Source organism: Bos javanicus, chromosome 12, assembly GCF_032452875.1.
Source record: "Bos javanicus breed banteng chromosome 12, ARS-OSU_banteng_1.0, whole genome shotgun sequence".
NCBI classification, from domain to species: domain Eukaryota; kingdom Metazoa; phylum Chordata; class Mammalia; order Artiodactyla; family Bovidae; genus Bos; species Bos javanicus.
Genome location: NC_083879.1, coordinates 59329410 through 59473588, shown reverse-complemented (window position 1 = coordinate 59473588; position 144179 = coordinate 59329410).

The window sequence follows — 144179 nt, the reverse complement described above, 5'->3', positions numbered from 1 at the left end:
AAAAGTGGATGGTGGGGTAGTTGTTTGGGACTTCAAAGAAAAGGAAGACAGCTCACAAGGAGATGGACAAGCACATATTTGGTGGGGGGGAAATAAAGTTTGCTGGGCCATACAGAGACAATGGGACACAGAATGGACTCTGATCTCTAGGTCTTCTTACTCCCACCACATCTAGCTCATATTCTTTGCAGATATCTTTTGTGAGAGCTCTATTTGAGGAGTAGGCTCTCTGTATAAATTACTTTAGGTAGTTAGAGAAAGTGAAAGTCTCTCAGTTGTGTTCAACTCTTTGTGCCCCATACAGTTCATAGAATTCTACAGGCCAGAGCACTGGAGTGGGTAGCCTTTCCCTTCTCCAGGGGATCTTCCCAACCCAGGGAATGAACCCAGTTCTCCTGCATTACAGGCAAATTCTTTACCAGCTAAGCTAGAAGGGAAGCCCAGGAACATTGGTGTGGGTGAAAGTGAAAGTCTCTCAGTTGTGTCTGACTCTTTGTGACCGAATACAGTTCTTGGAATTCTCCAGGCCAGAACACTGGAGTGGGTAGCCTTTCCCTTCTCCAGGGGATCTTCCCAACCCAGGGAATGAACCCAGTTCTCCTGCATTGCAGGCAAATTCTTTACCAGCTGAGCCAGAAGGGAAGCCCAAGAACATTGGTGTGGTGAAAGTGAAAGTCTCTCAGTTGTGTCAGACTCTTTGTGACCGAATACAGTTCTTGGAATTCTCCAGGCCAGAACACTGGAGTAGGTAGCCTTTCCCTTCTCCAGGGGATCTTCCCACTCAGGGATTGAACTCAGGTCTCCTGCACTGCAGGCGGATTCTTTACCAGCCGAGCCGCAAGGAAAGCCCAAGAATACTGGAGCAGGTAGCCTCTCCCTTCTCCATTGGATCTTCCCAACCCAGGAATTGAACAGGGGGCTACTGCATCGAAGGTGGATTCTTTACCAACTGAGCTATCAGGAAAGCTCCTTAGGTAGTTAGAAAGAAGATCAAATTTCTTTCTGGGCTTTTGGCCCTTGATTCTTTTTAGCTTGAAATAATCAACATTCTAAAAGAGACATTTTGGGGTGACAATTTTGCTTCCCTTCCATTTATACAACAAAAATCTCAAAACATATTTGAACAAAAATAGAAAAGAATTAAATCAATGTTAAGACAAAGTCATAGATTGAAAGATTTAATATTGTTACAGTGACACACTACTCAAATTAATCTATGGATTCAATGCAGTCCCTATCATAATCCCACAGACATTCCTAAATGGAAGTTGAAGTTCACGTTGAAAACCAAAGGATCCAGTATAGCCAAAACAATATTCAAAAGAAGAATAAAATTGGGAGACTTACATTTCCTGACTTCAAAGCTTACTACAAAGCAATAGTAATCAAAGAGTGTGGTGCTAACATACAAATTGGCATATAGATCAACAGAATAGAATTGATTGTTCAGAAATAATCTCTTCATGATCAATTAATTTTGACAAGGTTTCTAAGACAACTGAAAGAAGAAAAATAGTTACTTCAATAAAATGATATGGAAAAAATTAGATATCCATACAAGAAATGAGATTGATCCCCTACCTCCTACCTTATACAAAAACAAACAAATAAGTACATAAATAATTCAGAAGAGATCACAGGCCTAAACATAAGAAGTCAAACTATAAAACTCTTAGAAGAAAACATAGAAATATATTGCATTCAGTAATGGCTTCTTATATAAGGCAATGAAATCACAGGTACAATAAAAATAGGCCATAAAGCACTTAATCAAAGAAGATGTTAAAAATAATCCCACCAGCAGTGAAAATGGAAAACTATACAATCACTTTGGAAGATTGTTTATTACAAAACTATTTGTGGTATAAGTGTATGATCCAGCATTGTGCTCCTTGGTATTTGCCTAAAGGAGTTGAAAACTTATGACCATCCTCACAAAAAATAAATCATGGATATTAATAGCAACTTTACTGCCAAAACTTAGATGAAACTAAGGTCTTCTTTAGTAGGTGAATGAGTAAATAAGCTATGATGTATCTTATCAGTTCAGTTCAGCCGCTCAGTCGTGTCCGACTCTTTGTATCTAATGGGGTATTACTCAGTGATAAAAACGAAGGAGCTGTCAAGCCATGAAATAATACGGAGGAAACTTAAATACATAATATTGAATGAAAGAAGTCAATCTGAAAAGGCAACATACTGTATGACTCCCATTGTATGATATTCTGAAGAAGGTAAAACTATAGAGACAGTAAAAAGATCAGTGGTTTCCAGGGGTTAATTAAATTGAAGGATGACTAAGTGGAGTAAGGAGAATTTTTTTAGGGAAACAAAATGATACTACAATGGTGGGTTCATGTCAGTATATGTTTGCCCAAGCCAACAGACTGTACAGCACCAAGAGTGAACCCTAGTGTAAACTATGAACTCTGGATGATTATGATATGTCAATGCAGGGTCATCAAGTATAACATATGTATCATTCCAGTGGGAGCTGTTAATAATGGGAGTGGAGGCTATGTATGTTCAGGAACAGGGAGTATAAGGGAAATCTCTGCACCTTCCTCTCAGTTTTTCGGGAACCTAAAATTGCTCTATAAGAAAACCTTTTACTCTGTGTCTCATTTAGTACTTTAGATAAAATCTAAGTGAATTAAATTCTCCAGCATAAAAGAAAAATCTTAAAAAAGAATAAGTATTTTAGTCATATCCATTTTTAGAAAGAGGTTGGCTCAAGTAGGCTCTCTGTAACAAGGAGGAAGCTGAGGTTTGGGGAATTAGTAGGAAAATGAAAAGTCATGGGAATGACTTGGGAAAATATGTCTGCAAACAATAGAAAACTTCCATGTACGAAAATCTATTATTTTCATATGTCCAATGAAAACAGGCAGATTCTAAGGCATATTGCTAATTCTAAAGACTTTCTGTATCATTGATAGGCTATAATAATAAAATATACAATAGTTACATTCATATTTTTGAAGAGTATCATGTTCTTAGAGAAGAAGTAGTCACATACACATACAATATTACCAACGTGAATAAATTCAAGGTTGAGGGGGAGATCAGTTTTAAATAACAGAATTACATGAAGCAGTTTTATTTAAAAAAATAAATGCAGTTTAATTTCATCCTGAACTATTTGGTAAATAAGATGTAATCAAGTAGAGATCCTGCTGGAATTAATAGACAAAGGAATATTTGTAGTTAAAATGTATTTGTTCATATATAATAAAGACCTCAAAAATACTGCTTTCTTTCAAATTAGATCTCATATAATTGTCATTTATAGCATTAATGTGCTAGGGAAGCATTTATATACTGAAACATAAGCTTCATTACATTACCATGAATTATACATTTGTGGCTCTAATTATATATTAGTTTTACCATATAAAGTAGAAGATTGAGGCAGACACATTAAGGGTATTTTAAATCAGGCCTCCTAGGGAAATGTTAATGCTACAGGTTCAGGAATATTTTTAGGATGATACATTTTACTACAAAAATGTGAAAAGAAAAGTTAATAAATTGTAATAGAGCTAATTATTATTCTTGTTAGCATATAGTATGTCTTAATTTAATTTTACTGATTTCATTAGCTGGTCCATTAAATGCAAATTTTCACTTATAGCAACCAAAATGAATTAGTGACTTATTCATTTTTGTTATACTGAAAGCTCCCATAAAATCTCTGCCAAAAAAGTCTTGCCTACTCAGTGCCTTAGGCACTGACATGTCTCCACAAGCTTTGAATATGCCTTTAGTTTCCATTGGGAAAATGTCTGTCTTATTTCAACATTCTCTATCAAATGTACTGAGTCCTTATTTTAACAACATATTTAAACCTGATGAGAATTTGACTAATATATTAATATTTCAGTGTGAAATATGTAAATTTTCCTATATGACTCTACTGTAATTGAAGCTCATATGTTTCTTCCAAAATCCTGAAAAAGTACAAAACTGTTTTCCCTTTAGAGTTTAAATACAACAGAGTTAAATTAGAGACAGTACAAACCAAGTGAAAAAACTCACATTTGGCTATCCTTTGACAGCACGAGTTTTTCTTTTTTTGTCCTTTGTCTGGCTACGTGCTTTTCTCTTTAAAATCCTCCAAGCTATGGATCATTTATCTCCTCTTTGGGGAGACTATTCTACCATCTAATACAGTTCACTAGCTATGTCAAAGTCCAACTTTCCTGACTGAGAATCAGAGTAGAGTGGAATTTCCTTATAACAGAGGGGCCATTTGACTCGTTTTATTATTTTTATTACTGAGCACCATAGTGAAGTAGCCAGTTGACTGTGTGTTCAAAGACATAGACCTGCCCTAAGGACTCACATTTCAGCAAATGATCCTTTTCCTCTGCCTAACTTGTCCAGCAGAGGACAGAGAATGCAATCATCTTGATCAATGAACCTGAGTAAAAGCAGAAGAGGCAGGACACTAATCAAATAAGTGAATCTGCTGAGGCTAATCCTTGAACGCAAAACTTTGTTTCTGGAGCACCCACAGAAGATAAACAGAAAAAAGAAGGCTAGACAATATGCTGTACTTGGCATGACTCAAATAGCCGTCCTGTAGTCACATTTCCCTTAAGTCACCTTGAGAATGCAGTGTAATGTCAGAGACCTGGACATGCATATTTTGCTTCAGACTCACTGCCACATGTAATTTTGTTATTGTCTGCAATTTTGGGTTGTAAAATATCACACTTATAATTACAAACACCCTCACAGAATAATAGATAGAAAAACAACTTGAAAATACTCGGTATTTATAAGGTTCCTCTCATAATATTCTTCATAGATTGTCACAATTAAAATTAGTCTGGGCAAAAAATCAGGATCAAGATATTCTATTAATATGTATTCTAAAGCAATCATAATAACTACTTCATTAGATTGTTGTGAAATGTATTGGGAACATGGTCCTTAAAAGTGCCAGTCATAGAGTACAGTTAACATATGGTATATCAAAATTTTCTTTTTATTTTTAAAACAATTTCTAAGATACCAATCTTAACTGAAAAGAGTTATGGACTTCTGTACAGTGTTTTTGGAACCAAAAAAATGGAAAATGCAATTTATTTTGTAAAAATTAAATGAGAAACTTGCATTGATGAGCTAATTTTCATAAATACCATAAGTAGGCAAATAATTTAATGGAAAGAAGGGAATATTATGCTAGATGGTAAAAATGGTCACTTTAGATATTAAATTTAAAATATTAAATATAAAATCATTTCTTTGAAATTCCTTTTCATCATCAATCTAAACCTCCTTTCACATTCTTCTTTTCATTCGTACCACTTGTTAGGTTTAAATTAGAAAGTTTCTTTTAATAAATGTTTAGTAAAGCCATCAGCATATTAAAAACTTAAAATAGCATGTGTATATTTAAATTTAACACATGTTTTTCCCCCAAGGGTCCAGGGAAGGGAACTGATGAAGGAACACCAATGGAAACATACAGTGGGGACAATGGGGACTGTTTTAAGGGGCAAGATCATGACAGTGGGATGGAGTGTTTGAGAAACTCAGCAACAGTGAGATCTTCCATAGCATGTGATTGAGGTGCCATGTAATTTTAAGAAACACACACACACACATTCTAAATGACTTTCAGCATATTAAGAATAAGTGTGATACAGAAGAGAGTCAATATTGACCAGAGACCCTAACAGTAAAGATCAAGAGGAGTTCTCAAAAATTCAGTGATGGGATATTTGTCTCCAGTGTCTCTCCCCTTCTTGTCCTAATGCACTGACGGAGTCATGCCTCTGTGGACAAAACTGTTCCATTAAATAAATTAAAAATAAATAAAATCCTCTTGGTGAAAGAGGAGAGTGAAATTTGTCTTAAAACTCAACATTCAAAAAACTAAGATCATAGCATCCGGTCCCATCCCTTCATGGCATATACAGGGGGAAATGATGGAAACCATGCCAGGCTTTATTTTCTTGGGCTCCAGAATCACTGCAGATGATGACTGCAGCCATGAAATTAAAAGAGGTTTGCTTCCTGGAAGAAAAGCTCTGACCAACCTAGATAGCATATTAAAAAGCAGAGACATTACTTTGCCAACAAAGGTCCATCTGGTCAAAACTATGGTTTTTCCAGTAGTCATGTATGGATGTGGGCTTCCCTCAAAGCTCAATAAGAATCTGCCTTCAATGCAGGAGACCTGGATTCAGTTACTGGGTTGGAAGATCCCTTGGAGAAGGAAATGGTGACCCACTCCAATAATCTTGCCTGAAAAATCCCATGGACAGAGGAACATGGCAGGCTACAGTCCATGGGGTCACAAAGCATTGGACACAACCACCACTGCCGCCACGTATGGATGTGAAAGTTGGACCATAGAGAAAGCTTAGCACCAAAGAATAGATGCTTTTGAACTGAGGTGTTGGAGAAGACTCTTGAGAGTCCTTTGGATGGCAAGGAGATCAAACCAGTCAATCCTAAAGGAAATCAATCAGTCCTGAATATTCATTGGAAGGACTGATGCTGAAGCTGAAACTCCAATACTTTGGCCACCTGATGAGAAGAACTGACTCATTGGAAAAGACCCGGATGCTGGAAAAGAGTGAAATCAGAAGGAGTAGGGATGACAGAGGATAAAATGGTTGGATGACATCACCTACTCGATGGACATGAGTTTGAGCAAGCTCCCGGGGTTGGTGATGGACAGGGAAGCCTGGCATGCTGCAGTCCATGGGTTTGCAGAGTTGGACATGACTGAGTGACTGAACTGAACTGAACTAAACATTTGAGTAAGCATAGAATGTCACATGCCATTCCAATAAACAACAAATGTTGTCTGCCATCAAGACATCAGCTATTGCCATACCCCAGAATGTGTGCCTAGAGGACAATTATGGATAAAGGAAAACAGAATACTGGCCCTAGAAGCTAAGATGCATATCTATGGAATAATCCAGACTCAATAATCCCAGACTGTTGAATCTTCCCATACGTAGAAAAGTAGTAATATCATTAACTGGAGATGTCTGTTTTTGTGATTAGCAATAATCACTTGATGTTCAACTACTATGTTTTTTCTGGCAAAATATTCCTTTATATCCTTTATATTTCTTTATCTCCTCCCTTACCTCTTTGGGACAGTTCCTCAGAGCTTTCAGAGAGACTATCTCCCAGGCTATAGTTTTCAGTAAAATCCACAAATAAAATATAACTCCAACTTTTAGGTTGTGTGTTTCTCTACAGTTGACATCTTGAAGAAGAAAGGAAAGATGCATCTGAGTCAAACACTCCAGCCATCAGCTTCAAGTATTTGTCATATATAAGGTCACTGGGTATGTAAGTACACAATCATCTCAGGTGAAATTGAAGACGGTGGTCAAAAAATTATTAACAAACATAAATTACATTTTGATGTATTTAAGAAATCTCTGTGTGTGTGTGTGTGTGTGTGTGTGTGTGTGTGTGCGTGCTAAGTCACTTTAGTTGTATTGTGTCTGACTCTTTGCTACCCTATGGACTGTAGCCCTCCAGGCTCCTCTGTCCATGAGATTCTCCAAGCAAGAAGACTGGAGTGTGTTGCCATGCTCTCCTCCAGGGGATCTTCTCCACCCAGGGCTCAAACATGTTTTCTATATCTGCTCCATTGGCAGGCAAGTTCTTTATCATTAGTACCACCTGGGAAGCCTACCTTAATGCAAAATATACATATGTATAAAACATATTTTTAAATAAAGAAATTCAGTCCTAACTTCAGTCTTGTGATGTTGGGATGGGAGTTTGAGATGATCTAGGCTATCCAAATGTACTAAAAATTAATAATTATTCTTGATGTATTTTAATATACTAACATATCCACATTAAAAGCACTCTGTCAGATGAAAATATTTCACAATAGACAGGGTTTAATTTAAATAAATACAATTCATTGACACTTTTGGAGTTTGGTTAAGGGAAGAGGTAAGCAGGAGAGGCTGTAGTCCATGTGATCAGATTGGCTAGTTTTCTGTGTGTCTGCCCTCTGATGCCCTCTCGCAACACCTACCATCTTACTTGGGTTTCTCTTATCTTGGATGTGGGGTATCCCTTCATGGCTGCTCCACCAAAGCCCAGCTGCTGCTCCTTACCTTGGACGAGGGGTATCTCCACACAGCCACCCCTCCTGACTATGGACATGGGGTTGCTCCTCTTGGCCGCGTCCCCTGACCTCAGGCATGTGGTAGCTCCTCTGGAATGTGAAGAAAGCTGAGTGCCGAAGAATTGATGCTTTTGAACTGTGGTGTTGGAGAAGACTCTTGAGAGTCCCTTGGATTGCAAGGAGATCCAACCAGTCCATCTTAAAGGAGATCAGTCCTGGGTGTTCACTGAAAGGACTGATGCTGAAACTGAAACTCCAATACTTTGGCCACCTCATGCGAGGAGTTGACTCATTGGAAAAGACCCTGATGCTGGGAGGGATTGGGGCCAGAAGGAGAAGGGGATGATAGAGGCTGAGATGGGTGGATGGCATCACCAACTCGATGGACATGAGTTTGAGTGAACTCTGGGAGTTGGTGATGGACAGGGAGGCCTAGCGTGCTGTGATTCATGGGGTTGCAAAGAGTCAGACATGACTGAGCAACTGAATTTAACTGAAGCAGGAGAGACCCTCTTGAACTACTTCAGGCAGCTTCATTTCTATAGTTGATACACAGAATTTCCTTCCATTTCATAAACAGTATTTACATCCCATTCCTTTCATATTGTCATTTGTCATTTTTACTGTCAATATGATGGTATTTCAGAAGCTAATGGAGAAATTTCTAAAAGAAATGAATTTCTTCTTTGCTCATCTAATACTTCTGCATGATTAAACTCCATTTAAAAAATAGTGTTGGAAGGCAGCTATTTCAACTCCATTCTCTTACAATCTTTATCCCAGCAACTATCTCTTAAGATTTGTTGGCTTAATTAATTACAACTTGGACATCATTAACCTCTCTGGAGGCACAAGAAAGCTTGATTTTCTTTGGAACCCTAACCATGGGAAACCATTATTAGAGTTTGAGTGTGTGTGTGTGTGTGTGTGTGTGTGTGTGTGTGCTTCTGTGCACACACACATATATATATAGCTAAATATATGCTACATAACTATATATATATATGATTTATAAAACTATAAAATACATTTTATGCTGAGGGCTGAGTTTCTCTTTTTCATTCTACTCTGTATTTTGCAGAACATTTGAAATGTGCTAGCAGTTTGTACAAAAGACAGGAGAAGCTAAGCTATTTCATGAATTCCCAGCACATGACTCTGTGAAGTCTTTTGTCAGTAAGCCAACCTTCAATTAATCACAAAGTCTGAGAGTACTCTAATACCTAACATATTATTTCCAGGCTTGACAACTGTAAAGACAACCCTGGAAGGCAATTCCCTTCCTCTATTTCAATGCTTCTGAAGCCTTGACATAAAAAGAGGTGATGGATGCAAAGACCTTTCAAGTTAATGTGCTTGCTGCTCGAGTTTCTGTCATGACAAACTATTTTTATATGTCTATCAATCTACTTAGATAGTAGATGCTTAATTATTTAGGAATTAAAAGAATGAAAATATCTTCCTTTCCTTAAGGGAGAATTTTTTTTTTTACTCAGTGTGTAAGTTATGTACGTTGCATTTCTCTTATTTCTGCTATTAAAAAAAAAAAAAAAACAACACTATAAATCTCTGGATATGCTCCCAATTAAATAAAGTAACAATTTTGAATTAAGAATGTCAATGTATGGCAAAACCAATACAATATTGTAAAGTAAAAAAATAAATAAAACTGAGATAAAAATAAATATAAATAAAAAACAACAACAACAAAAAAACAAAAATCAACGGCAAATAGAAATTTACAATATCTAAAAATATACATCAGGTAACTTTGGCTTTGAATGAAAAGAAAAGTTTATGCTTTAATCCTTCCATTAAAACAATTAAAATGCAAAAAAAAAAAAAAAGAATGAAAACATCTTCCTTTCCTCAGTGGGGGGGTGGGGGCTGGGAAACAGAATGCCAGTTGTGTTTCTTGCATTTTTCTTATTTCCATATATATATATATATATATATATATATATATATATATATGATCTATAAATCTCTGGATATACTCCTGATTAAATAAAGTCACAATTTTGAATCATGCCTTTATGTAAAAGAAAATTTCCAATTAACTTTCCTCTTCAAGTTCTAGAAAAGTGATAGGCTATTGAAGTGGAGACAATGTATTCAAGATTGATCTGATCTAAAACTATAAAAAAAAAAAGTACAAGAATAGGAAAAAATAATAAGTGTTCATCTTTTTATTTATTTTCTAATTTCTGAGGAAGAAAGTTAACAGTTGTATTCATTTTTAATGGTGAACTACTACAACTATATTTCATTGAAGACAAAACATTTAGTATTAAAAAATTACATTTACAAATCTCAGCAATAAACACTATTTATCTAACACTAATTTACATACATTTCATTTAGGGAATACTTTTTTTGACCTTCACTCTTCATAAGGCTACTAAAAAATAAATGTAAACAATTGGAATGCATCGTACAGTAGTATTAATTACAATTTAACCGTTGTGGAAATTGAATTTGACATCATCTCAAAAGTTTTCCAGAGGTAACTAATAAAGCCAGGGGGTTGTTTTATTTATTAAATATAGAAACTGTATTTGATAACATTTACTAAAGAGCCTCTTGATGAAAGTGAAAGAGGAGAGTGAAAAAGTTGGCTTTAAAGCTCAACATTCAGAAAACGAAGATCATGGCATCCGGCCCCATCACTTCATAGTAAATAGATGGGGAAACAGTGGAAACAGTGTCAGACTTTATTTTTCTGGGCTCCAAAATCACTGCAGATGGTAATTGCAGCCATGGAATTAAAAGATGCTTACTCCTTGGAAGGAAAGTTATGACCAACCTAGACAGCATATTCAAAAGCAGAGACATTACTTTGCCAACAAAGGTCCGTCTAGTCAAGGCTATGGTTTTTCCAGTGGTCATGTATGGATGTGAGAATTGGACTATAAAGAAAGCTGAGCACCGAAGAATGATGCTTTTGTACTGTGGTGTTGGAGAAGACTCTTGAGAGTCCCTTGGACTGCAAGGAGATCCAACCAGTCCATCCTAAAGGAGATCAGTCCTGAGTGTTCATTGGAAGGACTGATGTTGCAGCTGAAACTCCAATACTTTGGCCACTTGATGCAAAGAGCTGACTCATTTGAAAAGACCCTGATACTGGTAAAGGTTGGACAGGAGGAGAAGGGGACAACAGAGGATAAGATGGTTGGATGGCATCACTGACTCAATGGACATGGGTTTGGGTGGACTCTGGGAGTTGGTGATGGACAGGGAGGCCTGGCGTGCTGGAGTTCATGGGGTCACAAAGAGTCGGACATGACTAAGTGACTGAACTGAACTGAACTGAACAAGTACTATTGGTCTTCCCTGGTGGCTCAATTGTAAAGAATCTGCCTGCCATTTCAGGAGGTGCAGGTTCAATCATTGGGTCAGGAAGATCCCCTGGAGGAAGGCATGACAACCCATTCTAGTATTCCTGCCTGGAGAATCCCATAGACAGAGGAACCTGGTGCTGATAGTAAAGACACTACTGAATTGACTGAGCACACATACATTCATTTTTAAAAGTATGCTAAGTGAAAAGAAACCTATCCTTAAGACTTAAATATCATTCATGTGTTAGAGAATATAGATGTCTTTTTCTCTATTGTTACACTGTTAACTAAAATCCTTGGATATTGTATGTAAAACATGATTCTGGAAAGTACAGGGAGAAAAGTAGAGTATTAGGGGACCTCAAAACCCAGGGAGTTATATGAGTCCCTCCCTCTCCTTTCCTGAGAGAAAAAGTATTTTCTTTGGTGCAACAAATTGTGTGTATTGTCTTTCTCTGTCTTGTTTTACTTCATTCTAGACATGGAGCTGAAGAAATAAATGACCCAGAAATGCCAATGTGCAGACACAATAAAAGCCCCAACAAAGCCTGCTATCTCCAGACAAAAGACCAGGATAAAGAGCAATCTAGCAAAACAGAAAACCTTTAGGAAGTAACTATTCTTTACAGCCAACAGCCATCGTAAAAATAACAAAAATCAAGTCAATATTGTGTCTCATTGTCCAGCTATACCAGCAAAGTTTGAATGGAGACGTAGATTTCTAGGCTGTGACAATATATCCCAACATCCTACCAGGGCGATGGCCAAGGAAGCAAATGGCATCTCAGGTTTTCATCCTTGACACTGTGGTGTCAGAGGAGACCACATAGGAAGATTGGATCACCCTTCACTGGCAGCAACAGACATGCCTTTCCTCCACCCTGTGGTGCTGTCAGAAGTGGTGAATCAGGACCATTACCATACCCAGTGGTAGAAAGGCCACCCCATATGCAGTGTCACTGGAAAATGCATGGAAAGCTAGAATGCCCACCCCTTCTCAGCATTAAACAGGAGCAACCCCCATCTAGGGTGTAAATGGGAGTTCCCATCTTGGCTTCCCCAAGTGGGGGACCTGGATTTTTACCTCCACCTGTTAATGAGACAGAGTGCCATGCCTTCCTTTGCCAGAGAAAGTAAGTTAAAGCAAAAAGTTTAAATAAGATCCAGAGACTCACATAACACCAAAAAATATTCCTATGTCAATCAATAACCCCTTGTCATACCAAAACACAAAAATATTATAACACAAAAATATTCAGGTTGCAATCAATAACTCTTTGTCATACCAGGAATAAGGAAATTCTCAAACTAAATGAAAAAATGTATATATATATAATCAACAGATGTCCTTACTGAGATTTACTGAGCTAGCAGAAATGTTGGAATTATGTGATACCTATTTCAAAGCATCCATGACAAAAGTGCTTCAATAAGCAATTATGAATGCACTTGAAGCAAATGTAAAAATAAAAATATCAGACTAAGAAATAGAAGATGCAGAGATGAAACAAATGGAAAATAATACAATAGCCAAAATTAAAACAACAGAAACCTCTGCGAATGGGCTCAGTAGCAGAACAAAAGAGAGAAAATTATCAGGGAATTTTAAATGAAACAATATAAATACCACAATCTGAATGAAAGAGAAAAAAATAGACAGAAAAAAATAATGAATAGAAACTCAGGGACCTGAGACACTATACAAAATGATCTAACATTTGTATCATAAAGCTCCTTGTCTTTACATTTAATTTAATTTTGGATATATTAGGTTGGTACAGAAGTAATTGTGGTTCTGGACCATGATGTTTAAGTCATTATAACTAGGTTCAAACATATCTTTATTAATCAAAACAGGAACCATTACTATCAACGCATTTTTGCCAATGAGAAATGTTTGTTCATTCCTGTAGCATAAAATCATTGCTTTGAGATTTGACAAACTCTTGGAAAAGATTTTTCTGCCTCCTGGTTGTGGAAGTGCTTCCCTTGTAAAAAGTTGCCGAGATGCTTGAAGAAGTGGTAATCAGTTGGCAAGAGGTCAGGTGAATATGACAGATGAGGCAAAACTTCGTAGCCCAGTTCGTTCAACTTTTTAAAGTGTTGGTTGTGCAACATGTGGTTGGGAGTTTTCTTGCAGAAGAAGTATGCCCATTTTGTTAACCAATGCCAGCTGCAGGTATTGTAGTTTTCAGGGCATCTCATCAATTTGCTGAGCATTACTTCTCAAATATAATGGTTTTGCCAGGATTCAGAAAGCTGTTATAGAGCAGACCAGCAGCAGACCACCAAACAGTGACCATGACCTTGCTTTGGGGTGCAGATTTGGCTTTGGGAAGTGTTTTGAAGCTTCTTCTCCATCCAACTACTGAGCTGGTCATCACCAGTTTTGTAAAATCCACTTTTCGTCACATGTCACAATCCGATCGAGAAATGGTTTGTTGTTGTTGCATAGAATAAGAGAAGACGACACTCCAAAACGATGATTTTTTTTTTTTTTTTTGGTTTGTGGTCAGCTAATGAGGCACCAACTTACCGAGCTTTTTCACCTCTCCAATTTACTTCAGATGCCAAATGATGATAGAATGATCGACACTGAGTTCTTCTGCAACTTCTCATGTAGTTGTAAGAGGATCAGCTTTAATGATCCTTTCAGTTGGTCATTATCAACTTCCAATCACCAACTCAATGGACGTGAGTTTGAGCAAACTCCAAGAGATAGTGAAAGACAGGGAAGCCTGGTGTGCTGTGGTCCATGGTGTTGCGAAGAGTCGGACATGACTTAGCAACTGAACAACAACTTTCGATAGCCAGCCACTGAACTCCTCAACTTCAAAACACATCTTTGCAAAACTTCTTGAACCACCTCTGCTCTTTATGTTCATTAGCAATTTGAAAGCCAAATGAGTTGTTGATGTTGCAAGTTGTCTCTGCTGCTTTATGACCCATTTTGAACTTGAATAAGAAAAACATTTGAATTTTCCTTTCATCTAACAAATATCATTTCCCTAGTCAAAAATAAATACAGAATAAACAGCAAGTAATGTAATTAGCAAAAAAAAAAAAAAACATAAAGCAAGAAATGCACATTAAAATAATGCACAATATAACCACATTGCAATTAACAATGCAAAATGGCAATTACTTTCTCACAAATCTAATATTTGTACTCTAGCACCAAGAGCAATTCAATTATATTAGCAAAAGTATTAAAACTCCTGTAAACTGTTTTGAAAAACCTATCCCCAAAGCTAAAAGCTTGACATAGGAACAATGTTATTTTGGATTTACACTTTGCCCAAATATGTATCTTGCTTCCTGATCCAAGAATTAACCTGAGACCAGCAAATCTATTCTGGTAGGAATCACTTATTCAGTTCAGTGCAACAGTCTTTATTAAGTACTTGCAAGGGCTCAAGCCCTCTGTATTTTCACAGGCTGTTCTCCCTTCCTGGGATGTATTTTTTCATCTTGCCCACTTGGCAAATTCCCACTCTTCATCAAGTTCAGTCCAAATCCAATCTTCACTGACTCTCTCAAAAAGGTATGAGAGTTCCTTCATTTTTACTTATAATTTACTTGTCAACATTATCTGTATGTTACTCAAGACATCATGCATTGATTTATCCCTCTAACTAAACTGTGTTCTTTCAGAAGCTAGGACTCTTTCTTCTCATCTTTGCTACTCCAATTGCACTGAAATTCATTCTGTCATAAAGTGTTTTCAGTAATTACCTTTTACACAAACAAATGAATTAATATATTCAGCCACACATCAGATTTTTTAAAAAATATCTACTGCGTACCAGGCATAGTAATAGAGTCAGGTACTCATGGTGAGTGGATAGTATTACTCATTGTTCTGAAGAATTCAAATAGTAAGGAAGACATACCTTTAGAGTAAAGCAATTATGATGAAAGGCAATAAACTGTATATAGTCTCCTTGCTTTGTAAAATTTTAAGGATAAACACAGTTTTGTGTCTTTATATGCTGGGAAGCCAAATGTGTCCCACAGTATCTTACTGTGTATAATATTTTACATGTTTAGAAAAGGAAAGATCAAAGCACTTCTACAATACTAGTCTTATAACTGCCCCTATCACCTTTCAACCAATAACATCAAATTTTAACTACTTGACTAAATTACCTTGCTAACACATACCATAGGGCCTAGCATACAACAAGTTCTCAATAAATAATAAATTGAACTTTTAAGCTTCTATTTTATTTATTTATTTTAATTTTGTTTTTTATTTTATTTTTTAACTTTACAATATTGTATTGGTTTTGTCATATATCAACATGAATCCACCACAGGTATACACGTGTTTCCCATCCTGAACCCTCCTCCCTCCTCCCTCCCTGTACCATCCCTCTGGGTCATCCCAGTGCACCAGCTCCAAGCATCCAGTATCGTGCATCGAACCTGGACTGGCGACTCATTTCATATATGATATTATACATGTTTAAAATTACTTAAGGATGAGAGTGAGTACTGTCCCTTAAGGTGTTAAATAGAGGTTTTGGTATTTTAAATACATTGAGTGCAAATGAAGTTAGAAATCTCAGAGTTTAGCACCTGGTATATTCTCCAAATTTTCCTTTCACCCAGAAATTTTATACCTTGTTATATAATCTCCATAATCTGCCTCACATACTTTATTTTAGCATGAGAATGTTTAAAAATACATGCATAAAAATAAAATATTTGCTATATCCTGAAAAATAAATAAATTGAAAAAAATAGTTGAAAAAATGGCGTAAATTAGTACTATACAAACTTTTACATTCTGATAATTCTTTTTGAATATATATATAGTTTAAATTATGTTTCCTACTGCTGAGGCTGAAACTCCAATACTTTGGCCACCTCATGCTAAAAGTTGACTCATTGGAAAAGACCCTGATGCTGGGAGGGATTGGGGGCAGGAGGAGAAGGGGACGACAGAGGATGAGATGGCTGGATGGCATCACCGACTCTATGGACATGAGTTTGGGTGAACTCCGGGAGTTGGTGATGGACAGGGAGGCCTGGCATGCTGTGATTCATGGGGTCACAAAGAGTCGGACACGACTGAGTGACTGAACTGAAATGACCTATACTAATATATCGAGTGGCTTTAAAATATGCAAAATATAAAAAGGAGTGAAAAATAGGTGAAGTTAATTACAATATAAATTGTGCATTAGGTAATAAAATAACAGCATTTGTATAATATTTTATAAATATTTAATATCAATTTAAATGTCTAGTTCTTATTTTAGCATCAGTTCAGTTCAGTTCAGTCTCTCGTGTCCAACTCTTTGCGACCCCATGAATCACAGCACACCAGGCCTCCCTGTCCATCACCAACTCCCGGAGTTCACCCAAACTCACGTCCATTGAGTTGGTGATGCCATCCAGCCATCTCATCCTCTGTCGTCCCCTTCTCCTCCTGCCTGCAGTGCCTCCCAGCATCAGGGTCTTTTCCAATGAGTCAACTCTTTGCATGAGGTGGCCAAAGTACTGGAGTTTCAGCTTTAGCATCATTCCTTACAAAGAAATCCCAGGGCCGATCTCCTTTAGAATGGACTGGTTGGATCTCCTTGCAGTCCAAGGGACTCTCAAGAGTCTTCTCCAACACCACAGTTCAAAAGCATCAATTCTTCATTACTCAGCCTTCTTCACAGTCCAACTCTCACATCCATACATGACCACAGGAAAAACCATAGCCTTGACTAGACGGACCTTTGTTGGCAAAGTAATGTCTCTGTTTCAATATGCTATCTAGGTTGGTCATAACTTTCCTTCCAAGGAATAAGTGTCTTTTAGTTTCATGGCTGCAGTCACCATCTGCAGTGATTTTGGAGCCCCCAAAAATAAAGTCTGACACTGTTTCCAGTGTTTCCCCATCTCTTTCCCATGAAGTGATGGGACCAGATGCCATGATCTTCGTTTTCTGAATGTTGAGCTTTAAGCCAACTTTTTCACTCTCCACTTTCACTTTCATCAAGAGGCTTTTTAGTTCCTCTTAACTTTCTGCCATAAGGGTGGTGTCATATATACATGTATATTATTTTTTATATCCTGTTTGACTATTATTTACTATAAGGTATTGAATATAGTTCCCTGTGGATATCTGTTCTTTTTAAAACTAATTGAAAGATGCCATTTAAAAAGTATTTTATGGTTTAAACCAATGGAAACCTTCATTTCAAAAATTTGAAACAAGAAAAAAGTTTCTAAATTTTTCATGCAGGTAATTAATGTGAGAGCTTGTACAGGTAATCTGTAACAAAATCATAGAAATATGTCAACTTTTCCAAAGCTTTGATTCAGCAATGCTCTTTACATAGTACAATCCACTGAGAATAAATAGATGTTAGTGGCACTGTTTCAATCCCTGTATATTGCAAAACTTCCCCTAATCCCTCAGGATACTGCACTTATTGGACTTGGCACTTAGCAAGGGAGAATAAATATGTATGTTATTTTTGATAAAGTTGCATATAAATAGAAGTTGAATAGTTTTTTTTTTTTTTTAACCTACCAGTATCAGTATTCTTATACAGTTCTTGGCTACAAGCAATTCACTTTGACAACCACTGGAGTAAAATTCTGTAAATTTCTTGAAATGAAAATTTTCAGAGACATCCTTTTTAGAAAGGAACAGAGTAGAGTGTATTCTATTCCATAATCATTAACAAACTTCTGTGATAGAATACCATGGGAGATAACTGTCTTTGAACTTCACCTTCTCTGAAAGGTGAAATTTTAACTACTGGTTCTCAGACTCAGAATCTGGCACCAGAGCCTAATTCTTTTCTAATATCACATTCTTTTCTCTCTGTTCTGTTTTACAGTTTTCTATATTCCAACATATGTTAATTCAATAAATACTTACGTTTCTCACTTACAGAGAGACTATTTTGAATAGTTCAATATCAGACTAGCTTTATATTACAACTTGTTTCAATTGGTTGTACTTAGAGTGCAAATTTAATACCAAATACATTCGGCTGTGTGTTTACTTTTTGAAAGGAGTGAGATAAGTTTTACATCCCTAGAATTTTAGATTTACATTCAGATGATTTTTCTTCTAAAGTGATTACTTTCTGTGGAGAGTTTTTATGGAAAGTTAAATTATCTTTCTAGATACTTATTAGAGAAATATGCATCCACATTTTTTCTAAACTAAAATCTAGGATAACTAATTACACATATTTTTACATAACTTCTATTTATCTCTATCCACAAATAATATTTACCATTTAAAGATGAATCTAACTTTATAACATCGTTCACTTTCTTATAATGAATAACTAATACAAATTTTTAGTGTATTCATTTTAAGTATTACTTTAGTTAATAAAGTTGTATTTCCTGCTTTTCAGTTTAAGAACAGAATTATAACCAAATCAACCAAATAGACGTAAAATTATACATATATATATATGTGTGTGTATATATATATGTATATAGTTCAGTTGCTCAGTCATGTCTGAGTCTTTGCGACCTCATGGACTGCAGCACACCAGGTTTCACTGTCCATCACCAACTCCCAGAGCTTGCTCAAACTCATGTCCATCAAGTCGGTGATGCCATCAAGCCATTTCATTCTGTTGTCCCCTTTTCCTCCTGCCTTCAGTCTTTCCCAGCATCAAGGTCTTTTCTAATAAGTCAACTCTTGGCATCAGGTGGCCAAAGTATTGGAGTTTCAGCTTCAGCATCAGTCCTTCCAATGAATATTCAGGACTTATTTCCTTTAAGATGGATTGGTTACATCCCCTTGCAGTGCAAGGGACTCTCAAGAGTCTCCTCCAATACCACAGTTCAAAAGCATAAATTCTTCAGTTCTCAGCTCTCTTTATAGTCCAACTCTCACATCTATACATCACTACTGGAAAAATCACAGCTTTGACTAGATGGGCCTTTGTTGGCAGTAATGTCTCTGCTTTTCAATATGCTATCTAAGTTGGTCATAACTTTTCGTCCAAGGAGCAAGCATCTTTTCATGGATGAAATCACCATCTTCAGTGATTTTGGAGCCCCCCAAAATGAAGTCTGCTACTGTTTCCACTGTTTCCCCATCTGTTTGCCATGAAGTGATGGGACCAGATGCCATGATCTTGTTTTCTGAATGTTGAGTTTTAAGCCAACTTTTTCACTCTCCTCTTTCACGTTCATCAAGAGGATCTTTAGTTCTTCACTTTCTGCCATAAGGGTGGTATCATCTGCATATCTGGGGTTATTGATATTTCTCCCAGCAATCTTGATTCCAGCTTGTGCTTCTTCCAGCCCAATGTTTCTCATGATGTCCTCTACATATAAGTTAAATAAGCAGGGTGACAATATACAGCCTTAACGTACTCCTTTCCCTATTTGGACCCAGTCTGTTGTTCCATGTCCAGGTCTGTTGCTTCTTGACCTGCGTACAGATTTCTGAAGAGGCAGGTCAGGTGGTCTGGTATTCGCATCTTCTGAAGAATTTTCCAGAGTTTGTTGTGATCCACACAGTCAAAGGCTTTGGCATAGTCAATAAAGCAGAAGTAGATGTTTTTCTGGAACTCTCTTGCTTTTTTGGTGATCCAACAGATGTTGGCAATTTGATCTCTGGTTCCTCTGCCTTTTCTAAAATCAGCTGGAAGTTCATGGTTCATGTATTGTTGAAGCCTGGCTTGGAGAATTTTGAGCATTACTTTGTTAGCCTGTGAGATGAGTGCAATTATGCAGTAATCTGAGCATTCTTGGGCATTGCCTTTCTTTTGGATTGGAATGAAAACAACTTTTCCAGTCCTGTGGCCACTGCTGAGTTTTCCAAATTTGCTGGCATATTGAGAGTAGCACTTTCACAGCATCATCTTTTAGGATTTGAAATAGGTCAACTGGAATTTCATCACCTCCACAAGCTTTGTTCATAGTGATGCTTCGTAAGGCCCACTTGACTTTACGTTGCAGATGTCTGGCTCTATATCCCTGGAGAAGGGATAGACTACCCATTCCACTATTCTTGGACTTCCATGGTGGCTCAGAGAGTAAAGAATCCACCTGCAATGTGGGTGACCTGGGTTCGATCCCTGGGTTGGGAAGATCCCCTGAAGGAGGACATGTCAACCCATTCCAGTATTCTTGACTGAAGGTCTACAATCTATGGGTTCACAGAGTTAGACATGACTGAACCATTAAGCACAGCACAGCATATATATACATACATACATACATATACACATATATATATATATTTATATACACATACATACTTATATAGATATATATGCACATACATATAAAGAAGAATATGTGTTTTGAGTACATGAGAGCTCTATTCCTTGACGACACCATGTTTTATTCGGTTTCCCACAATGCTTACCACAGTAAGCATTACCACTAATACTGCACTAAATTTATATTTAATCTTCTAAAAATAATTTTGTATTTTATTCAGCAATTTTACTTCATATATGCTATGTGTGGTCATCACAAATAAATATATTGGTTCATGCCTTTTCATGTAATATTATCAATGCAGTTTTAAAACATTAACACAGTTATAATAATGATCTTAATGTATCTTTCCCTTAAATGTTATATATCTATTTCTAAAAGCTCAGTTTTTGAAAACAAGTTTTCATATCTTCAAACAGATTTGATATAATCATTTTGATTTTAGAAATGTAATTTTTCAAAGATTTTGTAAATGACCCTTTGGGGGCTTATTCATTATTTATAAATCTTGAGTTGAACTCGGTTTGTGTAATCAGTAAGATTGACCCTTTTGCAATTAGAGCAAATAGTTCATTTAGAGTTTAGTTTGCAATAAATCATACTTGCAAGTTATTTATATACGTGCAAGGTTAGTGCTACAAATCACCCTTGTTTTTGCTCTATGTCAAAAACACTTTCTCAGAGAAGGAAGGAGAGACAATTATGAATTTGATTCTGTGATAGTACCTAGTATATTAATTATTTATAAGTTTATTTTTTATATATAATTCAGGTTTCTGCCTCACATCCTTAAGCATATGTGTGCAGCCATACAAGCATGAATCACAAGAAAAGCTGCCTATTGTTTTCATTTATCACCACATTTATTTTTTATCATCTTACACTTCCGTTCTTTTCTCCTTGAACATCGCTCAGTTTGGAAGCTGACTAGTTTGGTTTGGATGCAAGTGAGACTTTATCACAATGAGTGACTCTGCTCTGCAAAGGAATTGATTGTTAGGTCACCTCAGTTTGTTTCCATCCATGTAAGATGAACCATTTAAACAAAAAGAGCCTACTATGTGCTTTGTTTAATGAAAAGGTATTAAGGATGAAAAGAACATTAAAAACTCAGCTCTCAAAAACTTTATATATGGTCTTTCACCAACATTTCTGCATCCTTGACTTATGTACTGTCATATATTAAACTTGTTATCTCATTTCACAAATAAAACTCTTTAAATGAACAAATGTTTTGAAATAACTATCCTATCCACATTCTCATTAATAGCTACCATTGTATATCAGACACTAACAGATTCTAAATACATGCTTTACATATATTGTTATTTAACCCAAAGAAAAGCTATGAAATAAATCCTCTGATACCCACTTTTTATAAATGATGACATTGTGGCTTTGATGGATGAGGAAACTTTTGTAAAGTCCCACCAATAGCATCATCCTCTGCAATCACATTGACAATATGTTCTGACCCATGTGCCAAATTCTTAGTCACTGTGGCAAGGTATTTAATCATAGTTTCTTATTCTATTTAAGTAAGTTTGTTTAAATTGAATTTTTTCCAAAGTTGTTAGCACTAAGCATGGGATTTTTTCCATCATCTACAGCATTTATGCATAGCCTAATTTTCCAACTACATAATCTGATTAAGTTCTTGAGAGCAATCTTGTATAGCAGATATCACTATCCACCATTTTCAGATGAAGATAAATTGCCTCAGAAACTCTAGGGGTTTTGCCCAATATTAAACAGATGATCAGTGTCCCAGCTAAAATGTCAGCTTCCATTTTTTTCTTCCATTAATAACTTCAGATTCTTCTATGGCTTTAGTGAATTTTTTGATAAATTTTGGTGAAACATGCTAAATGTGCCCTTCCATTGGTCATGTAACTTGGCCTATTCTAACAATGTATTTAAATGAACTTGCAACAAGAAGAAGAAGTAAAATGGAAATAGTTGTGGTACACGTATTTATCCATCCGCAGAGAGAAGGAGTAGAATAAGAGAGTGACAGGGCAGCGCTCCTCAGGATACCTGATGCCACAGCCTAGAGCAAACTAGATATTTAAATTGACCTGCCTCCGTAGAGGGGGCTTCCCTGGTGGCTTAGACAGTAAAGCATCTGCCTGCAATGTGGGAGACCTGGGTTCAATCCCTGGGTTGGGAAGATCCCCTGGAGAAGGAAATGGCAACCCACTCCAGTACTCTTGCCTGGAAAATTCCTTAGATGGAGGAGCCTAGTAGGCTACAGTCCATGGAATCTCAGAGTCGGACACGACTGAACAACTTCACTAGTTCACTGGTTCACCTCCATAAAGAAAGGAACCCCGCAAGCTTCTCTCCAAGAGTTGTAAGCTAGAACCCAAAGACACTTTGCTAAAAATAAAATCCCTGCTGAATAAAATATTCTTTTCTAAACTACACAGGTTGTATGATGTCAGAGCAGAAAGAGGAGTTTTCCTAGATCACAATTTAGGAAAATAGGATTTCTGCTTGAAATGGAAAAGAGAAATATCAAATTCAATTCTACAAGTATGGCAATCATTTATCATGGTAAGTAAGACAAAAATATGATCTTCTTCCCTCTCAACCAGTTTTTCTAAGCTTCACCTGCTACTGAAACTTGCTCAGGTACTCCGACATGTTCTATACCATCAATATTGCCTTTGCACAGCGATATAATTTTGTGAATTTTTTTTCCTCCAAGTGGCTGTGCATTCCATGCTCCATGTATTCTTTTTACTAGCATATTGTATTACTTCAGGAACATCTAACTTTAGGTGCTCATGTCTGTGAATACTTTCTTGACTGTACCAGACAATAGGATCTTTTGTTTCTACAGTATTTGCTTATACCTGCATATCCAGTATGCACTATTCTCAATTGAAGCGTAGGCAGAAAAAATTTTGCATTTTTCACAACTGGTTCATTGAATGGTCTAATAGGTAAATTGACATAAACAGATTACAGGGGAAAAATAATTTCATGCAGAGAGGATTCGTATAAAAATATGAGACTCAAGAAAGTGACCAAAGCAGGAGGTCTTTATATCTTTTAGACAAAAAAGCAATACATTTGTGCAAAATTAACAAGACAAAGGGGTTTGGGCTTAGGGGAGTAAGTTAGTGAGGAAGTAGCAAGATTTGTTTATATCACCTTCTCAGCCCTAAATTCCCTGTCTCTGGTAATAAGGATGCATGTGACAGGGTAACATGTTCTGAAATCCTGGAGAAATCTATGCTGGTTCCTTGTCTGTTGTTGTTGTTTAGTCACTGAGTCATGTTGTTGAACTCCAAAAAAAAACTTTTAAAATATTTTTTAATTTTTAATTTAAAAATTTAATTTCAATTTAAAATTAAAATTAAATTAAAATTTAAAAGTTTTAAATTTAAAATTAAAATTTAATTTTAATTTTAAAATATTTTAATATAAATTAAAATTTAAAAGTTTTAAATTTAAAATTAAAATTTAATTTTAATTTTAAAATATTTTTAATATAAATTTATTTATTTTAATTGGAGGCTAGTTACTTTACAATATTGTATTGGTTTTGCCATACATTGACATGAATCAGCCACAGGTGTACATGTGTTCCCCATCCTGAACCCCCTCCCACCTCCCTCCCCATCCCATCTTCTGGGTCATTCCAGTGCACCAGCCCCGAGCACCCTGTCTCATGCATTGAACATGGACTGGAGATTAGTTTCACATATGATAATATACATGTTTCAATGCCATTCACCCAAATCATCCCACCCTCGCCCTCTGCCACAAAAGACTGTTCTATACATCTGTGTCTCTTTTGCTGTCTCGTATATAGAGTTATCGTTACCATCTTTCTTAATTCCATATATATGCATTAGAATACTGTATTGGTGTTTTTCTTTCTGCCTTACTTCACTCTGTATAATAGGCTCCAGTTTCATCCACCTTATTAGAACTGATTCAAATGTATTCTTTTTAATGGCTGAGTGGGAAGGGCAGTGTCTCATTTAGCTTCTTGGCATAACATACAATCCCTGGTATTGAAAATAGTATTAGTTGATCAGTCGTGGCCAACTCCTTGCGACCCCATGGACTATAGCCTACTAGGCTCCTCTGTCCTTGGAATATTCCTGGCAAGAATACTGGAATGAGTAGCCATTCCCTTCTTCAGGGTATTTTCCCAACCTAGGAATTGAACCCGGGTCCCCTGCATTGCAGGCAGATTCTTTACCATCAGAGGCAAACGGATGAATTTAAAACATTTCCAAAATAACAAGTTATGAAGTTTCCTGCTAGATAGGTGAAGAATTCATTCTGTTTTCGAGAGATCTTTGGATGAAGGGTAAATCCTAATAGCATCTTTATTCTTTCTACTAGTATTCATATATGGAAAAGAATTTCAGGTAGACACATGTAGAGGATATGCTTTTGAGTCACATCACAAGGGTAGATTCTGGGCTCAGGGAAGCACTCCATCTGAAGCAACAAAGTGTTGAGCTATTTATCTAGAAAGATATGCGATTTAGCTAGTCTGAGAGCAGAAGAGCACACTCCTTCCACTACAACCACTGGTTACAATTTAAGATAACTGACTGTGCCCCTCCTAGACTATTCTGGTGAAGTGTGTATCCTAAGGGAATAGAGAGTCAAATGACCAAATATAAACAAATAATTACAGAATAAAACTCCCGAGCATCTGTCTTGTTACCTTGAATCAACTGAGTAGGACTTGAGTTTCAGTCAACTAACCGGGTTAGTAATGAGGCCACAGTGAAACAGTATCTGTGGAAGAGCTATCACCTGCTAGTGAGGTGGGCATCAATTTGAGTAATATATTTTAAAAATGTTTGTTTCTATAATTTTGATTCAAAGAAATAGTTTAACAGCTAGAGGATATAGTATATAAAAATATATATAAGGTAGAGTACAATATAATATACAAGGTAGAAAATATATAAGGTAAAATACCTCTTAAGTAACATTATTATCATTCTGAGAGTTTATAGATACTTTGAATATCAAAAAATGTTAGGTATTTTTAGAGATTTTACTTTTAATATCTTAACCCTAATTTGAGCTCATTGGAGATGATAGCTGCAACAATCTGATTTAAGTATGCTAAATGTTTTGATTTGAAATTTTAATGAAGTAAGTAATTATTATAAAATATGTTGATTTCTCATTGTCCATGAAAATTACAATGCAACACACAGCAAGCTTTTAACTGAGTGAAAATAGTCTTTATAGTGTCAGTTTATGGCATCCCATAAGTAATTGTCTAGGCAACCAATTATATTTTTATTGAGGACGCATATGGTAAAACAACTGAAATAGTCACGTAAAATTTTTATATTGTGTGTTTTTTCTCATGGTTTGTGGTGTATTTAAATACTAGTACTGCCAAGTTCAAATTTATTGCTATAGCAAGTTCCAAATAGGAACATTTTAACATGCAGGTATGAATATAAAGAACTATATTGACTGCACAATCCAAATGTGAAAGTTAGTACAATTTCTAACAAACATGCTTTATTATACCCCTAAATGTGTGTTGCAGAACACAATGGAATTGAAAGCCTAGAAATCACATGAAACATGAAAATGTTCATCAGAGAAAACCATAAATTATGAAGCATATCTGATAAACAGCATAAAGCTTAAAAGAGAATTGAAGTGAAGTGAAAGTTGTTCAGTCATGTCAGACTCTTTGCAACCCCATGGACTGTAGCCTGTCAGGTTCCTCTGTCCATTAATTCTTCAGGCAAGGATACTGGAGTGGGTAGCCTATCCCTTCTCCAGTGGATCTTCCCGAGCCAGGAATTGCACTGGGGTCTCCTGCATTGCAGGCAGATTCTTTATCAGCTGAGCTACCAGGGAAGCCCAGAAAGAGGATTAGGGAGGCATCTAATTGCCACTTCACGGTACTTTAGACTGCAAGCAGCAAACAAAATGCTTTAAAAGTCAAAGACTTGAGAGGTGACAGGATTCTCAGTCACAGTGAAATCTTGGGATGCTGACTGGTCTCAGGCAAAGTGGTTGGTCTGAGCTGTCCCATAGCTTGGTCACTCTCAATGTGTTATGACTTTCATTTTCAGGCATTCTTCAACTCATCTGCCATGGCCTTTAGCTAGTGCTACTGCTGCTGCTGCTGCTAAGTTGCTTCAGTCGTGTCCAACTCTGTGCGACCCCAGAGACGGCAGCCCACCAGGATCTTCCATCCCTGGGATTCTCCAGGCAAGAACACTGGAGTGGGTTGCCATTTCCTTTTCCAATGCATGAAAGTGAAAAGTGAAAGTCAAGTCGCTCAGTCGTGTCCGACTTTTAGCGACCCTATGGACTGCAGCCCACCAGGCTCCTCCGTCCATGGGATTTTCCAGGCAAGAGTACTGGAGTGGGGTGCCATTGCCTTCTCCGAGCTAGTGCTACAGATCCCCTTTAAACATTTGTGAAATCCTCTACCCCTTCTCTAGTTGCTGTGCAGTGCAATGGTCATGTTAACCTTTGTGATCAAATGTATTTACTGGTTATGTCTGAAATTTACCTCAGTATAGAGGGTGTGTGTGTGTGTGTGTGTGTGTGTGTGTGTGTGTGTGTGTGTGTGAATTAATGGTAACATACACTCTTGGGATAATATTTGTAGGACCTTAATTAGGAATACATAATAGAGAGGCAGTTAATTAATAATTAAAGACTCTTAATCAGGAATTCATAATGCATGCACATTCATGTGGCTGACTGTTGGTTGTCTACTTAACACCTAGTCTTTTCTACATCTTTATTACCAAAGTCCCCAATTTGTTTAAGGTTTCAAAGTGCCCAGTTGAGAAAATTACATTTCCCAACCCCCTTTGCAATTTAGTCTTGTCTTGAGGCACAGTTACTGCCAATGAATTTTCTGCTGGGGTTTCTGGGAAAATTTGCTTTCTTGATACAAGCATCACTTATTTTTGTTGTTGTTTGTTTATTACTATATTTATTCTGACATGGATTTCACAAGTGAAACCGTAGGTAAAGCACTACCTTGCAACCATATATGACTATGAAAATAGATGCCATTTGCTAAAGATGGTGAAGTAGAAATGAGGAGCCTGGAACATTCCTGGTACACTAGAGGCTCTGTTCCAACCCTAGGCTGCCTGACTTTGCACGTTTCCTAATGTAAGGAGTCACTGAGAGTCACATTGCATAACTGAAGTTAAACACAATCCCAAAGTGTTCTCAATTGTGGTAATGAACTGGTTTTTACCGTACTTGTCAAGAATGAGACCAACAGTCAATTATTATTCACTAGAAGGAATAAAATTTTACATGTATTCATTTTGGTCTTTTATAAGGAAAAAGTCAGCGTTCATTAGCATGCAGATTGCTTTCAAAAGGAAGCCATTCAAATTTTGTCCCGAAATTATGTCAACAACTTTTGGCAAATTCATATTTCCTGGGTGGAGAAGAGATCAATCATAGCTGATTAGTCTCGGTCTGTATTTTGAACATCTGTGTTTATTTTGTACAGATAATTCAAATTTGAGTAATACTGATGATGATAATAAGTAAAATCACACTTTTAAGTAATATTTGTGAACATTCATATAGGATACAGTGTTTTGACATGTCATATAACTTTACTCTTATAAAACAATTTGATAAAATATTTATTACTACAATTTTACAATTAGAGAGATCAAGGATAAGACAAGTTAATGACTCACTGCATGGATGCATACTGTCGCTTCAGTTGTTTCTGACTTTCCCAGCCCTGTGGACTGTAGCCTACCAGGCTTCTCTGTCCTTGGGATTCTCCAGGCAAGAATACTGATTAGCAACTGAAATTTTTAGGTCCCAAATACCGAAAAGAAATAAGAGGTTGACGATATTTTCAAGAATGTCATGAGGCTTTGAAATGGGAGTGATGGCAAGAGAAAATTGATAGCCTAGCATTTCCTCCATAGTTAATATGTTGAGTCAGATTTCATATGCTCATTATTATAAATTGATTCCAATTTCAAAGTTAGACTATTATGTACATTTGTCCTAGTTCTGGGAGGATTTTGCAAGAGAAGATCATGTGACCTGATATTTACTGAAAGTTGCTGTTGTGTAGTCACTCAGGCATGTCTGCCTCTTTGCAACCCCATGGACTGCAGCATGCCACACTTCCCTCTCCTTCACTATCTCACAGGGTTTGCTCAAACATGTCCATTGAGTCAATGATGCCAGCCAACCATCTCATCCTCTTTGGTTAAAATGAGAAGACGGAAGATATGGTTAATTCACCATGCTGTGACAGTAGCTTTCACCTTCATTTTCATTGCAGTCACCTATTCCCATGAATGTTTTTGATGGATCTGGTCAGACTGATCCACTTCTGAAAATGTAAACTCAAATATCCCACCTTCTGAACTTCTGAATAAAACCCATTTTATTTATGATGTCAAGTTGATCCTTATCCTCACTGAGATCTTTAACTTTGTTATTTTTATGCTAGGCTATCGATTTCCTCTTGCCATCACTCCCATTTCAAGGCCTCATGACATTCTTGAAAATATCGTCAACCTCTTATTTCTTTCCAATATTTGGGACCTAAAAATTCCAGTTGCTAATCAATATAATTTATATTCCTTTTCCACCTCTACACTTACCCTACCCAGCAGATTATTGCTTGAAAAGATGAATTGAACAATCAGTAAACCAACTCCTTGAACCAGCTCGATTTTGTGGTTTTGAGGAATCCCTAGAATTTTAAATGCCAACTGAATATATCTTTTTTTCTGATGATTGTTGACTTAGATTAACTAAAGTTAAGCTATTTCCAAACATTTCTACCACCTTAAAGTTCTGAAACCTTCCCTGGGTCACTGATCTCCCTCTATGACTTTCTGCTAATTATATTTTCTTCATATTTAAAAAGAAAAAAAATAGAGAAACAGATATAATCACATTCCTTGCCCCACTCTCACCTATATATGTACATTCTTTCTCATCTTTATTCTGCAGCATCACATTTATTTTTATAGCCCTGGGGTATCACTCTATTAATGACTGAGGAAGAATATGGGAATATTTTATTTAAATACTTATTTAAAATACTTATTGGCTTCAATTTCTCTCTGGAATGCACTCTATCTTTCTTGCTCTACATAGCTGCATTTTTGTTGCTTGCTTATGTGTTTAATGTTATCTTTTATTCATACTTCAGAATAACAAAATATGATTTTGGTTATGATCATCACACTGGAATGCCCTAACAAAGGTTGTTAACATTGTCACACTTTCAAGATTCTGTGGACCAGTGTCACTTGGCTTTATCCTTCTTTTTTTTTTTTTTTGACACACAGTAGAACTTTGCACAGCTAAAAACTCGTTCTTCTTGACACTTTCTACTGTCCATGATTGGCATAATGCCATTCTTTTCTAGTTCCTTTCTTGCTTCTTTGCTTGTTCTGGAGATTGTAGAAAACAAACAAACAAAAGAAAAAACTGCTCTTCTACCATTTCTTGATAAGTTAGTGTTTTGCTCCATAATCCCTGCTGCTAATCATCCTATTTCTGAAACTTTTTTACCAGTATGCTTTTCCACATAATCATTGCATATGAATCTTATAATGCCATTCTAAATTATTAATAATACTTTTATCCTTGATATGCACTTTCCACGTTCCATACACAACATTTTACGCTAGTGGTATGACACTGTATATTTATACGTAAGATGACAAAAACTGTGATAGAAAGCATAACCCGAAATAGTTCTTTTGTGATCTAGCCTTGAGAAATATTTTCTAACACCATTTACAGAAGCTTTCCTTTAGAAACTTTGGTTCCAGCTATGCACAATGATTTGCAATTTTCAAAAGTTGTTATGTTCTTACACATTTATTTTGTAGCATGTACTGTCCTCTTCCTGGACTGCCCTTCTTCTTTTCCAATTAGGTTAATTCTTATTCTGACCTTAATAGTCAGTGTAAGAATTATTTTTCCCAGGAAACCTTGTGCTAAATGAGAGTTAAGCCCTCCTTCAGAGTCTACAGGGATTTCTATCTATCAATATTATATCTTTTTATCACAACGTGATTTTAATTTTTCTGATAAATTATTAAAAACTAACATTTGGATGCTACTCCAGGCAAACATTCATTTATTAATTTTTCTTAATAATAACTTTGAGAGAGAGGTTTGTTAACATCCTGGTATTACAAATAAGGAAACTGAAGCACAGAAAATGTTAAACAACTTGCACAAGGTTTCATGTCTGCTACATGGCAGAAGCAGAGAACTGCATGAATGAATTTTATTCCATTTTCATATTCTTCAATAAAAAATCTCAGCAGCGGGCTCAGGGAATTATTCATAGCTGATACCTAATATGCATTTGTTGAATGTTGAATGAGATAGAGGAAATACACCCAAGATATGTCATTTAAGTACTTACTGAAGTTGCTTCATCATGTCTGCTTAATTACTGTTCACAGGAGAGGCATCGAGATTTAAAGTTTAAAAGCTTATGAACAAATTCGCATATGGTGAACTCAACAGTTTTGTTTTTTTTTTCCCTCCTCATATGGGAATGAATTTAGTTAACAGACAGGTGTTTAATTTAGGTATGTGACAAACATATCAGAAATGATAAGAAAGCATTGAGCAGAAATTTAGAGAAGGTCAGTGCCATCATAAAATAAAATTCTGTTATTTCCCTCTTACAATTCTCCCATCATTCCTTTAACTTCTCCCTGGTGTTGTTTTGTGATCTTGGAACCCTTAATCATTTTAATGCATTGGGTAGACACTTTAAGTACATGATCATAAATCACAGTGAGGAGGGTGAAGCCAGAACATTTTGTTTGTGAGTTTGCTGTTGCCAGTGTCATTTTTAATGAGAAGATTCTTCAGTGTGTTTGATACGAAAACAAAGATTCTGAGGGAAATATGAGAAACCTTAGTTTTAACTGTTATTTTATACAAAAAAAATCATATGCATTACATAAAGAATATTTCAAATTACTTTTTAGAAATATTTAGAAATAGATTTCATATGTATAATTTAACATATCTACCATTATAAATCATAGTTGTTTTTATACAAACATCATTTCCCTTCAGATTTCTCATCAAGCTTGGATCATACATATTATGTTCTTTGATGGCTTTCCTCATCTTTTCCATTTTCTGGAAATGCCACCTTCTTTCCATCTCATACCTTACTTTTCCAGGCTGCCCTGAAATAACAATGCTAACTGATCCCATCATTTGAGTTTCTATAATGGCTTATATTATTTATATAACAGTTTATACTCTGCCTTGTTTGGTGAATTTTTTAGTCACTTAGCATTTATTGTGCAACTGCTACAAACCAAACATGCTGTGATATAAATATAGGTAAGAATATAAGTAAATCTTAATCAAGAGGAATCACATTCAAGTCAGATATAAGGACCATCACAAGATCCTGAACTTTGACTCTTTGCCATGAATGAATGGGCCTTTTGAGTGGTCTGCCTAGAGGTAGGATGAGTGTTTCTCTGTGTGCTTATAGGAGGAAAACTATTTGACTAAGAGGACAGGTTCTTTTATATGTTATCAACAAAGATTTGCCTTTGTATCACCCCGTTTTTGTGGGAGGATTGCATTTCCCTGGAACTCAGACTGGTTGTGCTATTTGTTTTTACCAGTGAAATGTGAGTGTGGATGACACGTGTTACTTCTGGACAAGAGCTTTAAAAGCCATCACAAGATTCTGCTATCTCTATTTTCCTGTTTGTTGGAAGTCTGAATATTTATAGGCTGAGGCTGTTTCTTTATCTTGGATTTAGAAATGACGAAGACTTGGAACACAGCCACACTTAACCAATAAAAGACATTAACATAAATGAAAAATACATTTTTGGTTCTTATAAGCTAATGATATTTGGATTTGTTATTTCAAAATGAGTTAGTCTGAACTAGATGACAAAGAAATAAGACAAAAGATGTATCATCTTTGCCATCATGAAACTTATTGGCACAGAAAATTTTTAATTTAATAATGACAGCAACAGGGAATTCCCTGCAAGTCCAGAGGTTAGGACTACACCCTTTCACTGCTAAGTGCCCAGGTTCCATCCTTAGTTGGAGAATGAAGATTGACTAGGATCCCACAAGCTCTGCAATGGTATAGCCAAAAAAAAAAGCAATAAATGCAAGCTTGTTTTTGCTACCAAAAACTTGTAAGAGATGTTATTAAGGAAATTTATACAAGTAAATGGTTATCAGAGAGGTCACCATAAGTAGTAGTTCCCTCATACCCTGGCAAATGGGTTCCTGCCCAGGTTTTATCCCTCAGTGGACCCAAATTTTGGAACATTTTCCTCAAAAATTCCCAAGTCCCATTCTGAACCTGGCGCAGGTTGAGGCTGACAATACCACCTGGATTGCCTCAATGTGAACCAGGATGACATGAGTCTCAGGCCCCACTACTCCCCTTCAAATTCTTCTATAAATTGACTCCATTTATAGTGGCCATCAGTTCAGTTCAGTCACTCAGTCGTGTCTGACTCTTTGCGACCCCATGAATCGCAGCACGCCAGGCCTCCCTGTCTATCACCAACTCCTGGAGTTCACTCAAACTCATGTCCATCAAGTTGGTGATGCCATCCAGCCATCTCATCCTCTGTCATCCCCTTCTCCTCCTGCCCACAATCCCTCCCAGCATCAGGGTTTTGTCCAATGAGTCAACTCTTCACATGATGTAGCCAAAGTATTGGAATTTCAGCTTTAGCATCAGTCCTTCCAATGAACACCCAGGACTGAACTCCTTAAGCATAGACTGGTTGGATCTCCTTGCAGTCTAAGGGACTCTCAAGAGTCTTCTCCAACACCACAGTTCAAAAACATCAATTCTTTGGCACTCAGCTTTCTTTATAGTCCAACTCTCACATCCATACATGACCACTGGAAAAACCATAGCCTTGACTAGATGGACCTTGGTTGGCAAAGTAATGTCTCTGCTTTTCAATAGGCTATCTAGGTTGGTCATAACTTTCCTTCCAAGGAGTAAGCATCTTTTAATTTCATGGCTGCAATCACCATCTGTAGTGATTTTGGAGTGCAAAAAAATAAAGTCAGCCACCGTTCCCACTGTTTCCCCATCCACTTGCCATGAAGTGATGGAACCAGATGCCACGATCTTAGTTTTCTGAATGTTGAGTTTTAAGCCAACTTTTTCACTCTCCTCTTTCACTTTCATCAAGAGGCTCTTTAGTTCTTCTTCACTTTCTGTCATATGGGTGGTGTCATCTGCATATCTGAGGTTATTGATATTTTTCCCAGCAATCTTGATTCCAGCTTGTGCTTCCTCCAACCCAAGGTTTTTCATGATGTACTCTGAATAAAATTTAAATAAGCAGGATGACAATATACACTCCTTGATGTACTCCTTTTCCTATTTGGAACCAGTCTGTTGTTCCAAGTCCAGTTCTAACTGTTGCTTCCTGAACTGCATACAGGTTTCTCAAGTTATGATTACCCAATTATGCAGATTATTTTACTCATGTCTGTAGTTTTAGGAAGCATCCATTTTATATACCTTGGCTACACCTGGGCAGGACAATCCCACTAACTTTCTGAAAATTCTCTACTTCAGATTTTAGAGCCAAGATCCTTTCTCATTCCAGTAACAATTAACCAAAATTAATTCCCTAGAATTACCCTACTTAGATAGATACTTGATTCTATTTTTCTTTCATGTAATACTAGATTTTCCTCTAAGAACCAATTTTATTCTCATATCTTCCCTCCTTTCTTTATTTATGTATTTATTTTTTACCATTTTCCACTGTTTATTTTTGGCCTGCTGGATGAAAACCTTTTTTTTTTTTTAAAATGGACATTGCTATCAGACTCCAGAAGGAAAAAAAAAAAAAAAAGTGAAAAACACTGACTGTTTAACTTCAATTATCTTTATCTTTTCACTGATACCATCAGTTGTCCACTGTTTGATATCAGTAGGGTTTCCAGTTATCTTACAACCATTGTTTAAAATATGCACAATGAAAAATACAGAAATATATCAAGTGGTAGCACTAGGGTCAAGGATATGACCAGAATCCCAAAGACAAGACACAATAGTTAAAATAATTAGCTGTGGCCATCCTGAGTCAGTTCATTTTTGAAACTTGAAACAGTTTAAAACGAGTTTAGGAAGAAAATATGAAGCCGCCATCCAAGGGTTACCAACTTGTACCTGACATCATTTTAAAAGACATTAAACCCATAAAACTAGTGCTTGCCCCTCATAGAACATTCAAAATGATATTGAAATCTGAAGTACAGGTAAATAAATGCGTTTTCCATACAGATGGCCATAAATTTCTCACGTGCCTGATTTGAATTAAGTCTTAGTTGAAAACTGTTTTAAGGTATCTTTTTCTGAAAATCAAATATCAGCCTCCACCAAAGAGCTGCTGCATACAAACCAAGCACTTTGTTCTTCTGGGTACAGTATCAATCTCAACTCTTAAAGGTAGCTTCTTTGCATACAATTTGAGACATATGTCAATATTTAACATCTATAACACAGAAATTTAACCTTGAATATTAAAGAGAAACACTGTAATCAGAAATAATTCAATTGTCTCATTTAGTGAGAAAAGCCATCATCATGATGAGTACTTCAGTATTAAGAATTTGGTAAAAGAATTTAACCTTATACAAAAGTGGAGGTGCTGGGAAGTGGAAGTGGTTATATGCAGGTGGAAGGGGCAACCAGAAAGGCTGAGTCAAAGCCACTAAAGATTTTGCCTGAAGGACTGACAAGTGGTTATATGGACATTTGAGGAGATAATGGAGAAAATAATACATGTCCATCTTCCTAAGAAGGGGTAAGCTCAAGAAGAGGGACTCTGTGCATCTAACACCCCTGCAGCTCCACAGCCAAGCATTTGGGGTGACTTAGGTCTTATTGGTCAACAGGACCAGAAGTTGGCAAGACAGTCTGAATGCAGAACAGAGGATGGCTGAGGTCCACTTTTGTGCCAGTCACCATATCTGAGTACAGTGACCTTGGTAGAAAAAAATGGATACAGCTGCAGTTTTGCCTTCCAAATCTCATGCAAAGACTTTTTATGATCATTTGTAACTTGGAATCATAGAGGTGGAGAAAATCTGAGAAACGTAGTTTCCATCTTAACAAAATTGACCCTAGCAGTCCAGGAAATAGAGCATGCATTAAGCTTAAAAAAAAAAAAAAGACTTTAGGCCACTCTGATGATCACTTGAACTATTATTGAAATTGTAAACATTTTCTAACCTTCTGTTCTTTACAATGCTGAGAAGAACAAGTTTGTAATAGCACCAGGATAATTATACTAACACGATTATATTCCTGTCCAGACTCCTCATCAAATAGAGCTGTAACTTATATTTCCAAATTTAAATCAAGGAAATTAAAGTCTTCAATTCAAGGTTCCAAAGCACAATTTTAAGTGTAGAATTCATGCTTAATAGCTTCAAAGTATGTTTAACCATGAGGTTGTGGTGACCATGAAACAGAAACTTCATCTGTCATGAGAAATTATATATGTTTTTTTTTTTCACTTGAGTATAAAATATTTGGTATGGGAATTTGCTCAGTTAATCTGTAAATTAGCTTATCAGACTTGTGTAGGTTCTCATCTGAACAGAGGCTATTTTGCCTCTTTCCTAGGACTGTATTAAAAAAAAAAAAAAAACTAGTCTCTAATAGAGAAAATTCAAACCCACGGCAAACTTTGATTTTATTCCTTATTGGTTTAGCTTAAAATTCATGACTGTGGACCTCAAATAGGAACTTGATGCTGCAGAGAAATCTTATATTTCTCTAGTATAATCATTTTCCACTCCTGAGATTGCTTTATATCTTTAGCTCTTTCTTCAATATCCAGTGGCTATACCTCCTCTCTCTTACCTAAAGGTTTCATCTCAGATTGCTTGAGAAAATAAAAGTATTTGGGGAGGAACTCTCTCAAAATTTTTTAATCTAAATCTCAGAGACAGCCTCTATCTATAGTTATGTCCTTTTGTTAAATGGGAGGATTATTTCAGCTCTCCTTAAAGTCCAAACAGTCCTCTTGCCCTCCAGACATTAAAACTCTTCTAAATGCTTATTTTATCTCTATTTGTCATTTAAAATTGAAAATGACCTCAGTGGAACAAATTATTTCCTCCACCTATGCTTATTAATCTGCCAGTGTTCCTTGTTCTGAAATTAGTACCACCATCTCTTCAGTCGTTCAAGCCAAAAACTTGGGAGTCATCCTTTGCCTGGTTCCTTATTTCCTACTCCAGTGGTTGAATGTGGCTTTGAATATTATACAGCAGTTCGGATCCTGTTATGTTCATTTATTTTGGCTAAGTCTGTCATCACTGAACATTAGGCTTAGTCCCACAAACTAGCAAAAGTTCATGGATATTAATATTCATAGGCTGTGAATCTGTATAATAATAACTGACTCCTGAATAATGATCGGATTAAAACCTCAGAGCTAAAGCATTTCCAGATGTATTAACCAGACTTATCTATTTTCTCATGGACACCTACAGGAATTCCTTAAGTGTTCCAGCTCTAGCAAGTGCCCGTCTTCTTTTTGCCTACTTGATTTCAGCCATTTCTATTAATACATTGGAGTAATACCTAAAATGCTGCTCCAGTTCACAGGATCCAAGATAGCCAAGTTGTGCAAATTGGTGTTTTCCTGGAAATGCTAGAAAATAGAACTAGAAAATAAGTCCAGTATCACTCATGGTAGCTAAAACCCTACATACAAAAATAAGAAACTGTCAGTATGCTGCTGCTGCTGCTGCTGCTAAGTCGCTTCAGATGTGTCCAACTCTGTGCTACCCCAGAGACGGTAGCCCAACAGGCTCCCCCTTCCTGGGATTCTCCAGGCAAGAACACTGGAGTGGGTTGCCGTTTCCTTCTCCAATGCATGAATGTTAAAAGTGAAAGTGAAGTCGCTCAGTCGTGCCAGACTCTTAGCAACCCCATGGACTGCAGCCTACCAGACTTCTCCCTCCATGGGATTTCCCAGGCAAGAGTACTGGAGTGGGGTGCCATTGCCTTCTCCAAAACTGTCAGTATGTCAGTGTGTGTATGTGTATATATATACACACATACACACACATATACATATATATACATACATTTATATACATACATATATATACACATACACACACACACACACACACACACACATATATATATATATATAGACAGATAGACCAGATTAGGCCAGGTGAAACAGAAAAGAAAACTTCAGGTTTTGAAAAGAGAATGTAATTGAGCATTCTCACAAATACAAGCAGAAACCAGGGAGGAGATGAGAGATCTGTTGACATATGAATCCCTGACTCCAACTCTTTCTGAGATCTAGCATGATTCCTGTTGTTGAGCTCTGTGAGATGGCCCTGTATGTTACAACAAATTCTTCTTTAAACTGAGAGTAGCCCAACTAAATTTGTTGCTTACATTCAGAAAAATGTTAACCATTACATGCTCTTTAGGTATTCCCTGAGTTGCAATTCTAGACTCCAATTCTACAAGTTTGTTTTTTTTTTTTTTTTTCTTTTGTTCCTGGGTACAATTTGGATCTCATGTAAGATTGAAATAAATTTTCCTTCCTTGCTTGCTATGTGTTTTAGTGAAAAAAAATCTCATTTCTTATAATGGAGTCTATTGCACTATTTATCATGACCTGTTATATTGTGGTCACTTATGTGTGTTTATCTCCTATAAGACTAAGTCCCTTTCCTGGAGGACAAGGCAATATTTTATCCTTCACTGTATCAAAGCTAGTACCTAGAGTAGGGCTTGGCCCATACTGGTGGATTCAGAATAAAATATTTATTATGTGGTATGTTTTGAATATATAATTTTAATTACAGATACATTAAGGAGTGAAATGTTGGTATTGTTTCATTTAATCCAATGAAGGTTAGAATGTGTTCAATGAACAATGTAATATTATTTCCCAGAAAATGACCAATTTATTCTGATCAGGTCACTGCTAAATGGTTTAAGAAGCCATTTATTAATGTGATTTCAATTTATGATTTTAAAAATAAGTCTGAATGTGCCTTCAACTATAGGCTACATTCCAAGTCTCATTGTAGGAAAGTGATTCATGTATGTCATGCTCTGTAATAATTTTCTTCAATTACTGAATGACTCTGCATTATGGTTTATCATGTGACCAGGCAGTTAATAAACTCCCTAGTTACTGGAAAATTACTAAAACTATATATTAATTAAAAGTATCTCCATAATATGAGACATTTTAATTTGGAGCAGTAATTAAATTATTTTCATCTCACAGATGATTATGTTTCTCCTTTTGTTGTGCTATTTGTCCATCCTTGGATTATGAGATTTAGCATTTTTTTGACAGTAAGGTATGTCATCAGAATAAATGAGAGACCTGCTTGACAGAAATCCAAGAAATTCAACAACTTGGACCATGGAAGAAATGAGTAGTTGGGGTTAAGACAGAAGTATAATAACAGCAAATAATTATAAACTTATCAAACTGGTCAAAGAATAATTCTGATATTTCAGCAACCAGTAGGAAAACAAAGACACAAGAAAAGAACCTTAGATAACAACACTAGGTGTATGATTAAAGCACAAGGAAATAACCAGAAACCAGGATCTCTCATCAAGATGGGCTTCCCTGTTGGATCAGCAGATAAAGAATCTCTCTGCAATGCAGGAGACACAGAAGAGGCAGGTTGGAGCCCTGGGTTGAAAAGATCTCCTGGAGGAGGAAATGGCAACCCACTCCAGTCTTCTTGCTTGAAAAAATCCCATGGACAAAGGAGTCTGGTGGACTACTGTCCAAAGTGTTGCACAGAGTCGGACGCGACTGAGCGACTAAGCAAGTAAGCATGCTCATCAAAATAGTAGATCTACTTCATGTATCTCCTTTTGCTCTTCAAATCTTACCTGTGGGAGAATCAGAGGGGCAAACAAGAAAACAGTGGAGTAAGTCTGTTAATAGAAAGGAGAGTAGAAGCCGCACGTCATCAGCAGACAAGATATCTTAGTACCTCATGAAGCGTGGAAATCTCCCTCTGTATCAGTTTGTCTTGTGTATCTATCTGCCTTGATACCTTCCATAGTCTACTCCATTGAGAGGAAAAATTAAGAACACTACCATATCAAACTCAGTTCAGTGGGAAATTAGGCTGATCTCTTGTTTGCCATCCAGCTGTATTGCTCAGCTTTTTCCTCTTTCCTCTTCCTGACTCCACTGTCATCCTTTTTATTTTTTTTTTCTCATGGCAATTCTACATCAACAAACTCAACAAGGGGGATTAGACAGTACTCCATTTATCTTTTTTTAATTTATGGACACATACTTAAAGAAAAAATTATTAGTTTATAATTCTAAAAGAGAGCTTGAATTCTGATCATTTGTCTGGCCATTCATCTTAATTTTTCTTCTAATATTTTGTCTACATTGTTCCTTTGGTCTGGTACATTTTGACACCAATTGTTGAGCTGTTGACAATGATCTCTTTCCTTGTTTCTCGAACAGTGTTCCTCAAAACTCCGTTTATCAGACTAATCCCTTCTAGTCTCAGCATGCTGCAAGATGGAGAGAGAGAGGGAGTGAGAAATGAGACAGGAGAGGTCCGTTCTTTTGCAGTTTGATGACTTTTGAGGGATTCTGACACTAGAGGATAGGGGTGTCACTGAAAATGGCCATATTAAATATATGAGAGTTGTCTGCAGGGTGTTTCATAAACTTTATATTCCATTTTTAAATTATCAGCAAGGAGAGAAATGCATTACCCATGGAAAGAGTGGCTGTAATCACTATAAACAACAGACGCAGCAGCAGTTATTTCTGGGAAATGAAATGGGAGGTGGTGAGCCGTAGATTTTCATTTTTATTTTATATTCATCAGATCAGTTTAACTTGTGTGTTGTACACATAGGACAAAAGCATGTAGAATATTCATAATTAAAACTAAAAAAGAATTAACTAGAGACTAATAGCAGGGCCAGGTGGACAAAGCAGGATCGACACCAAAGTCTCCAGTAACAATGAAGAATTCATAAGAGATGGAATTCCATCTATTCTCACCTAGGAGGACATCAGTAGCAGACGGAGTTTTCTCTGGCTCAAAGGCTAATATGGCCATCACTGAAATAGGAACAATACTATAAAGAGTGACTATAATTGGCAGGTGGAAAGAAAATTTGAATGATTAGTTTGATGGGGCAAAAGGAAGTAAACTTTTCTGGGAGGCTTAGATGGAAAATCCTCATGATATTTTGTAATTCCACAATAACTGTAAGGATGCTTTCTCAGTATCATATGTTGTGTTCTTATATCTGAAGTCAGAAAATTGTGTTCCACCTCTCTTCAGATCTGGTCTCCATTGCTTATTGTCTGTGTGAACTTGGGCACATTATTTCATCTCTACTGTCAGCCTCCTCATAAGAAAATCTAGAAAAAGAAAAAAAAAAAAGCTTACATTGAGTAAATTAAGTGAGACATTTTATGTTAATCACCAAGGATGTATACATATTCCAGAAGAAATTGTCTTACTCCAAGGAGAGAAGTTAGAACTTCATTTAAATATTAACTCAATCATATATATTACAAAGTAAAATGAGTATGTAGAAAAATATCAAACTGCTGGTGAAACATTTGTGATACAAATTCCAGTATATGTTTGCTGTGATCTACAAAGAATCAATTTAGGAAAATGTAGCATAAGTAGTGAACTCAATGCATTTTCTATTAGATGGTTTCACATATACCATCTGATTTGCAACACACAAAAATGTGTCCTATTTTCAAAAGAAGAATAATGAAAATTAGAGCAGTAATATCACACAGTTAATGATTAGAGAATCATGATTGAAAGCCAAATTTAGATTTTAATCCTGATTAAATCATGGCATTTAATCCATGATTCTAAAATACCTATTATAGAACTATAATATCCCACTACCTCTCAGCGGGTATATAGGAAAAGAGAAGTAAACTCCTTGACCTTCACCTGCATAATCAGCTCCTTATCCACCTCTAAATCAAAGTCCTTCAATTTCATATTGAAGATGGCATCCAGATGAACAGGGCTCATTATGTTTTACCCTCTTTTCCTGTGGGATTGGATGGCATTTTGAAAGTGGGTGTGCCTCCCATATCCTAGGTGATCTGCTATCTGACCACTATTCACAATGAAGATAAAAGGAACAATAACATTGCCACACAACACTATACCACTTTCTTAGAATACATGCTCACACAATCAGTGACTTCCTAGAACAGGTTTGTGATGTATTTGGAAAAAATTTTAAGATATACAGAAGATATCTCAATGTAGATATAAAAGGAGGTTAACTATAGATTATTTGAAATAGGTACTTGTTTCATATGGGAATTATTCAAAGAAACTATCTTTACAAAGAATAAAGTCTGTTGTAGTAAAAGGTCAATTAGTTGTTACCCACTTATTTTTTACATTAAACAATAAGAGAATATGTTTGATAATAATTAATCAAAAACTAGTTTATTTTAAAGTGTATCACCAAACTATTTCATAAACATTCCCTTTTGAATCTCATATATATGTAGAAGCATTTTACATTTTAAGTATAGCTATTTATTGCTTTGTTATGGAATTATAGACTTTTTTTGACAAAAAAGTATTATTTCAGGTTTTAAGCATTACTTATTTTTCATCACACATATAATAGATATATCACAAATTTTAATAAAATTTATAAATATTTGATTAAGAATTTATTTCTATAAAAACAGAGATATGATCTAAATGTATTCTGTCAAAATAGTGCCAAAGATATATTAGAAAACAGATACATAATACAATTTAAGATTTTAGTATGATTTTTATTTAATTTTTGAATAATGAGGAGAAACTACTTTGTATTTCTTGGCCAAATAGTTTGTTTGGATTTTTCCATTAGATGTTATGGAAAACAAAAATGAATTTTTTGACAAACCAGTATATCTGTTTTTAAATTTAAAGTTAAAGTTACTATAAGAAATATTCTAAATAACATAATTATAAATTTCATGAATAAGCTAAAATATTAGTGTGTAAATACAATTTTGTGTATGAATACAGCATCTTTTACATGTATTTTTGCATGTCTGCCTTCTGTTTTCTGTCTAATTTGGATAATATTTGTACTTCTGCCTTGATGTAGAGAACTAACATCATTTTTCTCAAAAATAATATCTTGCTTAGAAAATGTAGTGATTCAAAAAGAAAAAATAAAATCTAGATATATCTTAGAACAAAACATAAAAATTCTTTCATAAAAATTAACAAGAAAAATTAATTTCTTGTTAATATTCTTTATTAACAAGAAGAATATTAAATCAAGAATACAAAATCTCCATTATATTATTTTTTTCAATAATTTTGTTTATTTTTATAATTTGCTAATGATTATTTTATAAGACCTATTTGTATGGAGACAGAACTGATAAACTATGTTAAACCTATTTATCGATATTCACACATATTTAAAGCGAAATGGCTGGTAGTCAAATAAAACATTTGTTAACAAATGTTAACCATGTTAAAGAATTTCTATAATGTAGATTTTTCAGATTATTAGAGGAGCAACCAGATTTGCTTATGAAACTTAAATACCATACAGAATTAGTCTATTTTAAAGATCTCTCTCTATATATATACAGTTCTTCTAGATCACATTAAAAAAAGGGGGATTTTTCTGTGGTTGTGTTCTGTCAACACTCATGCTTGAGTGTGTTTATTTCAGGTCCCTAGGGGAGAACACTATCACTTCTGTAGACAATGATTAGAAAAAGGAAGAAAAGAATCATGATTATTGTGTGCCAAAATTGACTCTGCTGTTAAGATTTTATAAGCCCTGTAGTACTTCAGTGTGCATAGGTAAGATGAAATTGACAAGCTAGCAGATGGTAGGTTGATGAAGAACGCTTTTATTAATCTATTAAAATAGCCCAGAGAGTCCCTGCTGGGTACCATAATAGTAAAATTAAAAAAAATTAAATCCTATAAATTATGGCATAAGTCCTAAGGGAAGGAAGATATGTGTATACAGAATAGACAGCAACATAATTATGTTGGATAGTATTACATGGTGAAGGAAAATAAAAATCAAAAATACTACTTTATATTTAATTTTCCTTGGGCAAACAATGGTCCTTCAAATAGCCCATTAATAAAATGTTATCTGACAGCATAAAATAGAAAATAACATATTAAAAGCAAAATATTTAATTGACTTTGTATTAAATTATTAACTATATGATTCCTTATTTCTTTGAACCAAAATATTTTCTTTTGCTAAATGTATGTAATATAAATATACCCTTAAGAATGATTCAGACTTAGTATGTTAACGAGTTTTAAACTAACTCATACTCCAAAATTTCCAAACTGTTTAGGATTACTTGTGTGTGTGTGTGTGTGTGTGTGTGTGTGTGTGTATGTGTGTGCGCATGCAGGAATTAATTATATAATGATGATAAAATATAAAACAATACAGACATTTTATAGTATTTGTGTAAATTGTTTAAAAGCTATAACATTTTATATGTATTTCTCCTTATTGATATGTAAATGAATAGATAAAAAAGGATATATAATAACATGGTAAGAATTATCAGATTCACCTTTAATTTCAATTTGAAATTGGTAACTTTATTCTTCTGTAGACATTTAGTATACTATTCAAGTTATTTTTTGAAAGAGAAAATTCACTTTAAGCATTGCATTTTAGTTTATTTTACCACTGAACTATTCACTAATATAAGTAATTCTGATAACCCAGAGTCCCAGTGTCTCTTCGATATAATGGGCTACATAAGCTCTATAATATTCAAACATTGCTCAGAAGTTTTTTCAGATTTCTAAAATGGAAAGCTTCCTTTGCATATTAATACTCTAATTGATGTGTCATGAATATCTCTAAGTGACCTTTCATCTTCTCTTGTTAGATTTCATATGTGATGTATGTGTGAGATAAAATAGAATGCGTTTTACTATGAGCATTTTCCCAGTGGGAAGGAAAAAATGCTCATACTTTGGTAATTTTCCAAAGAATGTATCAATTAAAAAACATTCACTTGAAAAAAATATGCACAGATTTATATTATAACTTATCCTCTAATGTCCTAGCTTTGCCTGTTAAGTTTAAATAGATGTAATTTTAAAAATGAAAATTAAAATTGATAGATAGCTATAATCATAGAAAATTACAAAAGAACCCAACTAAACTAGTAAGAATATCAGAAGATATATAATATATTATTAAAATCATTTCTGCTGCTGCTGCTGAGTCACTTCAGTCGTGTCTGACTCTGTGCGACCCCATAGACAGCAGCCCATCAGGCTCCCCCTTTCCTGGGATTCTCCAGGCAAGAACACTGGAGTGGGTTGCCATTTCCTTCTCCAATGCATGAAAGTGAAAAGTGAAAGTAAACTTGCTCAGTCGTGTCCGACCCTCAGCGACCCCATGGACTGCAGCCTACCAGGCTCCTCTGTCCATGGGATTTTCCAGGCAAGAATATTGGAGTGGGGTGCCATTGCCTTCTCCTAAAATCATTTCAGGCATCCTTATTTCTTATTTATTTATCATACCATGTAGTACTGCAAATATTTTAATTTGCTTTTTGTCATTTTTCAATTATTTTAAAATGATAGCTAGAGAAAAAATATAGACACCACATCCTGACCACTTCAGTTCTAAACAATAATCAGTATTCATCCAGAGTGCTCCGTTTAACCTCTGCTCATCACTCAGATAATTTCTTTCAATGAAAATTAATTCTAGAAGCAGGGTCAAGAATGAGGTTATATATATATATATATATATATATATATATATATATATGGAATAACTTTGTACTTGACCATGAAACCAAGAACATTAAGTTATTTTTCATTGTATGTTTCTATGTACAGTTGACAGAATTTATGTGGTATCTTTTTAGATATACAAATATATGACTAATTCTCAAATATTTCCCAAACTTGCTTACTTGTTATGGTATATTTTAATGAAGAATCATTATTGTTTTTGTTCAGTAGCTCAGGCATGTCTATCTCTTTGCAAACCAATGGGCTGCAGCTCACCAGGCTTCCCTATCTTTCACCATCTCCTGGAACTTCCTCAAACTCGTATCCATTGAGTTGGTGATGCCATCCAACCATCTTGTCCTTTATTGTCTCCTTCTTCTCCTGCAGTTCTCCTGGGTTCCCTTACCCTACTGCTCTCCACCCGGGTGCCCTTTCCCAATAAAATCTCTTGCTTTGTCAGCACATATGTCTCCTCGGACAATTCATTTCCGAGTTAGACAAGAGCCCAGTTTCGGGCCCTGGAAGGGGTCTGCCTTCCAGCAACAAATGGCTACTCTGGCAAGGACTCTTCTTTGCTGAGACTGACATCCTGACCACTCGGGGTACTCAGGGGCCAGCTTGCCTGCCAATGGACCAGACCCAGTGGCCGCAACTGGGACCCTTTTGTCCCTGGTCTCCTCCTGACGCGGACAACTGGCCAGAGTGCCCTGACCGGTAAGGAACAAGAGACTTTATTGACCTCTCTCTCCTTCCCTCTCTCAATCCTCTCCTTAACCCTTCCTATCCTTCCCTGTTTTTCTAGTCCCATGGTCCTGGACGCAGGAATCTGGTCGAAGGGCCCTCAGCCTGAGCTGAGGATTGGAAACTGATCACCTCCTCTTGGCAGAGAACTCGAATTCTGGTTCTGGTCTGGCCTGATTTCTGGAAGGGCAGAGTTCCAGTCCTCCCTTCTCTGGAGGCCCAGGGAAAAGTCCCATAATGCCTGGGTATCTGTAGGTGGCAGCAGACGTCTGTAAGGCCACCCCTTTCGCCCTCTTCTCCCACCTCCTCCCCCTTCTTCTTTCAACCTGGCTTCCTTTCCTCCCTTTGAAATCTTTGATGTTAGTACTTGGATCTGAAGTTCTGTGTCTCTATAGGAGGTTTTCTAAGAGACTGTATTCTTATATTTAAGGGCTTCCCTGGTGGCGCAGAGGTTAAACCGTCTGCCTGCAATGTGGGAAACCTGGGTTTGATCCCTGGGTCAGGAAGATCCTCTGGAGAAGGAAATGGCAACCCACTCCAGTATTCTTGCCTGAAGAATCCCATGGACGGAGGAGTTTGGGGACTACAGTCCACGGGTCGCAAAGAGTGGGACACGACTGAGCGACTTCACTTTCACTTTCTCCTGCCTTGAATCTTTCTCAGCTAAATGGTATTTTCTAATGAGTCAGCTCTTTGCGTCAGTTGGCCAAAGTATTTGAGCTTCAGCATCAGTCCTTCCAATGAATATTCAGGACTGATTTCCTTTAGGATTGACAGGCTCAATGTCCTTGCTGCCCAAGGGGCTCTCAAGAGTCTTCTGCAACACCGCAGTTCAAAAGCACAAATTCTTCAGCACTCAGCTTTCTTTATGGTCCAACTCTCACATCCATACATGACTACTGGAAAAATCATAGTTTTGACTAGACAGACCTTTGTCAGCAAAGTAATGTCTCTGCCTTTTAATATGCTGTCTAGGTTGATCATAGCTTTTCTTCCAGGGAGCAAAGGTCTTGTAATTTCATGGTTGCAGTCACCATCTGCAGTGATTTTGAAGCCCAAGAAAATAAAGTCTGTCACTATTTCCATTGTTTCCCCATCTATTTTCTATGAAGTGATGGGACCATATCCCATGATCTTCGTTTTTTGAATGTTGAGTTTTAAGCTAGCTTTTTCACCCTCGTCTTTCACTTTCATCAAGAGGCTCTTCAGTTCCTCTTTGCTCTCTGCCATAAGGGTGGTGTCATCTGCATATCTGAGGTTATTTATATCCTGATAATCTTGATTGCAGCTTGTACTTCATCCAGCCCAGCATTTCTCACGGTGTACTCTGCATAGAAGTGAAAAGGGTGACAATAAAGATCTTGACATACTCCTTTCCCAAATTGGAACTAATCCATTGTTTCATGTCCAATTCTAACTGTTGCTTCTTGACCTGCATACATGTTTCTCAGGAGGCAGATCAGGTAGTCTGGTATTCCCATCACTTTAAGAATTTTTCACAGTTTGTTGTGATCCACACAGTCAAGGCTTTGGCATAGTCAGTGAAGCAGAAGTAAATATTTTTCACAATTCTCTTTCTTTTTCTGGGCCTCCCTTGTGGCTCAGCTGGTAAAGAATCTGCCTCAATGCCAGAGACCTGGGTTTAATCCCTGGTTTGGGAAGATCCACTGGAGAAGGGAAAGGCTACCCACTCCAGAATTCTTGCCTGGAGAATTCCATGGACTGTATAATCCATGGGGTGGCAAAGAGTTGGACACAACTGAACGACTCTCATTCTTACACTTGCTTTTTCTATGATCCAATGGATTCTGGCAATTTGATCTCTGCTTCCTCTGTCTTTTCTTAACCCAGCTTGAATATCTGGAAGTTCTCGGTTCACACACTGTTGAAGTATCACTTAGAGAATTTTGAGCATTACTTTGCTAGTGTGTGAAATGAGTGCAATCATGCAGTAGTTTGAACATTCTTTGGCATTGCCTTTCTTTGGGATTGGAATGAAAGCTCACCTTTCCAGTCCTGTGGCCACTGCTGAGTTTTACAGATTTGCTGACATATTGAGTGCAGCACTTTCACAGCATCATCTTTGAGGATTTGAAAAGGCTCAGCTGGAATTCCATCACCTCCACAGCCTTTGTTTGTAGTGATGCTTCCTCTAGTCCACCTGACTTCATACTCCAGTTTGTCTGGCTCTAAGTGATTGATCACACCATCATGGTTTTCTGGGTTATTAAGATTTTTTTTGTATAGTTCTTCTGTGTATTCTTGCCACTACTTCTTAATATCTTCTGCTTCTGTTAGGTCCATAGCATTTCTGTCCCTTATTGTGCTCATCTTTGCATGAAATATTCCCTTGGTATCTCTAATTTTCTTTAAGAGATCTCTCATCTTTCTCATTCTATTGTTTTCCTCTATTGCTTTGCACTGAACACTTAAGAAGGCTTTTTTACCTCTCCTTGCTATTCTTTGGAACTCTGGATTCAGATGGGTCTATCTTTCCTTTGCCTTTCACCTCTTTTCTTTCCTCAGGTTTGTAAGGCCTCCTTAGGCAACCATTTTTCCTTTTTGCATGAAGAATCATTTTACCCAACTATAACAATGAAATAAGAATATCCCATAACTTAAATTTACTTGTTACAAGTATTCAGTAAGAGATAAATTATCAGAAATAGTAGCATAAATTAGAACATCATTAATATGTTATGTTCTAACATATGGTGGATGTGAAAGAGAAAATTGTTAACAAGTCGAAGAAAGTCATCTTGTCTTGGAGGAGCCATTACCCCAGGACCCCTTCATTTCTGTTATAGCTGTAACTACTTCAGAAAACTCTGTGTTTAAGTGGTCATAACAGAAATCAGCCTACTAAAGAATCACCACATATTCTGTTGAATTCATATTGTTAGAGACTAGAGGGGTAAGCAATGCCACATCTCAGGGCAAAGTGTTCTCAGGAAAGAAATTTCCACATTTCGACATAAGCATCTTCACATTTTATAAAAGCTTCTACTGTAGGGCTTCTCACACTCTGATGTGAATATTAATCACTTAGGGGATCTTATTAAAACAAAGATTCTGATTCAGGAAGCTGGGGTGTGGTCTGAAATTCCACATTTCTAACATCCTATTATAATAACAATGCTGTATATTATGAATTTCATTATTCCTAAATAGCTTCCTGGTTTGACTCTCTCTTAACATTATAAAAATAAATATTTTCTTGTAAGTTGGAATATAGAAATACTTTAAGATTTGTATTTTCAGAGTTTTATTCAAAGTATTTTTTCTCTGTTTCCTTTACACATAATTTATTTAGTCCGTGTATAATCATAGAGATGTGAGGTCATTCTCTGAATTCCAGAAAACAGTATCAAAAAATCTTACATTGGAAAATTTAAGGAGGGAAAACCATTAGAGAGATTAATTCTGGGAAGGCAAAAAGGAAAGAGTAGAGGAAACAAATTGCAAATCTTCTCATCTTAGTCGGTTCAACACTGTTCTCTTTAAATATATGTTTCATGAACATTCAACTTGATTCTGTTTGAGAATGAGGTTGGGAAAACTTGGCATTTCACACACTTAATTTCACAATAACCGTGCAAGAGTTTTTAGAAGGAAAAAAAATGCAGTTCAGAGAGGTTATGTTACTTGATTAAGCTAAAAATTGAAAAACCTATCATCTGAAGCCAAGTCTTTTGGCTTTAAAATGACTGTCTCCATGGCTCTATTTTGGATAACAGAATAATCAGTGCCTCCAAGATAAACTTTGCCTGTTTGACAGCCTTGACCAGGGCATTTCTTTTTGGAACATCAAAGACAGTACTTTTATAGCTGTCCTAGGCTTAATTCACCTCTTTTATTTTTTTTAATGAATTAATTTATTTATTACTTTGCATATTGGTTTTGTATTGGTATTGGTTTTGCCATACATCAACATGCATCCGCCACGGGTGTACACGTGTTCCCCATCCTGAACCCCCCTCCCACCTCCCTCCCCATACCATCCCTCTAGGTCATCCCAGTGCACCAGCCCCAAGCTTCAAGGGACCATACAAACAGAGCACAAACTCAATGGAAATCTATTTGAATGCAATGAAAGGAATTCTCTATCTGGAGGTCACTTAAGCTTTAAAATGGGAATACAAAAGGAGAAAGGAGCTAAACCACGATAGATTTCCCCTTTTTTTGCTTATATTTCTGACTGTAAAATCTGCTGTTGGAAGGGAATAATTATCCATCAATAAAGGAAGGGAATCAAGACAGAGTAGAATTACGTTGATATCAATACAGTTATAATCTGTGAAATGGACATGTGTGTGTGGATGCTAAGTTGCTTCAGTTGTGTCTGACTCTATGTGACCCTACTGGACTCCTCTGTCCATGAAATTCTCAGGCAAGAATACTGAAGTGGGTTGCCAGGCCCTTCTCGAGGGGATCTTCTGGACCCAAGGAAAGAACCCATGTCTCCTGCATCTCTTGCACTGCAGGCAGATTCTTTACCACTGAGCCACCAGGGAAGCCTACAAAATGGATAGTGATGAGTTAGTGACAAAATGATTAATTAACTGCTGGAGGTATTATTAGGACTTGTTAATTGCATCTGTCAACGTGACTGGATCACAGTGTGCCCTGATACTTGGTCAAAGGTGATTCTAAGTGTGGCTATATGACAGTTTCTGGATGAGTTTAACATTTGATTCAGAAGACTGAGTAAAGCAAGTTGCCTTCCTTAACGTAAGGATCTTGCCTATCTATTGGAGGCTTGTATAGAACAAAAACATCTCACACGCTAGTAAAGTAATCAGATCAGATCATATCAGTTGCTCAGTCGTGTCCGACTCTTTGCGACACCATGAATCGCAGCACGCAAGGCCTCCCTGTCCATTACCAACTCCCGGAGTTCACTCAGACTCATGTCCACTGATTCAGTGATGCCATCCAGCCATCTCATCCTCTGTCGTCCTCTTCTCCTCTTGCCCCCAATCTCTCCCAGCATCAGAGTCTTTTCCAATGAGTCAAATCTTCGCCTGAGGTGGCCAAAGTACTGAAGTTTCAGCTTCAGCATCATTCCTTCCAAAGAAATCCCAGGGCTGATCTCCTTCAGAATTGACTGGTTGGATCTCCTTGCAGTCCAAGGGACTCTAAAGAGTCTTCTCCAACACCACAGTTCAAAAGCATCAATTCTTCCGTGCTCAGCCTTCTTCACAGTCCAACTCTCACATCCATACATGACCCCAGGAAAAACCATAGCCTTGACTAGATGGACCTTTGTTGGCAAAGTAATGCCTCTGCTTTTGAATATGCTGTCTAGATTGGTTATAACTTTCCTTCCAAGGAGTAAGCGTCTTTTAATTTATGGCTGCAGTCACCATCTGCACTGATTTTGGAACCCAGAAAAATAGTCTGACACTGTTTCCACTGTTTCCCCATCTATTTCCCATGAAGTGATGGGAAACACTTTACTAGCGTGTTGGAGAAGGAAATGGCAACCCACTCCAGTACTCTTGCCTGGGAATACCATGGACGGAGGAGCCTGGTGGGCTACAGTCCACAGGGTCCCAAAGAGTTGAACACAACTGAGCAAATCCCTAGTTACTAGCCTGTGAGATGAGTGCAATTGTGCGGTAGTTTGAGCCTTCTTTGGCATTGCCTTAGGTAAAGTAATGCTCAAAATTCTCCAAGCCAGGCTTCAGCAATATGTGAACCATGAACTTCCAGATGATCAAGCTGGTTTTTGAAAAAGCAGAGGAACCAGAGATCAAATTGCCAACATCCACTGGATCATGGAAAAAGCAAGAGAGTTCCAGAAAAACATCTATTTCTGCTTTGTTGACTATGGCAAAGCCTTTGACTGTGTGGATCACAAGAAACTGTGGAAAATTCCAAAAGAGATGGGAATACCAGACCACCTGATCTGCCTCTTGAGAAACCTGTATGCAGGTCAGGAAGCAACAGTTAGAACTGGACATGGAACAACAGACTGGTTCCAAATAGGAAAAGGAGTACATCAAGGCTGTATATTGTCACCCTGCTTATTTAACTTATATGCAGAGTACATCATGAGAAATGCTGGGCTGGAAGAAGCACAAGCTGGAATCAAGATTGCCGGGAGAACTATCAATAACCTCAGATATGACACCACTCTTATGGCAGAAAGTGAAGAGGAACTCAAAAGCCTCTTGATGAAAGTGAAAGAGGAGAGTGAAAAGTTGGCTTAAAGCTCAACATTCAGAAAACTAAGATCATGACATCTTGTCCCATCACTTCATGGCAAATAGATGGGGAAACAGTGGAAACAGTGTCAGACTTTATTTTTTGGGGCTCCAAAATCATTGCAGATGGTGACTGCAGCTATGAAATTAAAAGACGCTTACTCCTTGGAAGGAAAGTTATGACCAACCTAGATAACATATTCAAAAGCAGAGACATTACTTTGCCAACAAAAGTCTGTCTTGTCAAGACTATGGTTTTTCCAGTAGTCATGTATGGATGTGAGAGTTGGACTGTGAAGAAGGCTGAGCACCGAAGAATTGATGCTTTTGAACTGTGGTGTTGGAGATGACTCTTGAGAGTCCCTTGGACTGCAAGGAGATCCAACCAGTCCATTCTAAAGGAGATCAGCCCTGGGTGTTCTTTGGAATGAATGATGCTGAAGTTGAAGCTTCAGTACTTTGGCCACCTCATGCGAAGAGTTGACTCATTGGAAAAGACTCTGATGCTGGGAGGGATTGGAGGCAGGAGGAGAAGGGGACGACAGAGGATGAGATGGTTGGATGGCATCACCGACTGGATGGACAAGAGTCTGAGTGAACTCCGGGAGTTGGTAATGGACAGGGAGGCCTGGCATGCTGAGATTCATTGGGTCACAAAGAGTCGGACACAACTGAGTGACTGAACAGAACTGAAGGGAAAATTTACTTTCTTCCTGTCTTCAAGCTTGGCCATCAGTCTTCTCCTGCCTTTGAGCTCACAATTATCCTGGAATTTGCTGAAACAGGTTTCAAGTCTTTGAACTGGAACTGGAACTATACCTACCAACTACAGGTTGTGAGATTTCTCAGCTTCCCTAATAGATAGATGGATAGACACATAGAGATCTCCTATTGGTTCTCTTTCTGTGGAGAACGCAAACTAATACAGCTTGTTTCTACGTTGACAATTTCAGGGCAATATTTATGTAAAGGGGCACACATGGGAATTTAGGCTTGCTTCATTTTACTTCAGTCTTTGCATTATTAAATTCTTTAGGTTCTCAAGGAGACTGCAATATTTGTATGTCTCTCAATGACTTAATTGAAAAATGATGGTTTGAAGTTATGATTTGAAGAATGCAGAGTATTTATATACATTAGCATGTATGGTTCCACAGCATGTATGTTTCTACTAATAGTTACTCATGATGTACTCTGCATATAAGTTAAATAAGCAGGTAGGCAAGCCAAAAAATGACTTCTATCATCAATTTTAGCTTACCATTGTGTTTTTTTTTTTTTCCTGGTTGCACCACTTGGCATGCAGGAGCTTAGTTCCTTGATCTGGAATCAGACCTGTCCCGCAGGCAGTGAAAGCACAGAGTCCTAACCACTCAACTGGAATCCCTTAGCTTGCTGACTTACACTTAGAAAATTTTAACATTCTAAGATATTCAGCTCATCTCATGAGCACTGAATGGTTATCAAAAACGCCCAGACTTTAATAAAATTTTCATATTGCCTCAGCTTCCCCTGTGTCTGCTGCTAAAGAATCTGCTGCTAATGTAGGAGACTTGGGTTCGATCCCTTCAGTCAGGAAGATTCCCCTGGAGAAGGGCATGGCAACCCACTCCAGTAAAAAACAACTTGCAGTCAATCATTTTTATCTTCAGGTAACATGAGAGACAGATATTCTCATTCTAATGCTGTGTATTATACCATATGAAATCTCACTCCACTTTAGTCTTCACAGCATATAATTAATGTGACTAAATTGAAAGAAAAATCACATTAATGTGTCACACTTCAAAACAATGGTGTTAGATGGCATTGTTAAAGTACTGTTTTTAAATACCCAGCTTCAATGTTGAAAAAAATAGAATTATACTGAGAAAAAAATAACAGAGAGAAAACAAAAGTGAAACAATAAGTAAAAATAAAACAGAAATGCTAATATATTTTGACCCTGAGCTGCTGCTGTTGTTGTTCAGTTGCTAAGTCATGTCTGACTCATTGCAACACCATGGATTGCAGCACACCAAGCTTCTCTGTCCTTCACAATCTCCAAGAGTTTGCTCAAACTCCTGTCCATTGAGTGGCTGATGCTATCCAGCCATTTCATCCTTTGTCACTCCCTTCTCCTGTCCACGGTCTTTCCCAGTATCAGAGTCTTTTCCAGTGAGTCAGCTCTTCGAATCAGCTAGCTAAAGTATTAGAGCTTCAGCTTCAGCTTCAGCATCAGTCTTTCCAATGAATATTCAGGGTTGATTTCCTTCAGGATTGACAGATTTGATCTCCTTGCTCTCCAAGGGATTCTCAAGAGTCTTTTCCAGCACCACAATTTGAAAGCATCAATTCTTCAGTGCCCAGCCTTCTTAATGGTCTAACTCTCACATCTGTACATGACTACTGGAAAAACCATAGCTTTGACTATATGGACCTTTGCCATCAAAGTGATGTCTCTGCTTTTTAATACACTCTTCAGGTTTCTGATAGCTTTCCTTCCAAGGAGCAAAGTGTCTTGTAATTTCATGGCAGCAGTCACACTGTTTAGTGATCTTGGAGCCCAAGAAAATATTACTGCTTCTACTTTTTCCCCTTCTATTTGCCATGAAGTGATGGGACTGGATGCCATGATCTTTGTTTTTTGAATGTTAAGCTTTAAGACAGCTTTTTCACTCTCCTCTTTCTCTTATTAAGAGGTTCTTCATTTTCTGCCATTAGAGTGGTATTATCTGCATGTCTGAGGTTGTTGATAATTCTCCTTGCAATCTTGTTCCAGCTTGTAATTCATCCAGCCAGGCACTCTGCATGACGTAATCTGCATATAAGTTAAATAAGCAGAGTGACAGTATATAGCCTTGTCATACTCCTTTCCCAGGTTTGGACCAATCTGTTGTTCCATGTCTGGTTTAAATTCTTATTTTGACTTGTGTACAGGTTTCTCAGAAGCCAGGTCAGGTGATCTTTGTTCCCATCTCTTTAAGAATTTTCCACTGTTTGCTGTGATCCACATAGTCAAAGGCTTTAGCATAGTCAACGAAGCAGAATGGGCTATTATGATTCTTTACTGTCTGAGCCACCAGGGAATCACTAGTCTATAGCAACCATTAATTTATTTTCTGTCTCTAGAAATATGTCTCTTATGGACATCTCATATCAGTGTAATCAGGAAATATATATTGGTATATAACTGATTGCTTGCGTTTAGCATATAGTTGTAACTGACTGCTTATCCTTAGTGTTATGTTTTCATGTTTTTTCATGTTTGTATGGCTATATCAAATATTAATCCATTCTCTGATGAATATATGAGTTTTTTCCACTTTGGGCTATTATGAGTAATTGTGTGGTGAATATTCATGGATAATGTTTGGCCTGAACATGACTTTTTAATTCTTCAACTATATATAGAAATGAAATTACTGGTTTATGTGGTGACTATAGTCAAAAATTGAAGTTTTTACCAGAATGACTGTAGCGTGTTATATTCCAGCAATGTACAAGCTTTCCAGTTTCTCTGTATGCCCAAAAAGTCTTTTTACTGCCTGGCTTTTTGACTAGAGCCATTCTAGAGGGTGTAAAATGTGTTTTTTTGTGGTTTTAATTTTAAATTCTCTGATAGCTAATTATATTTACTGTCTTATCATGTGTTTCTTTGCCATTTTAATTCTACTTTGAAGAAATGTCTATTCAGAGTCTCTGCCTATTTTTAAATTTGGATATTTGTCTTTTTATTAATCAGTTGTAAGTTTTTTATATATCAACAATAAAAATTTCTTATCAGATATATTATTTGCAAGTATTTCCTCCCTTGCTTTGTGTTGAAAAGTCTTTGATTCAATATTACTCTCAAGATTTGTGAGGAGATAGCTGTAAACTATACCAGGGTTTTTAAATTTAATTTTTTTTTGAAGTATAGTTGATTACGACATTGTGTTACTTTGAGGTGTACAGCAATGTGATTCATACATACACACACACACACACACACACACATATATATATATATATATAAAATCAGATGATTTTTCCATATAGGCTATTTCAAAGATTGAGTATAGTTCCCTGTGCTATTAAGTCGTGTTGTTAATCTGTTTTATATATAGTAGTATATATCTGTTACTCCCAAATTTCTAATTTATCCCTTCCCCCCACCCTCTCCACTCTAATAGCTATAAGTTTGTTTTCTATGTCTGTGAGCCTATTTCTGTTTTGTAAATAACTTCATTTGTATCATTTTTTATATTCCACATGCAAATTATATCATATGGTAATTCTCTTTGTCTGACTTACTTCATTTAGTAAGATAAAGTCTAAGTCCATCCATCTTGCTGCAAATGGCATTGTTTTATTCTTTTTAGGGCTGAGTAACATTCCATTCATATTCTATGAATATATAACCCATCTTATTTATCCATTCATCTGTCAGTAAACATTTAGTTTGTCTCCATATCTTAGCTATTATAAATAATGCTACAATGAGCATTGAGGTGCATGTATCTTTTAGAATTATGGTTTCTTCCAAATGTATGCCAAGGAGAAAGATTATGAGATCATTGCTTGCTAAGTTGCTAAGTCACTTCAGTCATGTCCAACTCTGTGTGACCCCATAGACGGCAGCCTACCAGGCTCCCCCATCCCTGGGATTCTCCAGGCAAGAACACTGGAGTGGGTTGCCATTTCCTTCTCCAACGCATGAAAATGAAAAGTGAAAGTGAAGTCTCTCAGTCGTGTCTGACTTAGCGACCCCATGGACTGCAGCCTACCAGGCTCTTCCGTCCATGGGATTTTCCAGGCAAGAGTACTGGAGTGGGGTGCCATTGCCTTCTCTGATCCAGCCCCATTACTTCATGGCAAATAAAAGGGGAAAAAAGCAGAAGCAGTGACAGATTTTATTTTCCTGGGCTCCAAAATCAAGTGTGGATAATGACTGCAGCCATGAAATTAAAAGATCCATGATCCTGGGAAGGAAAGCCATGACAAACCTAGACAGCGTATTAAAAAGCAGAGACATCACTTTGCTGAAAAAGATCTACATAGTCAAAGCTATGGTTTTTCCAGTAGCCATGTACAGATGTGAGAATTGGTCCAAAAAGAAGGCTGAGCACTGAAGAATTGATGCTTTCAAATTGTGGTGCTAGAGAAGACTCTTGAAATTCCCTTGGAGAGCAAGGGGATCAAACCCGTCAATCCTGAAGCAACCACCCTGAATATTCATCAGAGAACTGCTACTGAAGATGATTCTTCAATATTTTGGCTACATGATGCAAAGAGCCTACTTATTGGAAACGGCCCCGAAGCTGGAAAAGATTGAAGGCAAAAGGAAAAGAGGGCGGTAGAGGATGAGATGGTTAGATACCATCACCAACTCAATGGACATGAGTTTGAGCAAACTTTGCAAGATAGAAGACAGAGGAGTCTGGCCTGCTGTAGTCCATGGGGTTACAAAGAGTTGGACATGACTTAAAGACTGAACAACAACAACAATTCATCAAATGGTGCTACAGAAAATTAAGTATGTTTTAGGTAGGTATCATTTACTAGAAACATTCAGAGCAACTTATAATCACAAATTAACTTTACTCCAAAGGGAAGCTTAGCTTCAGAAAAATGTATCAATCTTCCTTTATGTTGCCCACTGATTTAATATACAATCAACTTTGCAGATTTCATAAAAATGTTATAAAAATTAGAAGATTTTTTTCCTATTTTTATTTTATAAAATATTTATACCTGTTACTTTTTTAAACTGGTATCTTTTACTGTTGCTAATAGTACATCTAAACATTGTTATCATTAGTTACAATATACTTTTATTTACCCTCTGTGTAGAGGATTTTATAAATATAACTATAAAGCTGATTTGCAGCATATTGCTTCAAAGTAAATGCATATTATTTGTAGAAGTAAAATAATTTATCATTACTTTACTAAGGTACTAATGTGATCCAGAGATTTCCATATATATCAGCTTCCAGCTACTTTAATAGTCCTTGCATGGATGTCTACTTCAACTAAACACACAATTTTCCATCCATTCATCCTACCTTGTCTTCTTTCTACTAGGGATTGGCACCTTGGTTATCTATCTCTTCCATCTAAAAACTGGGTATCATTCTTGACTCTCCCTGTATGAGAGGGACAAATTTCTGACCCATTTCTGACAACTTTCTTTTTGGTAACTCTAGGATCTTCCATTTTCATTCTTATCCACTAACATTATTTTCATCAGAATTATCCTCATCATTCCTCTACATGAGTGCAACTGATTAAGAGACATTGGGAAACATACCTCCTGCCTCCAACCCATGCCCATTCCATAGTAGAAATTAATTTTCAAAACGTAAATCTTATCTTGTCACTGTAATAGTACTTCAGTGGCTTAGTATTTTTCTTATAATATAGTCCTAAGTACATAACCATTGGATATTATTGGGCTCACTCTGCATGGAGAACTCTTCTTCCTCTTCACTTAGCTTAATGTCTCAGCTTCAAATGTCACTTTTTCCAAGAAAGCTTTTAATCTGAACCTATAACTGCACCTACCACTGAGACTAAAACACTTATTGGAATTGTAGTTTTCTATTTACCTGTGCAGTTTTCTTTATGAACATTCCTCAAATAAAATATAGAATATGCTCCTTTGTTCACTACACCTCCTATCACTTACCACAGGAGTTAGCAAATTTTATAGATTAAAATTTTCTAATGAATGTGCAAACAGATGAATGTGTGCATTTGAACTTGGGTGTGTGTTTAAATAGACCTATAGCTGTGTGTGTGTGTGTGTGTGTTTCTTTAGCACACAAACATTCAATAAACCCCAACTCTGTGGACTTACCAACTTCTTATCTTTACAATTTGAAACAACATAAAATTCATCAGTTTTGTTTTTATATTATTACCTGAATAAAAATTAGAAATTGTATTTTTCTTAGCTAATGTGTAATCATGTTATATTTTTGGAACATTTTAATAAATTTCTATAATAAAGCAAGAAAGCTTTAGTTGTAAACATGAGTATGAAGTCTTTTACAGCTGTGTCATTTAAAAGATGCTCCAGAACATTCAGAATTACAGATTTCTTCATCAAAAATTTAGGTAGAGGGAAAAATCATTGAAATATGAAAGAACTAATAAGAACTTATTTTTACTTTCTTTATCATGCAAATGAGAGATCAAAATTTTAAATCATATCCTATTCTCTGACAGACAATAAGTGCTTAATTGAAATATAAACTCCTTTGAAATACCTTTATTGCTTATCTTTTGTTCCTCACTGGTATCAAATAAAATACACAGAGGGAACATAATTGGCAAATCAATTGTCAATGTTAGATAATAAGTTCCGTTATGTCCAAATTTAAGTATTAAAATTTAATGCATCCATTACAAAATTGCAGAGTTGTAAGAATACTAAGAAAGTTGATGCCCATAACTATGGTACTTACATGAGACTTATAATTTTGAGAAATAACACAAGGCATGAAAAGACTTCTAGATGCCTTTCATATAAAGATTTTGCTAATTATTTATGCATATTAGGCATTTCAAAAGAAATTTGTATGCTAAATTATATTGAAAATTGTCTTCATATATCATTTCATGAAAACAACTTTTTAAATTTTTTCAATGAGTTATTAGACCAAAGGAGTAATCACTTTGAAATAAAGCATTAAGAAATTAAAAAATGAACATTTTCCAAAAGATACCAGAAGCATTTCTTTAAAAATCTAAAAGGATTTTATCCTATTACTGTGTACTTTATCTTTCAAGCAAAATGTTTTGAAATTTATTTTCAATATGTTCTTGTTTTATTCAGTTCTTTTTTACTAGTATCTTGATCTTTTTTTAAATTGAAATGTAGTTGATAAAGGATATTACGTTAGTTTCAAGTGTATTAGATAGTGATTTGACATTAACATTATTACAAAATGATCACCACAATAAGTTTAATAACCAGTTGTCTTCATACTGCATTATTACAATATTATTAACCATATTCCTTATGCTGAATACTATATCTTCAAGGTTTATTTGTTTTTTAACTAAGTAAGCTACAAAAGATGGACTCTGCTGAATTCAAAACTTTCCCCTTCATTTTGTTAACTAAGTGATGATTGGTAATTAGTTTAACCTGTCTGTTTTTCATTGTTCTCATCTGTGAAATGGAATAAATAATAGTATCTACCAGGAAAGCTGCTAATACATTAAATAAATTAATACAGATAAAAGTGCCTAAAACATAATAGATACTCAATTCTTATCATTTGTTGCTGCTTTTGTTTCATTACATTGCTGAATTTTAAAAAAATTAATAGGACAGATACACAAGGCTGGGTTTTTGCTCAGTATTGGATACCCATTCTATGTTAGGTATAAAAATAATAACTGCATAGCCAAACAAGTTGAATAGTAGCATTAGTATCTTATAAAATATAAATAAGTATGGTTTTAATTTAAAAATACTTTGAACATTCTATTTTTAATACCATTCATATGAGGCCTACTGTTTATTTGGTAGTGAACAGGAAGGAGGTATGCTACTGCTAAGTCACTTCAGTCGTGTCCAACTCTGTGCGGCCCCATAGACGGCAGCCCACCAGGCTCCCCGTCCCTGGGATTCTCCAGGCAAGAACACTGGAGTGGGTTGCCATTTCCTTCTCTGAAAAGTGAAAGTGAAGTCACTCAGTCGAGTCCGACTCTTAGCGACCACATGGACTGCAGCCTACCAGGCTCCTCCATCCATGGGCTTTTCCAGGCAACAGTACTGGAGTGGGGTGCCACTGCCTTCCCTGGGAAGGAGGTATAGAATTGGCAATAAACAGAAGATAGCATGGGAAAGTGGTTCAGAGTGCTACTTCAGGAATTGAGTACTTCAGGAAGTATCTCACTTCTGTCGCTTGTTAACTATATGTTCTTGACCTCTGTTTAACCACCTGTAAACTCGGAATAACCAGAGTTACTATTTAATATGTTCTTGTTAAGAAAGTGTGTTTTTATACTAGGTCAAAATAAATGCTCACTGTTACTACTTTGATTGATAAATTAATGAGGAAAACCACAAGCTGGGAAAAACCACAATAGACCAACAACATATAATGGTTTTGATTTCTTAGTTGAAGTGTCTTTCAAATTCTACGTTAATCTATTTAATATAAATAGCTAAAGCAATCACCGCAGCTACACAGGTGGCGCTAGTGGTAAAGAACCTGCTTGTCAATACAGGAAATTTGGAAAGCTCAGCGGTGGCCACAGGATTGGAAAAGGTCAGTTTTCATTCAAATCCCAAAGAAAGGCAATGCCAAAGAATTTTCAAACTGCCACAAAATTGCACTCGGCAACCCACTCCAGTGTTCTTTCCTGGAGAATCCCAGGGACAGGGGAGCCTGGTGGACTGCCGTCTATGGGGTTGCACAAAGTTGGACACGACTGAAACGACTTAGCAGCAGCAACATACTAGTAAAGTAATGCTCAAAATTCTCCAAGCCAGGCTTCAACAGTATGTGAACTGAGAACTTCCAAATGTTCAAACTGGATTTAGAAAAGGCAGAGGAACCAGCGATCAAATTGCCAACATCCGCTGGATCATAGAAAAAGCAAGAGGATTACAGAAAAACATCTATTTCTAATTCATTGACTACTCTAAAACCTTTGATTATGTGGATCACAGAAAACTGTGGAAAATTCTTAAACAGATGGGAATACCAGACCACCTGGCCTGTCTCCCGAGAAATCGGTATGCAAGTCAAGAAACAACAGTTAGAACCAGACATGGAAAAATGGACTAGTTCGAAATTGGGAATGGAGTACATCAAAGCTGTACATTGTCACCCTGCTTATTTAACATACACAGGTAAATCATGCGAAATGCCAGACTGATGAAGCACAAGCTGGAATCAAGATTGCTGGGAGAAATATCAATAATCTTAAATACGCAGATGACATCACCCTTATGGCAGAAGGTGAAGAAGAACTAAAGAACCTCTTGATGAAAGTGAAAGAAGACAGTTAAAAAGCTGGCTTAAAACACATTCAAAAAGCAAAGATTATGGCATCTAGCCCCATCACTTTATGGCAAATAGATGGGGAAACAATGGAAACTGTGACAGACTATTTTCCTGGGCTCCGAAATCACTGCAGATGGTGACTGCAGCCATGAAATTAAAAGATGCTTGCTCCCAAAAGTTGTGAGCAACTTAGCATATTAAAAAGCAGAGACATTACTTTAACAACAAAGGTCTGTATAGACAAAGCTATGGTTTTTCCAGTAGTCATATATGGATGGAGAGTTGGACCATAAAGAGGAGGAGTGGAGGGCAACACACTCCAGTATTTTTTCCTTGGAGAATCCCATGGAAAGAGGAACCTGGCATTTTATGGTTCATAGGGTCGCAAAGAGTCGGACACAACTGAAGTGACTGAGTATGCAAAGCAATGATGATAAAATAATTCTGTTCATATGCGTTCTCACCACAAAAAAGAAAACAAGAGAAAACAAAACAAAAAACACAGAGTAGGAGGTAACATTTGGAATAATGGATATCTTTTTTTGGATCAGTTCAGTTCAGTTGCTCAGTCGTGTCCAACTCTTTGTGACCCCATGAACCACAGCACGCCAGGCCTCCCTGTTCATCAGCAACTCCCGGAGCCCACCCAAACCTATGTCCATCGATTCGATGATGCCATCCAACCATCTCATCCTCTGTCATTCCCTTCTCCTCCTGCCCTCAATCTTTCACAGCAACAGGGTCTTTTCCAATGAGTCAGCTCTTCACATCAGGTGGCCAAAGTATTGGAGTTTCAGCTGCAACATCAACCTTCCAATGAACACCCAGGACTGACCTCCTTTAGGATGGACTGGTTGGATCTCCTTGCAGTCCAAGGGACTCTTAAGAATCTTCTCCAACACCACAGCTCAAAAGCATCAATTCTTCTGTGCTAAGCTTTCTTTATAGTCCAACTCTCACATCCATACATGACCACTGGAAAAACCATAGCCTTGACTAGATGGACCTTTGTTGACAAAGTAATGTCTCTGCTTTTGAATATGCTATCTAGGTTGATCATAACATTCCTTCCAAGGAGTAGCGTCTTTTAATTTCATTGCCGTGCAGTGATTTTGGAGCCCAGAAAAATAAAGTCAGCCACTGTTTCCACTGTTTCCCCATCTATTTGCCATGAAGTGATGGGACTGGATGCCATGATCTTAGTTTTCTGAATATTGAGCTTTAAGCCAACTTTTTCACTCTCCTCTTTTACTTTCATCAAGAGGCTTTTTAGTTCCTCTTCACTTTCTGCCATAAGGGTGGTGTCATCTGCATATCTGAGGTTATTGATATTTCTCCCGGCAATCTTGATGCTAGCTTGTGCTTCCTTGAGCCCAGCGTTTCTCATGATGTACTCTGCATATAATTTAAATAAGCAGGGTGACAATATACAGCCTTGACGTACTCCTTTTCCTATTTGGAACCAGTCTGTTTTTCCATGTCCAGTTCTAACTGTTGCTTGGATATTGATTGTTTAAAAAAAGTAATACATTTTTCTGATTTGATAATATTACCTGTAATATTAGATAATATTATCAAATTTACTGATTTGATAATATCAAATATGTGATTTGATAAGAATGCCATTAGTATTATCTACTAACAAAGTATTTATAAAATTCCACTTGGCTTCAGTGTATATCTTTACAAAATGGTTATATAAAAGAATGATTTTTTTATTAGAACATGCTGTTGCCTAATTTGTTAAATGTGACGAAGGTGAAATTTGGGGAAACAAAAATGTAGAGCAAGCTTAATACTACTATAGAATATATTCTGTGAATTTGAATCATCCATCATACATCTGAAAATAAGAAAACTAGGAAAATCACCTGGTGAATAACTCAGTAACTTAATCAAAGTGACGGTAAAGAAACTAATAATGAACTGACTGTGAACCCTACAGATAGGTACAGATAGTTGGTTGGGATTTGTGAATTTAGGAGAGATTTATATTACCACGGTGATGATTAAGAGTTTGTAGGAAATATTGTTGTGGGTTAGAGTTTGTCAAGTTTAGTTATTGAGGATAGTGACAATAGCTTAGTTATTCTGGATATAATTTCTTATTAAAAAAGTAGCATTAACGTTGAACTTCCCTAGTGGCTTAGTGTTAAAGAATCTGCCTGCCAATACAGGAGACATGGATTCAATTCCTGTGTTGGGAAGATTCCTTTGGAGAGAGGGGCCTGGAAGGCTACAGTCCATGGGGTCACAAAAGAGTCATACATGACTTAGCAACTTAACAACAGCAACAGCAAGTTATCACTGTTATCACTGTGATGATCGTTGCTTTGAGACAAGTCCCTTCCAGACTGCGTATGGCATCACCTGGAAGAAAGTCATATCTGCACTGCCTCTTATGAACCACTATGTTTGTTGCTACAAATAGGACCATTTCAGCCTGTTACTCAACATAAGGACCTAGAAACAACATTACAATAGCCCCCCACAGAGTGTACTAATACCTGTTACTTCTGGGTTTTGTTACCTATTTCCTTTAAGGAAATTTATCATCAGACTAAGAAGCAACACTTAAGTCCAGACAAATAGGAAGGAATAATTTCCCCAAATATGAAACTATTTGTCATAGTATTCCTCTGATGTGAACATTATTACCAAGGAGATGGAAAAATTGCAGTACAAAAAGATTAATCGTCTAATGACACATGAAGCCACAAGCTGGAGAGGAAAGATCACCCAACTCACTGGTTCTCACAATCAATAAATTAAAAGAAAACCACTGCGTGCTTTTCCTATATGACGTATCTATTGCAACTAATTAGCACTAATCTACTTTGCAAAGTTTAAAGCATTTTTTGAGTCCTTGTCAGTTAGAAAATTAGTGTTTAGTATTATTAGAAGATATAGCTTCCAGGAAACTCATGACAAAATATTCCACTGCAAATTATTCTTCCTTTTCTTGGGGTTACCAATGAGCTGTGCATATGGTATACTAGTACAGAAAATAGTAGAAAGGAATCCAAATACCACTTTTCTAGTCCCTTTCCACGAACCTATATATTCCAGTGCACAGCTCCATTAAAAACCTGACTGGTGTGTATGGCTTATGCGTTAAGCTCAGGGAAAACATTTATCTACATATGTGTGTGCATGCATTCATGCTCAGTTGCTTCAGTCATGTCTGACTCTTTGCGCCCCTATGGATGATAGCCTGCCAGGCTCCTCTGTCCATGGGATTCTCCAAGCAAGAATACTGGAGTGGGTTATCATGCCCTCCTCCAGGGGACTTCCTCACCCAGAAATTGAACTTGAGTCTCCTGCAGCTCCAGCATTGCAGGTGGATTCTTCACCTATACAATACAAAATATAATTATAAGGGATAAGTTTATAAATAAAAGGAAATTTATCTTTATGACAAAGCAGATCCAGATCAACTCTCCTACCCAGATACATCAAGGAGAAGGGGAAAATATGAGACTAGTCAGATTTTTCTAGATTCACTTACTGTATGGATTAAAAAAAAAAAAAAAGTGGAAAATACAAAGGAAGGAGAGAAATCACATGAGGATAATTATGTATTTAAAATGGAATAGGGAGTCTATGTTACTTTATTAATGCTATAGAAAAATAGTTTGTTAATATGCAAATCCTGCTGGTCCTAAGATCAACCATAAACTTGACAAGACTCAAAAAAGCTGTTGTAATCATGTTTATGGTTTATTGCAATGAAAGAAAACAGAGCAAAATCAGCAAAAAGAAAAGGTACTTGGTGTGAAGGCCAGTAGAAACCAGGGGCAAACTTTCAGTGTCCTCTCTCAGTGGATTCACAAAGATTGCTCAATTTTCCTAGCATCTATGTATGAAGTAGGCTTCCTTGGTGGCTCAGCAGTAAAGAAATCCACCTGCCAATGCAGGAGATGTGGATTTGATCCCCTGGATCATGAAGATCCCCTGGACAAGGAAATGGCGACCCAATCTAGTATTCTTGCCTGGGAAACCCCATGGACATAGGAGTCTACTGGGCCACAATCCATGGGTCTCAAGAGTCAGACACAACTTAGCAACTAAATGACAACATGTGAAGTACTGCCAACCAGGTGAATGCACCTGAGTCTGGATGTCCAGGTATTCTGAGAGGTTCAGTCAAAAAAATGATGGAAATTAATTGAACTTAAGTCTAAGCCTCCTTTGGAAGCTTCATGCCATCTATAGACTCCAAATTCTGATATAGTTACATCAGATATATTGTCATCGAGGTGGAGAGAAGTATTCTTGCTGCTTCCTCTTCTGTTTCTTTGCAGAATCCTCTATTTATTATTTACACTTAAGTCTTTTCACGTCTTACAGATTTGACTCTTCCTGTTATACTGTAGTTATTTTCTGGCATGGTATCAGCATTTTGAAATGATGAATATACATCAAGAGGATTCTGTTCTTCAGAGTTAATTTTCCCTGTTCATTTTTCTTTAGACTTTAAAAGCATTCTCTTATTCATGATGCCAGAAAGCCCGCTACAGTGTTTGAAGTTATTGAAGAAAAACATATTAAAGCAGAGTGACAAACAGTGACACACCAAAGTGAAGCTGTCAGATAGGAAGTCAAAAGCCAAGATTAAGTAGAGACTGAGAAACAAAGTTATAACCAGCTTTAGATATAACCAAAAAAAAGAGACCAAATCAAAGGGTTCAGAGCAATGCTTTTCCTCTTGCTGCTGGGAATGCTATCATCTTCACACAAACATTCAATTAACAGCATGATGACGGTAGTTGAGGGGTATCTAAGTCTGGAAATAGAAACTGGAGTTCTGTGTGTTCAGTTTAATAAGCCTTCAGAGTTTTAAAATAATATTTCAATGATAATCCAGTTAACAGAAATATCAAATTATGCAAACAGGTCTCACTCTCTCAAACTGATTATTTTTCAAGCTATTTTTCTACCTGAGGGCTTTCAGTGCACCTTAATAGTTATTTTGCATACATGAAGAAAAGCACTAATTATTTTAAAGGGATAAATTATATTAATTATTTTATTATAATTATCAATATATTTGATAGTTATTTGCCTTGAAGCATATAAAACAACAATTGATTAGTAAAGTGGTAGAATTTGTCTCAAAATTGAATTATACAGCAAAGTCATGAAATTGTGAACAAGGAATATGCATATGTGTTACCATTTAATCAAAAAATTTAGTGGATCATCTGAACTATGAAAGTGAAAGTATTAGTTGCTCAGTTGTATCTGACTGTTTGTGACTCCATGACTGCAACACACCAGGCTTCTCTGTCAATGAAATTCTCCAGGTGAGAATTACTGGAGTGGGTTGCCATTTCCTTCTCCAGGGGATCTTCTGAACCCAGGGATTGAACCTGGGTTTTCTGTATTGCAGGCAGATCCTTTACCACCCGAACCACCAGGGAAGCCCTCTCTGAATTACAGGACACATCATTAAGAATGAATAGAACTACATTAAAATCTTGCTTCTAAAACTTACTATGTGTGTGATTTCATGACTATTGAAGTTCTAATTTTCTGTCTCTTCTTGATGAATAGGAGAAAATAATGTTAGCCTTTACAAAGTTACTGCTGCTGCTGCTGCTAAGTCACTTCAATCATGTCCGACTCTGTGCGACCCCATAGACCACAGCCCAACAGGCTCCTCCATCCCTGGGATTCTCCAGGCAAGAATACTGGAGTGGGTTGCCATTTCCTTCTCCAGTGCACGCACGCATGCTAAGTTGCTTCAGTCGTGTCTAACTCTATGCGACCCCATGGACAGCAGCCCACCAGGCCCCTCTATCCACAGAATTCTCTAGGCAAGAATACTGGAGTGGGTTGCCATTTCCTTCTCCATTCAAAGTTACTGACAGGATGAAAACAGAAAATCTATGCAAAGTGACTATTAAAGTTACCCAGCTTATAGGTAAGTCTCAAAAAACAGTACCTGTGATAGCAGAACACATTTACTGCCTACATACAATTTAAGTGTTCTAAGTAATTCATAGGAATTAAGACAATTATCACAATAATCTAGAACTTCTGACACTTCACTGCTTCCTGAAAGTACCTGAAGTAAAAATTAAAAGATAATCGTTTCACACAAAATCAAGGGTGTTTATATCAATAATCATTTAATTAGCTCTTAGCAACAGAGAGTTACAGGTTCATGAACTAGTACGACTCAGTTCAAATTCTGGCAGATACTTATTCAATGAAGGAAGTGAAGCAATTTATTTAGCTTTCTTCTTGTCGTAAATTATGTGTAACAGAGTGATGAGTGAATATAGTCACAACTCTCTATCGTTTCCTGATGCATTGTAGGTACTCCATAAGAGGTAGTGGATGATGTAATTATTTCCAGTAGATGCTGGGACCTGAGTGCATTTATCAGCATATTAATAAGGGTATTGAATATTGTAGGGCAAGATAAGTACATTAGCAAATAATGGTACAAGAAGGTGGTAAGGAAAAACATGTTTGTAATAAAGGAGAAATACATGTAAAAGGGTGCTTCCCAGATGGCTCAGTGGGTAATCTGCCAGCAATGCAGGAGATGCAGTAAACACCAGTTGGATCCTTGGGTAAGGAAGATCCTCTGGAGGAGGGCATGGCAACCCCCTCTAGTATTCTTGCCTGGAGAGTCCCATGGACAGAAGAGGCTGGTAGCCTACAGTCCTTACTGTCAACCCACTCCTGTATTCTTGTCTGGAAAATCCCATGGACAGAGGAGTCTGGTGGCCTAGCATAATGTCACACAGAGTTGGACAACACTAAAGCAATTGAGCACACACTCAGGTGCAGATAAGAGGATGGGAAGTTCTACTGAAGGGACCTTGGTTAGAAGTTAGGATATCAGCAAAATTCTAGAGGCAAGAATAATTACAGGATTTGACAGACTCTGAAGTGATTGGGGAACTTTTTGTAGTTGGGAAAAGCAAAATTGGATGGACGTTTGGCAAGATATGCAGCAATAGACACAGGCAGGATGTAGATCAGAGAATCCCTACAAGGACATACTGAAGACTCTATCCTTATGGGCATTAATGGACTATTGATGTGTTTTTAAGTAGGAGATAACATAATAAATATTTATATTTTCAAAAATATATGCCTTCCATGTAGAAGCTGCATTTTCAGAGAGGTGAATGATGAAAGATTGATAATAGAGGCAGGAAGAAAGCTTAGCTGAGTAAGGGGCAAGAACCTGGAATTTCCCAATGATTGTAGTAATAAAAAGAGTGAAAAAATGTGTTTTAAATTGTGCAGAAATACAGCCAAAGTTACTGGATTAACAAATGATGAAATGTTATAGAAAGGAGAACTATTCTAAGATGGACCCCCAAGTTTCTGGTGTTGATGGGTAAAAGCAGGTTGTACCACTCACCACCTGAGTGACTTAGCAGATGCACGCTAGAGAATAAATAAGTGCCTAGACATAGCAGCAGACACATATATATATAGCTGGGGAGGTAACTAGTTACAATTGGCTGTGTGCCTGCAGCTCTGGCCAGGAAACACAGCTTTGTGAGTCATCTAAAAATATTGAATAGAAAAGCCACTAAAGAGGATTCAGTCTCCTTGAGTTTGGTGATAAGAGAGAGAAGAAAATTTACAATAATGTTCAGTGCTGGAATAGTGCTAAGGTACCACTGAATGCTAATCCAAACCTAAATCTCCTGATGGAAGTGTTCCCACTCTTACACTCTTGGACTGTACCTTTCTTAGATCTATGTGGCCTATCAGAATACAGTTCTCTGGAAAAAATAAATGGATACTTTTATTAATTTCCTACTGGCATTTAACATTTTGGCTTGAAATATGGACTTTATACAGAAAGTGTTTTTGTATTATCTGTACAATGTTGTCTTGAAATGAGACACATCTTTCTAATGTAATTTCCAACTACACTTTTAATACTTCAGTGTATCTGAAAAGCAAGTGTAACACAACTGCCTCAATAACCGATTTGGACCTCAAATTGAAACAATTATTGAAATTAATATTAACCAAAAAAAAAAAAAAACTGGAAAATTTGGGATGATTTGGATAATCTAAATCCAAAAAAAGTGAATATCAGTCTGCTTTTTTTCCTTTTAAAACATGTTTAAATAAAAAGTGTGATCAGATCTATTTTCCCTGTGCAGAATGATGAGCTATTTTAAGGACACTTCTAATAACTTAGTCATATTTTTATTGGATTCATGTTCACAAGTGGCTGAGTGTTGATCTCCTTTGGATATGTACCAGTGAAGTTAAAGACTTCTAGATCCTGAAGATGTACATTTTAAGTTACAGAAATGCTACATATCACAGAAATCATGTCTTAATCTAAATAAGTATCTTAAAATGTCCTGAATATCTCTTTAGGGTCATGGCCATAGTTTTCCTTATCACCTATCACCTGTAAAGCACCTACTATCTGTGAGACATTTTAACCACATGTATACAATTCTCACAGCAATTTTATCACATCTGTTTTCCATATAACATGATGTAAAATACAAGAGGTGAAACTAAGTTGCTTAGGGCCCCCATGTAGTAAAAGGCCAAAATACAAGCCCTGTTTCCAAAGTTCAAATTATTTCTATTATGTCTTTAGCTTGCGTGTGTGCTAACTGACTTCAGTTGTGTCTGACTCTTTGTGAACCCATGCACTGTAGCCCTCCAGGCTCCTCTGTCAATGGAATTCTCCAGGCAAGAATACTGAATTGGGTTGCCATGCCCTCCTCCAGGAGATCTTCCCCAGCAAGAGATGGAACCCACGTCTCCTGCGGCTCCAGCATTGCAGGCAGATTCCTTAACACTCAGTCACCGGGGAAGCCCATTATGCCTTGTATGCACTTCAAATGCAGCTTATCTCCAGTAAATCTGATCCTTCTCAGTAGATTAAATAATATACACTGCTATACACGTACAATCAACCAGAGCCCTGAGGTATCTCAGATACCTATATTTCTCTGTATTCTCAAGTCCACTTTATGAGCAAATCATGATATTTATTTAACCTTCTTAGTCACTGTAGAATACATCTTTTCATACTTGATGTTTTAGGGTATAAGAGTGTCCTTATGTCTTTTTTATTTTAGTATTATTATCTTCTAATTGCTGTCTCCTTAATAAAACACTATTTCACTCTATTCTTCATACTTTTATTAAAATAATCTTTATAAAAATACCACTTCATTTCTTAAAATTATGTATTTGTCCCTATTGCCTTGAGGATAAAGTCAAACACTTTAACATGGCATTCAAATTTCACCATTTCTAAACTGAACACATCATTCTTTTTTGCCTATTGTCTTGAGCCCCAAACCTACATGATCCAGTCTCACTGACTACTTAGCTCATGTGTAGTTTCATGACCTGAAGTTTTATTCTTGCTGTTCTGTCTATCCAGAGTGTGATCTCCCCATTCTTTCTCCCTGCACACATCTACTTCAGTTTCGACTCCAGCTCAAGTTCTATCATCTGCAAAACATTTTTGCCCCATCCTTAGCTTCAAGGGGAAGTAGTCACTCACTCTTATTTGCATCATAACTTTTCTAAAGTTATTTATAAAGTATTTTATATCTGTCCTAGACCAATCAATTGTACATTTCTTGAAATGAAAATTTTGTTATTCTGACTACCTAGTAGAATCTTTGGCCATGGTAGCAATGTGTTACATGTTCTTGAATGAATTAATTAAAATGTCTTTATTACAGGTCAACCTCAATTTCATTATTCTTTCTGTAAGAAAATTAATCAGCATGATCTCTAATTCTTTGGAAAATTGGTACATGTAGTGTTTATTACAAATAATTTTTGCATGCTCAGGACAATCATCAAGATGAGTGTGTCTTGAATCCTTTATTTAGGAATGGTACAAGCCCTCGCTATAGTCCATGGGGTCATAAAGAGTTGAATATGACTTAGTGACTGAACAACAATAACCATATAGTTACTACACAGATATGTCCATTACAAAAGAAAATATAAAGTAGTATAACATAATGTAAGATAACAAGGCTGGTATAGATAGTTCAGTTCAGTCGCTCAGTCGTGTCCGACTCTTTGCGACCCCATGAATGGCAGCACGCCAGGCCTCCCTGTCCATCACCAACTTCTGGAGTTCACTCAAGCCCAAGTCCATCGAGTCAGTGATGCCATCCAGCCATCTCATCCTCTGTCGTCCCCTTCTCCTCCTGCCCCCAATCCCTCCCAGCATCAGAGTCTTTTTCAATGAGTCAACTCTTCGTGCGAGGTGGCCACAGTACTGGAGCTTCAGCTTTAGCATCATTCCCTCCAAAGAACACCCAGGGCTGATCTCCTTCAGAATGGACTGGTTGGATCTCCTTGCAGTCCAAGGGACTCTCAGGAGTCTTCTCCAACACCACAGTTCAAAAATATCAATTCTTCAGCTCTCAGCTTTCTTCACAGTCCAACTCTCACATCCACACATGATCACTGGAAAAACCATAGCCTTGACTAGATAGTAGATGAATAAAATTATTATCAGTAGCAAAAATAATAAATGTAGGTTACATGATAGGAGACAAGTCAAAGTGAAGGTCTCTTTGTTGGAGACATTACCATGTAATCATGTATATTTTCTTGTAAAACACAGATTAGCCAGATGGAGATATAAGGAGAGCAATATTGATAGAAAAATAAAATCAGAACTGGGAAAGAAGAACATGGTGTCGATAGGAATGGAAAAAGTTCTAGTAAGACCACATAGATGTCCAATGCACTGGAGTGAAAGATAAGTTCAAAAAGTTTGTAGGAATAATTTTGGAAAGTCTTGCATTGTAGGGTCAGGAGTTAGATTTCATTTTGAACATGTGTAAAAGCCATCAACAATATTGAATCAAAATGCTGATGCAATTGTGTTTTTGCTTTGAAATTAATCTCTGCTGAGTAGAGAAAGATGGAGAGAAAAGTAACAGGAAGCTCAGTGATGTTAGGAAGCAATTGCAATAGTCTGCAAGAATTGGACTTCCTTGGTAGCTCAGATGGTAAACAATCTGCCTGCAATGCGGGAGGCCTCGGTTTGATTCCCTGGTCAGGAAGATTCCTTGGAGAAGGGATAGGCTACCCACTCCAGTATTCATGGGCTTCCCTGGTGGCTCAGATGGTAAAGAATCCACCCACATGCAGGATCCCTGGGTTGGAAAGATGCCCTAGAGGAGGGCATGACAATCCACTCCCATATCCATGCCTGGAGAATCCCCATGGACAGAGGATTGTAGTGGGCTACAGTCCATGGGGTCTCAAAGAGTCAGACACTACTGAGTGACTCAGAACAGTGCAACACAAACAAGGATTATTAGGGCTTATGTGGCACAGTGAAAATGGTAATATACAGGGCAATTGTAGAAAATTATTGGAATTGATAAGTTTGAATGTATGTTGAATATGAAAAGTGAGAAAAAGTAAAGGTACAATGACTTCATGTCTGTCCAACAACTATTGATAATTTATAAGTCAGACACAGCATTACCTCATTGATATAGATAATGCTATTATCAAAACCAAATATATAAGAAAAATGAAGAATTGAGATTGAACAGTAAACTGAAATTTTAATATTTTGAGTTGTTTCCACAGGATGCTCATGTCAAGTGAAAAATTAAAAAGTGAGGTCACAACCAATTAATTTAGTCTATGGCATTTAATAGCACAAGTTGTAATTATAGGACTTAAAAAAATGGCACCATCTACACATTTCATTTAATTAAACAGAAGTTAAAAAAGACATTGTATTTGAAGTTCTACCAAAGAAAGCAGCATAAGTTATCATTAAGTTTCATAGCATATGTTCTTGATAATATTAATATTTATTTCAAATTTTTAAACAAAAATATATTAAAATGTGAATAAAAAATATTTAAGAAAAGTCTGAAGCCCCATGACAAAGATTTCTACCTAGTTTAATAACTACTGCCTTAGAAGAGGTAATAAGAAACTGAAATACTATGGCATAAAAAATGAAGACCTCTCCCAACCTTTCTTCACAGAGTATTGCAAGTTTTAAGACCTCTGTATTCTGTTTTGGTGACAAACCCTAAGAGCTATATTTTGTCCATACATTTAACCATTAGGCTATGTGTTTCTGACAAGGAGGGATCTCTGTCCTCCATCCACATACACCTTACTGTACTGTTTTGGGATCCCTTTCTTGTAACCAAACTAAAAGCCTATAACACATATTATCTCTGTTATATATCGATCTGCCATCCCCTCCCTTTTTCTGAAAGAAATATTGTCTTATATGTGTTTGCCCATTTTCTTGTGGTTTTACTACAGATCCTCCATATGGAAAAGTGCTGGTATGGAAATAGGAAACCAAAAGACGTAGTCTACTTCTGGGTCACTTGAGTGTGCATGTGAAATACACATATGTAAATATAATGTGGAATTCCATCTTTTGACATACTAGTTGATATATTTTATGTGGGATAATTCATACAAATAATGCTGGAGCTCACCATCCATTGACTCAAATATGTTCATCATTTAAATGAGAAAGTAACAGAGAACTAAAACACTCCACTTTTATCTTGAATTTTAAAATATAGGGCTTAATTCCATTACAGACATATGCATCTAAGATTCAAAGCTTTTTTACTTGCAAGAGTTAAGCTCTAGGGATGGAAAAAAAAATGTCATAGAGTTTGAAAACCTTGATTTTGCAGTATCAAGGGCAAGTTAATGGAGGATTAAGGATATGTTGTAGTTAGAGCCTCACAATGAGTAGGGACACTTTTGACTGCATTTAGTAATAATTTTCACACTTTACAAGAAAGAGAAAAAAACTAAAAATAAAAGAGCACTGCATGGACTCAGGAGAATTTTGGAAGAGAGAACATGAAAAATTAGATTGGAAAACCCCTCTGAAGTCTTTAGATTTGAGTTAGAAAGAGGTAGAAAACAATAGGGCTTCCCAGGTGGCGATAGTGGTAAAGAACCTGCCTGCCAATGCAGAAGGCTCATAAGAGACTGCTGTGATCCCTGGGTCAGGAAGATCCCCTGGAGGAGGGCATGTCAACCCATTGCAGTGTTCTTGCTTGGAGAAGCCCATGGACAAGAGTCAGACAGAATTGACTCTTGTGGACCTTAGGGTTGCAAAGAGTCAGACATGATTGAAGCAAATTAGCACAGAGAAAAGGGTAGAAAGATTGTTATTTGGAGCACTGTCCAAGAGATACAGAAGACTTTGGCCCATTATCTTCTTCTCTCCACTTTTCAATAGAATTCTGGGGATATAGCTGTATGTGTGTGTGTATGTTTGTGTGTGTGTGAATATGGAAGGGAATAGAGATTGTGGTGACAAGCCAATTTTGAATCAAGGTTTGAAATAATATTAGAAATTTTCTAGTCTTTGAAGGCTGGCTGGGAGGAGGATGCTTCTATGTTCACATATAAAATTTTAACATTAATCCAGTTGAGTGAATATCAAGGAATAAAACATAAAAACAATCCTGAGAAACTTTATTATGTAAAAACATAAGTCCTTGAAATATTTTGCTATTTTAAGTCACATCATAAACCACAGACCTAGAATAAACCAATTGGTGAGAATGCCAAAACATCTCTCTCTGATCCAAAGGCCAATCACAATTATCCCTGCTTCTCTTAGAGCCAATCAAAATTCTCAGTTTCTGTGTTCTGTAATGTGCATAAGACCTGTGCCAGTGCTAACTGGAACAGCGTTTCAAAGGTAGGCCCCTTGCCCAGCTAGTTTAATATGTTATTTATTTTTATTTTAATTTGATTCATTATCTTGATGTTTCTTTTCTTGGAAGTATCTCTGGCTCTCTCAGGCAGACTACCTGACTTAGTATTAACACATACTTTCTTAACAACATTTAAAATAGTAACTTTTTTTTATTCAGAGTTTAAAGGTGGGAAAGCAGAGCTCAAGACTGTACAATTCACGAAAGATGGAAGGGAGATGCTTATCCCAAGTTACTCAATTCCAAAAGTAGCACTCTGGATCTCTCTTCCATGCTTTCTTCTGTTTATTGCCAATCCCACATCTCCTTCCTCTTCAAATTCATTGTTGGCTTTCAGTAAGGAAAACAGGCAGCTCATGCTCAAAAGACTCACACTCCATGATGGCTTTTGGGGAAGAGTTTTTTAAAGGCAGTGTAAGGGAGGGAATCATGGGATTTAGGATCAACTCTTGGACATCCTTCTGAATGGCTGGTGGTGAGAGAATAGGGTGGCATTTTAGGAATCAGTAGCATCAACTTTCTAGTTCCAACCAGTCTGAGGGCTACCTGCTGGTGGTCAGCTTGCAGTCAACATCCTGCATGGTGGACAGGGTTTTATTGTCTTCAAAATAACTTATGATCAGACTTACCTTTACCTTTGAAGCAAAACTGGGAGTCCTTGTGATTGATTTATTGTTTAAGTTATAGTTTCCTGCTGGGCTGTCCTATCTTTGTTTCTGCATTCTTTACTTCTTCAAGTACACGCTGGTAGGGGAGTCACAGTGGATTTTCACAGCCTCTTTCCCTGTCAGCAACAACTGAGGACACAGAGGGGTCTGTCACACCAGGAAGGGCCCTATGTGGACCCACTTCATTTTGGGAGTATATTTGCAATTCGTTTTTTAGCCTTAGAATGTTACATATCATGTAACTTTTGGGCAACATAGGTTGAATCCTCGGGGTTTTGTGTGTGTGTGTGTGTGTGTGTGTGTGTTTTTCCGTAGCCCTGTGTTTTTTTGTTTTGTTTTTTTTTTTCTATCTTTACTTGAGACAAAATATCTCTAGTTTTTTGTTTTTTTAATATCCTTTTCTTTGGAATGTTTTTAAAAGCTGCAGGAAACAGCCTAAACATGCCAATGTTATTAATTTTTTCTTCTATTTGACTCTAACAGCCCAAGCACATGGCCTACTTTCCAACTTAACAACAGGAAACAATTTGACTATTTTGCCACCCACCTCCTATTGTACACTCCATGTTTTCCAGCCATCAATACCTGTGTCCTTGCCACCTACTTCCTGATTGCCTCCCCCAAACCAAAATATTCCTTTTTAAAAAATATGTGTTTCTCTTTATTTATTCACTTATATTTTAGATTTTTAATTTAACCTTTTTTAACGTGCACCCAGATCATCTGGGGAGCCTGCTAAAATTCAGATTTTGAATCAGAAGATCTGGTGGAGGGCTTGTGTCTGGCATTTCTAAGAAATTCCCAGTTGATATCAGTACGACCAGGACAAGACCATGGTTTGATTAATTAGATTCATGCACCATTCTGCTTCTTTCTACTAATTAATCTTTACAGGTGTTTCCTATTTAAGATAGCCAAATTTACTCTGGCTTATTTAATAAAAAGGAATCTATGGTTAATGAAACTAAGCCATGCCCATAGGGCAACCCAAGATGGGCAGGTCATGGTGGAGAGATTCGTCAGAATGTGGTCCACTGGAGAAGGGAATGGCAAACCACTTCAGTATTCTTGCCTTGAGAACCCCATGAACAGTATGAAAAGGCAAAATGACAGGATACTGAAAGAGAAACTCCCCAGGTCAGTATGTGCCCAATATGCTACTGGAGATCAGTGGAGAAATAACTCCAGAAAGAATGAAGGGATGGAGCCAAGGCAAAAACAATACCCAGCTGTGGATGTGACTGGTGATAGAAGCAAGGTCCAATGCTGTAAAGAGCAATATTGCATAGGAACCTGGAGTGGTCAAACAAGAGATGGCAAGAGTGAAAGTCGACATTCTAGGAATCAGTGAACTGAAATGGACTGGAATGGGTGAATTTAACTCAAATGACCATTATATCTACTACTGCGGGCAGGAATCCCTCAGAAGAAATGGAATGGCCATCATGGTCAACAAAAGAGTCCGAAATGCAGTACTTGGATGCAATCTCAAAAATGACAGAATGATCTCTGTTCATTTCCAAGGCAAACCATTCAATATCACAGTAATTCAAGTCTATGCCACAACCAGTAACGCTGAAGGAGCTGAAGTTGAACGGTTCCATGAAGACCTACAAGACCTTTTAGAACTAACACCCAAAAAAGATGTCCTTTTCATTATAGGGGACTGGAATGCAAAAGTAGGAAGTCAAGAAACACCTGGAGTAACAGGCAAATTTGGCCTTGGAATATGGAATCAAGCAGGGCAAAGACTCATAGAGTTTTGCCAAGAAAATGCACTGGTCATAACAAACACCCTCTTCCAACAACACAAGAGAAGACTCTATATATGGTCATCACCAGATGGTCAACACCGAAATCAGATTGATTATATTCTTTGCAGCCAAAGATGGAGCAGCTATATACAGTCAGCAAAAACAAGACCAGGAGCTGACTGTGGCTCAGACCATGAACTCCTTATTGCCAAATTCAGAGTTAAATTGAATAAAGTAGGGAAAACCACTAGACCATTCATGTATGACCTAAATCAAATCCCTTATGATTATCCAGTGGAAGTGAGAAATAGATTTAAGGGCCTAGATCTGATAGATAGAGTGCCTGATGGACTATGGAATGAGGTTCCTGACATTGTACAGGAGACAGGGATCAAGACCATTCCCATGGAAAAGAAATGCAAAAAAGCAGAATGGCTGTCTGGGGAGGCCTTACAAATAGCTGTGAAAAGAAGAGAACTGAAAAGCAAAGGAGAAAAGGAAAGATATAAACATCTGAATGCAGAGTTCCAAAGAACAGCAAGAAGAGATAAGAAAGCCTTCTTCAGCGATCAATGCAAAGAAATAGAGGAAAACAACAGAATGGGAAAGTCTAGGGATCTCTTCAAGAAAATCAGAGATACCAAAGGAACATTTCATGCAAAAATGAGCTCGATAAAGGACAGAAATGGTATGGACCTAACAGAAGCAGAAGATATTAAGAAGAGGTGGCAAGAATACACAGAAGAACTGTACAAAAATCTTCATGGCCCAGATAATCATGATGGTGTGATCACTGACCTAGAGCCAGACATCCTGGAATGTGAAGTCAAGTGGGCCTTAGAAAGTATCACTACGAACAAAGCTAGTGGAGGTGATGGAATCCCAGCTGAGCTATTCCAAATCCTGAAAGATGATGCTGTGAAAGTGCTGCACTCAATATGCCAGCAAATTTGGAAAACTCAGCAGTGGCCACAGGACTGGAAAAAGTCAGTTTTCATTCCAATCCCAAAGAAAGGCAATGCCAAAGAATGGTCAAACTACCACACAATTGCACTCATCTCACGTGCTAGTAAAGTAATGCTCAAAATTCTCCAGCCAGGCTTCAGCAATATGTGAACCATAAACTTCCTGATGTTCAAGCTGGTTTTAGAAAAGGCAGAGGAACCAGAGATCAAATTGCCAACATTCGCTGGATCATCAAAAAAGCAAGAGAGTTCCAGAAAAGCATCTATTTCTGCTTTATTGACTATGCCAAAGCCTTTGACTGTGTGGATCGCAATTAACTGTGGAAAATTCTGAAAGAGATGGGAATACCAGACCACCTGATCTGCCTCTTGAGAAATTTGTATGCAGGTCAGGAAGCAACAGTTAGAACTGGACATGGAACAACAGACTGGTTCCAATTTAACTTACATGCAGAGTACATCATGAGAAACGCTGGGCTGGAAGAAACACAAGCTGGAATCAAGATTGCTGGGAAAAATATCAATAACCTCAGATAAGCAGATGACACGACCCTTATGGCAGAAAGTGAAGAGGAACTCAAAAGCCTCTTGATGAAAGTGAAAGTGGAGAGTGAAAAAGTTGGCTTAAAGCTCAACATTCAGAAAATGAAGATCATGGCATCCTGTCCCACCACTTTATGGGAAATAGATGGGGAAACAGTGGAAACAGTGTCAGACTTTATTTTTCTAGGCTCCAAAATCAGTGCAGATGTTGACTGCAGCCATGAAATTAAAAGATGCTTACTCCTTGGAAAGAAAGTTATGACCAACCTAGATAGCATATTCAAAAGCAGAAACATTACTTTGCCAACAAAGGTCCATCTAGTCAAGGCTATGGTTTTTCCTGTGGTCATGTATGGATGTGAGAGTTGGACTGTGCTGAAGGCTGAGCACCGAAGAATTGATGCTTCTGAACTGTGGTGTTGGAGAAGACTCTTGAGAGTCCCTTGGACTGCAAGGAGATCCAACCAGTCCATTGTGAAGGAGATCAGCCCAGGGATTTCTTTGGAAGGAATGATGGTAAAGCTGAAACTCCAGTACTTTGGCCACCTCATGTGAAGAGTTGACTCATTGGAAAAGACTCTGATGCTGGGAGGGATTGGGGGCAGGAGGAGAAGGGGACGACAGAGGATGAGATGGCTGGATGGCATCACTGACTTGATGGACGTGAGTCTGAGTGAACTCCGGGAGTTGGTGATGGACAGGGAGGCCTGGCGTGCTGTGATTCATGGGGTCACAAAGAGTTGGACACAGTTGAGCGACTCATCTGATCTCATCTGTTCTGATGGTTAAACCACATGCCCAGGGGAACCTGGAGGATTGAATCAATAATTAATAGTCTGTTGCTCTAAGAAAAAAAATCCCCAAATTATCCATAGGACTCACCCATCTAAAGAACTGCTGCTTTTGCCAAGATCAGGCAGAATATTAAATGTTACTGTAAACACTATTTCCCAATCTTGTGCCTCTGCAAAAATCAGGAAGCTGCTATCTAGCTTGTGGTTTCTAAATAAGACCACCTCTGTCATAATCTGTAACAGCAGAATGGATTTCCACTCCCTGTGCCTCTCAGTGCATAAATAATAATGAATCCAAGTTTCACAAGAGTGCATTGACAAAACCTATAGAGCTCATCCTCCTAAATAGCCACAGCTTGATTGCAAAAAGAGTATGAAATATTGTTTTTATCTTTCTTCGTTCTTCCCTCTAGGAGCCTGGTATTGAGGTGAGGTAAACACGTAGTCCACAGTCTTCATCTAGCACAGTCAGGTTTTGCAAGAGATAGACAATCTAATAACTACTCAGGTGGGTAAGATAAGAAAGAAAGGAGAAAAAGATCCAATATATTGACATGTAGCTATTTCCTGTATTAATATAAAATAATAAAATAATTAATATAAAATAAAATAATTAATATAAAATAATTTTAAATTCAAACTGAGATACCTATATTTACAAATTTAAAAAACAAAAAGGACAAGAAAGTCTTTTACTCAAAATAAAGAGTAGTAGATGGGTTTCTTATTTAAATAGAGCAGGTTAAAGGATTTCTTCCCCAATGACAGCATATTGCCCGTCAAGATTTTACAACTCTGTGTAATGTATTAAATCTCTAGATTATAAAGCTAGAGATTTTATAACCTTGTGCTAAATAACTGACATAATTTTAAAACTTGTAAACTCCAGAAATGTTAAAATATTTATTTTATGTGCTAGGTGTTAACGACCAAAATTTGCACCGTTTTACCCAGACAAGGGGAGCTATGAAAAACTGATAGTTGTTTTATGAGTTATTCACAGGTATTTCCATTAGCTTTGGGGCCCAAAAAGATTATAAACGTGAAACAGAAATATATCCTGACATTCAACATTTTAGAGTGTTTCATTCTTATTTTTCTTTCCTTTTTTTTCCATTTTTGTCTTTGATTTTACAAATAAAAATGGCTTCATTTGATAAAATGAAAGTGAAGTCGCTCAGTTGAGTCCGATTCTTTGCAACCCCATGGACTGTAGCCCACCAGGCTCCTCTGTCTATGGGATTCTCCAGGCAAGAATACTGGAGTGGGTTGCCATTTCCTTCTCCAGGGGATCTTCCTGACCCAGGGATGGAACCCAGGGATCGAACCGAGGTCTCCCGCATTGGAGGCAGATGCTTTAACCTCTGAGCCACCAGGGAAGCCTCATTTGATAAAGGTTGTCACTAAACCTGAAAGTATCAGTAGAAACCCAGCAAACTGTTAATTGCTCAGATTTACTACTGATTAACATATTTATCAAAGAATGCAGTTGTTGAAAATTTGGACATCAGTTTTGAGATTTAAACATTTTGTAAATTTCCTTTAAGTCATAGTCATATTTTATTTTTATAGAACCAGCTGCATACTGTTTACTACCTAAGTTGAATACATCGTCCATTAAGTTTTGCATGTTTTACTGATTGAAATGAATATATTAGTAGTTAAATTTGCATTTACACTGATTGCCCTGAATATTGTGCAAATGTATATGCTGTTAAATTTAAAAAATATATATATCTTAGTAATTACTTCTATTAAGGAGATTTAGAGCCGATAACTTAAAATTAACCCAGCCATGAAGATTTTGTCATTTATCTCTTAATCTGTTATTAACATGAAATATTACTCTGTTGTTTTTAAATGGTATTATTCATCATTAAAATTTTTTTCTTTTCTTTTTTTTTGTGATGAGTGCTTGATTGCTTTTGGTTACAAAGGTCAAAACCTCATTGGCAATAAATTTTCTTTTGTGATTAATATTGATAAATTGGAGATATAAGGTCTAATACTTTAACTCTTTTGTATAATACAATTTAAATGAATTTTTATTAATTTAATTTCTATGAAAATATGACTTGGAAGGATAGAAATTCTATTAATTTGGTCACTAGCATGTGCCAAGTTATCAAAAATATTTCACTTCTTAATTCTCTTGGCAGTTGATGTCGTTTCACAGATAAGAGAAACTCAAAAATGTTTACATAAAGTCACTGAAATCTGTGCACCATGTAAGTAGTGGAGCTTGAACTACAATCTGGAACTATCCAGATTCAAATGCTCTAATTTCTACTCCATCATTCATGCCCTAAACTAAAAAACTCTTTTTAAAGAGTCAAATCTCTGTTACTTACCAGGTTTATTTGGTACGTATTTCTCATCTCTGTGTCTATTTCTGAAATTAAGATAATAGCTATCATTTCTCAGTCAGTTCTGTAAGGTGAATGAAATAGAATAAATATAGGCTTTTTGAAAATCATAAAGCACTCTATTATTTTAAGGTATCCTGAATATATTTCACTAGTCAATTATGATTTATGTCATAATATAAGAACACATGAGGAACTATGCATTAAGCATGAGAAGTTGAACTTACTATGTTCTCAGGAGTCAGTGAATTTAAGAAAATTAAGGGGAGCAATGATTTGCCTACAGCATGATTTTGCCATGTTTGCCATGATCTTTGGCATTACTATCTTCCTACACACTGTTTTCCTTTATTTGGAACTTCTCTTATACTCCAGGATTATTTTGCTTATGTCCCTTTACCCCTAGAAAGACTTCCAGTCAATTCTCAACCTGCTTTATCCCCCTGTTCCAGAAGCACCGTGTGCATTTATATTCCTGGCATTTAAGAAACTTTCGTGTGATTGTTATTCTCTTTGTCTATAACTCTTGCCAGTGTGAACGTCTCTGGTACATGATGAATGCCGAAAAGTATTACCTGAGTAAGTGAGTTTGACTGCCTCCACCTATAACTGTTGTTCAGTCACTAAGTAGTCTCCAACTCTTTGCAACCCTATGGACTGTAGATCACAAGGCTCCTCTGTCCATGGAATTCTCCAGGCAAGAATACTGGAGTAGGTCGCCATTTCCTTCTCCAGGGGATCTTCCCAACCCAGGGACAGAACTCAGGTCTCCTGCATTGCAGGCAGATTCTTTACCATCTGAGCCACCGTCACCTACTTTTTTTTTTTCTCTCTTCAGGGTTAACCAAAGGACATACTTTGCTGTCTTTACATCTCCTATAGTTTGCTCAGATTCATGTCCACTGAGTTGGTGGCACCATCCAACCATCCCATCCTCTGCCACCCCCTCTCCTCCTGCCCTTGGAAATGCCTATCCAAGCATAACGGTCTTTTCCAATGAGTTGACTTTTTGCATCAGGTGGCCAAAGTATTGGAGCTTCAGCTTCAGCATCAGTCCTTGCAATGAATATTCAAAGCTATAATTAGGTGGTGTTTATTCTTTTTGTTTGCCTTCATTGTTATATATTTTGTTGTGGCAAAAACACATAACATGATCTCTATACTCTTAACAGATTTTTAGGTGCACAGCACAGTATTAACTATAAGCACAATGTCATTCAGCGGATCTCTAGAACCTTTTCATTATGCATGATTGAATCTTCATACCCTGAGCAATCTTGTCAGGAAAATAATTTATGAGTAAGAAAATTCAGTATAACATTGGATGCAGCGCTGTGCTGTGCTTAGATGCTCAGTCGTGTTTAACTCTTTGCGACCCCATAGACTGTAGTCTGCCAGGCTCCTCTGGGATTTTTCAGTTAAGAATACTGGAGTAGTTTGACATTCCCTTCTCCAGGGGATCTTACTGACCCAGGGATCAAACCTGAGTTTCCTGTGTCTCATGCATTTCAGGTGGGTTCTTTACCTGCTGAGCCATCCAGGAAGCTAATATTGGATGAGTCAGATTTCTTCTCTTTTTTTTTTTTTGGTAAAACACTTTGCTATAGAACATTGCCCAATTTCACAACTGAGCATATGTCACAAATCAATATTTTAATATATATATATATATATGTATTTATATTAATACTAGGTAAATATAGATATACACAGACATAAATCTATATATATATTATATACATATATATATATATATATATGTGTGTGTGTGTGTGTGTTTTAATTTCCAAAGCCAAGATACATTATATGATCTGTTGAGAATTACAGAAATGCATTTTGGGGGTGAGAAAATAGAAAATTTTAAATATTGCAAGATATAGTTAAATAAATTCCTATTTATTTTATAGTGACAAATAATTTAATTTTCCTTTTCAAGGTATTTTATTTATATTCTGTATTACATTTTAATTTATAGAATAGTTCTATTTTACAAAGTTAATATGTCATACCATGAATTTACCACTTAAAATTTCTTCGAAAATTTATATTAATTGAGATTAAATAGTGAGGCAGTGAGATTAGGAAATGAAAAAAAATCTATAGTTAAACGTTCAACTGTTGTCAATAATGACTAAGGCATGATTAATAAACTGTACTACATTTAGAGCTCAATTATGAAAGCTGGCAACCTAATCAGGAAATCAAGCTTTTCAACCTGTAGTGCAGCTTAAAACTCAGCAATTGTAACTTCAAAGTGTTCAGCTGAACTAGTGAAATTGGTGGTTGAATTATCAAATGTGCAATGCAATTAGTTAGGTAAGAAAATCCCATGGTGCTATAATATGGACATGAATCAGCAAAGACTCCTGGTGATTGCTAAATACCTGACTACTTTCTCAGTAACTATAGTTCTTGAACAATTCTATAAATAAATGTGGAAATGAAGTTTAATGAAATGAAATAGCGAATAAGAGACAATCTTTGTTAAATTTGAGAAAATTGGTAAAACTTGAAAGTAGCTGGATAATTTTCTTTTAAATATGCTATTGATCTACTAGACTTCCTAGTATTTGCTGCATATTATTCTTGTTCTTTAAAATACTTTATTTTTGTTAAATATCTTCCCTCTAGAAATTTGCTCAAAAGATAAGTCTTTTCATCCAGAAGAATTAATCCAAAGGAATACAGCATTTGAATCCCTCATTTCAATACTGATTAGCTATACCAGGTATAATTTACAGACCTCCCACAAAGTGTAAACTTTTAAAGACTTTTCTAGATGAATGACTAGCTATATGATTTATAATGGAGATTTGAAAAAGAATTCCTACAGATTGAAAATCCTGCATATAGAAAATTTCACTTGTATATAAGTTTGAAACATACAACACTATATCTAAAATTGCAGGCAGGAAACATAGAGAAGTCCATCTGTGGACATGTGGAAATTCAAAAACTGTATGATATGTTTTCTTTCACTTCATAAATTTATGTTTTCAGGTTCTACACTTGAGGAAAAATTTCCCACTTTCAATTGGATTATTTAGCTATCAGGTATCAGTGTTTTTTCAGCTGACACAAAATTTTATAAATTTTGAAAAAAATTATAAAATCATCTTCATATGATCAAGGTACAGATAAGCACGCACTGTTTTTAAGAATGCTAATGTTTTATAGTAATTAATCATTTGTTGTGTTAACCCTTCCAAAAAAATAATTAATCATTTGAAGATATTGTCACAAACTGCGTTTTAAAAGTCCTTATGAAGCATGGAAATTCAGAGTCAGAAGAATTTTTTTTGGCCTTTCCTCTAAATCTCTAGTCTGGGAAACAAAAATTCAAATGCCTCTGATATCTGGGTGGATCATATAAAAGAGTGAAATTTGAAGACACAGTAGGAACTGATGTGACTTCTGAAAAATTATAGTAGATCTGCTTTAAAAGGATAAGCAACCCTCATCCAGCTGAATGTTTCCATTCAATCCAATAGAACATGTGGTTTCCATGCTGCTGTTTTTTCTTGAGTGAAACCAGAAAAACATATTTATTTTAAACTCATGAATTAAGTATTGAATTGTAAGTCACTCAGTTGTCTCCAACTCTTTGCAACCCTATGGACTGTAGCCTGCAATTCTCCTCTGTCCATGAAGTTCTCCAGGCAAGAATACTAGAGTGGGTTGCCATTTCCTACTCCAAGGGATCTTCCAGACCCAGGGATTGAACCCAGGTCTCCTGCATTGCAGGCAGATTCTTTACCATCTGAGCCACCATTGCCTACTTTTCTTTTTAAAGAAATAATACAGTGCAGTCCCAATACAGTAAGTACAACTGCTGTTTACAAATTTTCCTCTAAGTGGAACATTATTATAAGTGTCATCTTCTATTGACATAAGAAAAACTCTGACAGAAGTTTTTCCTTATCACAACTAAGAATTCTAAAGTAGAAAAGTCAAAAGATGGTTCAACTCATTGTTTTATTTTTAAATGGGAAAACTGAGACCAGAAATTTCGGTCGTTCACCCAAAGTCATGGAGTTGTTTAATAAGAAAGTGAATTTGCTCAGTCGTGTCCGACTCTTTGCGACCCCATGGACTATAGCCCACCAGGCTCCTCCATCCATGGAATTTTCTAGCCAAGAGTACAGGAGTTGGTTGCCATTTCCTTCTTCAGGGGATCTTTCTGACCAGTGATCAAACCCTGGTCTCCTGCATTGTGGGCAGACACTTTACCGGCTGAGCCACAGGGAATCCCTCACGTTTAATAAGAGGTTCATGGGAAAAAAGGCAATGAAACCTACCATATGAGAAAACTCATGGTGGATGCCCTCATAGGTGTTATAATATTTCCTTTTAAAACAATTTTGTGATGTCGATACTCTTAGGCACAGTTTGCAATTGAATACACAGCTTCAGTTCTGTTGCCCATTATTACACAGCTACTAAGAAGCAGACTAATGATCCAAACCATTCAATTCCTAGCCTAGGTCTTTCCATATTTTCCATTAAATCATATCGTTAAAAATAAGTAGGTTTCCATCCTATAAGAAATCAAAAAATCTCTTTGGAAAAAAACTTCAGATTAGGGCTCTTTATATTTTGTCCTCTTCACTAGTCATATTGATTAGTATTTATAGTAAATGCAGCTGATATGATGTTGTAAATTATGATGGCCTTTTGGTTATTTCAGTCATCATCTGATAGAAGGCTGTAGTACTGATCTTTAGTTAAACCTGAAGAGATAATACACCTATTTCCTGCTGGGTGCAAAAGAGATAGATAGACATTTGAACCTAGTTTCTCCAAAACAGGCCTCAGCGTGCATTGCTGCCAAATTCATCTTAGTCACTACAGGGCATCGTAGCTGGGATGCACACAAGAGAGTCTCAGCTGACAATAGACACCAATGAGAATGTGCCCACCAGTGCAGCGCCAGCCATTCTCCCTGCATTTGGGAATTACTGCCCAATATGACAGAAGCTAAATATAATTAACAAACCTTGAGGGTTGACATATATTTTTAGTAATGGTGCCAGTCATCCAAATTAAACAGATAGTAGGTGAAACCAAAATACAGATAAAAGAACCAACTTGCAAATGTATTTATTAAACTTGGATTTATGATGTACTTGGAATAGGGTTTAAAAATAGAATTTGTATGCCAGTGGTATCCAATGTGTTAAAAGTTAATTTTAACACATTTGAACAAATACACTTATGACAACTTATCTAAATTTGGCCACCCTACTTACTTTATCAAACTTCATTATTTGTTTCCTTCCTTAGATGTAACAATTTGCAGCACTTTGTTTAATACATATAAGTAGCCTCTCTTTTCATATTAGAATCCAGATGAGATGAAGGCAGAGGCCTTGTGAAGCTTGGCACAAAGTTTAATAAAGAATAATGAATTAATAATGCAAAATGAAACATGGAAGTTGCTAGGGAATAAAGAAATATTAAATAATCATTCTTAATCTGAAAGAGTTCAAATAGTGATAGGTATATCAAAACTAATAAGAAATTAAAGTTGTCCACTAAGAAAAGCAAAGTAATATTTTAGAATTTTCAAATAGTTGAAAGAAAAAAAAGTACAGGAACAAGTCAGGAAAGGGAAAAGGGAAAACAAGCAAACTTGTATGAAATTAGTTCTTTTAAACTTTAAGTGGCAAGGGGTGATGGGAAAGAATAGAGTGAAAATATTCTCCATTGATCCAGAGTAAATGGGAAGTCAGGCATGGTAATGGGAAATAAGCATATCTAAAAAGAAGCTACCATACAAGAATAAATCATAATCATGAGTCTGTTTGTGTAACCATATGGTATTTCTCTCCATCTGGCTTACCTCAATTAGTATGATAATCTCCAAGTCCATCCATATTCCTAAATAGCATCATTTCATTCTTTCTTATGATTGAATAATATTCCATTGCTTAAGTATCCTACATCTTATTTATCAATTCATCTGTCTGTGGAAAGCAAGACTTTCGTTTCCCCTAGTTACTAAGGAGCCTGGTATAAAATTCTTTAAAAATTCACATTCATTGCCTCCTTATAAAGCCATGTCTAAATGAAAAGCAACAGGTTATCCCATCAACTAGTGTCTTCTTAATTCATGAGTTATGTGCAAGATTTGTATATAGAGAAAATGAATATATATTTAACCTAGATTCGTAATCACTGTTGGCTATAGTGGCCATGGAAATATACCACTCAGACCTCCAACTGCAGGAGCTGTGATAGCAACCACTGCACTCTGAAATTCCTCATGATGTTTGCACCAGGCAGTGCTCATTGACTGTTTCCAGCCCATGTCTGGAAACAGCAGTAATAGTAAATCATGCCTATTCCTAGGAGATAAGTACTCCTTCAGAAGGACAACTGTGGCTCAAGAAATCTCCACCAGCCTTGCCAAACTTCTTTTAGAACTGCATGGCAGTCTAGGATTTTCCTACTCACCCATCCGTCTCTCTCTCCTTCAGAAGGGTCAGACCTGCATTAAGTATTTGCACCTTCCTCAGATGCCCCAGGGTCCTTTCATCTTGTGCCTCCTCAGCCTTTCTCCTAGTACATCTCTTGAATGTGTAATCCCACTTGACTTCTGCTCCTTTGGGGACCAGGACAACCACATCAGGCTTCTTCTTTATGCTATCAACATCAATAATGATTGCTGGACAGCAAAAAAATAAAACAGATATTTTATATGATTTTTCTCATATGGAAAAATGTTTTGGGGATTTCCTGTTAAGCACGGTGGTATAAGTATTTATCTCTGCTCTCTACTAAAATTCTTCTATGATGGTCTCAGTTGAATTAAAGACAAATAATTATAGACAACAACAGAGTGAATGATAAAGTAACAGAAGATGAGAAATGTCAACAAAACTTTAGAAATTAAAGTGCATTTGTGGTACTGTTGGCTTAGTTGCTATGTCATGTCCAACTCTTGTGACCCCATGAACTGTAGCCTGTCAGGTTCCTCTGTCCATGGGATTCTCCAGGCAAGAATACTGGAGTGGGTTGCCATTTCCTTCTTCAGGGAATCTTCCCAAACAAGGGATTGAACCCGGGTCTCCTGCATTGCAGGCAGATTCTTTACCAACTGAGCTATGAGGGAAGTCCAAAATGCATTTGGGGGAGTGGAAAATGAATAGAGTGTAGAAAGCAACATCAAAGAAAAGCAATCTCTTTACTATAGGTTTCCATCTATAACAGAAAGTTGTTAATAGTTCATTATTTGGGCTATTTTTGGAGGAAGTGATCTAATTCATGTCAATGACCTAGAAATTACAGCCTTCAGTCAGTTCAGTCAGTCAGTCATGTCTGACTCTTTGCGACCCCATGGACTGCAGCACGCCAGGCTTCTCTGTCCATCACCATCTCCTGGAGCTTGCTCAAACTCATGTCCATTGAGTCAGTGATGCCATCCGACCATCTCATCCTTTGCTGTCCCCTTCATCTCCTGCCTTCAGTCTTTCCCAGGGTCTTTTCCAGTGAATCAGTTCTTGCATCAGGTGGCCAAAGCTTTGGAGTTTCAGTTTTAGCATCAGTCCTTCCAATGAATATTCAGGACTGATTTCTTTTAGGATGGACTGATTTGATCTCCTTGCAGTCCAAGGGACTCTCAAGAGTCTTCTCAAACACTACAGCTCAAAAGCATCAATTCTTCAGCACTCAGATTTCATTATAGTCCAACTCTCACATCCATACATGACTATTGGACAAACCATAGCTTTAACTATATGGACATTTTTCCAAAAAAGTAGTATCTCTGCTTTTTAATAATCTGTCTAGGTTGGTCATAGCTTTTCTTCCAAGGAGCAATATTCACTCACAGTAAATATCCAATAAATATTAATTGCTTTTAAGTTGTTATCAATCTACCCAACTCAAAAAATAACTAGTTTCCCTACTAGGCAACTGGTATTTAAGTAAAATATATAAAATCTCATGAAATGATGAGGAAAGCACCAGAGAAATAGAGGGTGCATGCATTCCTGGAAGACTGAGAACTCCATACCGTGATAAGTTAAAACTTGGCATTTTTGCAAATTTTATATCTAGATATTGATATTCATATCTTTATTTCAATTGTGCAACAAATAAAATCCTTAAAAATAATAGTAAGGCAGTAACATTTTTAATTTTCTCTACAAATATATTAAGCTTTTCAGCAACCAAGGGAAAAAAAAAGAAAAAACAACTGAGAGCTACTCCTTATTGTAAAATACCTTGTAAGCCATGAGAAAAGCAATGCTTGCAGTTTGACTGTGGGTGGTTGATGTCCATAAAAAACGTGTGAACATTCAAGTCTCCTCATTGACATGGTGTTCTATATTCAGGTCCAGGAAGTCTTTTCTCTTGTCTGTCTACCTTTACCCCAGACTCCTAAATTTGTTTTTCCTGATACCCTGAAATTACTTTCATTTTATCATTGCCTATTAATTATATTGCCAGTGATTCCTTAGAGAAGCTTCACATTTCATATGCTCAATTTGAAGTACAAAAACTCGAATGCCAGCAGTACTTCCTAATTAGTCAGTGAAAGTGAGGAGAGGTCACAGGCTACCTAGGGAGGCATGCTGGTAAGTGGGGGAGGCTGAGGCAGTGCTGCAGCAGGAATGCTCCTACCAAGCCCATCCCGAGGTTCTCAGTCAGATTCTGGTGGACCAGGAAGTATGAAATGGAAAGATGCTTTCCAAAGTTTATGATCTGTTTTCTGATAAACAGCCATTTCTGAAGTCATTTCAAGTAATAAAGAGAATCAATATATTTTCTCAACCAGAGGAAAAAACAATGAATGCCATTAGCAGTACATGTTACTGCTAAGTCACTTCAGTCATGTCCGACTCTGTGTGACCCCATAGACGGCAGCCCACCAGGCTCCCCTGTCCCTGGAATTCTCCAGGCAAGAACACTGGAGTGGGTTGCCATTTCAGGTTAAGAATGCTATTCCCTCATTGTAAAAATCAAATGGTTACATGTATATGATCTCTACAAGAACCCCAAACTGCTCTATTTGATTGTCCCCAAGCCCCTAATCTAGTCAAACCCATGTGTGTGCTGTGTGCTTAGTCGCTCAGTCATGTCTGACTCTTTGTGCCCCATGGCCTGTATAGCCTGCCAGGCACCTCTGTCCATGGGGATTTTCCAGGCAAGAATTCTGGAGTGGGTTCCATGCTCTCCTCGAGGGTAACTTCCCAACCCAGGGATAGAACCCTGGTCTCCTGCATTATAGGCAAATTCTTTACTGTCTGAGCCACCTGGGAAGCCCATGAATTACTGGAGTGTGTAGCCTATCCCTTCTCCAGGGGATCTTCCTGATCCAGGAATCAAACCAGGGTCTCTGTACTTCCTATAAAATCCATATAGAATTGTGCTTTGCCAGCCCACTCAGAAGTCTCTACAGATCTTCTAAGCCTCTCACTCACTCTCCCTACCCACATAAAGAGGTACAAAATCCTACTGTTTTCATAGCTCTCGACTTTTTAGCTCTTCATGAGCTTCAGTAAAACAGCTGTTTGAGGTTTTCTCATGAGGTCATAGGTCACAGTGACAGCTATGCAGACTGAGCTGTGCATTCTGAAAAACTACCGATCTCATCAGGAGACTTGTGATGTATATATGATAACCATCATAGACCCTGGCACATATTTGACATTCAGTGTATTTTAAGTGAACAAATTAAAACTTTGATTGGTCTCCCTTCTGCTTTCATTCTACTCTGTGTAATCAATGTCACTGCTCAAATACTTTCTAAAGCACAAGTCTAATTATGTCTCTTCCCTGCTTAACACCATTCATAAGTTCCCCCATCATCTTCTGACCTGTTTCTCAAGTAATATTATGGCTTAAAATAACCTTCAGGCCTGGTTAAATTTTAGAATCCTGCGTTTTAACCAGACCTGCTAAATGAGAATCTTTGGAATGTGAATTCCAGGATTTGCATTTTTAGTAATCTCTTTATGTTTGCATGCTGAATTATGAGAACTACTGACCCACAGGACAATTTTAAGCTGGCGAACATGTTATGTCAGTGGCATCATTGTTTAGCCCTTAAATTTTAGTTTCAGTTCCTGCATTGCTGACCTGCTGTGCTGATTTTATACCAACAGCACTGTATCACTTTTTTTTTTTCCTTCAGTTTTATTTATTTTTTTACTTTACAATATTGTATTGGTTTTGCCATACATTGACATGAATCTGCCATGGGTGTACATGAGTTCCCCATCCTGAAGCCCCCTCCTACCTCCCTCCCCATCCCATCCCTCTGGGTCATCCAGTGCACCAGCCCCGAGGACCCTGTATCATGCATCGAACCTGGACTGGCGATTCATTTCACATGTGACAATTTACATGTTTCAATGCCATTCTCCCATATCATCCCACTCTCGCCCTCTCCCACAGAGTCCAAAAGTCTGTTCTATATGTCTGTGTCTCTTTTGCTGTCTCGCATACAGGGTTATCGTTACCATCTTTCTAAATTCCATATATATGCGTTAGTATACTGTATTGGTGGTTTTCTTTCTGGCTTACTTCACTCTGTATAATAGGCTCCAGTTTCATCCACCTCATTAGAACTGATTCAAATGTATTCTTTTTAATGGCTGAGTGATAGTCCATTGTGTATATGTACCACAGCTTTCTTTATCCATTCGTCTGCTGATGGACATCTAGGTTGCTTCCATGTCCTGGCTGTTGTAAACAGTGCTGCGATGAACATTGGGGTACACGTGTCTCTTTCCATTCTGGTTTCCTCGGTGTGTATGCCCAGTAGTGGGATTGCACCAGCAAATGATGCTGTCTTCCTGTTTTTGAATTTGTTTCTTCCTTTGCCCAGGTATTCTTTTTCCCTTTAATACTCTTAAAAACTCAAATTTCATATTTTGTAATCCAGCTCAGGTATAATCTCTTTCCAAAAGCTCATCTTGTGTCCTATAAACTGTGATAGACTTGATCACTCCCTCTAATAACTTTCCTGCATATTATTATAGCTGCCTGGGGCTCTCACAGGGTATTATGATTTAAGTTTCCTCTCCTAGACTTAGAATGTCTTAAGTCCAGGGCGTATGTTGTATTCTTCTCTTTAAACAAATCCCTAATAGACCTAGGACTTTAATACATTTTCCATGGATATTTGGTGGATGATTACAGGCAAACACAGCATGCTTGGTTATGCATCCAGTGTTTTTCGTTTCTTTTTTACCTGTCAAAATTATCTCTGAAACACAAATCTGTTCATGAAGAACTCTCCTTCTAAAATGCTTCCTAAATGACATCGTCTCATTAAGAAAAGTAAAACTGATACTGAAGAAGATACTAATTTTTACTCCCTGATACTCTGATGTTAATAAATTAAGAGATTAAATTAGAAATTCAAGCTTTAACATTGACAAGAAAATCAAGATGTGCTAGTTGTGTGCTTTCTGTTAAGAAGAAAGCTGCTTAAGCTGATTCTAAACTAAGGTTTAATTTTTAATATGTTATGTATTAAAAATTAAGGTTAGTGAGGGAAAGTCATGCATTTGTTTATTCATCTATTCTCTTAAACTCTAATACAAAGTACTTCCAACTTCTCTTTACAGAGAAAATATGCCAAATGTCTCAGCACTTTAAGTACCAGATTAGCACCTGCTTTAAGAACTTAGGAGGCACTAATTGACCTGAAAACAGCCCAACATGAGCAGCAGGCATGGAGTTAGCTCGCTTCAAAATCGAAGTCTTGTTGCCAACGTTTGCCTAATGTAAATATAAGAAATGCAAATTGAATGGTACCATCACTTGTGTGCTAAAGTCATCTCTCATTGAGCCAGATTCTCCCTTGGAGCATCTTATTCCTTGGAACCTAGATAAGCATCCAGTGAGATGGATTAACACTCTGAAGTCACTAGGGTATCATCAAGGCTTTTTTGTTGATGATACTGTGTCTTTGGCACTGGGAAAAATCTGGCTCATCTTGTTAGTAGCAGAAAAAATGTAATTTAAGTGAGTTGCCAGGATAATTAGAGCAGGTGAGCAGTAGACAGAAATAATGCCCTGAAGAGATGAAAGAAAATACTTAGATTCTTTTTCATTTTATTTCAGTGCTACTAAATGCTACTGGTATCTGTTTGTTTATGTGTCTCTGTCAATCCTGGGTAGCAAATTAAGCGTTTAGGGAGACATTAACTCTTCCAAGCCACTTGGAGACTATTTAGTACATTTCTGCGCAGTGCTAATTGACAGAGTTGTAAATGAAAACATTACAAAAATGTGATATTTATCTATACTGACTTAAGAATGTATGAAATTCACAGGAGAATGATTCATTGTCATCATTTTTAGAAAGAAACACATTTCCAAATTCCTGTCAGTATTTAATTACATGAGAACAGTGAGTCAGTAGCTTCTTATATTTAGGGAATTTAAACTAAGTATATGTTAAAGGATTTTAGCCTAAAGAGTTTACTTTCCAAAACCTTAGTAGCTCCAAAATCCATATGAATAAATTCCAAAAGGTATTTGGTTGATTTTTCCAAGGGACTTGAACTACAATATATTTGATCGGTATTATTTCCAGTAATGCTTCCATGTAAAATGAACCAAATGCTCCACAGAGTCTAGTCTATCAACTCCTCCCTGAATACATTTTATGCATTTGTATTCCTATATGTTTTTGCATGTATTGCCCTTAACTGGAAAGGTCATTTCTTCTTTCCTAATGAACAGTGAACTAGACCAAAACAAGTCATTTGAACAATGATGCAAGAAAAAAATATTTAAGACAGTGAAACTATTTTGTAGATACAGTAATGGTGAACAAATAATGCTATGTATTTGTCAAAACCCATAGAATATTACAAGAAAAAAAATGTAAACCTTACCACATGCAAATTAAATTAGGAGGCTGATGGGTCCACTTGAAGAAGGCAACAAACTAATTTAATTCTATTATAATTGCATAAAACAACACTGAAGGAGTCAAGGAAAAGATGCTGATCTAAATAACTTTGTAAATGAGTGGAGTTTGTAAAATTAAAGGCCCAGTGAAGTTTACTCTGGCCACCTGATGTGAAGAACTATCTCACTGAAAAAGACCCTGATGCTGGGAAAGATTGAAGGCAGGAGGAGAAGGGGATGACAGAAGATGAGATGATTGGATGGCATCACCGACTCAACGGATATGAGTTTGAGCAAGCTCTGGGAGTTGGTAATAGACAGAGAGTCCTGGCATGCTGCAGTCCATGGAGTCACAGAGTCAGACACAACTGAGTGACTGAACTGAAATGGATCACCGTATTCTAGTTTATAAAGTTGTTTCCTTTAAGGGTTAACAACTCTTATATCACCAACCCATGCTTATTAGAATTAAAATGCTAAGTAAACAGACGGTTCATATACATATGTGTGTGTGTATAGATTGGTATACACTAATGTATTTTGTTACTGTCAGATAAAAAGACTTAGAGGCAAAGACATACCAGTCACAATGAGTACACCTAGTGCCCAGATATTTCTTCTAATATCCTGCTCCTATAAAAGGAACTAAGACTCCTTGGAGAAATGGCTGATTCTAGGACAGAATCAAGCAGTATATAAGATGGCATATAATATCTTGTATTCTAGAATTAGAGGAGTGCACAAAAGCAATACAAAAATAGTGGTAAGTCAAAGAGAAATTGGAACCAACTGAGAGAACCTCCAGTAGCCAAAGCTGAAACAACTTATTCAATAAAGAAGTGTTGAGTTATAACCAAAAGTATAAAATGAATAAGCATAATTCCATACAGATATAAGTCAATGATAAAAAAAAAACTAATGTGGAGAATAAAGATAAATCTACCACCAGCAACATATTGTTTTTAATTATATAGGTTTTTTTTTTTTTTTTTACTTTCAAGAAGGAGGTATGTAACACCCCAGTTATTAGTTGTGGGCTGTACATAGTGAATTCATAAGAATTCAGAAAAATCAGAAGAATTCAGAAAAATCAGAAGACATTACTATGAACAATTACCCATCAACAAATTAAGTAAAAGCGGAAAAGTGGATAAACTTCTAGAAACATAGCTACATAGACAGAATAATAAAAAATCTAAAGAAAACAATAATGAGTAAGGAATTTAATCTGTAACAAAAACCTACCAACAATAAGCCCACTACTTAATGTCTTTACTGATGAATTTACTGAGTATTTAAAGAACACCAATGCCTCTGAAAGTCTTCCAAAAAAACTGAAGAGGAAGGTATATTTACAAATTTAACCACACCAGCTAAAAAAGAAAAGAAGTAAACAATAGAATGAAAAAGCAATCTACAGAATGGGAGAACATCAAATTGTACATCAGATAAGATATTTTGATCTAAAATATGTAAGCAACACCTACAACTTAATATCAAAAAACTAGGAATCCAATTAAAATTGAGATAAGGACCTGAATAGACATGTCTCCAAAGGAGACACGCATATTGCCAACAGATATATGAAAAACTGTTCAACATCAACTAGTATCAGGAAAATGAAAAACAAAACCATAGTGAGACATTACCTCACATGTGTTATGATGGCTATTATCAAGAAAAGAAAGAAAGGGAAAGAAAAAATGGTAAGAACTCCTTCCTGAGGATGTTAAGAAATCGTAACCCTTGTACATTGTTGCAGAGAAGGTAAAATGGTGTAACCACTGTGGAAAACAGTATGGAACCTCTTCAAAAAATTAAAAATAGAACTACTGTAAGATATAGCAACCCCACTTCGGAGTATACATTTAAAAGAATTGAAAGCCAAATCTCAAAGGGTTATCTGCATTCTCATGTTCACTGCAGCATTACTTACAATAGCCATCAGTAGAAACAATCTATTCATTGATGGATAAATGGATAAAGAAAATGTGATAGATAATTAAATGAAATATTATTCAGTCTTAAAAAAAGAAAAAAAATTTGTCATAAGGGACAGCAGAAGGAACCTGGAGGATATTATGCTAAGTGAACTTATCCAGTTACAAAGGACAAACACCACAGGATCCTACTTATGCTAGGTATCATATATGGGAGAGAAGAGAATGTTGGTTACCAGGGCCTGGGAGAGAGAGAAATGGGGATTTGTTGTTCAACATTACAAATTACAGTTATTCAGTATAAACAATTTCTAGAGACCTACAGCACAACACAGTGCCAATAGTTAATACTGTACTGAAGACTCAAAATTTTGTATTGAGAGCTTGCATCTCGAATTGTCTTCACACACAAATGCACACACAAATAAACGGGAAAGAGGAAAGTTTTGGAGGTGACAGACATAGCTATTATCTTGATTGTGCTGATGGTTTCATAGGTAAGAGGATATGTACAAATCCACGAAATAATATACATTAAATATGTCCCATTTTGTGTAATAACTGTATTTCAATTAGGCTGTTTTAAAAATGAGTAATAAGCCTACCACTAAGCACATTTATAAAACAAAGAAACCTCTAATATATTTCTGAAAACAAAAAGGGCACTTCTACAAAAAAATGTTCAGATTCACAAATGACTTCAACATCATCCATGACAAGTTGAGGAATATTCTGAAGTAAAATCTTCAAAGTGCTATATGAATGGAACCTCAAACCTATACTTTATATCCAGTGGAAGTTTTATTTAATTGTAAGGGGAAACTATTCTGAGAAATATAAGGTCTCAGAATGCTTAATTCATTTGAAAAAAATTTTATAGCAGGTACTCATAGAATTTATCATCTAAACTAAACTTCCTAGCATTAATTTTAATTCTAAATAATAATTAGTGTTTATAATTTTATTGGTCCAAAGGAAAACTAGTTCTGTTCCATGCAAACTCTAGCAAAAAACTGGCTCATTTCTGGGATACACACTCTTTCAATGAGAGAAAAATTGAGATGAAAGTCTATGAGAGGAAATCTGATACGTACAGAAATTAGTAAAATGTTGTTTCCTACAACAGAGTGCCAAAACATTACACTGTATTCCAGAACTGAAATTCCAGATGGTAATAATGCAATAGTAATGATGGTAGACAGAAGATGGGGAAACAAGAGTGAGGTGAATATGTTTTCAATTGGTGGTTTCATTTACATCTCATTCCATAAATTAAATATTTGTTAGACATACATAAACAGAAGAATGACTTCCAATTATTTAGGGGAAATGCAAGAAAAATTAGAACAGAGCACATGGTTTTCACAGTAAGAGTAGTCAACCCATCCAATGAAAGACAGTAAAGGAAAAATATAGGTAAAAGTAATGTATATAGAAGCAAATATGAGGGCAAAATATGGTATATCACAATCACTGTAATAAATTGATGAGATATACTATAAAATCAGGAAAGAAATCTCTCTCTCTCTTACACACACACATACAGCCACGCACAGATCCATCTTGGATCCATCAATTTGACCCCAAGAAATAGTAAAGCAAATATCTACACAGAAATGGGAAACAACTAAGAAACTGAAAAAAGTTATGCAGGGAAATATAAACCAAACAAACTGGGAAGCAGTTTTAATATCAAACAAAACAGAATATTATAATGACATAAAAAAGAAACAAAACATGTTATATACAATAAAAGAAAATGGTTAACTACCATGGATACTCATATTTAACATACAGCTACACATATGCACACATGTCACACATCTCAAAATATATGAGGCAACAGTTCCCAGAGCTATAATAAGAGAAATAGTAATAGAAATAAATAAATAGTAATTGAGAATTTTAACAAACCCTCAGGAAATATCAGGCAGAAATACACAAAAAATATTGAAAAATATAATAGTAGAATTAATAAAAGTGTTCTTGCCTGGAGAATCCCAGGGGATGGGGGAGCCTGGTGGGCTGCCGTCTATGGGGTCGCACAGAGTCGGACACGACTGAAGTGACTTAGCATAGCATAGCATAGCACAGAAGTATATTCAAGGACTTACATCCAAGATAAGAAAACATTTTTGAGCACACTTAGAATATTCTCAATAAAATTAATGCATGCTAAGCCACAAAGAATGTTTTAATGTTTCAAATGAATTAAACCTCTGTTTTTTAAGTTTTCTGAACGTAAAGCAATAAAATTAACTCAGAAAGAAAAAGATGTTAGCTAGATTTATGCATGCAGATACATATTTACACAAATTCATAGTTTTAATATCATTTGTGGCCTTCAATTTAAAAACTACACAACAAAAGCCATCCTCAATGAAATCAGTTATTTTAACAAATGATTTCATTACCTTACAGCACACAATTTTATGCATGTACATTTTAACCAATCCTCTCTTACTGGATATTAGATATTTTGCCACATGCTTATATACAAAGCTTTTTAAACATTTCTTAGTGTTTTGTGTGTGTTTGTGTGTGATGATAATATCCTTGAAGGAACTGCCCAGTAATTAGATATGAACTGTTATTCTTATATCCATAAGACTTCTGTAACAAAAATAGCTCATACCAATCTATAATTGTTTTATCATTGCCTCTTATCAATGTCAAAATGATTTTTTATTACCAGAAACAACAGATATTATTCATTGTTTTTATTTGAATTATCAGGCTTCAAATAATTGACAAGCAAAACATGTATCTTCATTTTATTGATGCTACCTGAGGCGGTTTTTTTCTCATACAATAAAGAGGGCCATTTCTTGGTTTGCTTTCTTAATGTTACTGGATTCTTAAATATGAATATACTTCAGTGCTCTTTTCTACATCTCCTCTCTATCATCCTGTGCATGATATGCTATGCTCATGCAGGCCGGTGCGCTCAGTCACTTAGTCCTATCCAACTCTTTGCAACCCCATGGGCTGTAGCCTGCTGGGCTCCTCTGTCCATGAAATTTTCCAGGCAAGAGTAATGGAGTGGGTTGCCATTCCCTCTTCCAGGGGATCTTCCTGACCCAGGGATGGAACTCAGTCTCTTGCATCTCCATTCTTCACCACTACACTATGTAGGAAGCCCCTAATTATATACTCATAACTCCCAAATGCACTCTTCTAAACCTCTCCTATGAATTCCAAAGCCACAGTCCAAGTTTGCTTGTTTCTCCTACTTGATTTCTGTAAGCTATGTCAAATTTATTATTTCCAAACTACCCTAAACTTGCTTCTCACCAGTTTTTCCTTAGTAAATGACAATAAAATCCACCCAAATACCAAGTTAGAAACAACAGCATGCTTCATTCCACTATCTGGCCCTCACCCCCCAATTTAATGTCAATTCCATCCTTTCTGACTCTGCAATGTGTTCTGATTCATTTTACTTCTCTCCATCTCTCCTGGCAACACTCACGTCCAAGCCAAAATCAATTCCTGGACTATTGCCAAAGCCTCTTAACTGCTTTCTTCAGTGACTATCTTGTACATTCTTTACTGGAGAGTGACTTTTGAAAAATGTGATTTACATCATGCCGGTCAACTTCTTAAAATCTTGTAATAGCTTTCCAGTAGATTTTGAATACAATCCAAATTCCTTGACATGGCCTAGTGACCCAACCTCAACGTTTTTCTGAACTTTATTTCTGGAGGCTTCCCCTTTCTCAATGGGCTCCAGCGACAACACTCTCTGTTACTTCCTAGAACATGTCAGTCCATATCCAGCTTGAAGTCTTGCCCAGCTATTCATTCTCTTTATCTGGAATATCCTTCTAGGTTTTGATCTGCTTTCTTTTTACCTTTCAGACAAATCTAAATAACCCAGTGATGTCATATCTCACCCTTACTTTCTAGATTCTTTGGTAGCATTTGTTTTCTTATCATTTAATATAATTTACTATTGTTGTTTCCAGTTTTAGGTTTGTTTTGCTAAAGTTGTCTTTTCATTTGCACAATTTTTGCTTCTTCTTTTACTCCAACATAGGGGAAGAAGAGTAGAGTTTGTATTTACCTTGTTCCTGACTGTGAACAATTGTTTATTGTTTACTATAGTATATGACAGAGAGTGAATGCTTAAATTATTAAATACAATTTGACTATATGAAAGACATTTCTGTGGACATTAAACAATAATGTATATTTTAAGCATACGTATAATTTTATTGTAAAAATTCTTATAAGTAGAATGGCAAGAATAAAAATATGTTTTATTTTGTTTTTAATCCCCGTTTTCCTTGAGCATTGTCTATATTTATTTTCTTTTAGTTTTACTGAGATTTAATTGACAAATAAAGAAGTAAGATATTTAAAGTGTACTTCATAATGATTTTGTATATGTAGACATTGTGAAAAGATCCTCCCATCAGTTAATTAGCACACCTATCACCTTAGCTTTTTGTTTATTTCTTATTTTGTTTTAGTGGAATTCTCGGTTAGAAATTTGAAATACACAACACAGTGTTATCAACTATAATCACCATGTTCTTAGACCTTATTCCTCTTATAAATGAAAGGTTGTGCCCTTTCTACTTTGCATTTTCTCTGTTCATTTTTAAAAAGCTAACAGCTTCATTCATTTTTTAATACAAAGCTTAAATATTTTTATTATTATTTCTAAAACTTCCAATGGAATATTTAAAAATGTTAACTTCTCAAGTTTTTAGAAAACAATATAAAAAATTCATCTGCATCATTTCTTTTTACAAATATTTTATTGCTTCAGATCAGATCAAATCAGTCACTCAGTCGTGTCCGACTCTTTGCGACCCCATGAATCGCAGCATGCCAGGCCTCCCTGTCCAACACCAACTCCCAGAGTTCACTGAGACTCACGTCCATTGAGTCGGTGATGCCATCCAGCCATCTCATCCTCTGTCGTCCCCTTCTCCTCCTGCCCCCAATCCCTCCCAGCATCAGAGTCTTTTCCAATGAGTCAACTCTTTGCATGAGGTGGTCAAAGTACTGGAGTTTCAGCTTTAGCATCATTCCTTCCAAAGAAATCCCAGAGCTGATGTCCTTCAGAATGGGCTGGCTGGATCTCCTTGCAGGCCAAGGGACTCTCAAGAGCCTTCTCCAACACTACAGTTCAAAAGCATCAATTTTTCAGCGCTCAGCCTTCTGCACAGTCCAACTCTCACATCCATACACGACCACAGGAAAAACCATAGCCTTGACTAGACGAACCTTTGTTAGCAAAGTAATGTCTCTGCTTTTGAATATGCTATCTAGGTTGGACATAACTTTCCTTCCAAAGAGTAAGCATCTTTTAATTTCATGGCTGCAGTCACCATCTGCAGTGATTTTGGAGCCCAGAAAAATAAAGTCAGCCACAGTTTCCACTGTTTCCCCATCTATTTCCCATGAAGTGATGGGACCGGATGCCATGATCTTCGTTTTCTGAATGTTGAGCTTTAAGCCAACTTTTTCACTCTCTACCTTCACTTTCATCAACAGGCTTTTGAGTTCCTCTTCACTTTCTGCCATAAGGGTTTATTGCTTAAAAATGTATTATTTCCTCATTATGAATCCCGCTTATTTCTGCTAAACATATTTTAGCTACTTTATACTGTTTCTATTACATGTTTCATTTTTACTTTCAAATTAATAATTTAATAACTCCTTTAGCATTAACATAACATCTTGTTCAGAGACAGCAAAATTATGCTATGAATTCTAAAATCTTCAATTTATTTCTTTGGATTTTGAATGTAAACAGATATATCAACTGCATATTATAATATGTCCTTTGTTCAGTAGCAGTTTGTCTTCTAAATTATACAGTTCTGATAATATCTCAAAAAGTCTTGGAAGTGGTTTGAATTTGGAAATCACATTTTATGAACATTTTCTCTCCAAGCCACATAAATGATACTCCATTGTTTTTTCTACTAATTCTCCAAGCCAGGCTTCAGCAATATGTGAACCATGAACTTCCTGATGTTCAAGATGGTTTTAGAAAAGGCAGAGGAAACAGAGATCAAATTGCCAACATCTGCTGGATCATGGAAAAAGCAAGAGAGTTCCAGAAAAACATCTATTTCTGCTTTATTGACTATGCCAAAGCCTTTGACTGTGTGGATCACAATAAACTGTGGAAAATTCTGAAAGAGATGGGAATACCAAACCACCTGATCTGCCTCTTGAGAAATTTGTATGCAGGTCAGGAAGCAACAGTTAGAACTGGACATGGAACAACAGACTGGTTCCAAATAGGAAAAGGAGTACGTCAAGGCTGTATATTGCACCCTGTTTATTTAAGTTATATGCAGAGTACATCATGAGAAATGCTGGACTAGAAGAAACAAGCTGGAATCAAGATTGCTGGGAGAAATATCAATAACCTCAGATATGCAGATGACACCACCCTTAAGGCAGAAAATGAAGAGGAAATAAAAAGCCTCTTGATGAAGGTGAAAGAGGAGAGTGAAAAAGTTGGCTTAAAACTCAACATTCAGAAAACGAAGATCATGGCATCCGGTCCCATCACTTCATGGGAAATAGATGGGGAAACAGTGGAAACAGCGTCAGACTTTATTTTTCTGGGCTCCAAAATCACTGCAGATGGTGACTGCAGCCATGAAATTAAAAGACGCTTACTCCGTGGAGGGAAAGTTATGTCCAACCTAGATAGCATATCCAAAAGCAGAGACATTACTTTTTCAACAAAGGTTCGTCTAGTCAAGGCTATGGTTTTTCCTGTGGTCGTGTATGGATGTGAGAGTTGGACTGTGAAGAAGGCTGAGCGCTGAAAAATTGATGCTTTTGAACTGTGGTGTTGGAGAAGGCTCTTGAGAGTCCCTTGGCCTGCAAGGAGATCCAGCCAGCCCATTCTGAAGATCAGCTCTGGGATTTCTTTGGAAGGAATGATGCTAAAGCTGAATCTCCAGTACTTTGACCACCTCATGCAAAGAGTTGACTCATTGGAAAAGGCTCTGATGCTGGGAGGGATTGGGGGCAAGAAAAGAAGGGGACGACAGAGGATGAGATGGCTGGAAGGCATCACTGACTCAATGGACGTGAGTCTGAGTGAACTCCGGGAGTTGGTGTTGGACAGGGAGGCCTGGCATGCTGCGATTCATGGGGTCGTAAAGAGTCAGACACGACTGAGCGACTGATCTGATCTGATCTGATTTTAGAGTTGATTTAATGGAGTAAATTATTTTCATAATATACAGGTATTAGTACTACAGTGTTTTTCTTCTTATCATTAAAATTCAAAATTTACATCAAATGTGCTTAGTAATATTGTTAATTTATTTTTGATAATTCTTGATAAGCCTTTGCAATTGTGTTTATTCAACAATCTTTACCTCAAGAGTATTGGCTTCCTTTTAGTTATATCTTTGATCATTGTTTATTTCTTGGATCCCCTCCTTTCTAATTTTGCAATACTTTTACATGTATTCTTATATTACTTTTTATTACTCATTCTTTTATCATCTCATTTCTTAAAGTCTATAACTTCTGGACAATAGTTCTATCTTCTCCTTTACTAATTCTAATTATGAAACATCTATATTATTGGCTCAATTCTACTTTTCAATTTGGCATTGCTATTTTTATCTCTATACACTCTCTCCTGAGTTCAGATACTATATTATTTACAGCAATAATTTTATATAAAATATTTTAATCTTCAATTTTAATCTAAATGTGTTACTAGTTGATACAACTGTTTATGTAAAAAGACGTGTGATACCTGACAATTCCTTTTTCAAAAACTTTTGTATTGTTGCATGTATCTGATGCTTTTCCTATATTAATTCCCACAGAATAAAGTTTATTTTTGCTGTATATCAAGATTTAACCTGATCTAAATCCTTAATGTTAGGGTTCATTATTCATAATGCCTTAGGTCACACAGAGGCTATTACATTTTGATTGAAATATGTGTGTACACACACACACACACACACACACACACACATATATTTATATCTTTGTTACCCAACCCAAAATTTTAGAAGCTTTTATGAAACTGAGATACAGGGTTATAGTCAGTGGCCATAAGAAATAGGTCCTGAGGCCTAAGAGTTTGTCTCACTTAATACAGACCATATAGATCATCCTGGAGAAGGAAATGGCAATCCACTCCAGCACTCTTGCCTGGAAAATCTCATGGATGGAGGATCCTGATAGGCTGCAGTCCATGGGGTCGCAAAGAGTCAGACAGGACTGAGCGACTTCACTTTCACTTTCATATAGATCATACTTAGATTTTCGCTTCCCCATTGGATTACATAGTATGATATTGCCCCCATAGAATTTTCAAGAAACATAACTAGAAGGATAAATTTTTGTCCTTTGAAGTTGTAAAGCAAATTTTGGTAGGATATAATTTTGAAAATGTAATTGATGAGAATTTTCATTCCTCCCATCACCCAGGCCCTATCATCAATAGACTATATAATTTAAGAGGTCTGAAAGATAAATTAGAAAATAAATCAAGATTTAGAAGTGGTTAGGACTTTTATGGAGAAGGCAATGGCACCCCACTCCAGTACTCTTGCCTGGCAAATCCCATGGACGGAAGAGCCTGGTAGGCTGCAGTCCATGGGGTCGTGAAGAGTTGGACACGACTGAGTGACTTCACTTTCACTTTTCACTTTCATGCATTGGAGAAGGAAATGGCAACCCACTCCAGTGTTCTTGCCTGGAGAATTCCAGGGACGGGGGAGCCTGGTGGGCTGCCGTCTATGGTGTCACACAGAGTCGGACACGACTGAAGTGACGCAGCAGCAGTCTCTGCTTCCTGGCCCTCGATGTCATATTTAACATTGAAGCCATGTGATAGATACCAACAAATTGAGAAGCCAAGGACACAGACACATCAAACTGTACACCTTTTCCCTCTGGACAACTGAAAAAGAATTCAGTCAGTATCACTATGGCTGAGCTGAATAACTGAATGTTCCAGTGACACTGAAGAGGAGGAAAATTGCTCTGAGGAGAGGAACAATTGTTCTATAGTAGTCACAAAGTTGTAATGAGGGGACTCTGTAGCAGAAACTGGCCTAGATCTAAGATGGCAATATAATTTGCCAACCAAACTAAGGTACCTCAGGATAAATCAGAAGTACTGTTAGTAATTGGGCTTCTCTGGTGGCTCGGTGGTAAAGAATACTCTTCACAATACAGGAGACACAGGTTCAGTGTCTGGTTGGGAAGATGCCCTGCAGAAGGAAATGACAAACAAACTCCAATATTTTTGCCTGGGAAATCCCATGGACAGAGGAGTATAGCGGGCTACAGTCCATGGGGGTCTCAAAAGAGTCGGACATGACTCAGTAATTAAACAACAGCAACTATTAATGATTAAGCTTGTGCAAAAGGCATTTACTATCTCAACAAAACCTGGATATGTGGTCACTCTCCTAGGCTCTACAAGTGGAGAACTAGTGGGAACACAGATTATTTGTGTTGGGGACAGTTTACTACATTTGCAAGTAAACTGCAGCAAAACATCTCAAGGCACCATAGTTGGACACATAATTGACATTTTTACTACTCAAAGTCTGTGCCTGCCTACCAGGACAACTGAGTTTCCTAGAAATACAGTATCTGCCTCAGTGACCCTTATGTTCAACCAGAGTAAGATAACATGAAGAGCATGAGTCTCAATTGACCAAGTTTTATTTTGCTTTTTTTCCAAATTGATGAGTTTACTTGAACAGATATGATTAACCCATTTTAAATGGAGTGTCAAGACAGTAATTAGGTTCACTAAAAAAAAAAACCAAAAAACTAGTTTTGGTTATTTCAGTAAATTTTATCTCACATTAAAAATATTGAAACGATAATGAATCCACCTGCTCATGCAGGAGACACAGATTCAGTCCCTACTTTGGGAAGATCCCCTGGAGAAGGAAATGGCAACCCACTCCAGTATTCTTGCCTGGAGAATCCCAAGAGGAGACTGGTGGGCTACAGTCCATGGGGTTGTAAAAGAGTCAGATAGGACTTAGTGAGTAAAAAGCAAATGACAACAGTGGTAACCGAGAATGAAGTAGGTCAGTGTCCTCATTTTTCCATGGTGGAATTAGTTATCTTTGTTTCTAGCTGTTTGTCTGGTGTGCATAGCTAGTTCAAATATAGGTCAGAAAGAGGTGCTACCACTGATTATTTCAGAGATGATGATATATTCTATACCTTTGGTCCTGATCCTTCACCCTTGGAGTTAGAACTTGACTAACAAAGTGTTTGGAGTGGACATCTTCTATTCAGTTCCCAAGCAAGCTCTTTCTATTTATGGGGAGTGCATGGTTCATTGACTTTTCCCTTAAGGTAGTAGTAGCTATACCATGTTGTTGTTCTTAGGCATTAAGTCCTGTCTGACTCTTTTGTGACCTCGTGGACTGTAGCCCACCAAACTCCTTTGTCCATGGTATTTCCCAGGCAAGAATACTGGAGTGGGCAGCCATTTCTTTCTCCAGGGGATTTTCCTAACTCAGGATTGAACCTGAGACCTGCACTGCAGGCAGATTCTTTACCAGTTGAGCCACCAATGAAGCCCATAACTATACCCTACCTAGGACAAATTCCTCAAAATTCTGCTGCATGGCTCCTCTGCTTCTTTTGCCAATACAATGCCAATTCCCTCTGCAGTCTTATTTGCATTTTTGTGTTTAATTCATACTTGAAAATAAGGTAAAATGGACTAAGATCAGATCAGATCCGTTGCTCAGTCGTGTCCGACTCTCTGTGACCCCATGAATCGCAGCACACCAGGCCTCCCTGTCCATCACCAACTCCCGGAGTTCACCCAGACTCCCGTCCATCGAGTCAGTGATGCCATCCAGGCGTCTCATCCCCTGTCGTCCCCTTCTCCTCTTGCCCCCAATCCCTCCCAGCATCAGAGTCTTTCCCAATGAGTCAACTCTTCCCATGAGGTGGCCAAAGTACTGGAGTTTCAGCTTTAGCATCATTCCTTCCAAAGAAATCCCAGGGCCGATCTCCTTCAGAATGGACTGGTTGGATCTCCTTGCAGTCCAAGGGACTCTCAAGAGTCTTCTCCAACACCACAGTTCAAAAGCATCAATTCTTCAGCACTCAGCCTTCCACACAGTCCAACTCTCACATCCATACATGACCACAGAAAAAACCATAGCCTTGACTAGCCGGACCTTTGTTGGCAAAGTAATGTCTCTGCTTTTGAATATGCTATCTAGGTTGGACATAACTTTCCTTCCAAACAGTAAGCGTCTTTTAATTTCATGGCTGCAGTCACCATCTGCAGTGATTTTGGAGCCCAGAAAAATAAAGTCAGCCACTGTTTCCCCATCTATTTCCCATGAAGTGATAGGACCGGATGCCATGATCTTCGTTTTCTGAGTGTTGAGCTTTAAGCCAACTTTTTCAGTCTCCTCTTTCACCTTCATCAAGAGGCTTTTTAGTTCCTTTTCACTTTCTGCCATAAGGGTGGTGTCATCTGCATATCTGAGGTTATTGATATTTCTCCCAGCAATCTTGATTCCAGCTTGTGTTTCTTCCAGTCCAGCGTTTCTCATGATGTACTCTGCATATAACTTAAATAAACAGGGTGACAATATACAGCCTTGACATACTCCTTTTCCTATTTGGAACCAGTCTGTTGTTCCATGTCCAGTTCTAACTGTTGCTTCCTGACCTGCATACAAATTTCTCAAGAGGCAGATCAGGTTGTCTGGTATTCTCATCTCTTTCAGAATTTTCCACAGTTTTTTTTTTTTTTTTAATTTTATTTTATTTTTAAACTTTACATAATTGTATTAGTTTTGCCAAATATCAAAATGAATCCATCACAGGTATACATGTGCTCCCCATCCTGAATTGTGATCCACACAATCAAAAGCTTTGGCATAGTCAATAAAGCAGCTGCTACTGCTGCTAAATCACTTCATTTGTGTCTGACTCTGTGTGACCCCATAGATAGCAGCCCACCTGGCTCCCCCGTCCCTGGGATTCTCCAGGCAAGAACACTGAAGTGGGTTGCCATTTCCTTCTCCAATGCATGAAAGTGAAAAGTGAAAGTGAAGTCGCTCAGTTGTGTCCGACTCTTTGCGACCAGAAATAGATGTTTTTCTGGAACTCTCTTGCTTTTTCCATGATCCAGTGGATGTTGGCAATTTGATCTCTGGTTCCTCTGCCTTTTCTAAAACCAGCTTGAACATCAGGAAGTTCACAGTTCATGTATTGCTGAAGCCTGGCTTGGAGAATTTTGAGCATTACTTTACTAGCATGTGAGATGAGTGCAATTGTGTGGTAGTTTGAGCATTCTTTGGCACTGCCTTTCTTTGGGATTGGAATGAAAACTGACCTTTTCCAGTCCTGTGGCCACTGCTGAGTTTTCCAAATTTGCTGGCATATTGAGTGCAGTACTTTCACAGCATCATCTTTCAGGATTTGGAATAGCTCAACTGGGATTCCATCACCTCCACTAGCTTTGTTCGTAGTGATGCTTTCTAAGGCCCACTTGACTTCACATTCCAGGATGTCTTGCTCTAGGTGAGTCGTCACACCATCGTGATTATCTGGATCATGAAGATCTTTTTTGTACAGTTCTTCTGTGTATTCTTGCCACCTCTTCTTAATATCTTCTGCTTCTGTTAGGTCCACATCATTTCTGTCCTTATTGAGCCCATCTTTGCATAAAATGTTCCCTCGGTATCTCTGATTTTCTTGAAGAGATCTCTAGTCTTTCCCGTTCTGTTGTTTTCCTCTGTTTTTTGCATTGATCGCTAAAGAAGGCTTTCTTATCTCTTCTTGCTATTCTTTGGAACTCTGCATTCAGATGTTTATATCTTTCCTTTTCTCCTTTGCTTTTCCTTTCTCTTCTTTTCACAGCTATTTGTAATGCCTCCCCAGACAGCCATTTTACTGTTTTGCATTTCTTTTCCATGGGGATGGTCTTGATCCCTGTCTCCTGTACAATGTCACGAACCTCATTCCAAAGTTTATCAGGCACTCTATCTATCAGATCTAGGCTCTTAAATCTATTTCTCACTTCCACTGGATACTCATAAGGGATTTGGTTTAGGTCATACCTGAATGGTCTAGTGGTTTTCCCTACTTTCTTCAATTTCAGTCTGAATTTGGCAATAAGGAGTTCATGATCTGAGCCACAGTCAGCTCCTGGTCTTGTTTTTGCTGACTGTGTAGAGCTTCTCCATCTTTGGCTGCAAAGAATATAATCAATCTGATTTCGGTGTTGACCATCTGGTGATGTCCATGTGTAGAGTCCTCTCTTGTGTTGTTGGAAGAGGGTGTTTGCTGTGACCAGTGCATTTTCTTGGCAAAACTCTATGAGCCTTTGCCCTGCTTGATTCCGTATTCCAAGGCCAAATTTGCCTGTTACTCCAGGTGTTTCTTGACTTCCTACTTTTGCATTCCAGTCCCCTATAATGAAAAGGACATCTTTTTTGGGTGTTAGTTCTAAAAAGTCTTGTAGGTCTTCATAGAACCATTCAACTTCAGCTTCTTCAGCATTCCTGGTTGGGGCATAGACTTGGATTACTGTGATATTGAATGGTTTGCCTTGGAAACGAATAGAGATCATTCTGTCGTTTTTGAGATTGCATCCGAGTGCTGCATTTTGGATGCTTTTGTTGACCATGAGGGCCACTCCATTTTTTCTGAGGGATTCCTGCCCGCACTAGTAGATATAATGGTCATCTGAGTTAAACTCACCCATTCCAGTCCATTTCAGTTCGCTGATTCCTAGAATGTCGACATTCACTCTTGCCATCTCTTGTTTGACCACTTCCAATTTGCCTTTATTCATGAACCTGACATTCCAGGCTCCTATGCAATATTACTCCTTACAGCATCAGACCTTGCTTCTATCACCAGTTACATCCATAGCTGGGTATTCTTTTGCTGTGGCTCCATCCCTTCATTCTTTCTAGAGTTATTTCTCCACTGATCTCCAGTAGCATATGGGGCACCTACTGACCTGGGGAGTTTCTCTTTCAGTATCTTATCATTTTGCCTTTTCATATGGTTCATGGGGTTATCAAGGCAAGAATACTGAAGTGGTTTGCCATTCCCTTCTCCAGTGGACCACATTCTGTCAGATCTCTCCACCATGATCCGCCCATCTTGGGTTGCCTGACAGGCATGGCTTAGTTTCATTGAGTTAAACAAGGCTGTGGTCCTAGTGTGATTAGATTGACTAGTTTTCTGTGAGTATGGTTTCAGTGTTTCTGCCCTCTGATGCCCTCTTGCAACACCTACCATCTTACTTGGATTTCTCTTACCTTGGGTGTGGGGTATCTCTTCACGGCTGCTCTAGCAAAGCGCAGCCATTGCTCCTTACCTTGGACAAGGGGTATCTCCTCACCGCCGCCCTTCCTGACCTTCAACGTGGGATAGCTCCTCTAGGCCCTCCTGCGCCCGACCCAGACTTCGTCATAAATTCTGTTTGGGAAGATATTCCAAATCTAACTGAAATACTACTGTATTTCCAAGACTCCTTTATCAATACAAAGGAAATGAGCTTGATGGAAGCACCTGAAGAACAGATGTGGATTCTATAAGGGGAAAGGGTACTGATATATAATGGGCATGGCAAAGATATCTATAGAGCCATATTTTTGTTGAGTTATCTCTCCTTTGGCCAGCTAGACTCTAGAGAGGTTTTGTGATGATTTTTCCCCAGCACTTGTTTATAGAGGCCTTGGTGAGCTGCCATAATGAATCTTCCTGAAACAGTACTTGAATATATCTTGCCACATAAAATCAGTTTCAGAGGGAAAAAAAGAAAAGGTTTTTTTCTGAGTGTCAAGAAATATATTTCTTATTTGAGATATTTTATAGTAATATTATGATACATTTTATCACATCAGGAGGTAAGGTATCTTTCAAATATAAAAAACCTCCTTAAAATGAACCATGTGCCATGTAATGTATTTTGATGCTACATTTGCAAAGCCTGTCTAATAGTGTCAAGAAATCTAATATTACTGAAACAGAATGCTTGTAGGAATTATGAGCTTGTATATTAAGTGCTAAGAACTCTTCAGTTTAATGAATAAAAGAATTATCTTGTCACTAAGAGAATAAATTCAAGCCAATAAGCACCATACACTGTAGGTCTGAGTGAAAATAATTATTTCCTTTGAGAAAATCAAAATAGATCCTTGAAAACTGTAACCTGCATTAGATTTTTTTTTTTTTTCTAAATCCTGCATGGATTTTTTTAAACACCTTTCCAAAGTAGTCTATAATTTAGTCTTTATACAGTTATAGTACAGGTCATTAAATTAACCATTTTTCCTGCCTATCCTAGACAAAGTATGTGGTCTTCTGGAACTTTTTAAAATAAGTGCTTTTTTGGAACTGTTTAAACAAATTTATTAGAGGTTTAATTCCTTCAGAGATAAGAATTTAGAGAAATGGAAACTATATCAAGGAGTCACAGGAGTCTATGTTTGTAAGATTATAGCTGTTTCCACTTATGCACCATCTTGCAGGATATATTATCAACAAGATATGACAAATTTAAATGCAACTGCTGAAGCAGATCGGACTAGATACAAATTGGTGGTACTTTAATAACTGGATGGTTAGATTTAGCAATGGGTACCTGTGTGAGCCAATCTCCCAAGTGTGCACCAAAGCGTAAAGGGAACTCAAGGAACTGAACCAGGGGATTCTAGAAAAAATACTCTCACCTATACTAATGGAATGGGTTCCCAGATGGCTCTAGTGGTAAACAACCCACTTGCCAATGCAGAAGACACAGGTTCAATTCCTGGATAGGGAAGATCCCCTGGAGGAGGGCATAGCAAGCCATTTCATCATTCTTGCCTGGAAAATTTCATGGACAGAGGAGCCTGGTGGGCTACAGTCCATAGGGTTACAAAGAGCTCCCAACAGCTGAAGCAACTTAGCATACATGCATACTAATAGAATGTTCTGGTTTTATATTGCTAGGCAATCTGAAATATTTTTTGTTGTATTAAAAGTTGGCTCTTGCTGTTGATATATATCTTATTCAGTTTTGAAACTTCAAAAGGCAGCAAATATTTCAGAAGAGCATTGACCCATGTGTACAAGAATGTCTTCAGATAGGCTCTTCGATTGCCAGCCACCCACTACTCAACTATTCAATGAAATAAGGACCTACAAAACATTCCTTTCAGATTGAAGAATTCAGTTAAGGCATGTAAGAGTTGTAAAATGAAAGTAGTGTATTTGATTAAGCACATGGCAGACTGAAGAGAAAGACAAAAGAAATGGAGAAGAGACAAACTGCCTGTATTAGACACAGTCACTAGAAAATTAGATCTAGAAAGACACATGAGAGGCTCTCAGACTATTTTATATATACAATAATCAAGAGAATAAAATTTAAAGGGCCTGAATTGGGTAAAAGTAATTGGATAAAGCAGAGGTTTCAGCTGTTAAAAGGAATTAGGATGGTGTTTAGAAATATCCTAACTTTTAATGGTCCAGATCTTTTAATGGAAATAAGTAAAGACAAAACTGATTTTAAATATATTTTTTAAGTTACTAAAGTTTTTTTTTTTCTTTTTTATCCCTGCCTAAGAGATAGCACGTCATAGTGGTAAGCATCATGTGATTCAGAAGCTGCCAATAGGGTTGGATGCTTTGTTTTGCCTCTATAAGGTCATGCTGTCCTCAGGCAAGTTACCTACTCATTTGTGTCTTGGTTTTCTCAATGTAGAATAAAGATACTTATGCTAATTAGCTCAGATAGTTGTTGGGAGCAAATTGTTTAATCGAAAATGCTTAGGTTAATGCTTGACATCTAGAAACCATGTGAATAATAACTGGAAATACTGTTATATTCATTGTATGCAATTTATTTTAACTTTATTTTAATATTTAAAACTAATATGCAAATAGTGCTAAATGATATATTAAAGAAGTGAAAAAGAGAGAGAAGACTGGTAGGTTTATAGGACTTCTTATTTTAGATTTCTTTTTGAACACCTTATAAAAAAGGCAACATTTGAACAGAGATCTGAAAGGAATAATAGAGCAAGCCTGCACATACTTACAGGAAAATTATTTAAAGGAGAAGAAATATTAGGTAGAAACAGTGAGGACAGAATAAACTAGAAGAATGGTGACAGAAGGTGAGGTCTGGAACGTGAGATAGATCACGTTCAGACTTTCAGTTTAGGTTAGGGAGGTGGAATTTTATTGTTAGTTTGGAAAAAAACTTTTGGAGTTTCAGGGCATGATAGTAACATGACACTTTAAGAAGGTGTCATGAACTGTTATGTGGAATATGTATTGTGATGGAAAATAACAGAAGTAGGAAGATTTGTTAGGTAGCTGTTGAGTAATCCAGACAAAACATAATCTGAGTGGAAGAGTAAAAATAATGAGAATTGGGTCCTTTGGGCAGCAATAGTTTGAACAGTAAAAAGAAAATTCCAAGAAAATGTATTATCTAAATTTTTTATATCTTAGAATATTGGATAGCTATTTTGTGTCTGTTCCTAGGACATTATGAGCATCATTGTGGCTGTTATATTGCATTTAGGATGTTTTCTATCAGATGAGACTTGTTAATGGCCAAACCTATGACCTGGCGCTCATTTTACACAAACTTTCAAACCAGACATTTTTGAGCAGGTTACTACTCTGGTTTACCTATTATATAAAAATAGTGTTGTGGAAAATAGTAGAAACACTGGTGAAATGCAACTAGAATCTGGATGCTAGTTAATAATAATATGTCTATATCACTATACTTTTCATTTTGGCAAAGAAACCATAGTTATGATGGTAAGCAGAATAATGGCCCCCTTCCCAAAGCTGTCTGCATTCTAATCTCTGGAACCTGTGAATACATGATGTTAGGTGGCAAAGGAGAATTATGGCAGCAGATGGTATGAGGTTTGCTAATAGAGTGACTTTAAATTAGGGGGAATGACCTCGGTTAACCAGGTGGACTCAGTGTAATTACAGGTCCCTTAAATACGGAGAAGGAGGGCAGGAGGCTCAGTATCAAGTTAGGCAGAATGATCAAGATCCGTGGTAGGCAGGGGAAATTTCTCCCCCCTACCCCTCTTGTGAATTAGGTTTTTGGGTACACAGTGAAGACTAAGCATTTGGGCTTGACGTAGAAGATCAAAACAGCTTAGAGAGAGACAGAAAGGAGGTTCAGACTCTGCCTCCTGCATTAGCTTGAATTGCTTCCTAAATTGTTTTTTAGGAAACTTTAATTCAAAATCATCAATATGCCATTAAGGCATATTTGGGGCTGCCTACACTGGGCCACAACATTTAACTGGCTATTGCTGTCTTTGAAGATAAAAGGAAGGGACGCCAGTGCCCTTGAGAAGCTGGACGAGGCAAACAAACATTCTCTCCTGGAGCCTCCAGAAAAGATAACGGCACTGCAGACAACTTGAGACCCATTTTGAACTTCTGACCTCCCAAACTGTAAGTTAATAAATTTGTGTTGGTTTGAGTCGCTAATTTTGTGGTAACTTGTTATTGAAGTAATGAGAAATCCATACGGCTGTATAAGATGTTCATATTAGAAGAAACTGAGTAAAGAGTTTATGGAAAATCTCTAATGCCCTTGTGATATTTCTGTAAATCTTTTTCCAAAATGTTTGAAAAATTAGTTCTTTCTCTCACTTTCTCACTCTCTGTCTCCCCTACTGTACCCCCATCTTCTGCAGTTTTAGGTATGTTCTGCTTTTAACTTTATTTTTTCCCTCTACTTATCTCCCACAGCCATGTCAATATGACATATTATAACTGAAAGTGGGATCCAACTGCTTGTTGCTTAAAAGCCATTGAAGAGGCCAGGCTGTTGGAAAGGAAAGTTTGCTTTATTTTTGATACTGCCACCTGGTGTGGAGGTAGGGAAGGGTATGTGCCTGCCCAAAGGCTGACTCTTGCCACCCCACCCCACCCCACCCCACCCCACCGGTAATCAGGGAGCAAGAGCTTTTATATACAGAGGGAGGGGGCTACATGCAGAAAGAGCAGTCAGCTCTGATAGTCATCTTGAAATTGGTCATCAGTGGTCTGACCAGCATCATCTGGATTGTTTTAGATACAGTTAGTGTTCAGTTTCAAGGTCCATTTGTTCCCATTTCCTTGAGGCCTGTTCTCAGAATTGTGGCTGCTTATGTCAGGACTACAGTCTGGTCATCATGTAGTTAACTTCTTCCACCTGGCGGGGTTTCAGTGTCTATAAGAGAGCTCACAAGATACAGCTCAGAATATTATCAATAGACCCTGAGAAGGAACTAAATGTCCTTGACTCTTCTTAATGACTAGACTATTATTATTTGGTCTCCTTTGGTTCTTTTCCTTTACTTCTGTATTTTCTCACTTCTCAGGTTAAACTTATTCTTTGATTAAAGTTTTTCACTGACAAAAGGCAGGCAGAGGGCATGGGGGGCAAGGACCATAGGGTCTTGCTCTGTTTCAATACCATAAGCTGCTTTTATTTATATTCTAATATTCTTATCTTACATGCGTTCCCAATCAGCTCGCATGCTCTTTCTTGTACTCTAATGTTTCACCTGTAATTTCCAAAAGTAATCTTATAATTATCTTCCTATCCTCTATTTTGGAGAAGAAATGACAACCCAATCCAGTATTCTTGCCTGGAGAATCCCATGGATAGAGGAGCCTAGTGGGCTGAAGTCCATGGGGTCGCAAATAGTCGGACATGACTGAAGTGACCATCCTCTATTTTACATTAACTCTTTCATGGTCACTATCATATATTCAGCTGAAACAATTTGGAGACCTATCTGGATAATACTTTCTTCCACATGACTGCAATACCACAAGCCTAACAATTATTCCAAAAGTTGCCATAGCAATTCTTCTTTCTCATCCTCACATTTACTTTAAACTTTTCCTATAGACCCCCTATTCCATTTATTTTCATTTTTAAAATATTTACATATGTATTTAGATGCCCTGGGTCTTAGTTGAAGTACTCAGGATCTTTGATCTTTTAATTGAGGCACATGACATCTAGTTCCCTGACCAGATTGAATCCAGGACCCCTGCATTGGGAGCAGGAAGTCTTAGCCACTGGACCACCGGGAAAGTCCCTGCCAATTACTTTCAATATCCCTTACCATTTTTTGTGTTCTCTTTATAACAATATAGTTTTTAATAACTTTGTGATGTTCCATAACATTTACCTAAAATGATATTTCACTATCAATGGTAATGTATTCTTTCAGTAGTTCATCCTTGCTTTCCATATCTGTTTTCTTTCTATATATCCAAGCGTGATGAATTCCTCTGTTTTCAAAAAGGCCATACTTTAAATACAGAATAATTTGTAGCATACATTTTGTTTATTTATTTTTACATCGTAGCATATTTCACTATGGCTGCATTGTGTTGTTAGTAAAGTAATAATGCTGGTTAACGATGATACTGAGTTGACCTTTCCATGTTTTTCAATGAATGGTGTCTTTTTCTGTGATCTTCCACAAGATGAGATCAGTTAGCCACAGTTATATGTCTTGTTGTGTAGCTCCAGCACAGTATATCTCACATTGCATTATGACTGTTCATGTGTATATTTTCCATCTCTCCTACCCTCAAAGTAGCTACCGTGTCTTATCATTGCATGCTCAATAACTACAAACAATCTCAGTTCTCAGTTGTGTGTAGGCCTCACTAAAGGGAGAAAAATTGGGCCAGAAAAGAAAAATTTGAAGCTTGTTACAAACTGATTCTCTTTGCTGATCTGCATATGTCATAGTTTCATTATTTATATAAACTACTGTTTAGAATATGACTACATGTTGCCACAGTTTGCTAATTTTATGACATAGCAGCTGAATTTCATGGAAGACATGTTCTTGTTACAAAAATAGTTGATGCCCTCTAAGTCTTTCTGCTTTGGTCTTATTCAAGGCACAGGTGGTACTTATCTGGACACATCTGGATGCTTTAAAACTAATGAGAAGCTAGTTCAGTTTAGCAGATGCATACTTACGTGACACTATACACATTGACCTTACAGAATGCATTTCTAACATATTTAAGTTATTTATACCTCTATTTTTAGTGTTTATTAATTGTGGTGAAAGTCACACGATAGAAAACATACCATTTTAACCATTTTTAACTGTATGGTTCAATGGCACTAAGTTGCTGCTGCTGCTGTCGCTTCAGTCGTGTCCTACTCTGTGCGACCCCATAGACGGCAGCCCACGAGGCTCCCCCATCCCTGGGATTCTCCAGTCAAGAACACTGGAGTGGGTTGCCATTTCCTTCTCCAATGCATGAAAGTGAAAAGTGAAAGTGAAGTCATTCAGTCGTGTCTGACTCTTAGCAACTCCACGGACTGCAGCCCACCAGGCTCCTCCGTCCATGGGATTTCCCAGGCAAGAGTGCTGGAGTGGGGTGCCATTGCCTTCTCTGAATGGCACTAAGTACACCCACATTATTGTGCAACTCTCACCATCATCCATCTCCCAAACTTTTCACCTTTCAAACCGAAACTGTCCTCATTAAACACTAAGTCCCCATTTGCCCCTCTCCATCTGTACCCCTCCACCCCAGGCCCCTGGCATCTACCAGTTTACTTTCTGACTCTGAATTTGACTAGCCTAGGTTTCTCATGTAAGTAGAATCAAACAGTATTTGTTCACAGTTTTTGATGCTGTATATATTTATATCTCTTGATACATCTCATGAATTCTCACTGCAGAGGCTAAGGTCCTGGTACAGAGGAGTACTATGTGTAAAATGAAAGTAAAAGAAATGGAAAGGTGGGAACTAATTCAGTTGGTGCTGGTGGTATAATTGAGAGAAAAAACAGTATGAACAGTGTGGGTAAAGGGATCGTTTGAAACCCCTGCATGGCTAAGAGGATAGTCCTGTTATTGCTGAAGAATATTAGTCATTCATACATGTAAATGTCATTTGGCTCTGCCTTTTGTTGTACTCAAGATTCTACTTTATGGTAATATGAAAAGAAACCTGTGAGATACTAAAAACTATAAAATTGCTCATTTCATTGTCAAGTAGATGAGGTGCAATGAGGCAACAAATGTACTAAAAAGAACAATGCACACAAAAAGAGGGAAGCTGGATTTTAATCTTGTTTTCCAATTAGATTCTGTATAATTTGGAGAAAGCATCTCTTCTGTGACAACTTCAGTTATATTTTTATATAAAATAATACTTAATGTTGGTTGATGATGAAGTAAATAGGCCAGTGTCAAGGGGTTAATGTTATCAATACTTAGGCTCCAGTAGGTCTCTGGGCTACTGTGCTTATGGTCATCAAGTAGTTAATTTCCTCCATTTGATAAAAACCACTCAGGAAATTTGTTTCAGATACTACTATTTAGGTACGCTAAGACAAGATATGGGGATGGAGTGTGTCCTGGCAAATCCTCCTAGTGTCTTACTCGGTTACAATTTCCTTTGGGTGTTTTTCTTTTTAAATTATTTATTATTTGGCCATGTCAGATCTTTTGTGGCAGCATGGGGACTCTTTGCTAACTTCATATGAACTGTCCTTTGTTTTTATTCAAGCAATTAAGAACTATTAAAGCATAAACTGTAAAAAAAAAAAATCTGTTTAACAATATTTAACTACTATATTCATGATATTTTTAAAAGTATTACCCCTTTACATCTCATAAAAAGCGATGCAAACCTAGAAGCCAAAAAACAAATTTGAGTTTACTTATACACAAAAATTGAATTCCCTTTTAATAGATGATCATTAATTGATTTAAGTTCACAGATATCTGAAAATGTTACACCTGGAAACTTGTAAGTTGAAGATTAAGCAGGCATCAGTGTTTAGTAACAAAATCTAGCACATCCACTTTGTAGGTACATGCACAGCATATAAAAGCTATTAGCCTCAAATCTTTTTATCTTCGATGGTGTTCATGGCTCATGCCCTCAGAAATCTAAGGTAAAAGAAAGCATGTACTTTTGAGGGCATGGTATTTTGTGTGCAAATTATTTTCAGCTGGATCCTTCAGTAAACCATCCTTGGGAAGGAAATGTTGGAAAGTGTTTTTTGATAAAAGAAGTATTGGGTTAGGCAAAAAATTTGTTCATGTTTTTCATGCTATCTTATGGAAAACATGAACCAACATTTTGGCCAACCCAATTAATTCAAAAATTGAAATGAGAATAAAAGAGAAATTAAGAGTATTTGAATAATAGTGTTTTGGTCTCATTTTTTACAAGTCAAACTATCTGGCTTCATTTTACCCATTGTAACAATGAAGAATTTGGATTGGAAGACTTTTATATTCCTTTCCCACTTCAGTGTTTCTGATTCTGTGCTTCCATATTCCCTTCCTAAAGTTATAATTTTGTTACAGTTGCTCTGCCTGCCATGTGGGGAAAGATTATATAAAAGACCTCAGGTACTCAGGTACCAAATAACAGCAGTATTTATTAACTGTTTATTCTCTCTTTTCGGGTCTTTGTGCTATGAAAACAAAGGGCTTGGGTAAGGTTAGAAATTTCACTTTTGATCAATAACCTCTGTCTTTATTCAGAGTTAACTCTTTTCTATAAAACTTGTCTCTTGATTTCTTTACTTTTTTTCCATCTGCTCCTAATATAACTGAATGTGTTGCATGGCTAAATATGTCTAGGAAGAAAGGTTGATGTATAAGGTTTTAAGATAATAACTTTTCAAACCAATTTTATTGAGTAGATATTCATTTAAGGCCTCCTTATGTTCAGAGCATTTCATGAGATATTTTAATGCAGAAGTGATGAGAATCAATGTTGATTAAATTTATTTTAAAATAGTAGAGTAGAATCTCAAATATGAATAGTATCAGTTTAAAATGCTAGTCACTTATCTATGTCATCACATTTGTCTAATACATATATGAAAGATTAAAAGTGTTTATATAAATAATATAAAACCCCAAAGCAAATCCAAGACTGAGTTTCACAGTGCTGAAACCACACCATTTAGATTGGGACTTGAACTCATGGGCCAAGACTTGAACCCTGCCAAAACCCAGATTGGGATTTTAAATTCACTGTCTTTTAATAAAGATCACACACCTGCAGGACTTAATTTTAAGATCTTGATGGCTCCTCACAGAAAGAATTCAGTAAGACACAAAATGATAGGTAAGAAGTGAATTTATTTAGAGAGATACACATTCTACAAACAGAACACAATCCATCTCAAAAGGCAATAATGGCTTGAGGAGAAACGCTTTCCACAGACAGTATGTGGGCCATCTCAGAAAGTAAGAGGCACCATAATATGGGATGATTAGTTTTAATGGGCTGGGTAATTCCATAGGCTAATGGATGGGAGGATTATTCCAACCTTTGGGGTAAGGGGCAGAGTTTTCTAGGAATTAGGCCATGCCCATATTTTGGTCTTTTATGGTTAACCTCCAAACTGTCATGATGCCTACGGGGTGTGTCATTTAGCATATGCTAATGTATTACAATGAGGCTCAAGGTCCACTGGAAGTTGAATCTTTCATCTTGGATCTCATTGGTTCTGGCCAGTTTATGTCTGTCCTTAAGGCCTATGCCATTCTTTTAAAGATTGCTCCCTGCCCACTTCCCTCATTTCATTTTGACCATTAATACACTTAGTGCCCATATACTAACAGAAATGTAATAACTTTAATGCCCATATTACATCTAAGGTCATATAAAGTTAGTAAATGATAATGCCATAATTTACTTTGTGAGGCAGTTGAGACTTAGTATAGGGTATCTAAATGTCATCATTTTCTTTTTAGACACTAATATAGCAAAAATAAGTTAAACAATTTCCACCAATTGATTTCTAAATTAGGAAAAAAGTTCACATACACTCATAATTTATCATATACATCTTTAGCTTATGCTTTTTATGCTCTTAATACTGTGTTAAGACTACTAAGTAGAGAGTAAAACCAAATCGTCCATTTCTAAGATCCTTGCTTTGAACAGGCACTATAAAACTGGGCAAGAAAGAATGAAACACAAAAAGTCTATGGCAAGATTTTATATGTAATTGTCTTTTTTAAATTGCAGTGTTTTTTAATCTGCATAATATAAGATAGTATCTATTATAAAAATATGATTAACTATAATGCACAAAGTATATCCCTTCAGAGGCTTGCTTCATGGCAAAGGAAATGTGTTTAAAATATGAGGCATAATTTCTTAGTAAGCCTAGGGATGTAAACAAAACAAAAGAGAAAAAGAAAGAGGATAGATCATCTAGGGCAAGCTCCAAAAAGGGAATAAAATACCCTCTTAATTGCTAGCATACTAAAACGCCATATGTGTCTTAAAGTAACAATCCTATAACAAATACTTAAATGTGGTGTTTTATGTTAGGATGGTTTGGCTGTTTGACAGGCAGTGGTATTCATACACACCTCACCCACTCTCTTTCTAATACAAAATAGTCTACTCAGAGTACACAGAAATACAAGAGACTGAACTATTTGTTGGAAAAGACAATAGATTTTGTGTTCTTCAAATGTGCTATTTAAGAAAAGGCAGGGCTTCCAGCTCTACTCCTTATTGTAATTCTACAGGCCCTAAAGCCTTGTTATAATGTATCAGACTACAATGTAACTAATTATGCTGATGGAGTTCATAACATGATAAATGTCTTATTTTCACTCTGCAAGCAGTCCGTTTGCTAAAAGAAGTGGAAGAAAATTAAGATGACTAGAGGGTTTTCACCTCTATTGTTAAAGCATTTGTGATGAGGACATGCAAGCAATCAGAGCCAGCCCTAGTTTGCAAAGATGACCTCAATACTCCTCATTAAAATGCTAACTTCTACTGATTTTGAGATGACTGCAGAAATAAATAGAATTTACCATTATATTGAGGCCAAGTCTCCCCTGGAAGGAGTAGTGACCTTAGCGTTTTCTTTGCTATTCAATCAATACCACTATGGGTTTTGCTAAATGCATAAAGATTCATATTTATTCCATAAAAATACAATGAGTCAATATTATATCCTACATCCTAGTCTTCCTCTGATATTTCAATTTATATTTTTGGATGAGTGGGGTTAATTATCTCCTACTTATGCATGTGAAAGTGGCTTGTTATTTTTACCTAATTTGTTTTTGTGTTCTATAGATCATTTATAGAATTTAATCTTCTCTATATAAATAGAAAGCAGTTCTGTTCCTCTTTGTGTTCATATATACAGATTGTTGGGGAGGAAGGCATTTTACTCTACTCTCCTATGTTTTCCTGGGTAGACTGCAGAATTAAGTTGATGTGAGTCAGATTAACAGGAGAAAATCAAACAAAAGTTTAATAACATGCATACATATGGGCGAGATCTAGAAAAACTGAGGAGTAACTAAAGAAAGTGTTCAGAGTCCTCATCTTAAATACCTTCCTCAGCTAAATAGCGGAGAAGGCAATGGCACCCCACTCCAGTACTCTTGCGACTTCACTTTCACTTTTCACTTTCATGCATTGGAGAAGGAAATGGCAACCCACTCCAGTATTCTCGCCTGGAGAATCCCATGGACGGAGGAGCCTGGTGGGCTGCCGTCTCTGGGGTCGCACAGAGTCGGACACGACTGAAGTGACAGCAGCAGCAGCAGCAGCAGCAGCAGCAGCAGCAGCAGCAAAGAGGTTTCCCTGGTGGCTCATAGGTTAAAGCATCTGCCTGCAATGCGGGAGACGTGGGTTCGATCCCTGGGTCGGGAATATCCCCTGGAGAAGGAAATGGCAACCCACTCCAGTATTCTTGCCTGGAGAATCCCATGGACGGAGGACCCTGGCGGGCTACAGTCCAGAGGGTCGAAAAAGAGTCGGATGCGACTGAACGACTTCACTTTCACTTTTCACTTTTTCAGCTAAAGACAAAGGAGGATGTTGAGGGTAGTGGTTTTGGACTTTGTAAATGGGAGTGATGAAATCCACACGGAGATAGAAAAACAAAGTATTGATAAACAAATGTTTGTTGTGCCTTGTTGAGATGATGGGGCAGAGTGGACTCTCACCTCTAAGCCCCATTATCCCCACCACACCTATCCCATATTCACTGCAGATATCTCTGCTGAGAGCTCTATTCTGGAACAGACCCTCCATCTAAGTTCTTTAGGCACCTAAGGAGGAGGTACAAATTTCTCACTTTTGGATTTTGATTATTTTCAATGTGAAGTAAGCCACATGCCTGTTGACTGAAGAAAAACACACAACCTAAAAGTGTAAGTTTATATTTTATTCAGGAAACTTACTGAGGACTGCAGCCTTGGAGACAGCCTCTCAGATAGCTCTGAGGAACTCTGGCAAAGGGGTCAGGGTGAAGTTAGAAGCTTTTGCTGAAAATGCATAAACAAAAATAAATGTGTAGTTGAATATCAAAAGATTACTGCAATCACAAGAAAATATGTATCAAGTTAATGATTTTAGTGCTAGTCTACATATGGGAAAGTACAAGAGTCTGGATTTATTGAAATTATTTCTTAGATAAGCATCTTAACTAAGTAGGGCCAGTATGATGTTTTCCTCCATCCTGAATTCCCCTCAGGGAACGTCATCAAAGGTGAATGCAGTGACTGTTGGACTGATGCAGGGCAACATTCTTTGTTTATAGGAAGGCTAGGCAACTTCTTTCATTTACTGACATGACAGGCTCCATTTTTTTTTTTTGTCTGCATGTCAGAGACATTTTTGGGTGGCAAATACTGCTTCCCTACAGTTTATATTAGAGCAGGAGAAAAAACTAAACTAGATTCAGGAAAAGAATTTTGTTCATCATGTCCGTGGTATTTAATGTGTTCTTTGGAAAATATTAAGTATTATATAGGTAGAAATGTAGCTTTCACAGGATTTAACTTCTTAAATATTTATAATATGTGATTATTTGTCTTTTTTGTCCTTTTCCTTTTTTTTTTTCTTTTTACACTATATTAAACCATGTAGTGGGAGGAAGCAAGGAAGAAAAATGTAAATATGGCTACCTTAATTTTTTTGAAGTCAATTCTGGCAGTAATATTCTATAAATTCATGTGGAAGAATATTCTTAAGTCAAAAACCCTGTTAGAATTGGAGCCTCCCTATTAGAGGAAAGAATATAAAAACTCAGGAAGACACTCAATCCACACTGTTAACTTGGGACAAAAGCCATGTTTAGGTTGATAACATGTGAAAAGACATTGCAAATTCAAATATATATATATATATGATATATATATATATATAAATGATAAAAAGATAGAAATGACACAAGATACCAGATGCCATTGGAATAATTTTTTTAAACTTTTATTGTGTAAATTTATAAGCAACATTACATTTGTACCTATATGCCTAGCTTATTTTATTTAACATAATTGTCTTCACAGTTAACCGATGTAGCATATGTCAGAATTTCATTCCTTTTAAGGCTGAAAACTATTCCATTGTATATACACAGCACATTTATCTGTCAATGGACATTATACCTTTTCTACCTTTTGGCTACTGTTAATAATGCTACTATGAAAATGGGTGTATAGCTAGCTATCTTAGTCCTTGATTTCAATTCTTTTTGGTATATACACAGAAGTGGAGTTACTGGATCATATAATAATTCAACTCTTACTTTTTTGAGAACCTGCCATTATTGAAAATAAAAATATCCCATTTTCTATTCTGGAATAATTATCATTTATTTTCATAAATATTTGTTTTAAGACTTCAAACTTAACTATATTAATTTGTTAAAAGGAGTAAAAGGTAAACCTTTTTAAGGCATTGCATGTATTTATACCAGTCCAATCTGAGAAAACTATTATCTTTGAATTTCATAATGGTATAGTGAAAATGATTAATACTTAGCTTTTTACAATATGGATATTGGTTAAATGTTTGTGGTGACCCAGCAGACGGTTAGACCACACCCTCACCTATAATTGGTTTGAAAGTCAAGTCTGATGCCACACATGCATCAAGAATATGAAATGCTTTATTAGAACTTAGAGCACCTATTTTCTCTCTCTACTTCTAAAATTTATTCGCTATGTGATATTAAAAAGCTGATGAACCTAATCATGATGTTTAAGAAGATTCTAAAAGGATATTTTAAGGGACTTTCCTGGTAGTCCAGTGATTAATACTCTGTACTCCCAATGCAGGGAGCCTGGGTTCAATTCCTGGTCAGGGAACTAGATCACACCATCCTCAGTTAATGATCCTATCCTACATACCACAACCAAGACCTGGTACAGCCAAATAAATAAGTAGTATTCTAAAAGATTTAAAAAATGTTTTACATTAAATAGCTAAGACTCCTTTGAGGTATTACAATAGTTGATCCCAGGCAGTCTGTGCCCCAGAATCCATGTGCTTAAGCCTTTCAAGCCTTTCATGACACCATCCCACTCAGATACTATCCACGACTCTGATTCAGCTCACACTCCATCCCTTACTACTGTCGACTAAAATAATAATCACAACCTAAAGGATGAGAATCTGTTGTCTTCTGTCAGAATTTTTAGGACTTTAAGACCAGGAGACAGCATCTCAAAGCATTTCAAGTGACACTTAAAGAACTGTTTCGAAGAGGTGGGGAGGAATCGGGTTGTATAGAAGATTGCAACAAGGGGCAGATAGTCTGAGCTTATTGTTAACTAAGGAAAACCAGATATCTCAAATTAAGGAACCATCCCCATGGAAAAGAAATGCAAAAAAGCAAAATGGCTGTCTGGGGAGGCCTTACAAAAAGCTGTGAAAGGAAGAGAAGAGAAAAGCAAAGGAGAAAAGGAAAGATATAAGCATGCAGATAAAGAATGCAGAGTTCAAAAGAAGAGCAAGAAGAGATAAGAAAGCCTTCCTCAGTGATCAATGCAAAGAAATAGAGGAAAACAACAGAATGGGAAAGATTAGAGATCTCTTCAAGAAAATTACAGATACCAAGGGAACATTTCATGCAAAGATGGGCTTGATAAAGGACAGAAATGAAGTGGACCTAACAGAAGCAGAAGATATTAAGAGATGGCAAGAATACACAGAACAACTGTACAAAAAGATCTTCAAGACCCAGATAATCACGATGGTGTGATCACTCACCTAGAGCAAGACATTCTGGAACGTGAAGTCAAGTGGGCCTTAGAAAGCATCACTAAGAACAAAGCTAGTGGAGGTGATGGAATTCCAGTTGAACTATTTCAAATCCTGAAAGATGATGCTGTGAAAGTGCTGCACTCAATATGCCAGCACATTTGGAAAACTCAGCAGTGGCCACAGGACTGGAAAAGGTCAGTTTTCATTCCAATCCCAAAGAAAGGCAATGCCAAAGAATGCTCAAACTACCGCACATTTGTACTCATCTCACATGCTAGTAAAGTAATTCTCAAAATTCTCCAAGCCAGGCTTCAGCAATACATGAACTGTGAACTTCCTGATGTTCAAGCTGGTTTTAGAAAAGGCAGAGGAACCAGAGATCAAATTGCCAACATGCACTGGATCATGGAAAAAGCAAGAGAGTTCCAGAAAAGCATCTATTTCTGCTTTATTGACTATGCCAAAGCCTTTGACTGTGTGGATCACAATAAACTGTGGAAAATTCTTCAAGAGATGGGAATACCAGACCACCTGACCCGCCTCTTGAGAAATCTGTATGCAGGTCAGGAAGCAACAGTTAGAACTGGACATGGAACAACAGACTGGTTCCAAATAGGAAAAGGAGTACGTCAAGGCTGTATATTGTCACCCTGCTTAATTAACTTATATGCAGAGTACATCATGAGAAACGCTGGACTGGAAGAAACACAAGCTGAAATCAAGATTGCCAGGAGAAATATCAATAACCTCAGATATGCAGATAACACCACCCTTATGGCAGAAAGTGAAGAGGAACTAAAAAGCCTCTTGATGAAAGTGAAAGAGGAGAGTGAAAAAGTTGGCTTAAAGCTCAACATTCAGAAAACTAAGATCATGGCATCTGGTCCCATCACTTCATGGGAAAAAATGAGGAAACAGTGTCAGACTTTACTTTTTTGGGCTCCAAAATCACTGCAGATGGTGACTTTAGCCATGAAATTAAAAGATGCTTACTCCTTGGAAAGAAAATTATGACCACCCTAGATAGCATATTGAAAAGCAGAGACATTACTTTCGCAACAAAGGTCCGTCTAGTCAAGGCTATGGTTTTTCCTGTGGTCATGTATGGATGTGAGAGTTAGACTGTGAAGAAGGCTGAGCACCAAAGAATCGATGCTTTTGAACTGTGGTGTTGGAGAAGACTCTTGAGAGTCCTTTGGACTGCAAGGAGATCCAACCAGTCCATTGTGAAGGAGATCGGCCCTGGGATTTCTTTGGAAATCAGCTAAAACTGAAACTCCAGTTTTTGGCCACCTCATGCAAAGAATTGACTCATTGGAAAAGACTCTGATGCTGGGAGGGATTGGGGGCAAGAGGAGAAGGGGACGACAGAGGATGAGATGGCTGGATGGCATCACTGACTCGATGGACGTGAGTCTGAGTGAACTCCGGGAGTTGGTGATGGACAGGAAGGCCTGGCGTTTTGCGATTTATGGGGTCTCAACGAGTCGGACACGACTGAGCAACTGAACTGTACTGAGTGCTTTTCTGTGTATGAGAAGATGCAAGAGTCTGGGCTCACTGAAATCATTCCTTTCATATACATTTCAGCTATCTGGAGCCAGAATCCTGCATTGATTTTTCACATCCTTAGTTTCTTGCTCACCATAGGGAGTGATAGCAGCCTGATAACTGCCATATTGCAGGCATTGTTCTTCGTGGGCATCCTCTGGGTTCACATTTGGTGGACCACAGTAGCTGATGACTGTGATATCCTTGTTTATTGATATGGCAAATACTCTGTTTCAAATTATGTACTCTTGAACAGCACCCATAACCATTGTGTTCCTGAGCTTCTATATCTGTAAAATGGAAGTAGTAAGGCCCTACCGATAGATTTAAAGTTAGTATATGTAAAAATTAAAGTTAATATATGTAAAACACTCAGAACATTGTCTGGCATATAGTACAACTTACAAGTGCTATTTATTTGCAGAGAGTTGAAAAAAAAAAAAACAACCCACTTTTATGAAGACCGCTTTTTCAAAACAAAGTAAATATTTGTATTTAATTTCTCAGAAGAGCAGTTCTTCAGTTCAATTTATCTCTTTTTTTCTTAACATCTTATTTTATAAGAAATGTAAATAAATTTAGCTCAGAATAAAAGTTAAGAACTTAATATGCCACCTTAGAGCATCTTTCATACTTTTTCTAGAAGTAAATAAATCATCAAAGAGATCCTATTGGTTCTCTTTATAAATATCACTTATTATTCCACCCCCTGTTGTTCTGAACTTGACAGCAGGTTCTTTAAACCTAGCAAATCTGTCAAAGTAATAATTACAGGCAAACTGCTTCAATAATAATTTCAACACATAGGCATCCTGGACCTACTTTTTAAAATGTGAATAACTGATATTTGCCTTGGAGTTACCACACTGTCATAACCAGACCTATGACTCTAGTGTCAGAATTATGATTCTAATGTTGTTAACACAAATGTCTTTTATTTCAAGACACAGGCATTTTCACATGGTAGCAGTCAACTCAAGGTTTCCTCCAAGCTTTGGATTTTGTCTTGGGGAAGAGGTTTGACTGTATAGGAGGAGCACAATTTGCCACCCCAAAATGTCTCTCTAGCATGAGATTGTTTCAAGTTGAAAACAATCTGTGTGGGTGTGTGCTGAGTCACTGAAGTCATGTTTGACTCTTTGCAACACTATGGACCAGGCTTCTCTGTCCATGGGATTCTCCAGGCAAGAATACTGGAGTGGGTTGCCATGCCCTCCTTCAGGGGATCTTCCTGACCCAGAGACTGAACCTACATCTCATACATATATCACACTAGCAACAGATTCTTTACCACTAGCACCACATGGGAAGCATATGTGCTAGGAAAACAACCTAGGTCCAAAAGATCTAGGAAGATACTTTGACTTTCCCCTTATCCACCTAAAATAATTTGTTAAATAAAGAACTCCTTGATTCCAGCTATCACCAGAAATATCTGTGAAGGATAAGGACTACTCACAGTGAAGGGAACTCAGCAGGACCTAGAAATTAGTTTACACTGTAATCCTTTGTCTCTACATGACCCAGTAAATATTTGTTTACTCAAATACATTCATTCCATCTCTATGTGAATTTCCTCTCTCTTTTGAGGTCTCAAACCATTATCTCCAATATCTTCTTTATTCTTTAGCTGAAAATGCTAATTACAGTGACGTCTTCGGTCACTTTAGTGAGTTACTCAGTTTTCCTGGTCTCTCCCCTGTATTGTTGTTCAGTCACTCAGTTGTGTCTGACTCTTTGCAACTCCATGGATTGTAGTGAGATGGGAATCCGAGTTCTTGTCTGCAGAGGTGAAGAATGGAATCCATGAACACACAAGCACTCATGGTAGCAAGTGAATAGGATCTTTTAAAGAGGAGGAAAGTACAAGGCTCTCAGCATAGACTCTGAGAGGGGGTAAGGAAACTGTAAGTCCCTCAAGGTGGGACTTATAGAAGTTTTTACATCCTTCTTTAAATCACATTGTCACGTGAGTGTATGTTCCTTGGTTCTTTGTCTCATCACAACAAAGATTTGGAGCAACAGACGTTAAAGCCCTTGCCCTGTCACAGCTCTCCGGTCTTGGACAAACCGTGTTATAGCTCTTAGGCAAATCAGTGTTACAGCTCCATTTTATTTAGAAGATAGAAGGAGAATCCATGCTCAAAGCGTGAGGGCATGCCAACCCAAAGACTCCAAGAGAAGACAGTAGAGAAGCGCATGGGGGAGGGAGAGAGAGAGAATGAGAGACGGAGAGAGAGAGAAGGAGCATATGCATGTGGGAGAGAAAGAGAGCAAGAAAGCGCTTTGGCTCCTCCTCTTATATGTTTTTTCCTCCACCTGGGCCTGCCCTATGCAAATTGGGGTTAGCCAGGAGTGCTGTTTGTTCTACCTGAAGTCTTCACTCTGGTCCTCAGACTTCCTCTGACCTTCCTTTGTTCTATTTCCATGGGCTTTCCCCTTCCTTGTCTTTTAGCCACCGCCATTTTGGACTCCTTTTCCCTATTCTACCTACCTATTCAAAAGCAGAGACATTACTTTGCCAACAAAGGTTCGTCTAGTCAAGGCTATGGTTTTTCCTGTGGTCATGTATGGATGTGAGAGTTGGACTGTGAAGAAGGCTGAGCATCGAAGAACTGATGCTTTTAAACTGTGGTGTGGTGTTGGAGAAGACTCTTGAGAGTCCCTTGGACTGCAAGGAGATCCAACCAGTCAATTCCGCAGTTCAAAAACATCAATTCCTTAGCACTCAGTCCTCTTTATGGAACTCTCACATCCATACATGACTACTGGAAAAGCCATTGCTTTGACTGTACAAACTCACCTTTGTCAGCAAAGTGATGTCTCTGCTTTTTAATATGCTGTCTAAGCCTGTCATAGCTTTTCTTCCAAGGAGCAAGCATCTTTTAATTTCATGGCTGCAGTCACTCTCTGCAGTGACTTTGGAGCCCAAGAAATAGTTTGTCACTATTTCCAGTTTTTCCCCTTTTATTTGCCATGAAGTGATGGGACCAGATGGCATGATATTCATTTTTTGAATGTTGAGTTTTAAACCAGCTTTTTTTACTATCTTCGTTCACCTTCATCAAGAGGCTCTTTAGTTCCTCTTTGCTTTCTGCCATTAAAGTGATGTCATCTGCATCTGAGATTATTGTTATTTCTCCCTGCAATCTGATTACAGCTTGTGCTTCATCTAGCCCAACATTTTGCATGATGTACTCTGCATATAAGTTAAATAAGCAGGGTGACAATATACACCCTTGACCTACTCTTTTCTCAATTTTGAACCAGTCCATTGTTCCATGTCTATTTCTAACTATTGTTTCTTGACGTGCACACAGGCCCCTCAGGAAATTGTTACAGTGGTCTGGCAATCTGATCTCTTTAAGAATTTCCCACAGTTTTTTGTGATCCATACAACCCAAGGCTTTAGCATAGTCAATGAAGCAGAAGTAGATATTTTTCTTTAATTCCCTTGCTTTTTCTTTGAGCCACTGGATATTGGCAATTTGATCTCAAGTTGGCAATTTTATCTTTCCCATATATACATGTTATTAAAATTTGTTTGTTTTTCTCCTGTCAATCTAGCTCATGTCAAATTCTTTCTTAGAACAGAAAGAAAAATTAGAATGGTAGAGGAAAATTTCTTCAACTGTATATAGGTAACTGTCTTTCATTCCATGGGTAATTACCTACACTAAGGATAATCTTCGCTTTAGTTGAGAAATGCAAAAGAGATACACTAGACCTCAGAGCCCTGAAAGGCACATAAAAAATTTGTGTTGGGCAGCATCTACCAGGGCCACAAAGCCCATATTCAAGTCCTAAGAAAGAACCTGGAGTCAGTGACAGACACAATGGATAAGGTGGACCTTTCATGTCTTGAAACGTCCTGGAGTGACACCCCATCATGTACAGCAGAGGCAGGCAAAATGAGGCTGCAGTCTCCCCATCCTGAGCAAAGGGGATATTGCCAGTTATGGGGGAATTGATATCCAATTGGCTCATTGGTTACTAGGAAAACTAGCAGAGGGGCACACCCCTCAACACTCCTTTGATAAGACCAATCACTAGCTAGGGCCTGGGGAAAGTACATAGGAAGGTCAGTCATGTGAGAAGGTGTAAGTGAAGCAGGCTCTGGTCTAGCAGGGGATGTACAGAGAGCAAGAGAACCACCACCTAGAGTGGCCTGACCATACAGTTTGGATGTTAGAATTGCAGTTACAGATCAACTACTTTATGTGTTCATGAAATCCTCACTGACAAGCATTGTGTGACACTCGTGGTCTCTGTTTAAACTTCAGAGTTTCTTCAGAGTATCCTGTCTCCTACAACAATCCCACTAAAATAAAGTTGTAATTTTGGTAGGATTGTTTTACTTCATTTCAGATTCCACAGCTTTAAACTGGGTTTCTGCAGAAATGTCAGTTAGAAAACTCTCAAGGAGATTTCACTTCTCCCATCACCATGCACAGATGGAATTTTGACTTAAAGTGAACCTGTTTATAGACAGAGGAGTTCTCTTCATTTTACACACACACACACACACACACACACAATTCCAGTATTACTTTCCATTCAGTTCAGTCACTCAGTCAGGTCTAGAAAAATGCTAACTGTGGACCTCCATGTATTCATTTAACAAGGGCTTATTCCAAGTTTACTGAGTTTTAGCCCAAGCTATCCCTCTGTAAACAGAAAAAATAAAAATAAAAAGTTGCCTGCAAGTCCAGTAAACAAAGAATGTTATCTTCCATCAAGCCATCAGCCTGAGCAGCCACTCCTGATGGTACACCCTCAGGGGAATTCAGGATGGAGAAAAACAGAATCCTGGCCCTAGATAGTCAAGCTGCTTATCTAAGGAATAAGCCCAGAGTCTTGCATCTTCCCATATGTAGAAAAGCACTATAGTCATTTATGTGAGATATCTTTTTGTGTGTGTGATTAACAGTAACCTTTTGATGTTCAACTGCATATCGTTTTTTGTTTTTTCTTTTTTCTAAGCAAAATCTTCTCTATACTCAGACTCCAACCTTCCTTCTTTGGAATAGTTTCTAAAAGTAACCAGAGTGACTAATTCCCATGCTATAGTCCTCAGTAAGGTATCCAAATAAAACATAACTCTCAGCTTTTAGGGCACGCGTTGTTTTGCTTGATTTTTTTTTTTTTGATAGGCATTTCTGATGCTGTACATCTGCTTGTATAAAATAGTATCTCAAATAGAAATGTAAAAAATTAGAAAAGGTCCCAAACTGTTAATATTGTAATTGTTAAATGTAACATGCGCAAATGTTTCTGAGCTGCATTTATATTTCCATATCATTTCCGAAGTATATTTTTATATTGAATACAATACTTAAGACATGGAAATTTATGATATTCTGAAAGCTCCTATAATTTGAAAGTGACTAAGGATTAGTAAGAAAAACCCCAAATATAATAATGCTTACATATTCAGTGACAAGCACGCAGCCTACCCTTAGCAGCAAAAATACATATTTATGGCTGTCTCATGTTTGCCTGTAGAACTTCTGTATCCTTAGAAACAAAGATTCCCAAAGGATCACCTGAATAGCATTCCAGAAATGCTGATTCCAGAGGCTACTGACAATGATTCAATAATCCCTAATACAGGGATCGAGAATTTTGTAAATTAACCTTCTTAAGAGATAATGATGATCATTGAGATCTGGAACTGCAAGTCTAAAAAACATATTCAAGCTAAATGTATTTAGCATGGGGATGAACAGTTCCCAAAGTGCCCTAATGTATGCTCATATTTCACTCCATGCTAAGCCATTTCAAAAGGTCAAATGTTAGATAATAGAGTTATACACCAAAATCGGATCTAATGTGCTTCTGCACTTCACTTTCTGCATCCAACACATGGAATATATGATTGGGCATATTTACTTGGCCATGACTCTCTCATTCACACTTGTCTGGAAGAACAAATTAAAATGCTTTGGATAATGTCTGCATTATTTTGAATCAGCCTCTCATATGCACACACACATACACAGATATATGTACATAAACACAGGTACACACAGGTGTACATTTGTGCACCCAGCTTTTTGATGAAAGTGAAAGTGGAGACTGAAAAAGTTGGCTTAAAGCTTAATATTCAGAAAATGAAGATCATGGCATCTGGTCCCATCACTTCATGGGAAATAGATGGGAAAACAGTGGAAACAGTGTCAGACTTTATTTTTGGGGGGCTCCAAAATCACTGCAGATGGTGACTGCAGCCATGAAATTAAAAGATGCCTACTCCTTGGAGGGAAAGTTATGACCAACCTAGATAGCATATTCAAAAGCAGAGACATTACTTTGCCAACAAAGGTCCATCTAGTCAAGGCTATGGTTTTTTCTATGGTCATGTATGGATGTGAGAGTTGGACTGTGAAGAAAGCTGAGTGCCGAAGAATTGATGCTTTTGAACTGTGGTGGTGGAGAAGACTCCTGAGAGTCCCTTGGTCTGCAAGGAGATCCAACCAGTCCATTCTGAAGGAGATCAGCCCTGGGATTTCTTTGGAAGGAATGATGCTGAATCTGAAACTCCAGTACTTTGGCCACCTCATGTGAAGAGTTGACTCATTGGAAAAGTCTCTGATGCTGGGAAGGATTGGGGGCAGGAGGAGAAGGGGATGACAGAGGATGAGATGGCTGGATGGCATCACTGACTCTATGGATGTGCGTCTGAGTAAACTCCGGGAGTTCGTGATGGACAGGGAGACCTGGCCTGCTGTGTTTCATGGGGTTGCAAAGAGTCCGACACGACTGAGTGACTGAACTCAACTGTGCATCTATTCAGAGAAAAGTCTTCATTCCAGAATGAATGAAAGAATGACTATTCAAAAATATTTATTTATGAAAAACATTAGGAACTGTAGGGATAAAATAAGTTATCAGAAATGCAGATGGCAAGACTGTCAAATATATCTTAAGAATATCAATTTAGTAATCAGCTTAAAATCTCTAAGTGTTAAACATTTGGTAGAGTTAACATGTATTGCAATTAGAGAAAGAATAAAACTTGGTAAGGGCTAATGGGTGAGGCTTTTAAATGGCATTTTAATTTATAGCTTAAAAATAACCAAGGTTCTGTCTGAAACTGGAAATATCTTTTAGAGATCACAGGTTGAAAGGCACAAAAATAGGAAATTCAAATGATTTTTGAGGATTTTGTGAAACAGTTGGGTTGAAGCAATACTTATGTTGGGGATTAGTCTGAGGAGGAAAAAATGGAAAGTTAATCTGAGTCCAGACTCAGAATAGATATGGCTTAAAATTATTTATAAAGGGGATGAGAACAGTAACTTTTAATAATTTTAAAGGGGAATTGTTCAGTTGCTAAGTCATGTCCGACTAATTGTGACCCCATGGACTGCAGCACTCCAGGCTTCCCTATCCTTCACTATCTCCTGGAATTTGTTCAAATCCATGTCCATTGAGTTGATGATGCTATCTAACCATTTCATCCTCTACCACACTCTCCTTTTGCCTTCAATCGTTCCGAGCATAAAGAGGGCAATGTTGGAAGGGAAACAAATGTGAGAGATTGTACTTAACCACAGTAGTGAAGGAGGAGTCAGGGGAGATATGAAGTCTCAGAATATGGATTATTAGGAGTGTGTTGTCATCTTTCAAGCATGTTCTTTTATTTTTGCCAACTATAACTATTAACCTTTTTGTTTTTCCTTGTAAGCCCTTAAAGGTTCTGCAAGAGGCAACAGTCAGCTCAGACTAACACTGGGTCCCAGTGATGTGTGGTGCCACATTTCAGTAATAGTTACTCAAAGGTAGCATATGAGAATTTCTACCAAGTGTCATAGCTAAGGGTAACACACAGAACTAGAGAGTGACAGTATACAACTGGAGAAATTATCAATTTTTATTCTGAGAAATTAAAAAGTTAAGGCACACATCTATAACACTACCTACTTTTAAATTACTGAGTGATCACAAAAAAGTATGAATTAAGATAATACAGTTATTCTTCATGTTGGGGATAAGAAAAACCTAGGTTTACAAGGGTTAAGTATCTGCCTGGCATCTTAGTCTATTGGCGCTACTTTAACAAGATGAAATAGATTATTTGGCTCATCAACAACAGAAATTTTCATATCTCTGGAGGCTGGGAATGCAAGATCAAGGCATAAGCTGATGCACTGCCTAGTATAGAAACGTCCTGGTTCCTAGACAATAGTCTTCTCTTATAGTGAAAAGACAGTAAAGCTCTCTCCAGTCACTAATTCCGTTTATGAGGGTTTTGTCCTCATGACCTTCTAACCCTCCCATACTATCATGTTGGTGACTGGGCTTCAACCTAAGAACTGGGGTATACAAACAGTCTATATCACAGGGGTTGACAAATTTCCTAAGAGGCTAGTTTGGGATATGAACAGAGGCAGTCTGTTCACAGATCTGCTCTCTTAACTATTAAACTATAAACCACAAGAAAAGCATAAGAGCTCCCATTGTTTGTAAGGTATAGGTCATGGTTTTGGAAATCTTTCTTATTGACCTCTGAGGAATGCTTAAATGTTTTGCTTAAGTTATAGACAGAACTACCATCAAAATTCAAGATGCTTCTTAGGATTAATTGTGAAGATATATACTCTCTATGCTTTCAATATCTCAAATCAGTATCTTGAGTTACAAGATACTGGTGCATCTTAATCTTTAGAAATTGTGACTAATGAAGTACAAAAAAATTGATTCACTTACAGTTTTTAATATTAGTGAACTCAATATCATCCTTCTAAATTTGCTCTCCTCATATCAATGATTTCCTGGGCATTACAGGGCACATTTAAGAATGTTTGTATTATATAAATCTTATCTGTACCAAAGGGTATTTAAATGTTTGGTTTAATCACACATATAATTGTAATATGCTTTTGTGAATTTTAATTTCTATTAGAAAAGGATATTTAAGAATAAATATTTGAACTAATATTAAAATCTCCAGAACTATATAGTAATTATTATGGTTACTTATACAAGGCGGGAGAGTAGGATGATTGACATAGGGAAGAAGATATCTCTGTGTATAATAGTAATATATTTTTTACCTTTGAATTATATTTTACCTGCTTATAGAATACTTAATTAAAATGCATATTACCTATCTTTGTTATATACATAATTGAAGGTATAAGAATCTGCATCCACGCGGGAGTATTATACCAATAAATACACCAACTTGCCTGTCTCATAGAGAGTGAGATGGTATCGATTTTCTGCATGGAAGTTGTGGTAGTTAATGTGTCTTCTTTTTCTTTTTTAAAAAAACATTTCTGACTCTCCTCTTTCTGGGTACATTGTAGGACTACAATTCCATATCTCTTTTAAATAAAATAGGATCTTGTGACTTTGTGTAATAAAATATGAGAGATTTCAGAGGGTATAAGCTATCTGGGGAGATACCATGAAGAGGCTCTATATCCTGTGCCATGTTTTTTATCCATGGTTGTGATGCATAGCAACACTGCACGTGATGGAGAATTCATCATTTTGGGTTCCTAAGAGAGGACACTGTAGTGAGAACTACCACTTACCTGAGATTGGTTGGTAGTTACTGCTTTCAAGCCAGTGATATTGTACAGGTAGACTTCCTATAACCTTATCTAATCTGACTGAAAGAAGTTTTTCAAGTATTTAAAGAAGTATGTCTTAATTGTCTCTTTCCTAGGTTAAACAATTCCATTGCCTTCAACACTTGCATGTTTGACATATTATCCAAATTAATAACGTTTCCTACTTTAGTGGCAATATGATCTTTGAATCTCCAAACATTCTTGGATAGTTTATACCCAACACATCTGAAATTTTCCTTGTTTGGATTTTTCATGCTTATATATAGGCCATGTTCAAGTTTGGTGTATTTCATTTGTGAACACGTTTACATAGAATGGAGGGCCAAAGGCGATTCATAAAATGTAACTGTCAAGAGAGGTGATTTTTTCCTAGAATGAGTATTCATAAGCTCAACTATATGTTATTGTTTTATGGATCTTAGGGATTAGTCACTTCACCAGTAAATGCACTAATCCTGAAACAAAAACAATCTGTTGGAAACTTTAAATACTTTGCATAAAGAAATTTTTATTTTATCCTGTGCAGCTTGAGTCATCACTATGAATATGAAGTACGTTAAAAACTAAGAAGATCATAACTGCTCTCCTTGGTTGCCCCCATCATCAGAATGATGCATAATTGCAGATCGTTAAGGCTTATGTTTTTTAAAATGAAAGATTATAGATTGGAAAAGAATAAAAACAAATAAATCTGAATGAAATAGAATAGTAATTTCAGAGACTTGGAGATTTGAGAAAGATAATATTTTTTGAAAGTTTTATCTATTCTTGGCATTATGTTTGTTTACATTAAAATGAATTCAAAGGAAGAAAACTAAGAGGATCATAGACAAATTATGGGGTTACAAGTGAATCAGATTAGACTCCCTACCCATAATGTGCATAATAATCAATAACTTTGAATAGCTCCTTCACTTTCCTTTTAGTTAAAATCTTTAAAAATTGAAAAATGACCCAAATTGTTTTCAAGCTTAGACAATTTAATGAACTCCCAGGAAGCTCTCCAGAGGTAGCCTGGATTCCACTGGGGAGAATGAACAGAATTAGTTTCCACTCTAGGCTCGGATCTGACATAAATGGAATAAAAAAAAATTCAGAAAAATTGAAGTATTCCTTCATCATCCTATAAAGGAAGTCTTTGGCTAAGAATTTTGTCTATTTTTTACTAGAAATATTTATATATAAATGTGACCATGTGATCACTGAGACCCTCAAATATAAAATTCTATTACCAAAGGTTAATGTGTTAAACATAATTTTTAAATCAATTGTCATGGAATTCAGAGTGAAAATGTGGTATTCTGGCCAACAGATTCAAGCAGAGAATTTTTTTTTTTCACTGTTTTTGATCCTGAAGACAGATGGGGTATGGAGGTATTTTCTATGAATTATAGTACAGAGATGGTGATTGCTTTTGTTTTGGTCACAAAGCAAAGGGATTTCAAGTGCTTCTAACAGGCTACTCTTTAGGTGTTTTCAGAAAAAAAAAAAAGCTAGACACTTCAGAACCTCTATTCCCAAATATAATGAAGTAGATTCATTATTCATTTATAAAACATACTTTGCATTAAGGAAGCAAAATCAAACCATTCCTTCCAGTATAGAAATTTAGTGTAACATGCACCTCAGTCGCTGTGGTTTGGTATCTGGTTTACAACCTTTTCTTCCTCAGTCCCCACAGAGAACCCCATGAGGAACTGTTCTTGGAAGAAGTGATTCTTCCATATCTTCTGACTCTAGATGTCAATGCATAGACAATATCAACATCTTACTACTCCCCATAACTGGGGCAGTATAATAGGAGAGAAGAGCAAAAGAAGACAGGCAAGGGGTACAATATAAACTTTTATTTAATAAAATTATGTATTTAAAAAGTTATTTTTTTCTCCACATCCACATGTAAACCCAAATGATATGTATTACCATGCTGTTATAATTCCACTGTTAAACATCTGTTAAACTGACAGGGTTAAATCTCCTTTACCAGATGATTTAAATGTTTTTGTTAATAGTTTTCAGTTTATTTTCAAATATTATTAAGAAAAATAGGTCAGTATATTAAAATATGCAAAAAGAACAGGGGCTTTAGTTTAGGACATAATAGGGAATGCATATTTTTTGTAAATTAAAAGGAGGACAACTGACTAATGATCATGAATTTGCATCTGTACTTAATCAGTATAGTTAAGCGTCAAAAAATTGTTTACTTAGAGATTAAAGAAATTTGATTATAATAGTCTGATGTACTAAAGTAGTTGCTATATGTTGGGGGAAACTTTAGAATTATGGCAGAAATATTCATCAGGTGACCAAAGTATATGGTGAAAAGATTAGGACATTTGTGTTTTATCTGTTTTTGAACACTGCCTCTCAAATAAAATAGCAACTCACAAGGGAAATAAGATTGTTTATAGGACATCTGTCCTGGGGCAATAAATTGCAGAAATGTAGCTAAATATGTGCCATCTGTGAAGGGGTCTGCCTGGCAGAATCAGCAGTGTGGCATTTAATAAACATCCAGTGGCTCTGGGAGTTTCTCTTTGCAAGCATGACACCTAAAAAGGGTTGCTAAATTGCTATAGTTTTAAGATTGTAATTGACCTCACTTGCTACCCCATGGGTCATTATTTTACTTATGAAGAAAGATTTAGTCATTTATCTTGTTAGGAAAGAGTCTATTTATTCACAAACAGAATGTGCTACAATTCTGTTTGTGAATAAACACTTTATTTACTTCATAAAGTAAATAGATACTTCACTTACTATACATCAAATGACATATTTATTAGTTTAATAAATACCAATGACATGTCAAGCTAATTTTTGTCCTAACACCATGCCACACAAAAGAAAACCAGTGGCTAAAATGTCCGTAAGATGAAAGTACTTGGTTATTCAGAATAACCCCCCCTCAGACGCTGACAAATTTTCTAATTTCTGATTTTTATTAATTTTCAGCAACATGATTTGTATATATGTAAAATTCTTGAATACAAAAATGGTCACACATGATTTTAAAATTTGTATATAATTTCATCTCAGTGCAATTCTTCTCATACAGTGGCTAAGTCATGTCCGATTCTTTGCAACCCCATGGACATGGAATGCCACATGCCAGGTTTCCCTGTCTTTTACTATCTTCTTAATAGATTATAAATGGGCAAAATGATTTTATACATAAATACTTAGCAGATGGAATAAAAATTTATACATTTGATTTTATAGTATTTTTAACCAAACAACTCAATGGCCAGACTGTAAAGTGACTTACTCACTTTGTAATTGATAAATGTGTTGGTATAAGTATTGAGATTATTCAAATATCTTATATGTATTAAATTTTCTCACAGATTTTTTTATTTCTATAATTAGTTTAAATTTTATATATTCAGTGCTTATAGTTTCATACACATATATGTAGTGAAATATTTATTACGGTCACTCTAGCTAACATATATTCTTCTTACATAGTTACCATTTTTTTGTGTGTATATGATAATACTTGAATTCTAGCCACAGAAAATTTCCACTGTTCACCACAGTATTATAAACTGTAACCATCACATTATACATTAGCTCTCTACACTTTTTTTTTTAATTTTATTTTATTTTTAAACTTTACATAATTGTATTAGTTTTGCCAAATATCAAAATGAATCCGCCACAGGTATACATGTGTTCCCCATCCTGAACCCTCCTCCCTCCTCCCTCCCCATACCATCCCTCTGGGTTGTCCCAGTGCACTAGCCCCAAGCATCCAGTATCGTGTATCGAACCTGGACTGGCAACTCGTTTCTTACATGATATTTTACGTGTTTCAATGTCATTCTCCCAAATCTTCCCACCCTCTCCCTCTCCCACAGAGTCCATAAGACTGTTCTATACATCAGTGTCTCTTTTGCTGTCTCGTACACAGGGTTATTGTTACCATCATCCCTACTGATTTTAGAATCCTTGGTTGACTGTGCCTGGAAAAATCATTACTGTGATGTTTGTTTAATAGTGATTTAGGGTTTTTTTAAATTTCTTCTAAATAATATTAATACAAATTTTTCTTTAATAAAGAGCTAACTCTCCTCTTTCCTATATTTGATTGAATTATTAATATCTATACATACTCATTAATATTTACCTTATGTTATATGGTCTAAAGGGCTTCCCTGGTGGCTCAGAAGGTAAAGAATCTGTCTGCAAAACAGGAGAACTGGGTTTGATCCCTGGGTTGGGAAGACCCCCTGGAGAGGGAAAGGGCAGCCCACTCTAGTATTCTTGCCTGGAGAATCCCATGGGCGGAGAAGCCTGACAGGCTACAGTCCATGCAGTCTCAAAGAGCCAGATATGACTGAGCAACTAACACTAACTAACTAAAGGGAAAACAATTAAGGCAGATAAAGGTCATGAAGAAAGAGGAAGTCCATAATGCGATGACTACTGGCAGGTGCTTGGGAAACAGTGGCAGAAAATGTTGAATGATTCACAGATTTTGCAGGCAGGTCATCTCCATAACAGGTTAAACTATCAGACTGTGATTAAAGACAGAAGACTTTAGCTTAGTAGGCCAGAGAAAAATATTGGATTTTTTTTAGCACTAAATATCATTTTTGTAATTTTCTCTTAATATAATCAGGCATTGATGTGAGAGATGAATTGTTTAAATGTTTAAGGGAATTCTAAGAAGATGTAGGAATTAGTGAAAGGCAAAACTTTTCCTGTTTCCATTTAAGAATCATTTCATGATCATTCACTGAATGCTGAAAACAAATATGATGCATATGACATCATCTACATCCCCAAGAAATATTAGTGTAAGAGACCAAAAGCAACTATATGGTTATGATAATAGAAGTAGGCTGAGAATGCTACACTCTGCCATGAAAATGGAACAAGGATTCCTGGCCCAGATTGGAAGGGAGTTAGGAGCAAGTCTTACTACAT